This window comes from Chionomys nivalis, chromosome 17, assembly GCF_950005125.1.
Source record: "Chionomys nivalis chromosome 17, mChiNiv1.1, whole genome shotgun sequence".
Lineage (NCBI taxonomy): Eukaryota > Metazoa > Chordata > Mammalia > Rodentia > Cricetidae > Chionomys > Chionomys nivalis.
In genome coordinates this window covers 41,740,578-41,856,311 of record NC_080102.1, presented here as the reverse complement: position 1 = coordinate 41,856,311, position 115,734 = coordinate 41,740,578, and the positions used below count along the sequence as shown (strand labels likewise).

Here is a 115,734-nt window from a genome sequence, read left to right as displayed (position 1 = left end):
CCTGAGTTCAATTCCCAGCAACCACATGATGGCTTACAACCATCTGTAATGGGATCTGGTGCCCTCTGCTGGCCTGCAGGCACACATGCAGACAGAATATTATATACATAATAAATATAATATGTTAGAGTTAGCCAATAAGAAGCTAGAGCAGTCTTTTAAATAATATAGATTCTGTGTAATTAATTCGGGGCTGAGCAGCCAGAAACGAACAAGCGCCCTCATAACAATAGAGAATAGTTGGCACAGTGGTAGAGTACTTGCCTAGCAGCATATGGGAAATCCTAAATTCAAACCCAAAGCCACAGAAAGAAAGAAAAAAATGATTGCACTTATTACTTACATGGGTTCTGGAATCAACTGACTGCAAATTAAGCATATTCTGAAAAATTGTGTTGAACGTGTGTAGAATTTTTCTTGTCAATCTACACATTTCGACTATGTCATTAACATTGTATTTGTTAATACAAATTCTCCAAAGTATCTGAAACCAGTCAGGTCGTGTTGACTTCCAACCAAAGTCACAGTTTTTGGAAGGCTGAGGCAAGAGGATCAACCCAGTTCAGCCTGAGAAATGCAAAATCCCTCTTCGAGACAAAGTTTCTCTGTAGCTTTGGTGCCTGTCCTGGAACTAACTCTTGTAGACCAGGCTGGCCTTGAACTCATAGAGATCCACCTGCCTCTGCCTCCTGAGTGCTGGAATTAAAGGTGTGTGCCACTACCTCCTCTCTTTCTTCTGTAATACATACCAGAGCTGGACATGATGGTGCACCCTTTTAATCTCAGCACTTGAGGACTAAGAGGCAGATCTCTGTGAGTTCCAGGCTAGCCTGATCTACCTAGTTCCAGGACAGCCAGATCTACACAAAAAGACCGTGTCTCTAAAACACAACAACAGCAAAATTAACCAAAAGGGTTGGGGATATAGCTCAGAGGTAAAGTACTTGCTATACTTGTGAGGCCCTACATCCAAGCCCCAATACTAAACAAAAGCCATAAGTAAATTAGGTAGTAGCCCACACCTGTAATTCCACTACTCAGTATTGATGAACAAAAGCCCGGCTGGAAGCCAGGTTCATTGACATTAGATGTCAGTGTGAATCCTGCCTGCAGTCCAGGTTATGGGCAGTCTTACATAGTAGTTTTAGGAAACATTGAAATCCAGCTGTTGATAATCTGATAACTGGAACAGGATTGCAACTTCAAGGCCATGTTGAACTGTTAAGTGAGGTCCTTTTCTCCAACAGATAAACCTGTAAGTAAAGTACATATGTGAACACTGTGCCACTTCATATAAGAGCCTTGAGCAGGCTGGAAAGACGGCTCAGTGTTTGAAAGCACTTGTTCTTTTAGAGGACCTGGGTTCAATTCTTGCTTAACTGAAGTACATCAACCCAATATATGGTTTTTGTGCTTTAAAGTTTACCCTGAGCAAGACTCAGGGCTACAGTGGGATCCCGAACACACAGCGTAGTCAATGGTCAGCAAATAAAGACTTTCTGTTGGCTTAAACCCATGTCTGAGCATCTTCTCTGGGAATTCAAAACATTCATACTTCAAAATAATTAAATTTAGAGAAAGACAACACAACTTAAGATTGTATATCTGCAGGAATGGGCACAAAGGTCCTTGGGCTCATGCATAAGCGTTAGGAAAACCTAGAATGTGAACATACAGGGTTGTCTCTTCAAAGGAAGAGACGTATAATCTGTTTTCCACCTTGAAGGCTGGGAATGGAGGTGATTAATAGCTTAGGTGACCTTTGTGCTATTTGTACAGCCAGGCTACACTTGGTCCTTGCAGATCCTCATAAACAGGAGGTATCTAGTAGCCTAGTGACCTTGTGCTAACTGTATGACCAGAGATGACATCAGATCCTCCCCTGTTGGAGGAGGGTGCCACTTGTTTGTCCCGGCCTCCCAGAACCAAAGTAACCACACAGAAACTGTATTAATTAAACCACTGCTTGGCCCATTAGCTCTAGCTTCTTATTGGCTAATCTCTTACATATTAATTTAGCCCATTTCTATTAATCTGTGTATCGCCACGTGACAGTGGCTTACTGGCAAAGTTTTGGCATGTTTGACTCTGGCAACGGCTCCGTGGCTTCTCTCTGACTCCACCCTTCTTTCTCCCAGCATTCAGCTTAGTTTTCCCTGCCTACCTAAATTCTGCCCTATCAACAGTCCAAGCCAGTTTTCTTCATTCATTAATGGTAATCACAGCATACAGAGGGAAATCCCACATTACCTCCCCTTTTCTGTTTAAATAAAAAAGGAAGGTTTTAACTTTAACATATTAAAATTACATATAACAAAATGGGGATCAAGCAAGAATTACAGTTATATCTATTTTATTTTTTATCATAACTAGGGAAAACTATATTATTACTATCTATTCTTCAACTCTATCAAAGACTACAGAAAACTATATTACCTAAGTAAACAGGAAGTGCATTGCAACCAGCTTCCAAAATTCTAGAATTGGCAGAGACATTTCGCTGCCTGGACAGTTGCCCAATGTCTGTACTGTTGGGACATCCATCTTCAGCCTACAGGCCCATAGTATCCAGCAGGCTTTTCCATGAAGCAGGAAATTTCAAAGACAGTTCTGCCTATATTGGCAGTTTGTCAGTTTTTCTGTGCCCTGCAGAATGTCTGACAGACTTTTTCATGTATCAAGAACCCTGAAGGATTGTCTCACTTTTAGGCAAGTTAAGCAGTCATTTCTCTGTGGGTCCTGTTTGCCCAGTTGAGTAGTACAGGCAAGAGCAGTTTCTTGCCCAAACGGCTAGCAAACTCCATAAGGAGCCTTTTCGATGCCCATCTTTCTCTTGAAGTAACTGGTGCTGCCAGGAGCAGATGTGTCTCACTGTCATGAAAAGACCTAAGTTCTTAAACATTTTAAATGCCATATTCTGATGGTCTCTGAAAGATTTGAAGAATACCTCTCTAACTGAAATATATCTCTCTACATCTAGAAAATCTAACTAACATTAGTACAAGCTTGACTATTATAGATGATGATCTATTAACCTGTATTTCTTAATTATACATTACATTTTTAAAGTGAACTACACAATCACAACACCTAAATTGAGAGCAGAAATGTACAAATAACAAGATTGACCTTAAATTTGTATCAATAAACTAAGATCTATACCAATGCAAAATTATTCATATCTATATCATATCCCCCTTTAAATGTAAACAAACATTTATAGACAATATTTGGGAATATGGGTGTAGTTTTCTCCATACTGCTTCCTGCTGATTGTTGGGCATAGTAATTTTTGAGAGTGTTCATGGCGACCTTTGGGGGGGGGTCTTGTTCCATTAAACCATACCAGTATAGAAGCAATCCACAGGTTCTCATCCTCTGTGGAAACAAGAACTTCTTTTCCAAAGCAACATATCCTTAGACCCAAATTTGGAAGTCATGATGCCTTTATAATATATATGCTGGTTTAGCTTAGCCACCCATATAATGAAATGTCTCTCTGTACTTAGCTCATTCACAGTCAAAAAATTCAAAGATGGCACAATAATACACATAATCCAGACTCTGTAAATTTTCCATTTTTACGTGGCTTATTTTTCTTTACTCCTTTTAATCTATGACTATCTGTACTCTGTTTCTTTAAAGACTTTACCCTTTTTTTAAGCATTAACCTTTATGACTCTCTATATTCTTTTTCTTCTCTCGTCCAAGGTCCAAGCCTTGTATATTTATCCAACACTATGACTTATCTGGATTTGTCTTTATTGCATATCTGTAATTCTTTACTGTCCAGAAGCGCTTTTTTGTTTTGTTTTTAGAGACAGGGTTTCTCTGTAGCTTTGGAGCCTGTCCTGGAACTAGCTCTTGTAGACCAGGCTGGCCTCGAACTCACAGAGATCCACCTCTGACTCCCAAGTGCTGGGATTAAAGGCATGTGCCACCTCAGCCCAGCCCAGGAGCGCTTTTTAAAATGCTAAGCGCCTCTTAAAACTTAAGATGCGCCATTACTATGGTATACACAGTACTTTCTGCTTGCCTGCCCTATCTAAAACTTAAGCTGTGCCAACATATAACAAAATTGACCTTAAATTTGTATCAATAAACCAAGATCCATACCAATGCAAATTATTCATATCTATTTCACTCCCCCAGGTTATTAAGATAACATATGTAGTCTATCTATGGAGCCCATCTTCATAAAAAAAGGTGACATGTACTTTGTCTCAATGTAATTATGCCAGAAGCTTTATTGTTACACAGGATTGTGTTACTTTCCCCCAAATTACACTGTATGTAAATATACCCAAAATAAACTTCCTTAGAAGTTTGAACCAACATGGATAGCTGAATTGGATTGGATCTTACCTCAAGGGATTGTTACTCTGCTGGCCTTGGTATTTGCAGAGATCCTCAAATGTGGGCACTCCTAAAACCAATTTCCTTTTGACACCGAGGATCTTAAAAAGTAACTCCTATACTGGACATCTAAGAGGGTTGTTCCTAGTCAGTACATTTACTAACATTCAGTAAGAATGGGATATCATGGCTCATGCCTTCAATTCCTACACTACCATCCTGGTATACATGCAAGGTTCAATGGAACCGTTGTGATTCCCAGTAGAAACATCCAAGCATCTTGCCTTTGGGACAAAGACCTCTAGGCCAGCAGGAACAGGAAGCAAAAATTTTTCCAAGTCACTAATGTTAATAGATAGTAATGTTGCTCCCATTTCCACCCCTTGCTTTTCAGAACCCTACCCACTAGACCACACATGGCTGTGAGCACCCGTGTTGGTTCTGTTCCCATCAGCCCTGACTAATACAGTAGCAGAGCTTTTGCATCACCTCTGCCGTCATGTCCCCCCATCCCACTAGGCTCCATCTAAATCATCGCCGAGCCTGCCTAAGCTATGAATAAATCAGTGAGTGGCTATGTAGGACGGACTTTGAAGCATTCATTAGTTTGTTTGGTGGAAACACGGGGGTAGAATGATATTCTAGACTAAGGAAATAACGAAACTCAATGCAGAGAGTTCTAACAGGGCAGGTCGTAGGCATCACCGTAGGTCAGCTTGCCGGATGTGGGGAGTGGGGAAAAAGAGCAGGTTGGGGTATAACGCGAGGTCTCCTGTAAGGTTTCTTATAAGTTTTTATTACTAATTCAGAAAGCTCTGTCTGGATGTGACAGAAATGACTTTAGTTTTATTTAGCTAAAAGCATCTTGCACTGATAGCTAGCTGTCATAGTACCAGAAGATGCTACACAGGCTTTGGTGGGTGAGGTGGGGGTAGAAAAAGCATCAGGCACTTTACCCAGAGGTGAGCCCTACAAACCACGGCACAAAGTTTCCAGGCAAGATGTCCCTACTGGTGCAATAATGGGTAGCACTCTTAATTAAGGCATGCTCCTTAAGAAGGAATTCAGGCCTCATGTTGTAAATCCTATAGCTGAGGAGGTCTTGGGCCCTAGGGGCAAGCATATAACTGTGGTCTAGCTAAATTGCCACGGTGTCAAGCTGCCTGCTAGATGCTTATGTTTATACCATAGATGAACGCTATTCCCAGTCTAAGAGAAGCTTCTTTTTGCTGTGAATGATGGTGAGGGCAGAGACGCATGGCTGCAAAAGCTGCTGTGGAGGAGCGATGGTTGAGTGCTCAGCCCTAGCCAGGACACTTATACCACCCCCTCTAAGACTCGAGGGTCGTTGTGGAAGAGGGGACAGAAAGAATGTAGGAGCTGTAGACTAAGGAGGGGGCAGTGAAATGCATGATTTCTATAGCTGTGACGGGCTACTGTGGGCTTGCACAAGACTGGGTCTCTCAATCATCAATTATGGATTGGGGTAGGGCATGGGCCCCCCTGTTGAATTATTGGCTACTGATGGATTCTGCGTGTGGCAATTATTGTCTTCAGCAGTAATAGTTCTAAATACACATAGTGCCGGGCGGTGGTGGCGCACGCCTTTAATCCCAGCACTCGGGATGCAGAGGCAGGCGGATCTCTGTGAGTTCGAGACCAGCCTGGTCTACAAGAACTAGTTCCGGGACGGGCACCAAAGCTACAGAGAAACCCTGTCTCGAAAAACCAAAATAAATAAATAAATAAATAAATAAATAAATAAATAAATAAATAAATACACATAGTGATCCCAGTTAAAAAGATCATAAAAGACATGCCTACGGGAAGTAGTTGTAAAGAGCAGGGATACAGGGGTAGGAGGACAACGGGAAAGGGTGAGCAATCAGAATGCACTTTATACGCTCATGGCATGGTTAAAGGTCAAGTTCAGTGGAAGAGTTCTTGAAGCGTCTAAGAGGGCCAGGGAGATGGCTCAGTCAGTAGACAGCTGGCCCCACAAGCGTGAGGACCTGAGCTCTAATTCCCAGCACTAACACAGAAGCTGGGCATCCTCACGTCTTCTTACTTTCAGGAACAGTTTCCTTCCCCTGGTCTGCACAAAACAAGGGATGCTATCGGTGGGGAAGGTATCCCAGGAGACACTGTAACTCCCCTGCGTCTTCCAGCAGGAAAACACAGGCAGTCTTCACTTAGGGCCTTCCTTCTGCAGCAAGGGCTCCCAATGGAATGAGGAAAGGTTCTCTTATGTGTGGTGTGGGCAACACCGCGAAGATGAAGGAATCCAGAGGTCCCACAAACAATGGACCACAGGCTCATGGAGGGAATTAGAGGTAGAGAGAGGTCACTGTCTCCACGTGTTTTCACACCATCGTCATTAAGGTATAAAAGACAGTTGAGTTTCAAAGCCCGGATGAGGATGTAGCTCAGTTCAAAGAGAGCTTGCTGCTAGGCATGAAGTCCTGAGTCCAACCCCCCAAGCATCACATACATCAGGCAGGTAGCCCTTGCCTGTGATGTACCACCACCTGGGAAGTAGGAGCAGGAGGATGAGACATTCAGGGTCATCTTTGAGCTCCATAGTGAGTCTGTGGTCAGTCTGGGAAACATTAAACCTTTTCTCCAAAAGAAAGAACTCAAAAGCCGAAGTGTAAAATACTAACACAAGCAAGATGGATGAATGCGATCCAGGAACCTATTCATTTGTGGGGTCATTTATGGCTGCATATCGCCTTTGTCAGGACCCGGGATTTTAACAAAGAGGAATGATTGGTTGCCAAGTGTGTCAGGATGTTTAAAAACAAGTTCTTCTACACTGTCTCTTAAGGGTCCCCAGAATTAGGATGCTGCCCTATCTTTGTGTTCTAGGACCACGTAGACCTTCATACACAGAACAGTCACCATATCAGCAGAGCTGGTGGTGAGGGCACGGGCCAGGCTGTTTTATTCTGCTGATTCGACAATGGTCTTCTCTAAAGCTACTTCTTGACTGTGCTTCCAATCCCCAGCTGTCAGTCCGTCTGCCCACTCTGGTGTTTGCACACTGAAGTTGCCCAGATGAATGATATTAAAATTAATTAACGTGCCCTCTGGCTCCCAGCAAGTGCCATGGCCCTATGGCAGGTGGCAACATTGACACAGAGCAGAGTCCAATTTTAAGCAGTTAAATGTTAAGAGGGCAGAGGTCGCCCCACGTCCAGACTTTAACTTTGAAGGTAGGTCTCATCGCTAGGCTTCCTCGACCTCCCTCCTGCTCTCCTTGTCTGTTAATGGAAAACATCTAGAGGTTTGAAGCAGCCTCTGCGCACCCATTTTACTTTTCCTCCCTGTCACAGGGAGGAAAGAAGATTGGGTAGCTGGTTTTGCAGAAGCAATTCTTTCTGTGTAGGAAAAAACCATACAGGGCTGTCATTTGAACTAGACCATGACATTAAAAAACATCTCTGGTGTGGGGAAAGGTATTTTCAGAGGCACCTTGTATCAGACCCACCTCCTTAGAAAGTCACGAAAGTTGATGGGGGAGGAAAAACACCTGTTAGGAGGCACTGGTGGCTGACCACATAGCCAAGGTGTTGCCTTTGCTCCCCCCTCCAGGTATCCGCTGATCTGCATGGATGTTGGGGGGGGGGCACAGGGGTGGACACTGGAGGCAGAGGGAGAAACTGCCCAGAGCCTACAGTCTCAAGATAGTGGAATGTACTTCCCCAAAAGTAATCGCAGTGCGATCGAAGAGTGAGTGATGGTGTGGTTGCAAATGGCAGTCATTAGTGAAAGGTGAACAGGAAACGGACTGTTGAGTGGACTGCTGGCCCGTAGGACCTGGCGTCTCTCCCCTGGACATCCACGACTCTTCAGGAGAAAGCAAGTTCTAATCAGAAAGTTGCCTGGTGATCAGGGACTTCAACTGTACCAGTAGAGTTCCGTTTTTCATGCAACCACCATGGGCATGGGCTGTGTCTCTGAGAGGTGCAGCTTGTGTCCCCAGGAGGGGCTCCCTCTTCCTGGAGAGTTGCCCAGAGAGGCACGGCCAGTTCAGCTCTTTATTCTTTCCTCTTCTGTTTCCTATGGTCGCCATTCCTTTAGTCTGCTCGGCATTCCTTCAAATAGGACAAACGTGATTGACGCTTGATTTATGCTTATATGGTTACAAGTCACATCCTCGGCCCATGTCCCCCTAAGACCAGAGTGTGCTCTCATGATAAAACTGGCTGCATACCTCTCTATTCCACTCTTTACATAATTACACCAAGCTCTTGGTTCGAATTGGTAATCATGAGTGTGTTTACACCACAGTAATTGGCAAATATCGCAAACTGAGACTTTATTGAGAGAGACACTTGTTAAACATTTGCCAGTACAGCATGGCCTGAACGTCTTGGTTGCATTTTGCCGTGTGGAGGTTTGAATGAGATTTCCCCCTCAAACACTCAGGCATTTGAACACTTAGTCTCCTGTTAGTGGTACTGTCTGGGCAAGTTTAGGAGGTGCGGCCTTGCTAGAAGAAGTGTGTCACCAGCTTTGGAGGTTCCTTGCTGTTTAAGATGTATGCTCTTAGCTTGTTGCTCCAGTTGCCACGCCTTCCAGCTGTCACACTTCCCTCCCGTGATGTGATGGACACTTACCCTCTGGAACTGTAAATCTAAATAAACTCTTCCTTCTATAAGTTGCCTTGGTCATCATGTTTTATCAGAGCAATAGAAAAATACCTAACACAGAGTGATACCAAATTTTTGGATCTTGCATTTATAGAAATTCCTTGATTTTCCCTGCAAGCCATAATTATATCATTATTTTAGATTTCTAGAGTAAATCTTGAGTAACTTAGTGTCCTTTATCTCCAAGGTCAGGGGCCCCTTAGCTTTGTCCCGTGGAGCAGGCATAGGACAGGCTGGGCAATGCCTCCAGAATTCCAAGACCAGCGATGAGGGAAGAAGAGCTAAGAGGTCATTTTGTCATCTACCTAAAAGGTGACGCATGCCAAATCTGGCACATTCATCTGCCATCTGCATCTTTGCCTCTTCTGAGAGCAGTACTTCGTTCTACCACAAGGAAACATTCCCAGAGAGAAACGGAGGGCTTCTGTTTGCCCTTGAATGTCACTACACATCAGACTAGGACCCATCATTGATCGTTCAGTTCCTTGGCATTTCTAGGGTTCTTCCAGGAGGTGGGTACATTCAGAATTTATACCAAAACTAAATTGTGTTCATTGTTATGACAGCAGGAAGTCTGGGGCCCTGGAATGTCTGTTGGCGAGAATTCATGGTTTTGTTAAAGCCGTTTCTACACAAGCGTCTCACGACTGTTCTCATTAGTGTATGTTGAAAACGTAATACATGGGGCTGAGAGATGGCTCAGAGGTTAAGAGCACTGGCTGCTCTTCCCAAGAGTGACTTCACGTCTCAGCACCCACATGAGGGCTCACAACCAGTTGTAAACCCAATTCCAGAAGGGATCCAATGCCCTTTGCTGGCCTTTATAGGCATTGTGTGTGTGGTGCGCATGCATATACACAGACATACACATAAAATAAAAACAAATCCTTTTTGAAAAGCCTACTATGTATATAACCCGATTTTAACCCGTTAAAGCCCTGTAATGGTAGTGTTCTGAAAAGGAAGATTTTTGTTCTGTGATCCAAAGGTAGAGGAGCTCCATCCGAACTTAGAAACAGAATGTCCCCGAAGCATCCCCATTGGGCTGTGGTTTATCAGAAAATATCTCCTGTTAGAGACGGGTCCCGCTGAGTCCAGCCGAAAGCCAGCCCCAGACTGGGAGCCCCAGGGAGACTGGATTCAGGAGAATGCGTTTGAGGAAATAAAGGTCCCGGAGCACAGGACCTCTGTGATCCACTTGATAAGTACTTGTTTGTGTATCTGAAGCAGAACAGAAGTGCTCAATTGAGCATCTTCCAGCAGTCCAGATTTCCCAAGGGAATTGGCTTTAATAAAGAGGGACAGGGCTAGGATTTCAGACACGGTCTTAAGGTGACATCTACCTGTGATCTAGCTTTCCCAAAGCTTTTATGGGTGAAGTACAGTCAGTTCTCTGAATCTAAACATATTTTTTATCTACGGTTTGTGGATTCTGGATATGAAGGTGTACCAGGCTTTTGCTCTTAGGCCACCAACCAGCTCCCAAATCATGGCAGGGGGACTTATTATGAATGCTCATGCCAGCTTAGGCTCGTTTCTGGCTAGCTCTTTTAACTTAAATGAACCTGTTTCTCTTTATCTACCTCTTGCCTTGAGGCTTTTTACTGTTCCTAATTTCTGTATATCATACTTTCACTGCTTTTCCCATCTGCTAGCTGGTGGCTGCTTGGCTTCTTCCCCCAGGCATCTCCCTTGTTCTCTCCTCCCTTCTCCTCATTCTTCCCCAGCCTAAACTTCTCCTCCTATTTGTCTCTGCCCATCAACCCTACCTATCTTTCTCTGCCTAGTTTGGCCATTCAGCTCTTTACTAGACCAATCAGGTGCCTTAGGCAGGCAAGGTGAAACAAATGCAACTCAGTTTTGCATAAACACACATCCTTACTTTGTTAAACAAATGCAGCATAAACAAATGTCACACATCTTTACATAGTTAATATTCCACAACATGAAGGCCAATACTACAGAAGACCAACTAGAGGGACCATCCAAGGAGTTTAGTTCCCCACAGAGACCAAGGAGCATCCTGTATTGCTGACTTCTCTTCAGCAACAGCAACAGAATCAGTAAGCCTCTCTGTATCACCACCTGGGTGAGAGACTGCGGGAGCTGCCATGTGGCTTAGCTCATGGTATACCAGCACGTGCCAGGAGATGCATCTCTGTGCTGTGGCTGGCACCATTTTTGTGTGTTTAGAACCTTTTTAAAACTTTTTCAGGTCTTATGTAGATCTATGCCATATGTTGGGCACCATTTGTAGGTGGAATTTTCCTGTCCTGACTGCTCCCAAATAACCAACACAATACAGAGACTTAATATAAATTATAAGGCTCAGCCAATAGCTCTGGCTTGTGACTAACTAGCTCTTACAACTTAACTCATTTCTATTAATCTATGTGCTGGCCCAAGGCTTGTGACTTATACCTCTATCCCATTTTGTATGTCTGAGTCATTATCCATCTATTTGGAGACTCCTCTGACTCTGCCCTTCCTCATCCCATCATTCTCAGTTTGGTTTTCCTGCCTAACTTTATACTGTTCAGCTATTAGCCAGACAGCTTGTTTATTAAACCAATCATAGTGATATATATTCACACAGTGTACAGAAGGATTATTCCACAGCACCAAACAATAAATTCTCCAACATGGATAATTTTTATCTGTTTGGGTCTTTTGTTTGTTTATCTTCCTTCCTTTTTTCCTTTTTTTCTTTTTGAGACAGTATTATTATGTAGTTCTGGCTGGCCTCAAACTCAGAGATCCACCTTCCTCTGCCTTTCAAATGCTAGCAGACTGTACAGAAACCTATAGGGAGGTATTCGCACCGTGACAAGGTGGATTTGTCCTGGAATCCACAAGGATTCTTATCCTGGGGGTGGAAATCTGGCTTAGCATCCAAAAATCAATTATGACATGACACAGTAATAGGATAAAGGAATTCATCACCAAACACGACTTTGGTTTTTAATTTTTATGAAAAATATTTGTAGTGTTTTAGTGTCTAGCTCCTTACTGATGCTCTGTGTCATCCTAAACATGTATCCTTACTGAAGCTGTTGTCACCAGAATCCTCTCCTTTATCCCAGTTTCACAGCCTCACTGGAGCAATGCAGTTGAACTTGATCCTGATCTGGAAGTCTGGAACTCTGCTGAATCTGCTCCCTGTTCCCCCATAGCTGCCAGTCTCTTACCATTTTCTGTGCCTGGGCTCGAGCCCTCTGTGTCATCTGGGTGCTCCATGTCTCTTAGCATTGTCTCATCACTGGGTCCTCCAGTGACATACTGAATGTAAGTGGTGAGGGCGGACACTCTCGTCCCGTTCCCGACCTGAGAGGGAGGTTCAGCCTCCTGTTAGGAAGTGCGGTGGAACAAGCTTTTCACGGAGCATCTCTCTCCAGTTGAGGGCATCCCCTCCCATCTCCTGTTTGCCAAGCATCTTTGTGAAAGGCTGTGAGAGTTGCCAAATGCCTTTTCTTGCTGTGATGATCTTGGGGGTTTTGTCCTTTATCCTATTACTGTGACATATCATAATTGATTTTTGGATGCTAAGCCAGATTTCCATCCCCAGGATAAGAATCCTTGTGGATTCCAGGACAAATCCACTTGGTCACGGTGCGAATGGGTTTCTGGACAGTCTGCTAGCATTTTCCTGAGGTCTGCAGCATGGCATTCAGAAAAGATGCGGAGGGGTTGTTTTCTCGTGTTGCCTTCGTCTGGTTTTTGTTTCAGAGTGACCACTGGTCTTGTGGTCCTGATGTCATGTTTAAGTACTCAAGGCTAAGTGCACAGTTCAGGGCCATTAAATACATTCGTAGTGGCAATGCTGCCCACATCACTATTCTTTTCCAGAACTTTCTGGTGATTTCTAGCAGAAATCATTACCCATTAGACAATAGCCCATGGCCCCTCTTTTTCCAGACTTTGGAAGCCTCTAGTATAGTTTCTGGCTTTTATGAATTTTCCCACTGCCTTTCTATGTATAGCCACACAATTTTTGCCCGCATGCATGTGTGCATGTGTGTGTTAAATGCATGTGTGTACATGTGGTCAGAGATCAACATTAAGTGTCTTATTATATCATTCTTCACCTTATTTAAAAACAAAGCATCTCCAGGTAACCCGAAGCTTGCCCTTTTGGCTAGGCTGACTAGCCAACGAGTGTCTGGAATCCTCCTGTCTCTGCCCTTCCTCCCATTGTTCCCCACTGTACTGTAATTACTTGTTAGCTAAAGCTGTTGCCATTCCTATCCCAAGTTTCAGTCAGCAGGGTTTGACCTTTATTCTTCTGCCTGTCTGTTCTTCTTTTCACCGTTCAGTCCGTCCCCCTCCACACAGGAGTTAACGCCATGTGTTGTTCATGGTAGAGGCTCAGTGCTAACTGAATACCTGGTCCCAAAGACACTACCTAGTAAAGACTGGCATCTCTCCCCCAGCTGACCCTAGGTGACCCCATGACTCAAATTCATCATGAAGGACTTGCTGAGCACTGGGAGGCAAAACAGTAAGTTTCAGGAGAGTCCAAGTAGATTAGTGAACAACTAGGCATTGAAGACAGTTTCATTGTTTCTACCACACTTGCAGAGCCACTGAGGGGTTCCAGAGTCCCAGTGCCCCGAGGTTGTCTCCAAGGGGAGCTCTCCATCCTCTGGTTCTTCTTTACCCCACAGCCTCCTTCTGCTCTGGAACTTACCACACACAGTTTCCCACTCACTGGCCATGAAGTGTGTGTCTCTCAAAGTTTGAAAGACACTTCAGTAAGCATTGGAATAAGAGTTCAGAGCCTGGCAATGGTGGTGCATGTCTTTAATCCCAGCACTTGGGAGGCAGAGGCAGCCAGAGCCAGCCAGCTTTGTCTACAGAGGGAGTTCTAGAATAGCTAGGGCTACACAAAGAAACCCCCTCTCAGAAAAACAAAACAACAACAACAAAAAAAAAAATCAACTTTGAATTGGGTTGGGGTGGCTGTGGGTTTCACCCTGAAGTTTATATTCTCACCAAAAACATTATTTAGGTCTGGAGAGGTGGCTTAGCGATGAAGGTGCTTGTGGCTATGTCTGCTCTCTCTCTCTCTCTCTTTCTCTCTCTCTCTCTCTCTCTCCAAATATAATACATTTTTAAAGAAAAATTTAAATGACAAGTTAAATATCAGTATGCATTTAACAATGATAGAAGGGAACAGGACCTGGATAGGACAGGGTGTCCCCCTGAATAACAGATCTCAAGACTTGTGGCCAAGCTGGCAATACCGTGACTCAGGAGGCTGACCCTTCACTATCCTGTGACCAGTGTGTCTTGCTGTCACCAGGCTGAGAGGACGGCAGACTGACCCTCCTTCAAGTCCAGCCACCAGACCCGTCACCCTGGGGTGGGAGGCAGCTTGGAATAATCTATACCTTTAACTCCCAAACCAATTCCTTCCTGTTTCATATTGCTTGATGAATCTGCATACTAATTAATAGCTGTTACTTCTCTCTCAGCAGCTTAACCTGCTGACGAAAATTATGACAGAGTTAAAAATGAGCCATTGCCGAGATAGACTAATTACATCTCCAGGGACGAGCCTGAGATACTTAGTCTGTCTTCTCCCCTCCTCATCACCTTCCCCAAGACAGTAGGTTTGCTCTAATCACTTCTGAGGAAAGCAAGGTGTGTTGCCAGTTCAGTTCCCTGGGGCTGGCAGGGGTAAAGCCATGAGGAAGGGGTTTGTCAGGGGAGTGCCTGACGGCCTTTGAGGAAAAAGGGGCCAAGGCCTCCTTGTTCTCTTCCCTCCAAGACATACCATGCCAGCACCTGCCTGAGGGTACTGAGACAGAAGCAGACCATGCCATTCAAGCTTGGAGGCACTATCTGTGGTTCATGGCTGGCCAGCTCCCATGGTTCTGAGATCTGTGGACTTCATGCCATGCCAGTGGCTATATTTAAACAGTTCGTAGTGACAGTCTCCATGAGAGACTACTAAGAGGCTGCGGGGAGACTGACTGCCAGCAGCCTCCTCAGCTTGCACCCTCAGAGAGTCTCAACAAGGCTGTGCCCTGTCCAGGGCAGCCGACTCTGTAGCAGGACTTAAGGAATTGTAGAGCAGGGTGGCAGGGAAACTTAGCTGCTGAACGACCCAATCATTGAATCTTAGAGATCATTATGGCGAAAAAAGGATTTAAAGATTTGTTAAAATCCATGCCAGGGGGGGCTGGAGAGATGGCTCAGCAGTTAAGAGCACTGCCTGCTCTTCCAAAGGTCCTGAGTTCAATTCCCAGCAACCACATGGTGGCTCACAACTATCTGTAATGAGGTCTGGTGCCCTCTTCTGGCCTGCAGGCATACACACAGACAGAACATTGTACACATAATAAATAAATAAATAAATAAATAATTAAAAAAAAAACAAACATAAAATTCATGCCAGGTGGTGGTGGCACACACACCTTTAATCCTAGCATTCGGGAGACAGAGGAAGGCAGATCTCTGAGTTTGAGGCTAGCTTGGTCTACAGAGAGAGTTTCAGGACAGTTAGGGCTGCACAGAGAAACCCTGTCTCAAAAATATTAATTTTTTTTATTAAAATTTATAGTTCAGATTCATATGTGGCCTTCAGGTAAAACTAAGAAGGGAGTGTATTTGTGTGTATGTGTCTTCTTTGTATATGTATGCATGCTCATGTGTGTATATTTGTGTGTGTGCATGTGTCCATGTGTCCGTGTATGTACACATGGGTATACATGTGTCTGCATATGTTTGTGTCCCTGTGTATATGTGTGTAGGCATGTGTATGTGTGTGTCTGTGAATATGTGTGTATATATGCATGTGTGTATATTTGTGTCTCTGTGTATATGTGTGTGCATATATATATGCATATGTGTGTAGGCACATGCATATGTCTGTGAATGTGTGTGTGCGTATGAGTGAATGTATGTGGGAGAGTGTTATGGTATAAGTTGCTATGGTGTGTGTGTTGCTATGGTGTGGATGTGCCCCCAAATTCATGTACTGGAAGCTTGAGCCGCAATGCAATGATGTTGGGAGGTGTAGTTCAACAAAGAGGGGATTGTTTAGGAGAGCATAGCTCTTGTGACTGCAAGGATGTAACTTTTGTGTGCAGAGCATGGCCTCTAAAGCAGAAGCTGCTGCCATGTCTTCATCTTAGCACAGGCTTGCAAGCCTCTCTACAAACTACCCCAGAAGATGGACTGAGACCTCAAGCTGAATGCCAGCAGACTGTCACAGGTGTCAATGGGGAGAGAAATGGGAAGTTAGGGGGACCGTTCCCTTGCACGTTCCTGACTGAACTGTGAAGGGCACAGGCTTCCTGTCACCAGATTGTCTGTATGGTTCCCAGGGGAACTGTTTTAGATGAAATCCAGACTTTAACATGTTGACTTGAATATTCAGTCCCATGTGGACTCTGGGATTACAAGTCATAAACCTCTGTTTATGGCTCCCCGTGTTCCCCACACTCCTTCAGGCAGAGAGGAGGTCTGAAAGGCTTGCAAAGGGTCATGCAGGATGGACATAGGGCTCAGGCTCTGGTGACAGCCCCAGGACAGCCTCCTCTTCATCTCTGCTCAATTTTCACCTGTTGGCTTCACCCTCAGACAGGCTCTCCCTAGGGACCCACAAAAGTAGCCACCCTCGTATCCTATAATCTTTAGTGCCACCTCTTCAGGCTTTTTGTGCCTTCTCTAGCTTAGCTGCTCCTGAGCCCAACTAGACCTGGGAGGAATAGGGACATCCAAACAGAATTGGACAAAGCGGGAGACAGGACAAGTGGCTGTGGCCGATAGAAAGAGAAGGGACCTGGGCAGGGAAACGGAAGGTGTGGGTTGCTGGAGGCTGGGCCAGCACTTGCACACAGGTAAGGATTTATGAGGTTAAGCATCAGCAAGTGGTTTCAGCTCCTGCTCGTGGGACAGGAACCCTAGGATTCTCTGATTCTCAGCTGTGTCCTTTCTCCCATACATCTCTGTGTGTGCATGTTTGTACATAGGGTGCAAGTATGTGGGAGGGTCCATGTACATGTGTGCAAGTCCATGTGGAGGTCAGAGAACACCCTCACGTCTTCTTTTGCCCACAGAGGACAGGGTCTGGCTGATGCGGAACTCACCACATAGGTGAGGTTGCCTGGCCACAGAACCCCAGGGATGTCCCCAACTCCACCTCCCAGCACCGGCATAAAAAGTCAATACACCTGACTCTTGTCTTTTTCTTTTTTTAAACACAGATTCCTAGGATAGGACTCATGTTTGTAAGGCAAAGCATTTTACTGACTGGACTCTTCCCTCCCCTCTTCCCCCTTCCCCTGAGGCCCCACCCCTGCACTTTTTAATAAAATGTTTGGGGTTTGGTGCTTGCAGCCAAGCGTTTGATTCCTAAGACCCACATGGTGAAAAGAGAGAGCCAACTTCTGGAAATTATCACTAAATAAATAAATTTTAAAAATAGAGAGATAAAAATCCTAGATTCTGTTATGTTCCCATGTAGCCCTGGCTGGCCTGGAACTCACTCTGTAGACCAGGCTGGCCTCCAACTCAGAGATCTGCCTGCCTCTGCCTCCCAGTGCTGGGATTAAAGGTGTACACCACTCCGCTCATCATCTGTCTCCATCCTGATATGGGCAGCTTATGCTGTGCTGAGACCCGAGTCTTCTTACTGCAGTAGGAGGTAGGTGCAGCCTCAGAATTTGCTTCTTAAGATCGGGTGGGGTCTTTTGTTTTGTTTTGTTTTGGTGTGTGTGTATGTGTGTGTTTGCAAGCTTATTGTAGAAAACCCAAGAAATGCAAAAGAACAGAAGAGTCTCTGCCGAGGCCCTCTAGCAGGCATGCTCTGTGCCTCTCACCAGCCACCCCAGCAGCTGGCATCTTTTTCCCTTCATCCCTGGCTTGGTTCACACCATCTGCACAGTTTTGTAACTACCTGAGTCGATGTCCCAGTAACCGTGATTGGGAAATTGATGAGGGGCCCCACTAAAGTGTCTGCCTCAAGACAAGACAAGCCAGCCTGTGGAGCTGAGTGCGGCTCTGTGATGATGGCCCTGGGGACTTCCACACAGGGGACAGGGAGATGACAGGGCAATGGGACAGGTGGATCCTAAAACACCGTCAGTTCACACACTGTAACCCCAACCACTTTCCTAGAAGACCATAACCCTATGGCTGCACCAATAGCATCGAGGGCCAGGATTGGCTCCACTAATGCCCAGCTTTATTGGCCCTGTCTGTCCATATGATGCAGTAAGAGAGGCAGGGTGCATGCCTTCTGGGCTGGTCACCCTCTCGTGTCTCTTTCTCTGAGCTGTCACAGAAGGAGGGAAGACAGCGTCTGAATCCCACATCTCCCAGACAGAAGTTGGTGGGCCCCGGGCAATGGCTCTAGTCTGTACTCAGCCTGTGTTTTTGAAAGTGCTCAGGATTTAGTCCATGGGGCAGAGTGATCCTGGGAGGCTGTTTGCTTCCACCATGAAATTCCATGCTTGGAGCAGTTTAACACACACGGTGACCGAGATGATTCTTAACCGCTGTCGCCATCAGTGGTGAAAAGCACATACAACCACTTTGTAAAGAAAATCCTCTTTTTCACCTCGTAGCTCATAATAGCTCTCCAGAGTCATTAAGACCTTGGCAGTCTGTCCAGGGCTTGGGAAGGGAGGGAGGAGAGGTGAGAAGGGGAGGGCTCAGCCTCGCACAAACCCAGCAGGATGAAAACTGGCAGCAGTTTAGTGGAACTCCAGCCCTTAAACACTTCTGCACATAATGGGCTTGTAAATATCACCGAATCCTCTTCCACGACTCTGCCGGCAGCCTTCTGTGTGGCTGGCGTCCAGACCCCAACTCTCAGCAAGCTCTTTGTAATGCCCCGGAACAGCAGGTCGGGTCAGTACGCACTGCGCTGTGAATGCCATCCAGCACACAGCCAGAGGTAGCCCCACAGTGCTGCTTGGTGGACGATACTTCTCCCTGTCCCTCTTCCTTACCAGTAACAGTGGCAACCCCTGTCACTATGACAACCAACATGTGCTGGGCGCAGGCTGTGGGCCATGGTCCACCTGCTATGAAACCCTTTCTAAATCCTAAACATTAACCAGTGTAGTTCAACGGGGTGCCGAGGGAAGCCCCCTAATGTAAGAGCCATTCTGTAAATGAGGGAACTGAGGTGGGATATATCAAGTGACTCTCTCTGTCTATGAGCCTAGTCAGAAGCAGAACAAGGGTCCAGACCCAGATCACAGGCCTTGAGAGTCCAGCCACTTACCCAGCAGTCTAGGGGACCCTCCAGGGGCCATAGCAACTGGCTTTACAGTTGTATCCCCCCTGGGACTCTCAGCTCCCAATTCTACTGATAACTTCCCCGTGTCTCAAAGCTAAGAGCCATCCCTTGTCCCCCACACATTTAGAGTAAGCGCTCGGTTCACAATCGACACCTGGCGGTGACCCCACCGAGCGGACGGCAAAATGATTTTTATTGCACAATGGCAGGCCCTTCTTTGGTTCTTATCTGCTTCAAGGGAAGATTTCGGCCTTGTCTAAGACTTTGGTAGAGTCGCCAGAAAAAAGGAAACTACCTGGTCAGGAGGAAGAAGATCGAGGCGTACTTTCAAAGCAGGAGGATGTCTGGAAGGGTGTGTTGAGGGTCACCATGGGAGCTTTGGACTGGGAAGCTGCAAGGGCTGGGCCCCCCAGAGCCTGGAGTGGGAGTTGGGGGACCAGCAGAACTAAAGCAGAGCCTCACCCTGGGTCAGCTGGCTGGGGCAATCAGCCAGAGTTCTGGAAGGGTAGCAGAAACTTGGTTCAGGTAGACTGACTTGGACCAGGGTCCAGTTTACCCCAGTTTGTGGTACTGGGGTGTTGTCTAGCTGAAGGAAGGATGTCACTGAGGGTGGGCTGTGAGGTTTCAAAAGCTACATGTCATTCCTAATTCTCTCCCTCTTTCTCTCTCTTTTTCTGCTTCCAACTTAGAGTTTACAGTGTAAACCCTCAACTTCTGCTCTGGCTGCCCTCCTTCTCTGCCATGATGGACCGGAACCCTCTGGTCTCAGAAGCCAAGTAAACCCTTCCGTAAGTTGCCTTGGTCATGGTGTTTGATCAGTGCTAGAACACTAACAGATGCAGAAAACACGACATCCATTATCACCCAGAGCGCTCCAAAGTGTCCGACTGGGAGCAGGACCCAGGTAACAATTCTACACATCACAGGACTTGGGAGAGAGAGGTGAGGCCTTGGTCTCTGCCTTTTGTTGGACTGCAAGAGGAAGTTCATGTACAGAGCCTGGCACACAGTGGGTTCTTGAACCTTGGTGAGAGGCTCACGCTGCTATGGCATCCCCATCCTAGCACAGAGACAGGCGGGAGTTTCCTAAGAGAGGAAAAGAGCTCTTGACCTCAGCACAATTGCCTACAGCAGACCAGGGAGTCTAGACGGTCCCACAAACCATCTGAACTCTCCAAGACCAGTATGAAGCCTGAACATACTTCTAGATTAATCTTGATTGTCAATTTGATTAGCTTGAGAGATGTCTAGGAGATTAGGAACACCCTAGTGTATTGGGATGGGGGTTCGACTGGATCATGGGGTCTCTGGCTCCATGGCTTAATGTACTGATCGGGTCAAAAGTTTGAATAGGCTGAAAAGATGGCTCAGCAGTTAACAGTGCATACTGATACTGCAGAGGACCCGAGGATAGCTCTTAGCACCCACGGCAGGCAGCTTATAACTGCCTGAAACTCCAGCTCCAGGGGATCCAGTGCCATCTTCTGGCCTCTGTAGGCATCAGCACTCACATACAGGCACCTACATAGACACACGATTAAAAAGAAAACTAAGGCTGGGTGTGGTGATGCAAATCTATAATTCTAACCACTCAGGAGGCTGGGGCAGAGCTGTTGCTGAGGAGTTCAGGCCAGCCTGCTGTGGTTTCAGGCTAGCCTGCATGAGTGTGGTCATTGTGAGGTTGAGATCCTGCCTCAATAAAAAAACAAGTAAGGTTTCCAAACCTTTCAAATAGACTATTGAAGGTAGTGGAGCTGGTTAGAGAGGGTGGGTCATGGGGCTGTGTGTGTGGGTACTGGATCTCGCCCCAGCCCCTTCCTGTTGCTGCTCTCTTCTGCTTCTTGCCGGCCGTGAGGTAAGCAGCCTCCTCCTCATGTTCCCAGCACCACCATGTTCTGCCTAAGTGCGTAGGACCAAGAGGCCAGGACCAAACCCTTTGAATGTGTGCGACAAGAGAGATCTTCCCTCCTTCCCCCTGTCCTCTCAGGTGCTGGGTCACAGTTGCATAAGAAGGAACCAGTGAGGCCCATTTGTCTCGGGAAGAGAGCAGGAAGTAGAATTGAGATGTTTTTAAATTGTTTTATCACCAAAGCCAGCGAGGACATACAGGTAACGCTTGCCTAGATAGAAATGAGTCTTTAATCTACAAGTTTCCTTTCTATTTTATTTTTTCCCTTCTGCAGGGGGCTAGGGTCACTAGCCTGCCTGGGTCTCTCAAGGGCTTTTCTGCATATCTACCCGCAGTTCCCTGTGAGACCTCGCCATGACTCTAGTTCCTTCCAGCGCTTCTAATAGGACGCTGGGCACAAAATTGTTTTGCTTTTTTTTTTTTTTTTTTTTTTTGAAATACAGAATCCTTAAAAATGTACTACATTGGGGCTGGAGAGATGGCTCAGCGGTTAAGAGCATTGCCTGTTTTTCCAAAGGTCCTGAGTTCAATTCCCAGCAACTACATGGTGGCTCACAACCATCTGTAATGAGGTCTGGTGCCCTCTTCTGGCCTGCAGGCATATGTGTAGGCAGAATATTATATAAATAATAAATAATTTTAAAAAATGTACTACATTTTATTTTATTAATTTGTGTGTACGTGGGGGAAAGTGTGTTACACGTACATGTATGGACGTCAGAGGACAACTTATGGAAGTTGGCTCGCTCCTTCTGTGTGGGTCCTGGGGATTGAACTCAGGTCACCAGGCTTGGTGGCAAGTGCCTTAGCCTACTGAGTTATCTCACATGCTTAGGAGATAAAATCTTTCTGTGTAGCCCAGGTTTACCTGGGACACATGATTTCTTTGCCTCGGTTCCCTCAGTGCTGGGATTGCAAGCATTAGCCGCCACGCTTCTTATTGTTGGAGGGTCCATGCTAATTTTCCACCGGAGGGTTTATAACGTCTGGGTCTCTTTTGGTGATAGTGGCAGGAACCGAGTGATGCCAAGATCTGCGAGTCATTGGTGTTACAATATGGCAATCAATATGTGATCATTCTTTTGGCGAGTATCATCCTTCTATTAAGAGATGGAGCTCTTGGGACTGGGAGCTGGCTCAGTGGCTAGGAGCATGGACTGCTCTTGCAGAGGGACAGAGTGCAGTTCCCAGCATGCACACTGCGTGGTTTACAACTACCTGTATGCAACTCCAGCTCCAGGGGATCCAATACCCTCTTCTGGGCACCTCCACTCATGTGCACATGACATAATTAAATATAAAAATTAAAATATTTAACAACAGATTCCTCCCTTCATCCTGTTTAGGTACCTGGTGGTAATGTCTGTGTAGGAAATGCCCCATTCTTTCCCTCACTCACTTTGTCTCGTGATAACAAACGAGGCCCCGGTCAAGTGTCCCACAGGTGATCACACACTTTCCTTAACCACGGTGAGCTCATGGGTGTAAGGTATTCTGCAGGTCTCAATCCACTGCCACAATTCCCCTTAGTCAAAGTTCAAATCAGACACCCCAGGCAGTGAGGAAATCATGTAATCATGTTATCATCTTTTTTTTTTTTTTTTTTGGTTTTTCGAGACAGGGTTTCTCTGTGGCTTTGGAGCCTGTCCTGGAACTAGCTCTGTAGACCAGGCTGGTCTCGAACTCACAGAGATCCGCCTCTCTCTGCCTCCCGAGTGCTGGGATTAAAGGCGTGCGCCACCATCGCCCGGCTCATGTTATCATCTTGTGAGCCCTTTCAGCATGATTCAACCGCCATCCAGTAGTTTCCTGGTTGTCTCCTGTGATAAAGCATTTCACACTTCTCTTGCACAAGATTTTTTTTCTTCATCATCTATTTCCTCAAGAATACCTCTTTTCTTTCTTTCTTTCTTTCTTTCTTTCTTTCTTTCTTTCTTTCTTTCTTTCCTCCTCCTCCTCCTCCTCCTCCTCCTCCTCCTCCTCCTCCTTCTTTCTTCGTGGAAATTGAACTTCAAGATCACAGTCCCCAGGCACTCTGTTCAGTGCTGTGATCTGGGTCAGTTTGTCAGGGTTCATAATCTTCTCAGTAGACAGGCTGGCCTCTGTGTTTCCATCCAGAAGAGACTGGGACTTTGTGATTGTTCTTGGCCTCTGGATCGCACGTGGGGTCAGTCGGGTTCCAGGACTGTAATGAAACACCTGAGACAGGCTAACTTATGAAGAAGAGGGGTTTGTTTATCCTACAGTTATTGAGACCGCAAGTGGAAAAGGTGTGTGTGATGTGGGATCTGGTGAGGGCTGCCGCAGGCAACATTGTCTCTTGGTGTATTCTAGAGGTGGGGCTCAGCTTGGCTATTTCAGCAGCCTCTGTGGCTAGGGCCCCTGATGTCCAAGGTCTTATGCCAGATGTCACTCTGCCAGAAAGCCTTCCCCACTTATTTAAATAATAGCCTTCTCCCCTGACCCCATCTCTTCTTCCTCATGTTGAAATCACCATTTGCTATTTTTTTCCTTCCCGGCAAATCAGTTTTACTTTATGTGATCATTGGTTTATGGTTTAAAGAAAAACCCCTCCGGGGCTGGAGAGATGGCTCAGAGGTTAAGAGCATTGCCTGCTCTTCCAAAGGTCCTGAGTTCAATTCCCAGCAACCATATGGTGGCTCACAACCATCTGTAAGGGGGTCTGGTGGCCTCTTCTGGCCTGCAGACATACACACAGAATATTGTATACATAATAAATAAATAATTTTAAAAAGAAAACCCCCTATTATTATTATTATTATTATTATTATTATTATTATTATTATTATTTTCTGTGCTAGGGATTGAACCCAGGGCCTCACCCATGCTAGGCAAATCTTCTACCACTAAGCCACATTCTCAGATCTGTCTATTTTATACAAGTGATAGTACACGGTGTTTGTCCCTGTGTGACCTGACTCAGGGTCCATATAGGATGTGTCGGAATCCCCTTCCTATTTAAGGACAAGCTTATTCCCTTGGATGGCCGGCCACAGATGCTCCTCATCTTGCAGGAGTTTGTCTAAGCTAGAGTCCACCTTTTGGCTGTTGTAAGTAGTGTTGCTATGCACACACAGGCTTACCTTCTTTTTTTTTTCTCAGTGAGATGCTCAATATTCATGTAAATTCCTATTGTCCCCAAGATCCACCTCCATGGGGACAGCCTGCCTCTGTGGAGACTCCTATTTGAGGACTTCCTGCCACCTCCAGCCCATTGCCAAGCCCAAAACCCTGAACTGCTTGCCTCCTGGCCACTAGGTGGCGCTGGAGAGCAGTTTGGATTTGACCTAAACTGTCTTCTCTTCTGGGTTAGAGAAGGATAGTCAGGCCAGGTGGAGTGGAGTGGCTTTTCCGTGTCCCTGTCTTGGGTCATATGACCTTCCAACATGGCAGTAGATTCAAATGCCTTTAGTAGACAAACCTCTGCAGTTTGGCGAAGAGCAGAAATGGTTCTGGGTGTGTCAACTTTGGGGACGTTGCCACAAACCTTTCATTTAAATCCCAGGTCCGTCAACAAGCCATTGAGGTCCTTCCCACCTCCATTTCCCTCCCTGAAAAATCACAAAGGTCGGGGTGTCACAGGGTCCGGCTCCTAGGAGGTCTCTCTTCTCAGCTTGCAGACTGTACCCTTCTGTCCTCACAAGTACTCCAGACTTCTGGAGAGGACACTAGGCCTATTTTACAAGGGCTCCACCCTCATCATCTCATTTAACTGCAAATATCCCTGAAAGGACCCTACAGCCAAGTGTGGTTACATTGGGGATTATAGTCTCAACAAGAATTTTAGGGGTGACACATGCATTCACTTCCTAACTTCTCACAGTACAGGAGAACAAGATAATCTATCCTGAACTCGCTGGTCTTCCCAGGGGCAGTCCCCCACCCCATTCTAACAGAGCAAGCCCCCCTCATACAGAACACTGAGACTGTAGGAGTACAGTCTCTATGCCCCCAACTTCTGAATAAAATGCACCCCCCTTGCCGGCCATCTGTCAGACCCATCCCCAGGGAATTCTTTCTTCATAAAAACATCCAATTAGAGATACCAAATATGCAGTTTTAAAATATATTATTGCACCTCAATTAAGTTGGTTATTTTTTTTTTTTTAAACTATTGCTTTGGGCCGAGCAGATGGCTCAGCCAGTAAAGTCCTCGCCAAGCAAGCATGAGAATGAACGAGTTCAGATCCCCAGAACCCACACGAATGCTGGGCAGGTGTGGTGGGCCACCTGGAATCCCAGCATTTGGGAAGTGGAGACAGGATGCCTGGCTGGACCAGCAGAATCAGCAAGCTCCGGTTTCACAAGAGAGGCCCTAACTCAACACACAGGATGGAGAGCAATTGGCCAAGACAGCCAGCGTGTTAATTCCGGCATCTATGTACAGGAACATGTGCACATGTACATATTTGAGCACGTGTGTGCGTACGCATGCGCATGCGCGCACACACACACACACATACACACCACCTGAAAAAATTCTGTTTTTATTTTCCCTCCTTTTGCCCTTCCATTTTAAATGTCTATGTTTACCTGAGATAGCACCTTGCAGTGTGGCAGAGGCTGTCCTTGAACTCTCGACCTCCCTGCCTTCCTTCCACGCTGGAATTAGAGGCATGACGCTGCATCTGGCCCCTGTGGTGTGGCATGTATAGCACACGGCACCCATTCACATCATCTAGCCTGGTACCTCAGCTTGTGAACCTCCTCCTACTGCAACAGAACACCTCGACTTCCTGGTTTCTGAAGCCCCTTTTTGGTCCCCCTCCTCCCACCCCTCTCAGCCCCTCATCTCCAGGCCACTTTCAGCCAGCCCCCATGTGCTCTCAGCATCATGACCGCGTGTATCCGTCATTCCATCCGATTCATCCATCGTTCCAGTGTTCCGACACCATCCTTTCCTAACTCATTTGCCTGTGGATGGACTCTTGGGTTGCTTCCGGTCTGAGGCTGATAGAAATAACACTAATGTACCGTGTGTGTTCCCGTATTTGAGGAGGTGCCCTTTCCTTGCTCCCAGGTGTCTAGATGTGGACCGGTCCCCTGTGGTAGAGAGAGTGGTACATCACAAATGCCTGAGAAAAGCAGTTTCAAAGGAGGGAGGGCTTAGTGTGGCTCCCTGCTTCAAAGCTTTCAGGGAATGGCCCCTTGGCCCTGTTGTTCTGTCCTGGAGGTGAGGCAGAGGTGGAGGTGGGAATATCTGGAGACACAGGGCTGCTTACCTTGTGGCAGCTAGGAAGCAAAGAGGATCAGCAGGAAGAGGCTAGAGGTGAGTTATATTCTTCCTGGGCACCCCTCGCCCTATCCAGAGACCCACTTCCCCCACCTTCCACAGCTCTGCCACCGCCCCACAGTCCACTCAAGTCTTTGAACCCATTGATGGATTAACCCAGGGATTAGATCAGAAATGCCCTCCCAGACACAGCCAGAGCTCAGGCTTTACTAATGTAGTTGTCTTTCAATCCAGTCAAGCTGAGAATCAAGATTAACCATCACACAGACAGTATCTGAAGGAAAGAATCCTGTTACCCATGACTGCGAACCATTCGTCCAGACTCACTATCAATAATAATAATTTGTGGAATTAACTTTTACATTTTCCTTGTAATTTAAATTTCTTAGAACAACGTTGTGTGTGTGTTCTCTCATGGACGTGTGCCTTCTTCATAGCTGGGCCATACCCCCCCTCCCCCTTTTTTATTCAAGACAGGCTTTCTCTGTGTTACAGCTCTGGTTGTCCTGGAACTAGCTCTTGTAGACCAGGCTGGCCCCAAACTCACAGGGATCCGCCTGCCCCTGCCTCCCGAGTGCTGGGATTAAAGGTGTGCACCACCACCGCCCAGTTCATCTCTCTTCTTAATACCTCCATGACAGGCCAACAAGGTGTCCTTCCAAGCTGAAGTGTTTACCCCTGAGCGGTCTCCATCACCAGACGTGGGATTTGTGAGAGGTGGGGACAGATTCCTTTCCTCTCCATGTCTTCTCAGCATGGCCTGGTGGGAGCCCAGTGGAGCCGCTTTAGCCCTGTAGGAGTTTCCTCAGCTGGAAGCGATGTCTTTACCTGGTACAGTGAGGCTGCCTAAGCAGCATGGCTGGGAGAGACATGCCCACCCCTCTACCTGATAAATAGGAAAAACAGATGTCTGTCTTTCCACAGAGGTCTGCAGGTTAGCGTGTAGGAAGGCCTCACAGGACGGCCAAGTACCTGGAAGAAAGTGTGAAGATCTAAAGGGAAAATCTAAGGTGATTTGTTCCTTTTAGTGTCACAGAATCTAATAGACGCTGATTATATTAACATATGAGAATTCTGTGCCCATGAGACCACAGTGCCCTGGGTACAAATAGATTTCTATGATTAATTTTTAAAAACACTTTTAATGGAGCTAATCCAGTTACAGTAAGAGGAGCTAACGTTGGCCGTCGTCCAGCAGCTGGCAAACATGCTGCGTTCGCAGCAGTGGGCTGATCGCGCCTTCCCAGGCAAGCCCGTTTCTCAATGGAACTTCTCAGATAGGGACTTTACACAGCAGACAATGTGCTTTCTGTGGGGTTTGTTTGTGTTTATTTTTATTTTATACCTATGGGTGTTTTGTCTGCATAATATCTATACCCCACATGCATGCCTGGTGCCTATGGAAGCAAGAATAAGGTGTCTGAGCCCCTGGAACTAGAGATGGTTGTGAACCACAGGTGTCTGAGTCCCTGGGATTAGAGATGGTTGTGAGCCACAGTATAGGTTCTAGGAATCAAACCTTGGTTCTTTGGAAGAGGAACAAGCACTCTTAACTGCTGAGCCATCACTCCAGTCCCAGTCTGTTTTAAGATGGGATCTCGCTTTGCAGTTCTGGCTGGGCTGGAACTCAATGAGTAACCCAAATTGGCCTCGAACTGAAGGCAACCTTCCTTCCTCCATCTCCCAAGTACACAGATTGTAGGTATGGGCTACCAAATCCAGTTACTTTCTTTCATTAAAAAAATATATAGCAACATATATATTGCATATAATATTACTATTTTTACATGTTTTTGTTGGAGCTGTGTCCCTCCAAAATCCATGTTGAAGGGGCTGGAGAGGTGGCTCAGCAGTTAAGAGCACTGGCGACTCTTGCAGATGAAGGAACCAAGGTCAGTTCCCAGCACCCACACCAGACAGCTCACAAACTTCTGTAAGTCCTCCTCCAGGCATGCTAATGGAAATGTTAAGAAATTGTTGCTTTTAAATATTAATTTTTATGATTTTTATTTATGCATCGATATATGTAGGTCTATGTGTGGGCATGCACATATCAGTGCAGTTGCCCTCAGAGTCCAGAAAGGGCCATCAGATCCCCCAGAGTTAGAGTTACAGGTGCTTCTGAATTACCTAATCTCAGTGCTGGGAATTGAACTGAACTCTCAAGGAAGAACAGAAAACACTCTTAACCACCAAGCCATCTCTCCTGTCCTGGGATTTGTTTGCTTTTAATCTACCACATGTGAGAAGTTCAGGGTTATGAAATCAGGTCCAAATGAGTGGATTAGGGCCTGAGGGGCCCTTATTAGTTATGAACTCAGACCTTAGGACAAGGTCTCTGAGCATCTATTTTGAATAAGACCCTATACTTGATAGACTTAAGAATGTTCTAGATGATTCAGAGAGATAGATTTTTTTTTCGAGACAGGATTTCTCTGTAGCTTTTGGTTCCTGTCCTGGAATTAGCTCTTGTAGACCAGGCTGGCCTCGAACTCACAGAGATCCGCCTGCCTCTGCCTCCCGAGTGCTGGGATTAAAGGCGTGCGCCACCACCACCCGGCCGAGAGATAGATTCTATATCAGATCTTCTAAAAGACCAGGTGTCACCCTGGATTCATCTCCATCACAAAGACTATGTTTATTTTTCTTTCATCTGGAAGATGTCACTGTTCTATCTTTGTGATGCTCCTTACTGAGTCTTGTCACTTTCTCCTGAAGGTAGGAGAGTGGGGAGGAGCCAGCCCTGGATGATGGGAGGGCTTTCTACTGGCTTCCAGCTGCCGACAGTGACTAAGAATCATGCATGAAAATAGCAGCCGAAAATGTCACCATCCACCTACCAAACTTTCCAAGAAAGAGAAACATTGGCCCAGGCGATGCAGCCTGTGAGCGACACGAAGCAGCAGCTGTCTGTCTGGGGTGGGAGACAAGGCTTCCCCTGAAAGTGGTGTGGCTTGGGACTGCTTGCCCACTGTTGTGTGACACTCTTCCTGAGACTTTACACACCAGAGCCCAGCCTGGTGAATCAATGAGTTTTTTAGGGCTTACATACAAGAACAGAAATGACTCAAAGGCATTTAACTGTGCCAAAGGCCACCTCAGCGTGGTAACAGCTCACTAAAGATGGAAACCTAGAACACACTGCACAACCACCAGGAGGCTCAACAGGTTGGGGAGTGTCTGAAATTGGCTGAGCCCTCTCAGTAGTCCTTACTGCTATACAGACATGGGGAGGGAGGAGCCTAGTGAATCTGATTAGTTTCATGGACTTCCTGAAGCTTCTGAGTTGTTCCCTGAACTTTAGGCGCTTCCTTGCAAGATGGAGTGTTTCACCTCCATTTAGAATATCCTGTGTCTCAAGGAGCTTCCCTCCAAGGTGGACAGTGTTATCTAGGAGGAAATTACTAGATAACACCTACCAACAAGTGGGTGCCAGTATGGGTTTCCATGTCAGAAGCCTAACCAGTTCCCCCAGGCTAGGATGACAAACCTTGCTGTCATGCCAGTGACATGTCAGTTAGTAGATAAGCCACACTGAAATCTACTTCCATCCCTTGTTGATGGAGGGGAGACCATGGCAGCCCAGGCTGTTGCATTTCAGGGTGAATGAGAAATTTTGTTTGCCAGCTAACTGGACAACATTTGCTGACTTTCTGTTGTAGTTAGGGTTACTATTGCTGTGATGAAACACCATGACCAAGGCAAAATGGGGAGGAAAGGGTTTATTTTGCTTACTCTTTGGGAAGTCACTGTACTTCATTGGAGAAAATCAAAATAGGAACTCAAACAGGGCAGGAACCTGGTGGCAGGAGCTGATGCAGAGGCCATGGAAGAGTGTTGCTTACTGGCTTGCTCCACATGGCTTGCTCAGCCTGCTTTCTTATAGAACCCAGGACCACCACAGGGATAGACTGGGCCCTCCCCCATCAATCATTACTTAAGAAAATACCCTACACACTTGTCTACAGCCTTAACTTATGGAGAACTTTCTCAACTGAGACGTGCTCTCCTTCAGTGATGCTAGCTTATGTCAAGTTGACATTAAACTAGCCATGATACTTTCCTGACCTGTCCTTGTCTGGGTCTTGTCCAATGAATGGGAAGCAAGAAATTCCCACTTCCTCATAATCTGCAGAAACTCCTCTGGCTTTGGCATCCATCTGCTGGTAAAAGATTATCCCTCAGATGTCCCTCTTGGCTAAAACAGTTCCTCCTGAGGGGAGAGGAAAGCTCTGGAAACTCACAGGAAATGTGCATGATCAAGGAAGCTCACTAAACTCACCAGGTCCCTCCCTGACAGTAAAGAACTGGCAAGGACTGTCTCTAGTGGTCTAGCTGCCTGCACACTGGGCAGGGAGCTCCAGGGAGTAGCTTTGGGAGTCCCACACTGAGAGGAGTCTTGGAGGACCGCAGCTGTACATGTCACCCAGGCTCCTGTAAACACCCTTCACTGATGCTTGTGTCAATAAAGTCCTTTCGTCGCCACGCTGAACTTGGACAGAATTTTTTTCCTGTGTTGTTGCTTCCTCTACATGGGTGAATAAAAATGACTCTCAAGAGCAAGTATCCCTACAGTAGTGACTATATTATTCTTGTACACAGAGTCCTCTGGAGGGTTGAGTTCAGTGGGTACACTTGGGTTCTGAAGGTCTGGAATCCCTCCAGACAGATGGCTCTTGTTAGCAAAGAGAACAGTGTGTAGGTGCTTAGACACTGTTATCCATAAGTCATACAGCCACAGGCTTCTAGAAACTTAGGCCCAAGCAGCCATGTCTTGAAGCAACTAAGAAAAGGCCTAAATATACTCAGGATATAGATGGATGTTCCAGGAATCACATTGCCTGGAAGCCAGATGGTTCCATTGACGTGGAACTCCTGGGATGGACGAATCCAGTCTATTACATAAGCCAAAGCAGGGACACAGACAGAACGACTATGCTGTATTAGAGCAGACACATCTGGAGGTTTGTGTGTGCATATGCAGACCGGAGGTCATCTTCGGGCACTGTCTTCTAGTTTTCTTCATCTTATTTTAATTTACTTTTATTCTTATTTATTTATTGGCAGGGTCTCTCATAGAACATCACAATGTTCATCCTGGTGTCAGCTATGATGCTTGTGGCTCCTTTGTGGACACTGCCCATCCAAGCTCTTGGGGACAGGACTACAGGTATGCCAAATAGAAGAGGGGCCAGTGCAGAAGGCAACAGGTGCCGGAGCCAGGATCTGGCAGTGAGATTGGGGTGTAGGACTGGTCTGTCAACAGTAGGGTGCTATTTGTAGAACTCTACCGTGATTCATGGCTTCTGCCTAAATACGTCAGTGTCTTTAGAGCACAGAGCATGCATGGTATTTAAAAACGCTTTCACGAGTGGGGTGGGAAGGTGGGCTGAGGGACCTGCTGTTCTACCTGGGCCACAGGCCAGAAGCAGAGTCCTGGAATTCCCGAATTGGAAGATTGTGTTACAGAGGCCCCATCACAATACACATACCACATACATACCTCGTACCACACACATACACACTCCTCACACACATGCCACACACACACACACACCATACCACACACATCACACCACACCACACAGAGACACACTCACAATACAACACTCCTTCTTTCCTGGTGACTGTAACTTGTGTACTGTTGACAGAAATGAAACCACATACCTCCTACTGTAGCAGGAACATCACATCCAGTGAGCTTCTGCGAGACTCCCACACTGCGCCTCTCACGTAGTTACCTGACCCAGCAGAAACCTGCTGTCTCCCTGGGAACCGTCCTCACTGAGAGGACACATGAAGCAGTCTCTGCAGTAGTCACAGTGTTTTTCCCTATCAGATCGGACTTGGGACAGAGGCTCAGAAGAGGACACTTGAGAATCTGTAAGTAGAAGAGCTCACAAGATGATAGTAGACAGTCCTGGGTGATACCCTGAGTATGCACTGCCCCTTGATGACATGCTTCTCATTGCAGGAACATGCTGGTGCTCCTGGGCTATGCCATTGGGTAAAGGTGGTAGATGTGTATCTCATGGTTGGTTTGACCCTGTTATACAGGATGTCGTCTAAACCAACATTGAGGATAGATCTCAGGTGCCTCTTGGTAGTGAGAGTCCCCGGGGCTGAGAACTACTTGGGACAGACACCCAGCAAGGAACCCAGACTCTGGACCCAGGATGGCAAAGAGCTGGATTTTGACAGCTTGTTGAATGAGCCTGGGCATTTACCTGTACTCACATGTGTTCCCAGTCACACAAGGCAGATCCAACAGCTGGGCATATTGGTACACACCCGTAAATGGTGCTCAGAAGACTCACACAAGGATCACAAGTTCAAACTCAGTCTGGGCGATAGAAAAGGGCTCTATTTAAAAACCTCAACCCCCAAACAAAACAACAATAACAAAAAATTGGGAACTAATGTGGGATTCCCCTCTGTATGCTGGGAATGCCATTGGTTAATTAAGAACTGCTTGGGCCTATGACAGGGCAGAATAAAGCTAGTCAGGAAAACTAAACTGAATGCTGGGAGAAAGAAGGCAGAGTCAGCCGGGCGATGGTGGCGCACGCCTTTAATCCCAGCACTCGGGAGGCAGAGGCAGGCGGATCTCTGTGAGTTCGAGACCAGCCTGGTCTACAGAGCTAGTTCCAGGACGGGCTCCAAAGTCACAGAGAAACTCTGTCTCGAAAAACCAAAAAAAAAAAAAAAAGAAGAATAAGGCAGAGTCAGTGAGAAGCCATGTAGCCACCACAGGAGACAGATGCCCTAGAACCTTGCCAGTAAACCATGAACCTCATGGTAAAATATAAAATAATAGAAATGAGTTAATTTAAGATGTCAGAGTTATCTAGAAATATGCATAAGCTAATAGGCCAAGCAGTGTTGTAATTAATATAGTTTCTGAGTGATTATTTGGGTCCAAGTGCTGGGAAATGAATGAATACCTCCATCAACAGGGAACCCCAATACTCAAATTTTTCTGTGATACAGTAAAAGTTTAAGGAGACCACGATCGCGTGCAGGAACTAGGGTGGGGAGGAAGGACCATTTGGCTCTGTTGTCCCTTTTCCCCTTGTAAGTGCTGAAATCCACCCTTAAGGTGATGGTGGAAGCAAAGGTGTCCTGGTTCTTCCTCAAGAATGGACGGCACTTCAGGCAGAGAAGAAGCAAACAGTTTGCCGGTCCCTTCCTGCAGCTCTGCCACCCAGTGGCTGTTGTCACCCATCTCTGTCATCTGCATTGCAAGGACAGGACATCTTAGAGCTTAGATCTGGGTCCCGGGCTCAGACCTGTGTCCTTCAGTCCCACCTCCTCTGCCCATGATCCTGGGTTGTTCTCACAGGGAAAAAAGCCCTGTGGAGTTCAGATCCTTGCTGCTGCTGAAGCAAGAACGGGAACTGCTCCACCCACAGGGCAGAGGGTAGAAGAGGGCGGAGGGCAGAGGGCGAAGAGTGAAGGGTGGGGGGCAGACGGTGAGGGCGGAGGGTGGAGAGCTGAGGGCAGAGGGTGGGGAGCAGAGGGCGAGGGCAGAGGGTGAGGGCGGAGGGCGGAGAGCTGAGGGCAGAGGGTGTGGAGGCTCTCAGGGTAGACCACTGACGATTCCACGTCTGCTGCACATCTCAACACCCAGATAGCGAGGAGATCCCTTCCCCTCCCCATACTCCACCTGTCCGTTCACATGCAGCACCACGTCAGCCATATTTACCTCTTCCCCCTCCACCATTGTTCCTTCCCTTACCCCTGACTTTCCTGCATTAAATATTCCAATAGAACACCCCCTCAAAGCCAGGTCTAGGGGCACAGGCTGAAAAATTCCAGCTACTCAGGAGGTTGATTACAGGTTCAAGACCAGGCTGTATACAGAGTGAACTCATTATGAGTCTGGGTAACTTAGCAAAGACAGTCACCAAATAAGTAATACAGAAGCTGGGGTTGTAGTTCAGTGGTAGAGTTCGTCTAGCACACACTAGGCTCTGGGTTCAGCAACAAAACTCAAACGCTGAAAAAACAAACAAATTAAAAAAAATCACCTTAGATTTGGGAAAGCATGGCGTCTTTGCTTGCTCGTCCTAGCTGGCACGAAAAACACCTGCAGCAGCTCCATGTAGACCAGGCTGGTCTCAAACCCACCTGCCTCTGCCTCCTGACTGCTGGAACTAAAGGTGTGCACCACCAGTCAGTAAGTACGACTTCCTTAAAACGACCTTACCGATGCACAGATCCCATCCGTATGAAGCAAGAGGACCACTGCACTGACTGCTTTGTGCAGGCGAGCCAGTTTTCCTCTCAAGAGATCTGGGTCTCCGCTTCCTGGTGTTATTTTTGGAAAACCATAAGCAGGCCCGTTTCGGAGGCGCTCATTCCTATCTGTGTGTTTTTCTCTGATATAAAATCCAGTTTATCACTCAGTCCTATAAATACCACCTTTCCCTCAGCTTCCAGGACAACACGTAATGCATCCAACAGACCCGTGTCTCCCTCAGTGTTAGCCTTTTCTTGTCTGAGTTTCCCTGGGGACATCCCTCCAGGTGACTTCTTCAGGACACCAAGAGGCAACTGGATACATGGGCACCTCTCAGGGTATCTTTCCCTTCTGAAGTGGGGCAGAGGAGGGGCCGTCTACAGAATTCCCTGTGAACCCAGGGACCATCTCCACAAAGAAGGGCCCGTTTTTATCCCTGTCCTAATCCTGAGATCCCATTAACCAGGAAAGCTCCCCACTACAGACGAGGCTATACCCCAGCAACACCCAGGAGCCCAGGGTCCCTTGTCCAGGGCCATCATTGGTGTCTGGGCCCTTCCCACGTGCCTAAAAATCATCTTCTACCACCTAACAATTGCCTACAGCTCTTTCCTCTCTCCCTCATGCAGAACAGTGAGCCTTTTCCGGCTGCCTCTCACTTCATCCCTGAGCCTTGGGGTGAGGGGGATAGGGGGGGACTGAACTTCCCTACAGGGCACACACCACACACCAAGGCTTAGTGTTTCTGCAGCAAAGCAGCCAAGGAAGTTGCAGTAGCTTGCTTTCCCTGTGTCTCTGCAGGAGCATCTTCTCCCTCTGTTTCCTTCTCTGTCTGCAGAGTGGGTCTCTCTCTCTGAAAGCATTTAATTGGGGGCTTGTTTAATTATCTAAAGATGTGTTGCTGTTTTACCTTGCCCGCCTAAGGCACCTGATTGGTCTAATAAAAAGCTGAAGGACCAGGACCAATAGAGAAGGAAGAGATAGAGGTGGGACTTCTGGGCAGGGAGATTAAGTAGGAGGAGGAATTTAGGCTCGGGGAAGAAAGCAAAAGAGAGTACGGGGAGACATCAGGGGCCAGTCAGCCAGACACAGAGGAAGCAGAAAAGTAGAACATACAGAATGGAAGAGAGGTTAAAAAAGAAAAAGTGGGGCTGAAGAGATGGCTCAGTGGCTAAGAGCACTGATTGCTCTGCCAGAGGTCCTGAGTTCAATTCCCAGTAACCACATGGTGGCTCACAACCATCTATAATGAGATCTGGTGCCCTCTTCTGGGGTGCAGGTACACATGCAGGCAGAACATTGTATACATAATAAATAAATTTAAAAAAAAAAAAAAAGAAAAAATGGTGGCACATGCCTTTATTCCCAGAACCCAGGAGGCAGAGGCAGGCAGATGTCTGTGAGTTTGAGGTCAGCCTGGTCTATAAGACAGAACAGACTGCAAAGCTACAGCAAAACTCTGTCTTGAAAAACCAGGGGGAAAACAAGGCAAAACATAGATGAATACGAACAGGTTAAATTAAGTTAAAAGAGTTAATTAGACAAGGCTAGGTTAAGGCTGAGCATTCATAATTAATAAGTCTCCTTGGGGCTTCCCCACTGATGTTGGACTTAAAACTCATCTGGGTAAACCAGCATGCTCTCCTCTTCAGGACCGTATCAGAAATGCCTTTTCCCAAATACAGTTATGTTCACAGGCTTGCCTTGCCTTGTAAAATAGACACTGCTTATTTCTCTCCCTGGGGAGGGCTTTTAACAATGGGGAGGGTGAGGATCACTGTACTCAAGAGTACACAAGGCCTCTCTGGTCACAATAACGCCGGGTTTGACTCACTGTGTTGGGACAGAGACACCACAGCACTCTGACACTCCCTGGTTGACTTGAACAATCAATCACCGTTGTCCATGACTGGGGGTAGAGCTTTAAAGAAATGTGTTACTGGGGTGGGAAGAGAAATCCCAGGAGGAGGGAGACTCCAGAGGCAGATCATTGAGGGGTGAGGCTTTCCACTTCTGGTTTCCTGTGTGAACGTGATACAGCGGATGGGGCTAACATCAAAGCAGTAGACAATGTTCAGACATGTAACTTTTCCCAGGAGACACACATGTACCCATGAGACAACAGCAATGATGGCTGTCGGGTTAGTTACTGTGACCAGTCTCTTTTTTACGGTACATAGAAAAGCCCAAACTTTATAAAAGCCTGTATCTGGGGGAACTGCCAAAGAGGGGCATTGTTACCCCAGAATTGGCCTTTCTGTCCATTGGTACAAGGACTAGTTCCCTCCTGAAGTCTGATGTGCCAAATCACACAGGCTCCAGGGGCGACGTGTGAATGAAGCAAGGTGACCGAGTACAGTCTATGTTGACAAGGTAGTAGTGGCTGCTTGGAAACCTCTGTGGAGGTTTTTCTTTTCTTTTTATTTATTTATTTATTTTTTTCCTGTGGAGGTTTTTCAAGGGAAGTTTGAGCTCAGCCAAAAAGAGAATGATGACTTTGCTCATGTCTGCCTCAGGAGCAGAAGGTGGTGGTTGAACATTGCTCTCTCTGTGGAGAAAAGAACAGGTGGAGGTCAAAACCCTCTTAGTACTCATGGCCAGAGGGATATTCCAAGTTCTCTGAGTCCTTCTTTTTCATCTATAAAGGGAGAGAATAGGCCATGTGACCTTGGAAGTCTCTCCCATTTCTGAGACTTGAGCCTGGTGAAATACCAGAGCCTAGCTCTGTGTTAGTTACATTTACATTGAACAAGTGTGTGGCAATCAGCTTGGGGGAGAAGGGTTTCTTTTAACTCAAGGGTTGGAAGGATGGAACCATGGTGGTGAGGAAGGCTTGGCAGATGGAGTGTGGGGTGGTTGCTCACATTGTATCCACAGTCAGGAAGCACAGGCAGATGAAAGTTGTTTCTGGTTGTTTCTGGTTTGCTTTTCATTCCACCTGGGACTCCAGTCCATAGAATGACGCTGTCCAAATTTAGATTGAATCTTCTCTCTTCAGCTAAACCTCTCTGGAAACACTTAAACAGACACCAGTCAAGTTGGCAAAATTGGTAGTTACAAGTCCACCTCTTGTCAACTTGACACTCAGGTTGACAATGTACAGCATAAAATTCCACCCTGGTCCCCAAAGTCTCATTCTCATGTCTGTCTTAAAAGATACAATTCCAGGCTGGGTGGTGGTGCACGCCTTTAATTCCAGCACTTGGGAGTCAGAGGCAGGGATCCCTGAGTTTGAGGCCAGTCTGGTCTACAGAGTGAGTTCTAGGACAGCTATTGCTACACACAGAAACCCTATCTTAAAAAACAAACAAATAAATAAACTAAAAGATACAATTCCATCTATAAGAGTCCCCCTTACACATGCCTCCTTCTGTATGTGTGTGCATGTGTGTTGGGTGTCTTCCTCCAATTATGTCAACCTCTTATTGTTTTTAAAATTTATTTATTATGATTTTATTAATTTATTGTGTGTGTGTGTCTGTCTGTCTGTCTGTCTGCCTGCCAGTCTTAGCTGTTTTTCTATTGACATGACAAAACACCAGGTTGTAAGTATTGGATCCCTGGTTACTGGGTATCCTCTGCCAATGCAACAAGCCAAATCAGACCGAATTAATAAATCCAGATTTAATAAACAGCAGAGTGAAGCAGAGCTAAGTAATTTCCGTATGACTCTCAGGAAGGCAGGAGACAGAGCACACGTAGCAGGTCTGGCGACCAGGTCTTAAACACCCTGTAGGTGTGGTCTTGTGATCAAGAATCAGCTCTGGGGAGGAGCTAACTTTGGTGGGCTTTCTGAAGGGTGGGGTCTGGAATGGGAGGAGTGAAACCGGGGCAGAGATTTCCAACACCATGACCAATGAAACTTTTAAAAGAAAGTGTTTGATTTGGGGGGCAGATCCTGCAGATCAAAGTTCTTAGTTGTTTCAGGACCACTGTGGATGACTCCATGGAGGGTGAACTGCCAATCAGCTCAGGGCTGAACCAGAGAGTAGGTGTCTAGTGAACAGTGGTTCCTCTGCAAAAGGGGCCCAGGGTTAGGTTTACTATTGGCCAGAAGTTAAAATGTCACTAAGGGCTGTCGAGAAGGCTCCGCCTTGGTGGGTCATTAGTCTAGGGATTGTAACCCGCCTGGCTGGTCCAGTAATTCCAGGGTCCCGGAGAAGCGCTACCTGAAAAAACATGGGCAAGAGAGAGGAAGGAGGCCAAGCATAGTTCTTGTCAAAGCCTCCGTTTTATTAGCATCATGGTTGCAGCTTATATAGCCCCGGGATGAGGAGCTTGGGGGGCTGGGGCACGGGATCTTGCCGCGTGGTCCACGTCGGTCACGTAGGCCAAGAGGTTATGATCGGTCAGGTGACGATTCCTCTGCCAGGAGTTCACGAGTTGACCCACCTAGTTCTCTAGATAGTTTGGAATGTGAGGTGGGTTCCACTAACAGATAGCTCTCTATTAACAGTTAACTTGGGTGTGGGATAGGCTTTGTCAATAAAATAATTCTCAATACAATTGGGAAGTGGAGCCCTCTGCAAACTCCTCAGGGCGATGATCCCTATAATAATTTTTTTGGGGAAAATGACTCCTGACACGTGGGTGGTTAACGGTCAAGCCTGTCAAGACTGTCCTGGGACCCACTAGGTAAAAGTAGAGGACAGAATCCCCAAAGTTGTCTCCACGAACATGCTGTGCATGCATGTGAACATACACATACGCACACACACACACACACACACACACTTTTTTAAAGTGGGAAGTGTGGGAAGGAAAACCCAAATGGGCTCTACTCTTCCTGCTCTGCCAGTTTCAAGGTGCAAAGATGGGAGAGGGCGGGGACTCAACATGTTCCCGCAAACGTCCCTTTCCTTTTAAAGGGCAGCCCACGTCTCCACGCCACACATTGACTCATTCCCAAAGCGAGCTGAGCAGCTGACTTGGGATTGTGATGACGTAGGTGTGAAAGGACTAATTAGGGTGGTCTGCTAATAATAAAACCCCAGGGACAGAGCATCCTCAGGTGGTGCGAGGTGGAGCTTTTGTGCTTTATGGCTCTTACTGAGGGACCCTGGGGCGGGGAAAGCTCCTTAACCATTTTCTCCCTTCATCTCCTCAGCCTACACTGTTTTTTTTTTTTTGAACCCAGGAGGAAATCCAGACTCCTGAAAAGAAGCAAGGAACCTCCAGCACCTGCCAGATCTCCAATCCCTGCTGCTGTCTCTGAAGGTGATCAGTTATTCATAGGTATGGAGGCCTCTCCCCCTGGGGCTTTCTCTGCTCCAAAGAAACTGAGAAGCCAGCTATCTTTGAGAGAAGGATGTTTGTGTGAGGTAGTAATAGCCACACCTCACATCAGAAATCCCCCAAATTCCTATACCAGCCAGGCTCCCCTGGCCTCTGACCTGCTGTCACTCCCTCCCCCTCCACCCCGTGCTGGGTCTGGGAAAGCACCTCCCTCCCGCTGCCCCCCACCCCTGGGGGCTACTTTCATTTGCTCAGGAACCACTTGGTGGCGCACGCCTTTAATCCTAGCACTCGGGAGGCAGAGACAGGCGGATCTCTGTGAGTTCGAGACCAGCCTGGTCTACAAGAGCTAGTTCCAGGACAGACTCCAAAACCACAGAGAAACCCTGTCTCAAAAAACCAAAAAAAAAAAAAAAAAAAAAAAAAAAAAAAAAAAAAAGGAACCACTTGAATTCAAAGAGCCTGTGCTTCGGTATCTAATCTGGATTCAGGTCGGTACAGCCCAACACATGGCTGGGTGGCCTTGGTTGCTCCGTCTGTAAATGGGGTAGAGCATTATCATCTCTAGGTCTGCGATGAGCCTTCTACCACATAACATACTCTACCAAGTCCTTGCCACTACTTTCCTTAAACACCCTCTCTAGATCTTAGTCCCATACTTAGCCACCACCTCCCCGGTTCTGGTCTTCATCTCTCTGCCTGTGCCCCCTCATGCTGACACCCGCTAGGAGCAGGAAGTGTCAGTGGAAGGCTCCGGTGGGTTCTTCAGAGCCACCTCTCGTGCTCTTCCACGCAGCATCAGGGCATGGCAAAGACAACAGCCACAGCTTGCATATTTGTTCTGCCACCAGCCTGCCACTGCAGGGCAAGGCCCCCATTACCATCTCTGGGCCTCAGTTCCCTCGTCCTTACGCTGTCACAGGAAATGAGGTTTAAACAACGTGGCACAGAGGTCAAGCTCCATCTCCGTGGTCACTCTACAGTGGCAGGATGACACATCAACTCCACTTAGCTCAAAGGATGGGGCTGAGCCAAGCTCTGCCATGTACAGACATGGCTGTGAGGTCTCAGTTTGCCCATCTGTAAATGGGGAAGATAGTAAGGATTAAATACGTTCGTGGACAGATGAATCTGGCTCATAGTCAGCACTGCACAAAAGTTGGCTTTTATTTAAACATGAAATTACACGTCTAATCTGCCCATCCAAAACCATGAGTCTTAGATAATAGAATGGGTACACCAGGAGAGGACTCTGCAGGGAGACAGCTCAGTTGGTAGAGGGCTTGTCTAGCACAAAGCCCTGGGTTCAATCCCCAGTACCGCATGAACCAGGCAAGGTGGGACATTCCTCCAGTCCAGTGACCTCAACCTGTGGCTCTCGACTCCTTTCACGGGAGTCACTTAAGGCCATGGGAAAACACAAATATTTGCCTAACAATTCACAGCAGTAGCGACATTACAGTTATGAAGTAGTAACGGAAATAATTTCATGGTTGGAGCAAGGGGATCACCACAACATGAGGAACTGTGTCAAAGGGCCACAGCACTAGGAAGGCTGAGAACCACGCACGAGGACCAACACTCAGAAGGAATTTGAGATTACCCTCTGTTGCACAGCAAGCTCCATGCCAGCGGGAACTGTCCCCCGGCCCAAGAAGATGACGGAGATGAAAAGGAAGATGGAAACAAAGAAGAGAAGGGGGAGAGAGAAAGATTTTGTGGCATCACAGAAGATCCCCTCTCAGTTGTGTGGTTGGGTCACCATCAGGGCCACCATCAGGGGTCCCATCAGCCACGGGCGCTCACCCCGCATGGTAGCACAGGCCAGGCCTTGTAGTGTCTCCTCACAGATCCACTCTTCTGAGATGTTGTTGGGCAGCTGACTGGAAAGGGCCATTAGCCACTGGAGAATTCCCAGAAATCCTTCGGGACACGGAAGCAGAGTCTCTGGGTTCTGAATCCTGCGTCCTAACATCGTGTTATTTTCCTGTGGAAACCAGCGTGGAGGTTCTTCAAGAACAGAAGAACCAGGCAACCTAGAGTACCACTCCCAATTATTTACTTGAAGAAATCCAAGTCAACCAGTACTGAGATACCTGCCCACCAACATTTTAAGTCTTAAAATTAGCCACGGAGGGATGAAGAAATGTGGTAGTTATGCCCAAAGGAATTTTATTCTGCTGCAAAAATAAAGGAATTACATCTTTTGCGATATTGTGGCTGGGACTGGAGTTTATCGTGCCTGTAGAAGTACGACTAGCTACTGAGTGCGGTGTGGTGAGAAAGCCTGGCCAGCCTGGGCTAGCACAGTGTGATAGCTACTCCTTGTCTCTGTCCTCAGCTTCTCATTTGTCTTGTCCCAGCCCTCATGGTCTCTGTAGTACCTTCCTCATGCCCTAAGCAGAGCTGGGCAGCCACTGTGAGCCGGCACCAGAGCTTGACTGGACTTCTGCCTTGGTTCCTGGCCTGATCCCAAGGCTGTGCTGAGACTAAGGGGGATCCTAATGAACGACAGAACTCATTCACTCTTCTCAGGAAAGGTCAAGAATCATAGAAACTCTGGACCAGGAACTAGAGATGGCAACCAGCTGCATTACTTGCTATACACAGGAAGACCAGGAGTGAGTGTGATAGGGGGCCTTGAGACGGGGTAGGACTGGGAGGGGAGCAGGGTCTGGAACTGCTGTTAGGGGTTCTAGGCTCGGCTCAGTGAATGTTCAGTGCATGTTTCAGATGCTAGAAGCGTGAAAGGCTGTGTGCAGAGGCTGTGCTGTTCAAGCCCTTGGATGACCACTGGCGACGAGAGTCGCACGCCAGGGTATTATAGTAGCTCATCTACAAACAACTGTCCCTTCCACAGTCACGGAGTGAACCTTGGTTCCGGATCCGCACGGCTCCTGTGGTGGTTTGAGTAATAATGTCCCCTGTAGGCTCAGATGTTTGAATACGTGACCCCAAGTTGGTGGTGCTGTTTGGGTAGGTTTAGAAGTGTGGCCCCTACTGGAGGAAGAATGTCACCAGGGCCAGACGGTTTCAACTGGACATTCCCTGGTCATTCTCTTGTTTCGGGCTTGTGGTTGGAGAGGTAAGCCCTCAGCTTCTGTTTCTGTCACCTCTCCTCTGCCATGATGGACTCTTATCCCTCTGGAAAGGTAAGCCCGGACACATTCACAGCTCTAGAAATGGCGCTAATACTGCTCCTCTCCGCAGTGGGAGACATTGTCTTGAACTGGGTCTAACCCAGAAGTGGGAGGAACTAGTCTGATCTCATCTTAGTCATCTGTGACCCACGCTGCATATGGCCCTAACAACACTGGTGTTCTGGTGTGTGTGTGTGTGTGTGTCTGTGTGTGTGTGTGTGTGTGTGTGTGAGAGAGAGAGAGAGAGAGAGAGAGAGAGAGAGGGAGGGAGGGAGGGAGGGAGGGAGGGAGGGAGGGAGGGAGGGAGGGAGGGAGGGAGGGGAACTGATTTCTGCTGAGGGATAAAGGGAATGTGTAGAGTGTTGGCACCCACTGAAGGGGTATTTCTGACTGTGTGAGCCTGTTTTTTTTTTTTTTTTTGGTTTATTTGTTTCTCCCTCCCTTTTTTCCTTCCTTCCTGGTGACCCATGGAAAGAGTCAGTTATGAGTCGCCAGCAATTCACATTTACTCTGACACGGAGGCCCCCCTTTCTCCGTGCCTCTTTGCAACATGCTAGTGTGCTAGCGCCCAGCAGGGCACAAAGCCCCCCCTCCCCGTCCCCCCCCCCTCGACAGTTATTGATGAGGACAGGAAACTCCACCGCCGTAATCTCGACTCCGAGACGTTGACCCCCAGCTCTGGAACTGGGAGTTCTGAAACACCATCTCCTCAGCGTAGTTACGACCGTCTTATGTCACACTGACCCAGCGTGTTTACCATTTTTAACAACTGTCTGAAAAAAAAAAAAGTCTAGTGACATCTGTTGAGAGTTTAATTGTGAGTGTAAAAAAATCATTAAAGGGATAGTCAAGAGATCAGTTTTCATAGTGTTTAAACACCACGGCGGCCATCAAGTGCGGGGATTCTAGCGACCGGACTAATTTAGTATCTTGAGTCGCAGCGCTGGGCGCGCAGGCGGGAGAGGACGGGGGTGATTTCAATGAAACCGGAGAGCGAGGCGAGGAGGGGAAGTGGAGGAGGAAGGAGGTGCGAGAAGCAGTTCGGTGGCATCTCAGATTGCGGCGGGAAGTGTCGCCCCCGGAGTGGGACCGCGAGAGTATTCCCGGTTCTCCAGGCTCCTGGATTCAAACCGAGGAGATAGTGCAGGTGCCCCGCTTTGACAGCCGCGACTTTGCGCTCCACTCAGTCGCCACTTTTGTTCCCGGGGCTCGGTCGCCGGGTCGCACGCAGTGCGCACGCGCGGACGGGGCGGGGCCCGCCGGGCGGCGGGTTCCCGGCACCGCCCCCTGCCGCCCCGGCCCGCTCCATCCGGGCACTGCCGAATTAGCATCGTGCCGAGGCACAACTTTGCCGCGGCCCCAGCGAGATCCAGGCGCGCGCGCCGGAGGAAATATAGTCCCTACCAGCGGTCAGCTGGAGCGGGCGGCGGCAGGGCGCGCGCTGGGGGGCTGCGCGGGGCTCCCGGCGCCGGGGAGCCATGCGCCGGGAGGCGCAGGCAGCCCGGGCAGCCGGCGCAACTTAGCGGCAGCCGGAAGAGTTGGGCGCAAGCTCGCCTTTCTTTCCCCTCGTCAGCCCCCTTTCCTGTCGGCGCTGCAGGGGGGCACTAGTGTCCCCCAGTGCCTGGACGTCGGATCCGAGCTCTCCCGGTCTGGTCCCTGCTGAGCAGCACAACTTCCCGCGAGCTCGGGCCAAAGTAAGCGCAAAGTGCTGCCCAAGTTGTGGCGATGGAGCTGCAAAGCCGGTCCGAGGCGCTCGCGGTGGAACTCGCGCGCCACCAGGTAGGTGGTCCGGGGACCTGGGTCGGAGAGGAGTTGGACCCAGGAGGAGGCTGGAGGGACAAGAGTTCTGTATCTAACTCTTGGTCACAGGGGTGCTCGGGAGCAGGCCCCCTCCTGGAGCATGTCCCGGGGCCATGTCCCTTGGATCTCCTTGTCCCCGTAGCTTCTGGGCGATCCTGCACTGTTTGTAGGTCCAGGACGCGTGGGACCCCAGCCCGGCGGCTTCTCTGTCGCCGCCCGGTTTGCACAACTCGGGCACCGAGGAAGGGGACTCTCCTAGAGCTCTCTTGGGAACAGGGTGCATGGACAGGCCCGCTCCCAACCTCCTGAGCCGGGCCCAACCCGGCACCGAATGTTGGCAAAAGTAGTTTTGGCGATTGTGACTCAGGCGAGCGGCGCCGTGGCCGGTGCCCGAACGGTATTGCGGCGTGCGCGTGTATGTGTGTGTTGGGGAGATTAGGACGCGACTTGAATATTTATGAGCTTTGCTCGACACGGACTCGCCGTGTTTACTTGGCTCTTTGTTCGTCCCCCCTCCCCCGGCACACACTCTCACACTCACTCGCACCCGCACCCCGGCCTGCAAACTTGCACGGCTCGGGGCGCGCCGCCGGGTGGCCTCGGCCCCCGCCCCGCCCCGGGAGCTGCCCCAATGAGGCGGCAGCCACAGGTAAGCGGCTCCGCACGACATTGCACGGTCGTCCGTGTGCGGGACGCGGCCACAGAAACTTGGGGCGCACTGCGGCTGGCCTGGCCCGCCTGGCATTGGGTGGTGGGGGCGCGAGGATCGGGGCTCACCTGCCACCCCCCCAACCCCCGGGCGGCCAGGCTGAGCCCACTCCTCTGTGTCTCCGTAGAACGGCGACCTCAAGAAGCAGCTCCACGAAAGGCAGCCACGGATCGCAGCGCTCAGCGACAAACAAGTAAGGAGGGGGCCTGACCTCCACCGAGGACCGGGGCCCAGGGAGGGTCGCCGGGCACTTTGGCAGCACCCTAAAAAGTGCCCGAGCGGGCGCCGCACACACCGACTCCCGTGGGGGTCTGGCTGCATTTCTCAAAGTTGCTGCCCTCCCTTTCTTGATAAAAAGAGCTGGTTGGTGGCGGTTGAGGGGAGCGTGAGGCTTCGGAGGCCGCCCAAAGATCCGCGCCGTACCTCCGAGGCGCCGGCTGCCCGGCGTCCATCTTGAGCAGTGGACATGTTTTGGGAACGTGGACATTCCCCTGCGTTGGCATCCCCCGATCCCTGCTGCGGTGGGAGGGGGACGAAAGGGGACGACAATTTGGGCCTGCACCCCAAACTCCTTAGAAGCCATTTCCGCGTGGCACCGCCGGCCTGGTCCGGTGATCCCTCTCCTGGCCGGCCCCCTCCCTGCCGTGCCATCCCGCCGGCCTCACTTTATTCTCGGAACCTGAGGCCAGCTCCCGGGGAACAAAAGAAAGGCGCCCCCAGGACCCCCCCAGTTCTGACCCAACTTGGGTGTCTATGCCTAAAAGGGGATATGGAGACCCGCCAGGAGCTCCAGCCATGGGGGTGTGCGCCCGCCGCCCCCTCGGCGAGGAAAAGTTGTCCATTGTGAGTTAGTTGCGCTGAGCTCAGCGCTCCAGGTTTCAGCACCACGAACAGATGCCGCCGCCGGAGCCCGGCCGGCCGCGCGCCCCCGCGCCCCTCCCCCTCCGCGCGCGCCCCCGCCCCCTGCGCGCCGCCGGCCGAGAACTTTGAGCGGTACAGCCAATGGTGCACACGGGTCTCCGAGGCAGCAGGCGGGGGCGCGCCCCTCCCTCCTCCCTCCCGCCGCCAGCACCCTGGCATTGCTCTCGCTTCCTTCGGAATGCCGCTGCCCTCCCCGGACAAGGGCAGCCCGGGGACCCTCGCCCGGCCGGCTCCCTTCCCCCAGCCCGTGAGGGTCCCCCCCTCCCCAGCGGCCGGCCTCTCTAAGTCCCCCGGGAATATGGATTGACTCGCAGGCCTGTGCTCCAAGCCGAGTCTTTAAAGTTGCAAAGTGGTGGGAGGGGGCGTCCTGCTGGACCTGTAGGCCGGGGAGTCAGGCATTTGCCCCTTTCTGTCGGAGCGGGCCCTTGCACCCCTCGGCTGCGCGCCCCCGTCCGTGAGTGGAAGCTTCCATTCCCGCCGGAGGGGGGCCTGTGCGCGGCCCCGGCGAAGTCGGGGAGTTCGCGGGGGGAGGGGACCCAGGCCCGGCATTACCATTTTGATTGCTTCGATGCCATTTTTGGAGGGGGAGGGGTTAGAAGACCCTTCCTCGCAGAGCACAAAGATGTTTAATCACTGTGTAGAATCAAACCACATACTTGAAAAAAAAATCTTAACAACAAACCCGGAACAGTGTGATAGCCTGGGTAAAACATGAAGTTGTGGAGTCTTGGGCTCGTAGTAGAAGATTTAAAAGGGAAAGCAGTGCTAGGCGACTCTCTTCACAACAATGTCTCTTTATGTGGGTGCTTCGAGGCTGTAGTTTCACTATCTGAAGTGGGTCTTTTCGAGATTCCACGCGATCGTTTCCTCTGTATTGTGGCAACTATTTCAGGGGCTGTTTAAATTTTTATGATAGTAAATGAGTAGCTATTTATTATCCTGAATGCTGGAATTTAGATAAGGCTACAAAGGAAATCTTTGAAAATCCTGTTTGAAGCTAGAGCTTGCCGCTGGGAGAGGGAACCAATCCTTCTACCCCCAGGACGTCTTTGCCTTTAAATTTGAATTCGGGAGTATTGCCTGCAAGCGAACAGTGCCTCCATCTTTTTTGTGTGAGTGCTTTAAAAGAAAGAAAGGAAGCCAGAAAACTTTTGTTCTCTGGCCTTTTAAAAATGTTTCTCGTTTAGATGCCTAAAAATAACATCTGGTAGGCAGCCAGGGTTTGGCCCGACCATCGGAACTTGTGTTTGTGACCGCAAGTCTGCTTTTCTGTTTCTCTTTGTGGCCTTTATATAACAAGGGCTCATAAAAGAGGGAGAGGAGGGGGCCCGAGGCCGGGTGCCGCATGCTAATAGAGTTGCCTCTCTCTCCCGTGCTGGCTGCATTGGGCTCTGAGTTCACCTCTGCGATGAGCTGGTGGCTTTAACGTTCTCTGCTGTCCCCTTGGGGACTTTGGTGGTGATTGACAGTTTGGCTGGGGGCAGGTGGATTTACAAGGTCAGAGGGGACTCCAAAATCCAGTCAGAGTTGTGAACCCGCTGGGCTTGGACGCCACAAACTTGCCCAGTAGAAGCTGCAGTACAAGAGTGAGGGTGAAATTATTTTGTAAGTCAGGTGTAGTAAAATGCATATTTTAATTCAATGAGAATTCAAAGTACAATCTCTTTAGAGTTACTTGGGGGAAGGTGTTAGCCTTTCCCCCTCCAGAGATGTCTTTCCTGTGGAATATGTTGGAATATGAAATAAAAAGGTTACGTTTCGATTAAAAGTTCACAGTCAGGTGATGAACTATATACTAAGAGGAAAGGATTGGTCGGTTACCTTCCTCCCTTAGACACACAGTAGCAGTAGGGTAATGTCCGACAGTGCCTCACCTGCAATTCCCCAAGAGTGCCCTTGGCATGGGATGGTCTGTTTTTGCCTTTCATTTACTTTGAGTAATAGACGCATATTAAAAGGACTTCTTGAAGTGGCTTGGTCAAAGGAAGGGTGAGAAATTTTGTGTAGTTTTCTTCCCATCACTGGGGGTCTTGGGTTAAGTACAAGTACCTACTATGTTCCTTGTGTTTTTGCAAGGGGAATACACACCCCCCTCCAGAAGAAGGGAGGGGGTGACCACAATAAGCAACCTGCCATGAGGGTCTTGGGTCTGGGGGAGGACGGACTCAAGACCTGCTGTGTGAAGCCTCTATTAACTTTCCCAGGGGTTCCACTCTGAGGATTTGCGGCACGTGCTGAAATGCAGTAACATTTAATCTTCATTGTCAAGCACAAGAAACACTTTGTCTAAATATCAGGCATGTCATAAATATGGGGTCTCTTCCCCTCCTTTGGAGTTCTTTGCACAGGCTTTTGAGGTTCATAGTGGCCTCACCTGATCTGTCGTCCTGCAATCCACCATGAGCAGAGTTAGCAGGGGCTCTGTCTGAATTGCCGTGGAGCTGCGGTCTGGCTAGAGAGATCCTGGAGGTGAACTTGGAGTCTGGGGCACTGCCTGATCTATCGATTTTATGGTCTCGGATTCCAAGGGGCTGTCCTCAAGTGTGGCAATAAAAATCTGTCTTCTTGAAAGGAATTATGTATCAGGAGCTCACGGGTCCTGAATCATGTCTTCAGCATGATTCACTCTCTAGGGCAGACACCAGAGAGCTGGCACCTGAGTATGTGCTGGTTTGTTCTGAGAGCACCCACCCCGAGTCCGTGGACTGAAAGGGTGTTTTGTTTTCTGAGCTTTTCACTCTAGAAAGGTCAACATCGGTCTTCTTCCCAAGCAAGAATGCCGATCTGTTTTAAAACAGTATAGTTATACGTTAAAGGGAAGGCACCAGTGAGAAAGGCCTCATGTTTCATATGCAGGCAAGTGCTTGGGACTGGGCAGCAGGCCCTGTATATGCTTGGACCCATCTCCACCAGAGCCCTCCATTGGACGGCTTTTCTCCTCTCTCTACTACCCTGCTCAGTGCTGTCCTCTCCTGGAAGATTTCAGAAGCCCTATCCACTCTGTGTTGTGGAGACACAATTCCCACCTCCTAGTCACCCACAGGGAGGTGGATGTTTTTCCTACATCTCAGGCCCCATGCCATTGCTAGCATCCGATTGAGAGCATTTTCATCACCCAGATGCTAGGCACCGCCTTCTCCCTGGCCCAGTGCCACTCACTTCTCACCTGCTTTCCGCCTGAGAGTTTCCTGTTTTGGATCTTCGTATGAACGCAGCTGTAACTATGCCTGCTTTGTGTGCTATTGGGCTTGGCTCCTTTCCCCTGCCTCCGTGTTGGAAGCTGTTTTGCTTCCTCATTCCCCTGATATTTGAATAACCTGTGAGTGGATGCAGCACACTTGCTTAACCGTTCACCTGTTGATGGGCATATGAGTGTGCCCTACCTTTTAGCAGGCATCTCTCCAGCCCCTCCTGCTGTCTTCTTCATCATAGTGACTTACATAACTTGAGCTGTGAGCTGTGCCTCACGCCCTTCATCAGGAGGCTTTCGCTTCTTAATGGAACCCTAGGGTGCCCCCTACTGTTCATTCTCTGCCAGGGGTCGTCCACCTCCTCCAGCTCTCTGAACTTGGCACAGGACATTTTGGTTGCTCCATAGTAACTTCCCTATACCCCAAGCACATCCCCACCTTTGGGAAGGACTGGGTGTCCACTGTCTTCGCCTGGCATGCTTTTCCTTGTTAGGCTGTAAGCTCCATGGAGAAGGAGCACTCCATGGGGAAGGAGGGATTCTCAGGGGGATTAGCAGTGATGATCTGATGGTTCCAGGGGTGAACAGTAGATTTTAAGAGTACATCACAGAAATGAGGGGTCCTAGAGAAAAGTGCGATGAACTCCCTGGAGACCTGACCAAGTAGGTGTGGACGGCTGACTTTCGAGGAACTTCTGGAAGGTGCTATGAGGTCCTACCGTGAGTCTGATGGCAGGCAACCTGGAGGAGGGTGCCTGTGCCCTCTGAACTCAGCTGTGACAAGGTGGAGCTGGCGCCCTGAGTAAAACTTGCAAGTTGGAGGTAGGGATGCTAATAGGCTTCCTGGCAGTTAAACCCAGAGAGGAGGGGAGTTGCAGGTGGTTGTGAACTGCCCAGCATGGCCACTGAAATCTGAGCCCAGGTCCTTTGGAAGAGCAGCAAGTACTCTGAGCCAGTTCCTCTGCCTCTCTGCCCACCCCACCCCCGTGTGTGTGTGTGTGTGTGTGTGTGTGTGTGTGTGTGTGTGAGAGAGAGAGAGAGAGAGAGAGAGAGAGAGAGAGAGAGAGAGATGTGTGTAGGTGCCTATTGAGGCCAGAAGAGGACATTGGATCCCCTGAAGCTGGAGTTACAGCGAACATGGGTGTCTCCATGAACCCAGGTCCTCAGAAAGAGAAGCAAGCACTCCTCATTGCTGAGCCAGCTCTCAAACCCCACGCGTCTTTGTGATCGGGGAAATAATTACCATTCTCATGCTTTGAAGTAGCATTTCAGGGATAAAGGGGATCTTTATAGATCTAACTATATAGCCTTGGCTGACCTCAAGCTCTGAATACTCTCCCACCCCACCCCCACCACATCCCCAGGTGCTGGAACCAAAGGTGCACAATGCCATGCTCACTAAGAATTCTACAAGAAGTTTTTGCTCTGAGAGCAGCTTGTGCTTGTTGGGAAGGTAGAAGAACAGATCTGAATACTTTAAAAGTCATCTTCTCTTAGTTGCCCATCCTGCCTTAGGGGCCCTATCAGTGTGAGTCCTGGGGGCTGTAGGGTATATGCTCACAGACACACACACACACACACACACACGCATACATACAGACAGACAGACACACACATGCATACATACATACATATAGACAGAAGCACATGCACACACACACACACACGATGTAGATAAATGTCTTTCTCTGATATAGCACATAGTCGTCCTGTCTCTGAACTTGGTTCTCACTGTTGGCAGAGCCTTACGGGCCTCTGTCAGAAACACTCCTCTTCATCAATCCCACCGGTGTTTGAAGGGCTCCTGCCCAAGCCTGGGGATGTGGAGAACTTGTGTGTGGTTTCTGCAGATGAACATTCTCACACAGCCGGGAAGGTGGGTGTGTCTACCTGCTCCTTGAGGCCCAATGAAGTTTTGTTTTTTTTTATTTTTTATTTTTATTTTTATTTAAAGATTTATTTATTTATTATGTATACAACTTTCTGCCTCCATGTATACCCACACGCCAGAGGAGGATGCCAGATCTCATTACAGATGGTTTGGAACCACCATGTGGTTGCTGGGAATTGAACTCAGGACTTCTGGAAGAGCAGACAGTGCTCTTAACCACTGAGCCGTCTCTCCAGCCCCCCCAATGAGGTTTTGACTCAAGACATTTAGTTCTCAGCAGCTGAGGAAGCAGTGAGCGCTCTCAGGTTGAGGGACATGGCTCCAAGGACGTGAATTTGCCCTGGCAGAGAAACTGGGAACACCACAAATACATGCACATGGCCTTGCAGTACTGCCTGTGCCTGTCCCAAAGAGGCTGTCACACAAGCTCTCAGTGAGTACCTCCCTACCTGATTCTCAGGGTGCTCTAGGCCTTTGGCTTAGACAGGGCTGGCCCACCCCCTCTGCTGAACAGATAAGGAAAGGGAACTTTCCTAAGGTCAGATAACAAGCACGGAGAATGGAACTGCCCTTTCTGTTCGTCTGTGGCATCCGTGTCCCCTTTGGGACATCATTGGGGATGGCATGCTCAGGACCTTGCCTCTCTCCCCAGATCCTCGGGTCCCAGGGCCTGCACCATGGCTAAGCCATTTTGCCTCTGCGCATTTGTGTGCCTGCTGTAGTGAGGGCGGGGATGGAACCCTTCCCTCACCAGGCCATTGGAGGAAGTGAGACAGTGGTTGGGAAAGTTTCACCAAACCCCAAAGTCAAGGAAAACTTCAAGCGAGTGACATTACCGCTCTGAGATTCTTGGTTGGACTCGGGTTTCTCCTGAGTGAACCCCGAATCACCAGCCCGTCTTCTACAGATTGCTGTAAGTGTGGTGTGCTGTAGCCTTTCCTGGGGGAGGTGTCCTGTGTCCTGCACTCGTCACCCCTGGGAGTAGTTGACGATGGTGACTGCTGACGGTGGCATCCTTTTCAGTTCACCCAGAGAGTTTGCTTTGATATTTTCGCCTCTCAAAGCACCTGCTGTCAGAACTCTACAGTTGATTTCAATTAGGCCTGGATTTTTTTTTTTCAGTGAGATGGCCATGATGATAACTTTGGCAATCCCTCGATGCCTCATTAGAGCTCCTGGCCACGAGGTTCACCCTGTGACGGAGTAGGTTCTCTGTCTGATGCCTTTGTCTCTTCGGGAAACAGAATCATGGGCTCAGTCTGTCTCTTTGACCGTCTGTGGGAGCTAGTGCTCTGCTCGGAAGTGTGTTGCTGGTTCTGAGGTCCCTTCCTTGGCAGCGGAGGCTCTTGATGTGCAGCAGGCTCTCTGGTTATCTGTGGGGAGAGCTCTAGAGGCCACCTAGGGTGTATGCCGGCCCATGTGACTCTCCCCTACAGAAAGACCTCTCAGAAGGCTCTCGCTTGTCTTCAAGAGGCCAGTAACAAAGGTCAGTGTCACCAGTTTTCAAACTGAGCAGACTCAAACTCTACATCAGCTCCGCCTTTGGAATCCCATTCTGTCCTGGTCATTGCTCCCCGCTTTGGAGGCTTGCATTTCTCAGCAAGAAAGTGGGAAAGTCATGCAAGGAGTACAGGAAGTGGTTCAGGAAGTGATTTTAAAGAGGCAACAGGCAGTTAAATGAGATGGTGCAGCAAGCTCTAGACTTCAGTGCCCCTTTTTTTGAAAACAGCATTGCCAGAATCCACACCTTGCCTGTTGGACATCAGTGTCCTGGAGCCCCTTCAATGTCGGATCCCTCCTCACTCACCCCTTTCCTGGCCCTCTGAGCAAGGACTGCTGGTAATTTTGGTTTTAACCAGGAGTAGGCTGAAGCCCAAAGGTGTTGAGTGACCATGGAGATCACATAGCTAGGAAGTAGAGACACTCTGGGTGTTGGCTCCTGGCTGCCAGTTCTTAAACCCTGTGCTGGAGCACAGGGTGGTAGATGGTGCTTTAGGTGTGTGTGTTGAGCCTGGAGAGAAATTTAGGTCAGAGCATGGGTTGTCCTTGTGCGTTGACAGCAAGATCGCTAAGAAAGGGTTCCCAGGTGATGCTCTCATGGCTCTAAAGTGATTCTTAGATGCCTGGTTGCAGCGGCCTTCCATGCTACCTTCACAGTAAGAGGGAAGCAGCATGGGCAGGGCCCCTGTGTTCCATCCTAGAGTTGTGTATGTGAAGTCTGTCGGCTTAGATAGATTGCAGAACTGTAGGTGAAGGTTGATGCCTTAGCCCCAGTGTCCCTGTTTGTCGCCCAGCCCCACACACTTCTTGTTGCATTTGGAGTCTGCACTTGGGAGATAGAGGTCTACAGTGGGCATGTGAGGGGCTAAGCCCCCTGAATGGAGGTGCTGGAAGCAGATAACAAGTGAGACCTCTTCCATTAGGGGACATAATGCCTGCTCTCTCTGATCCCTTAACAGGTATAGCAGAGTCTTAGGAGATGGTGGGGTGGGGGGGACTGAGGTGGCTTTGCCTAGAGGGCCCAGCAAACTGTCACTGTGAAGCTTCAGGAGGCCTTCTGCCCACAGGAAAGGTATAGGGCAGGGACGGAATAGGGGGAGTAGGAAGGAAGGAAGGGAGGGGCAATCTCATGTCATTCAGGTAGACAGACAATCCACACATGTAAACAAACTTCAGAATGTCATTAACATACATACCGGAGGCCCTGGGCTAGAACTGGGAGATGTAGCTCACCAAGTGACAGGCAGCGTCCCAGCAAATCAGAGCAGTATTGCACACCTGGATTTAATGATGCCGCTTGGGGGTGGCACGCGCGTCCTGGCAGGCCGCTAGGTGAGGGTTCTGCTCATGCTGCAGACCCCTCTCCTGCCACAAGGAGTCTGCGCTGGCTAAGAAAGAAAAGGAACATGCTAGCCGCTGGTGTGGTCGTGGCTCGAGGCTGTTGTCACTGCAGGCATGATGGCGGGTGTGGGAACTTTGAAAGGTGTGCCGAGGGCCACCGTATCTGGTTTCTTTTTTTTTGTTTTTTTGTTTTTTTTCGAGACAGGGTTTCTCTGTGGTTTTGGAGCCTGTCCTGGAACTAGCTCTGTAGACCAGGCTGGTCTCGAACTCACAGAGATCCGCCTGCCTCTGCCTCCCGAGTGCTGGGATTAAAGGCGTGCGCCACCACCGCCCGGCTTCGTATCTGGTTTCTTAAAGGTGAGACTGGGACTCGTGTGACCCAGAGTGTTGAGCACGGGGAACCGAAAGGACAATGGGGTGACACAGTTCTTAAGCCCTTTTTGTGTATTCTCTGGGGTGCCACTAACTTTTATGAGTGTGGGTGCTGCCCAGGGGCACACATGTGGGGGAAGGCTGCAGTAGCCGTGGCTCCTGAACACACTGTGACATTTACTTGTGTAGGACAGTGCTGGGTCAGCATGGTGACAGGACATGGACAGGTGGTACTGCCAGCCTCAAGCAGGTGATGGTCAAACACAGTAAGTGAAATTGGCAATTGGGGGTGGCAGGTACTCTAGCCAAGTCAGGAATATGGGGTACATGATGTGGGTGGGCCCTTTAAGTAGGGTGGCCAGAGGTTCTCATGAAGAAGGTGACATTGATGCCAAGGCCTGCTGCAGTAGGGTGGGTAGGCGACTCTTCCCATACCCTCTGGGCTGAGGACTCACTTTCTTGCATGAAGATGGCCAGTGTGGCCAGAAGACAAGAGAGCTGGGAAGGATTGGGTGTCCCTCTGCTGTACGACACCCCTTCCCCCTTTAAATCAGCTCCTGGCCCTGCATGCTGGGCTCAGCTTTATGGGGGTCAGGGTTAACAGCATCTGAGCCTCACACAAAGGCTGGACGAGTTTGTGGGGGTACTTGTGATGCCAGTCACCCCTCCATCCTAAAGGAGAAAAGGCCATGACTCAGGCTAAGGCCAGCTGCTTCTCTCATGTGGAGATCCAGGTTCAGACTTGCTAAGGCCTTCAGGGTTCTCTGATGGCCTGGTGGTAACCTGAGTTCCCAGACTTCAGATGGGGAGGATAGACCTCAGCATGAGAGGAAGCAGGCTTCCAAACACTCCTGGCCAGAAGGGACTCACCTGAGTACCAGCTTTCATACTCCCTGCTCATCCAGAGCCTCTCTAGGGTAGGCAGCCACTTATTCTCTCAGTCAACCCTTTGATAACTCCAGTGGGCTGAGCCACAGCCTAGAAGTGGCTTCCCTTCCTCACCTCTTGTCCCCTGCCAGCATCTCATGGTGGCTACTGAGAGAACATGAGGGCTGACCCGCAGAGGCTCTGCCAGACTCTGACGTGCTTGGAGGCTGTGATGTGTCTGGGCTTCCCAGGTGTACCTTTTCTGCTGTCCTGGTATGAGCAAACATGGCTGAATGCAGCGTAACCAGAGAGGTTGCATAACCGGAGGGCCGTGGAGGTTCCTCAGGGGTGTTTGCCGTTTAGCTGGGTGAGTGGGGCTCTTTAAGTGAAATAGACTTCCAGCTCTACCCCAACACTGAGGCCCAGGCCAGCATACCTAAGTTATTTTATTAATGCATTCTGCTGAGTGGACGTGAATGGGCAGCTTGGCCTCTCGTACTGTGGATCTAATTATAAACACAAGGGACGGCACCAAATAAGCCGCCTTGGAAGGAGGAAGAGGCTGGCAGCCAGGGGTAAAGCGGCCTTTAATGAACTTCCTTGGTACTTGTATCTTAGCAACACATTTTATTACATCCCAGTGCGGCTGGACTTGTGTAGTAATTTATCCCCCCCTCGTGCCCCAGCCCTGGTGACTCAAGAGAAGAATGTGTGTGTGTGCCCCTCCCGTGCTTTCCTAAGGCTATGTTTGCCTCTTTTAGGGTTTGTTTACTCTGTAATGAAGATAAACTTGCTACTGGAGGTCCAGACTCTAACCTGGGGTTGCCACACAGAGGGGTGGCATCCAGTGCCTACAAGGTGTGCAGCCCATCCAGAGATGGGGTCCCGCAAGTGACATGCACTGCCTTGTAGACTTTCTGATGCTCACTGAGCGATCCCTGGGCTGGAGTATTTTTATCTACGCTTCGTTCTTACGATCACACTCACTTGGAGATGGCCGTGGAAGTGGAGATGTGTGTAACTTCTGATTTAGCCGCGGCAGCCGCCTGCAAGTGGAGAGTCATGGCAGAGAGGTTCCTGATAGATGGACCCTGTAGAGAGGTCTCCAGGATAGAAAGAAGGGCTAGTTAGGGTGCCAGACTACGGTTGTCCAGATCTCAGAGACTTCATCCAGTTACTGTCCTCTGAGCTGCAACTGTTCCTCAGCTGTGTGTGTTCTGGGGCCACGGTATCAATACAGTTTGGGGATTTAAAGCAACAGTGTGCTAGCTAATGGCTCTGGACACCAGAAGTCTGAAATAACCTACAGAACCAAGTTTTCTCAAAGGCCCCAGGGAAGGATCCTCCCACCTCTCCCAACTTTGGTTCCTGGTGTACGCCGTCCTGTAGACGCTTTGCTCTAGGCTCTGTCTGCATCTTCACAGGCTGTGTTCCCTCTTTGGTGGTCTCTGTCATTTCTCTTCTTTTGGTTTGTGTTTTTGTTTTTGAGACAGGGTCTCATTTAGTCCAGGCTGGCTTCAGACTCTATGTTGGGGATTGAGTGATCCAGGGATTTGTGCATGGCAGGCAAGCTAGTACGTACGGATGGAGCTGTGGCCTCAGCCTGTTGCTCTTCCACCTATTCGTGGTCAGATTTGTTCGGTTGTGCCATTGTCTTCCTCTTCTTATGGAGACACCAGTCTTTTGGGTTTGGGAGCCACGCTGTCTTAGAATAACCTCAACAGAGCTAGGTGTCAAGACCCTGTTTCTGATTAAGGTTCTAGGTAGACATGAACCATGGGTGTCACTTCAGCTGGGTACCTCTGTGGGGTTATAGGTGAGGCATGCCCTCCTGTTAGGAAATGGGGATGCCAGGCTTGTGCTGACTATACTCTTGCTTCTCTGTCACTGTCTGTTCTTTACAGGGAGTGCTGAGGTGGATAGGCTGCTGAGCTTCCTTGGCTACGGACAAGATGCTGGCCTGATTTTCCAAACCTATTGTTTGGTAGTGGGTTTGAATATTTGAATGAGGAGCTGGGGAGCTGGCACCCGGGTAACCCGGCATGGGAACCAGATTGCTGTTTATGCGAGGGTCAGTGCCAAATGGTCACCCCGGTTGTTGGTCCTCCTGCTTGACCAAGAGGCTGAGATTTTTAGTCAGTTTCTGGATCTGGAATGTCGGGGTGAACCCTACCACCTCCTTAGCAGATGAACTTGGAGTGTCACAGAATTGGACAGGCACGAGAACTGTGGTCTGGCAAGGAGCCTGGGCAGGGCTGAGAGGCCTCGTAGAGCCATCTTGATCCCCCCACTTCTCTGCCACACTGTCACTCATCTTGGCTTTCCTGTGAACAGTGACTGCCACATTGGAACAACGGAGGTCCCAGCTGGTGGGAACGGGAATGGGCTGAGAGCATTGAGTTGGGTAGGGACGGAGCTGGCTGGGCTCATTTACCCATTGTGGTCATGCTGAGGGTTCAGTTCATGCCGTGTAAGCATGCCTCTCAGTAAGCCTGTCCCTGCAAGTGTCCAGGATTATGGGATAAGGCTATTGCCAGTATCAACAGTGGTGAGACAGGAACTGGGGACAGATCTGACCGGAGGGCTGTGGGGAACTGTCCTTCCTTTTCCTGAGCCTGGGGCTGGAAGCTCAGGTAGCTGTGGTTTGAATAGGTGTGGCCCCCAAAGACTCATGTGTTTGAATGCATGGACCATAGGGAGAGGCACTGTTAAGAGGTGTGGCATTGTTGGAGGAAGTGTGTCCCTGTGGGGACAGGCTTTGAGGTCTCATATATGCTCAAGCCATGCCCAGTGGGACAGTGCACTTCCTGTTGCCTGTGGATCAAGATATAGAATTTGGGCTGGAGAGATGACTCAATGGTTAAGAGCACTGGTTGTTCTTCCAGAGGTCCTGAGTTCAATTCCCAGCATCTACATGGTGCCTCACAACCATCTGTAATAGGATCTGATGCCCTCTTCTGGCCTGCATGTGTATATGCAGAACACTCATACATAAAAATACCAATAAACATTTAAAAGTATTGGGGAAAAAAGTTGTAGAACTCTCAGCTCCTTCTCCAGCACCATGTCTGCCTGCAGGCTGTCTCACTTCCTGCCATGATGGTAATGGACGAAAGCTCAGAAACTACAAGCCAGCCCCAGTTAATTAAATGTTCCCTTTGTAAGCGTTTCGGTGGTCATGGTGTCTCTACAGCAATAGAAACCCTAACTAAGACAGGTGGGCTAACACTGTTCCAATGGTTTACTGATGTCATCCGTGCCTGAGCTCGGACAGCCCCGTCCTGACTGAGGACTTCATTCTGACTCCACTTCTGTAGCCTAAGAGCTGAGAACACTGAGGTTGAGCCCCTTCTTTCTGCATTACCTTCTGTTCTTTTTACCACTGCACCTTTGCTCATCACTGTGTGTGTGGTGGAGGCGTCCTGCAGGGTAGCATGGGGGGTGACCCGGCAGTGACACCTGGGTTTTCTCTTCTCATGAGACCCCATGGTCTTTGCACATGTCTCTCCACATCCTAGGGGCTCTTAGGCGCTATGCTGAAGACCACAGAGACAGTGGAGTTGTGTTCGTTATCTCTGTCCTGGTAACAAATGGCCAGGGACAGTGAGTGGGGCTGAGCTGGGCATGGCTCTTTGAGGCTTCCTCTTGGACCTTCAGACTTCAGACTTCGCATCTGACACGGCCCAAACCATGCCTGGGAGAGAAGCGCTCAGTGGGTACCCACACAGTGCCTTTCCCCAGTTCCTCCGTGGGTGTCCCCTCCCAGATCCAGCCTCAGCCTGAGCTTCCCTCATGCTCCCCATCCCAGGCTGCTTTGTTCTGTGCCCAGCTCATTCCCTAGCTGTGTGTGTCACTGACAGCTTTCCTAATGATTGTTTGATCTGAGGCCACACAAGGTAAAGTCCCTCCACTGACCTGTCCCTTGTCCTGCGGTCTGCTGGAGAGAGGTGGCCTGGCTTCAGGAACCATTTGTTCCTCTGGGGCTGTAGTTTGAGTACCTTGAGTTGGATTCATGATGGACATCTTTTGGACAATCAGTCATTCACCAGTGTACCTTGAGTGACCACTGGGTGCTGGGCACATCGTCTGGCAGTGGGGTCTCATGTCCCAAGCACTGTGCAACCCTGTGAGAGAGACTCATGACAGGCCAGAGGCTGCAGAGGAGACAATGGTTTGGCTCCGCCTCCCCGCAACCCCCCCCCCATCTGCTATTATTGTCAGGTGTCACCAGTAGAAGTTTTCCCGCACCCACTTGGGGCTCGTGTGTCTCCTGTGCAGCAGCCGTCACTCACTGTCTGAGTTCACCTCCTGGACAGCCGATGTCAGAACTCAGTGAAAGTCACAGTGCAGGGGGATCCGGCAGGCACACAGGCTCGGGCCTCTTGTGTTTTCTTGGGGCACTGTGCTCGGCCCCTCCTGGACAGGTCTGTGGTACCATTCTCTCCATTTTACATATGAAGGTCCCAAGTAGAGGGAGCCTGCCCAAGGCCCACTCTATGGTGGGGATGGGAGGGAAGGAGGAAAACCAGCAGATCCCAGAAGTTTCTGCCTGACTCTTGCAAGCGTTGTTATCCACTGTGCAGAGACTTGAAGCTGTTCATTGCGATGCAGCGTAGGTGGTGGAAAACCACCTTACCATTGTTAGATGTGGTCCAGTGACCCAAGCCCGTTCACACTGCCGTGTGACTCATCTCCAGAGCTGCAAAATCTGCTAGAGCCGAAACTCTGTCCCCACTAACCAACTTTCCACCCCACTCCCATTCTGCCTTCTACATCTTAGCTTGACTCCTCTGGGAATCTTCAGATAGAGAACCATGTATTGACTTATTTCCTTCAGCAAAGTGCTGTCCAGACCTGCTCACGTGCAAACAGGAATGGGAATGTCTTTGTTTGTTTATTCATTGGTTTTTCGAGACAGGGTTGCTCTCTGTTGCCCCAGCTGTCCTGGAACTCACGCTGTAGACCAGGCTGTCCTCGAACTTGCAGAGATCTGCTTGTCTCTGTCTTCTTCTTTTTTTTTTTTTTTTTTTTGGTTTTTCGAGACAGGGTTTCTCTGTGGTTTTGGAGCCTGTCCTGGAACTAGCTCTTGTAGACCAGGCTGGTCTCGAACTCACAGAGATCCGCCTGCCTCTGCCTCCCGAGTACTGGGATTAAAGGCGTGCGCCACCACCGCCCGGCCTTGTCTCTGTCTTCTGAGTGCTGGGATTAAAGGTGTGCGCCACCAGCCACCACTGCCTGGCGATCTTTTCCTCCTCCTCCTCCTCCTCCTCCTCCTCCTCCTCCTCCTCCTCCTCCTCCTCTTTTTTGGTTTTTCGAGACAGGTTTTTCTCTGTAGCTTTGGAGCCTGTCCTGGAACTAGCTCTTGTAAACCAGGCTGACCTCGAACTCACAAAGATCCTCCTGCCTCTGCCACTTTGTGCTGGGATTAAAGACATGCACCACCACTGCCTGGCTCAATTTCCTTCTTTTTAAAGGCAGAGTAATAGTTTCCCGGGTACAAACCCTTTGTGTTATCATCAGTGGCATTAGGTTTCTTCCTCTTTTTGATTCTTTTGACAGCTGCTGCCGAGAATGTAGAGTGTAAAGACTTCCGTACATTGTGTTCCAGCAGTGGGGGTGCCAGGATATTACTTTGTTTCTCCTCCCAGACACACTTGAGAGAAGCTAGTGCTACTTGGTTGCTCTCCAGAGACAGGCCAACCATGGCCACTGTGCATCTGACTCAGTGTTGTTTGTGATCAAGGGAACCATGACTTTGATATTGTTGTCTGACAGGGAGTGGGTATCTCCTGATTGGCTCCCTCAGCTCTCAGCAAGTCTTTGCCTTGGGGGCATGTGGACATGGACTTACTTCTTCCACATGCACCGAGGTCTGATGACAGTTCCATGACATCCTACCGGATGTCCACACTGACATTGAGAATGTGGTGTTCAGGGTGTAGAGTAGCAATGGTGTCTGTGTAGACCTTCTGTTCTGTGGTTTGTTTCTTCCTCTCCCACTTGTCTGACCATCACAGGTGCGGGTGATTGGGTCCCCCTTAGCCTTCTCATTCACTAGAACAGTGGCATTTGTGTAGCAGTGTCTTGAGGGGGTGGGCACTATCCCATGTGCTAACCCATTGGAACATTTCATTTCATGTGTAAAATGCCAAGGTTGAGGGCTGGTGAGCTTCCCCAACCCCATCCCCTTCCCTCTCTCCATCCAACATCAGTCCATAGCTCATAAAAGGTGGAAGAATAGCATCTACCAACCTCAGGAAAAGGTGGGTCCTCTCAGGTCAGACTCATCCAGAGACAGGCCAACCATGGCCACTGTGCATCTGGGGGATGTGTGAGCTCCCTGTCACAGAAGAAGCCAAATGGTGGAATGACCAGGCAGGAGCTGTGGTGATGTTTGTACTTTCACAAATAAAGCTTGTCTGACTATCAGAGAAGCAGAGCAGTCAGCCACTAGTTTTTACCTCTACGAAATCCTCAGACTGAATCCTGGGCTCCTGTCTCCTCTCACCTTATATTCCTCTCTCTGCCCAGCCATATCACCTCCCATCTGCACCTCCCTAGTGCGGGGATTAAAGGTGTGAACCACCACCGCTTGACTCTGTTTCTCTTAGACTGATTAAATTTCACGTAGCCCAGGGTGGCCTTGAACACACAGCGCTGGGATTAAAGGTGTGTGCCACCAGCGCCCAGCCTCTATGGCTAACTAGTGTGGCTAGCTCCGCACTCTGATTTTCAGGCAAGCTTTATTTGTTAAAGCATAAACAAAATATCACCAAAGCAGCTCCTGGAGGACTTGGCCAGTGTTTGTGAAACTTATTTAGAAGCAGAGTCTGGGGATGCAGAGTCCCTGCATACCACCGAAACCACGTAGAGGCTCTGCGGACACACTGCGGATACATCTGCAGGTGTTTCTTTTCTTCCGTGATTGGGAGAAGATCAGGGCAATGACAGAGATGGTGGCCATGTGTGCTTGGGGATCCGGACCTGGAGCTTCCTTGTTCACACCCAGAGCCTTGACAGTTCTCCTTGGCACCAGTTCTTAGATTCCATCCTCCAACCCTTGAGCTTGTTCTTGAACCTGTTGAGGCCTCTGTGCCCTCAGTCTGAAATGGATCAAGTGCCTTGTAGGGCTGGAGGTAGAAGGACACGTAATGAGGGTTAGAGCCAGGCTCACGTGGCTTCTGGAGTGACGTGGTCTCTGCTCACATCTGGCTGTGAGTCACCCTCTACTGTTGCTGTCACCTTGGGTTCCCACTGACCCTTCTCTCTCACACCAGCCCCATATTTTCATCTTGCCAACTTTATCCCCTCAATATTTATTATTCCCGGCGTCTGTCCTCTGCGTTGCCACCGGCGTTGTTTATTCCCAAGTCTGACCTTTACATTCCCGATGCTCTCACCAACTCTGTTGCCGATGGCAGATGTTCCAGATTCCTGCCTGACCCCTCACCTGGGTGCACTGCTGGAGGCTAAGTGGGCATCAGGAGCCCCGCACACCTGCCCTCGGCCTTCATGGGGAGGCAGTTGGTTCTAGTTCAGAAGCCTCAGGAATGAAACCCAGGAGGTGGTTGCAGTGTGGTCTTTCATAGTCTGGCCTCGGATTCTTCAGCAACGTCTCCTGTTACACTGTTGACCACTTGTCAGGTGCACCAATCACCCGAGGGGGTCACTGAGGTTTCATCCAAAATGTTGGCCCCACGGGTTGAGTTTTTTTCTTTTGACAAGGCCTAGACCATACATGAAGATCCAGACCCTAGATCATCATAGTCTCATGAAAATAATTCTGGGTTCATCTGGACTGGATTGTATGGTAGTGGCAGTCATGATGCTAGTGATGGTGACCACGGTAATGATGGTTACCATAGGGATGATGGTGCTATGGTGGTGATGTTGCCCATGGTGGTTGATGGTGCCCATGGTAGTGATGGTGCCCATGCTGATGACTATGATGGTGATGGTGAACATAGTGGTGATTATAGTGGTGATAACAAGGATGGTGGTGACTATGGCGGTGCTTTTCTGGTGATAACCATGGCAGTATAACAATGATTAAAATGTGAGTGGTTGTGTTCATGGTAGTGGTGCTGCTAGTGGTTGTATTGGTAAAGGCAGCGACAGCCCCTGCCCTAAGCAGCTCTGCAAGGAAATGTGAGTCTCAGCACTAACAGAGAAGCTTCACTGAAGTCTTTTTTATGCCAGTGGCTTAAGCACTGGATGCCGGAGGCATCTTAATTTTGCCTCGTGATGGCAAATCACACTTGGAGCTTTGGTGTCCTGTCAGTGATGAAAAGAAGTGCACTTCCAAATGGCAGCACAGCCTTGGTGCTAGGGGAGGGACTTTGGAAACTGCCGTTGCTGAGACTGATGCCTTTGTGGATACAATGCTGGTGTGTGTGTGTGTGTGTGTGTGTGTGTGTGTAAAGGAGAAGCAAAAGCTTTACAATTACTAACCTCCCCGAGGCTGTCGCCTAGCAGGGAAATGTGCTGTGCTTCCAGAGGGAAATCCCATAAAAGCCCCGCAGAGCTAATGACAAGGGAACTGAAAACATCGAGTGCCCCACAGTCTGTGTAAGCCCTTGAGCAAACATGTGCCTCCCTGTCATCTAACTAACAGCCACAGCGTATCCCAGCTGGGTGTCTCGGGTGCTGAGAGTTTGTCTGTCCCTCTTCCGCCTACGCCTGTAGTTCCATTGGTGGCCATGGACAATGCTGAGGTTCTAAACAGAAGTATCAGCGATAGGGTGTATCTTCATGAGATTTCTGAAAAATTAAAGCCCTCCGTGAAGAAACAATGGGATAAACATTTCTCCCGCTCTGCCCATTAAGTTGATAAATCATGGAGCAAATGTTGGTACTCGTAAGCAAATGCAAAGTGTGCTGGGAACACCACCATCACTCCTGAGAACAGGTGGCCGTAGATCTTCCACCAAGGCATGCTCTCTATGACCGGGATGAAGGCTTCACGCAGGTCCCTCAGCATTGCCACCACCCTCCCCATCACAACAGGCCCTTGGCTGCCTGCATCTGTCTACCTACAAGTGCCTGGTGTCTCCCCACCCAAAGGAGGTCTCCCCAGATTCACCATTAGGTGCACCCACAAGATCTGACACCTTTGAAGTTTGAGAACTCCGACTCTGGTTAGAGGAGATCCTTGCCCGGGACACCTGGAAAAGTGGAAAGGTATAGATGGTCCTGCATCTTGAACCTCATTGGTCCTCTTCTTCTTGGGAGGTTGGCAGTAGTGATTATTGTGATAAAAGAAATGATAGCGATGTCAAAGTAACAGGTTCTGATCAAGTGAGGACTGATGTGATTGGTGGGAGGTGCTGATGATGGGATAATTGATGGGAGGTGATGATGACGGTTGGTAGAGATGATAATGATATGCTGATGGTGACAGAGATGATTAATGGAGGTGGTGATGATGGTGATGGTGATGATTGATGGGAATGGTGATGATGCTAATGATGGTAATGGCTGTGGTGATGATACTGATGGTGGGGATGATGGTGATAACAATGGTGATGAGACTGATGGAGAGGATGGCGAGGTGGTGATGAGTGATGGGAGATGATGGTGGTGGTAATGATAGTGATGATGCTGATGATAATTATGGAGAGATGATTAGTATGACACTGTCATGCTTTACTAGTGTCAGGGAAGGATTGAGGAGATTCCCAGATTAGGATCCCTGTGTTAGTCAGGATTCTCTAGAGGAACAGACTGATAGAATGAATCTCTATATATAGAAAGGGGGAGAGTATTCGAATGACCTAACGGCTGTGGTCCAGCTAGTCCAACAATGGCTGTCCGCCAAGGGAAGGTCCGAGCATCCAACAGTTGTTCAGTCCATGAAGCTGGGTGTCTCTGCTGGTCCTCAGCACATGCCGTAGTCCTGACAAAGTACGCTCTATTTCCCAGTGAAAGAATGGACTTGTCAGTGAGAGCTGGCAGCAGGTGAGGCCCAGATTAGGGGTGGATCTTCCCACCTCAAAAGATCTAGACCAGAAGTGGATCTTCCTACTTCTAATGATTTAATCAAGAAAAAAATCCCTCACAGGTGTGCCCAGCTGCTTGGTTTTTTAGTTCATTCCAGGTGTAGTCAAGTTGGCAGCCAAGAGCAGCAATCACTGGCTCAGGTCTAGAACTTGGAGTTCCTCCCCCACTTATGCAAGACATGGAACCCTCCTGAACCTCAGCCTGTAGAGTAGATACAGCAATAGTTTCACAAGCTCCAAGGGCTGTGCTGATGGTAGTGTTTTATCGTAGCTCAGGGCTACACTAGATTTTTCTTTTTACAAGTTAAAAATAATCTTTTTTTTTTTTTTTTTTTTTTTTTTTTTGGATTTTTCGAGACAGGGTTTCTCCGTAGCTTTTGGTTCCTGTCCTGGAACTAGCTCTTGTAGACCAGGCTGGCCTCGAACTCACAGAGATCCGCCTGCCTCTGCCTCCGAGTGCTGGGATTAAAGGCGTGCGCCACCTTATTGTAAACTAACTCCTAGGTGCAGAATCCCATACAAACGCGGTGTGTGGCCTGATGAGTCATCTTAGAAACACCACCTATGCCAAGACTGGACTCTGTCAGCAACACTCAAATCCTCCCACAAAATGACCTCCAGCCACTTCTGAAGAAACTGTCCTGTCTTTTTCTATTAACTGCTTTTCTTGAATTTTCTAGGTGTTTTCTCACCCCAAAGTATGTTTCTAGACCTGATATTTCAGTCTGATCCTATTAAACAACTGGATATTTTTAGATCCCTCTTAACCCAAGGTCCCTTATCTGTTCTGTCCTTTCTTTTTCATTTTGTGTGTCCATGTATGTGATGTGTGTAATATATGTACATATATGCGATGTATATGCATGTATGTACTTGTGTTTAATGGGTGTGTATCCATTAGTGTGATATTGGAGGACAGAGGTCATTGGTGTCTCACTCTAAACCTGGGGCTCATTTTTTGGCTAGGCCTTCTGGCCAGTGAGCTCTCCCAATCCTCCAGTCTCTACCCGACCCCAGCACTGGGGTAGCAGGTGTCTGTATGTGAGTGAGGTCATACTTGGCTTTTTACACGAGTGCTAGGGATCTGAACTCAGGTCCACACACTTGTGCAGTGAGCGCTTTTACTGTGGTCTGAACCACTCCCATGCCTGTTATCTTTGTAATTTATTTGTTAAACAGCCTGGGACATTTGAATGACAGATTTCTAAAAACTTGGATTTTGATCAGTTTTATTCTGTTGGTACAATTCAGTGTGTTCTTTTAGCCACCGCATTTCCTATCCCTAGACTCTGGCAAAGCCACAGGTGTTGTGTGGCAAAGCTAGAAACATAATAATTTGGGCTATACTTGATTACATTATAAAAGTATCGATTGTGTGTGTATGAGTGTGTTTGTGTGTGGAGCTCACAGACAGTGGGAGTTGGCTCTCTCTTTCCACTGTGTGGGAATTAAACTGAAGTAGTCCAGTGTGGCGGCAAGTACCTTTACCGGCCCCTAACTATACTTGATTCTATTCCATAGCTCCATAGCAGGAGGGAAACGTGGTTCCAATTTGATCTCAAGTGGTTGCTGTTTGAATGTCTCTGTTTGTCTATGTTGGGTTATTTTAGGCTAGATTTTAGAACATTTCATCTAAGAACAAAGTTTAAAGATTTACACACAAAAGGTCTGAGTATATAGCTTAGTGATGATAGAGACTTGTCTAGCATGAGTGGGGCCCCCTAGGTTCAATCCTCAGTAGCACAGACAGACATAGACTGACAGACACATACACATGAGAGAGAGAGAGAGAGAGAGAGAGAGAGAGAGAGAGAGAGAGAGAGAGAGAAAGGGGGGAGGGGAGGAGAGGGGAGGGGAGGGGAAGAGAGGAGAGGAGAGGAGAGGAGAGGAGAAGAGAGGAGAGGAAGAAGATTATCTGTTAGGGCTCTCTCCCTACTCCACAGTGCACTCCTGTGCGTGTTCTTCCAGGCTTGCCCACTGGCTCTGAAGAGGGGCTCCTTCTCTCAGTTTGTGCTCAGGTTCCACTAAGGAGCCTTTACAGTATGTTCATGTTCACACTGCAGCCCGCTGCCTGCACCAGTGAGTGCCCTGAGCCCAGGGCCTAGGGGTGGCCAGATTTCCCTGACAGCCACCAGTGCTGGCTAGCTTTGCAGCCCACTGCTGGGCTGTGGGAAGCCTAATCCCTCTCCTGTTGTAGATTATTAAGAACCATTCTCACCCCATTTGCCTGTGCATACATTTCCATCCAAACCCAGACTGATGTTTTCCTCTGGAGCATTGTCTCATGGTGCTGCTGGCTCCAATCCATCACAGTGTGGGTGCTGTCTCATTCTCGGAGTCTCCCCTCAGCCCCAGGAGCCTCCATCCTCATGACATCCTGCTACTCTGTAACTTACCTCTAATGAGCCACTTAGTAAGTGAGCAGCGATCTTCACGTGAAAATCCCAATTTCCAATGCCTTCTATAAGCCCCGTTAGCAATAATTCCCAGAAACAAAACCTGAAGTTAATGACAATTGACAGCCTCCTCTGATGTGGGATGCCTTTCCCTGTCTGTGTTTGTACATGGACCCTGTGTTCGTTGCTGGGCAAGTAGCCATGAGTTGCTGGATGAGAGAGTCTTGAGGGACAAGCCAAGCTGTGTGGTCCTGTGGAGGAGTTAGGAAGACATGGGCTTGGTGAGTCCAAACCTGGCTGGCAGCCCTGTATGCTCTTAGTATAAATAAACTCTCCAGCCTCGGCTTCCTCATCTGTGAAATGGGTTTAGCATTATCAGTGTTGAGGGCTTGCAGAGGAAGGTGATGGTGACCTGTGCCTACAGTTGGTGCTCAGAGCTTGTTCTCGTCCTCTTTTCACTGTTCTGTTGTCAGTCATTTGCTTCCTCTTACAACAAGATTAGACGATGACCAGACACTGCTAGGAGTGGTGTGTGTGTGTGTGTGTGTGTTTTGGGTGTCTCTCTGGGCTGTACCACAGGCTCAAAGTGGAGAGGGACGTGGTCTGTCACACCTGGCAGAACCAGGTGAGAACCAGGTAAGGCCACATTCCTGCTCCCTCTAGAATGGTGATTGGGGAGTTGGCATTTGCCAGGTGCCATGTGGGAGTCCCGAAGTCCCCAGGGCAGCACAGCCTGGCCTGGGCATTAGGGTAGTATGTGAGGCCAAGTCATTTCCGCAGCAGGGTTGCCATGGTAACCGGTGCATTTACACTAAATCTCATTTGTGGTCCACCCTTTTGTCAATCTTTTTTTCCAGATTTCTCAGAATCAATTCCCCTGTCCTTGAGCGGAGTGCCCTAGGTACTGCTACCATCAGCTCCATCGGCTCTCTTTTCCTGTTGCTCCCTGGAGGAGTGTTCTGTGTGGCTACGGGGATGACGGTCGTCCTCCCTCCCTCCAGAGGAGCACGGGTGTGGGCCTGGCAGAGACTCGATCTGAGCCCGGCCCACTCTGTGCCATCAGGACCGCCATGTATTCACCTGGTGTCTTGTTCTTGGTTTCCTCCTCTGCAATATTCACCTAAGGCCGTGTGTTCATGGCTCCAGAGGTTGTGTGTGCACACTCACTGGATGCCAGGTGCTGGGTGAGGTGCCGGGCAAATCTAGATCTGGAGGCCTAGGGCCTGCCCTCCGCGAGTTCAGAGCTAAAGTGGAGGCAGGTCTGTGTATAGCATCTTGGTAAGATGAGGGGAGTTTGCCAGGACCTCCCAGCCTTACCAGTGACTGCTTGAGAAGTGTCTCCTAGGACACTGGAAGTAACACAGGAAAGGTTTGTTAAAGGGACAGGACAGACCAGCTCCTCAACTCACTCTCTCTTCCCTCCCTCCTCCTCTTTCCTTCTCTCCCTCCATCTCTCTTCCAAGTCTCTCTTACTTTCCTTCTCTCTTTCTCAGCCTGATTGGACAACCAGGCTTTGGTCTTTATGCCTTTAGTCCCAGAGACAAACAGACCCTTTTCTCGGTCCCTACCCCCACTCCCATTCATGCCTGCAGACAGCAGCTCCAGAGAAGCCAACAAAGCTTGGGAGTTATTTCTCGTTCTGCAGAAATGTTTATTTGAAGGCAGGAGGCAAGGTGGGATGGTTTGATTTGATTAGCAAGTCTAAATGTATTAGCCACAGACAGAAACGATATTACAATTAGTGCTAATTAGCCATGCTGATCACTCGGAGCTCAGCGCGGGGTGGCAGATGTTGGTTCTTGGTCCCGGGTTAACCTGAGAGGGCACAGTCCCCTTGTGAAGTGTCTCGCTTCCCTGGGGTGTCCGACCCTGGACCAATTATAGTCAAGACTGAGTAAAAGCTAATTAGTCACGTTGGGGAGACTCAGGTGCACACTTTATAGTTATGTGTAAAGTGACTCCATGGTACTTAAGGAGGCGGGGGGGGGGCAATGCCTGAAGAACCCCCGGCTTCCAAACTGCCCTGAATTAGCACCATCAGTGATGGGGGCATCCTTTGTACCCTTTGCGCTCTCTCTCTCTCTCTCTCTCTCTCTCTCTCTCTCTCTCTCTCTCTCTCTCTCTCATCTTTGTGTGTGTCTCTGTGTGTGTGTGAGCTCGCACGGGAGTGCCATGGTGCACACGTGGAGGTCAGAGGACAGCTGTAAGCCTTGGTTCTCATCTCCCACCTTGTTTGAGATGGGATCTCTTACTTGTTACTTTGTCTGCTAGGCTGACTGGTCTGTGACCCGCAGGGGATTCCTTCTCCACCTGTCCTGTCTTGCCAGACACATGTCACTGTGCCCAGCTGTCTGAGTGTACTGGGGATCTGAACTCAGGTCCTCATGCCTGTGCAGCAAGTGTGGTACTCACTGCCTTTCCCCAGCTTGCTCTCATGTCTCTGCAGACCTTTATCATAGCACAGACCCGGCCAAACCCTATTGCTCATGGGCACTGGAGGCTGCCTCCTAAGAAGAAGGCTGTGCCGTGTCTCGAGGTCACATTTGTTAGATGTGTGGTGGTGCTGAATATCTGGGTCAACCTAGGAGCTGCATGCTCACATGTTCACATATTCATCTGCTTCAGCGAGGTGTGGCCATGGCCTCACTCAAGGATGAAGAGGACCCTGTAACTCCCCATAGCAGGACTCCTAGTTTCTACCAAAGTCAGACATACAGACATCCTGCAGAGAGGAAGCATCAAGTCCCCCTTTCAGAGGCTAGGGAGAGGACATGGTTGCTCAACGTTGTGTGCATGCTAAATGACACTTAATGGTGTGTTTGTAAAAGGCAAATGGTGTGCAGTTTTCACCTGATTTCAAAGGACTAAGAGGGGTTTAGAAGCTGTGATGGTAATCTCAATTGTCAGCTTGAGTGGACTGAGAGTCACCTAAGTGGGGGAAAGCACACCTGCGGGTGTGCTTGTGACTGTGGTGGTTTGAACAGGTATAGCCCCCATAGACTCATGTGTTTGAATGTTTGGTCATAGAGGCACTATTAGGAGGTGTGGCCTTGTTGGAGGAAGTGTGTCACTGGGTTTTGAGGTCTCATATATGCTTAAGCCATGCCCAGTGGTGCAGTTCACTTCCTGTTACCTGCAGATCAAGATGGAGATGTAGGACTCTCAGCTCCTTTTCCAGCACCAGGTCTGCTGGCATGCTGCCATGCTTCTCGCTGGGACCTGGGCGGAATAAACGTGGGGAACGGATATAGCCAGTCAGTGTGGGTCAATGTGAACTGGTGTGGGCCATTGTGGGTCAGTGTGGGCCAGTGTGAACTGGTGTGGGCCATTGAGGGTCAGTGTGGGTCAATGAGAACTGGTGTGGGCCATTGTGGGTCAGTGTGGACTAGTGTGAACTGGTGTGGGTCAGTGGGCCAGTGTGAACTGGTATGGGCCAGTGTGAACTGGTGTGGATCAGTGTGGGCCAATATGAACCGGTGTGGGCCAGTGTGGGTATGTTTCACTTTTCATGCATGAGTTGTCTGTTGAGGCTGCCGTTGCCTGTGACATCAGACTCCAGCCTCTTCAACTTTTCATTGAACTCACATCCGTGACTCCAGAGAGCTTCCAGACCTTTAAAGATCAAGGCTGCAACACTGGCTTCTTGTTCTGAGACTGCCTGCTTTCTTTAACTGGGGCGTTGTTACTTTTCAAATGTTAGGCATTTTATCATTCTGACCTTCAGTATAAAATAGAATGTGTATACATTTATTAGAGCATGCATATGTGGGCATCTGTGCTCAGGGTGAGAGTCAGGTGTGTGGCATCTAGACTCTGGCACCTTCAGCTTCCTGAAGAAGGCTGTGCAGGTTTCAGAGACAAGGTGGAAGACCAGTGTGTGAAGTCAGCTGTATCAACCACAATATAAGCTGTAATTCGTCTTTTCTCCTTGGAGTGGCATAAACAACATACTTGTAAGTTTTGTCTTTAATCAAACTAAAAATCCAGATACAAAGGAAAATGGACACGTGCCTTCTCCTAGGTAAGCTAGGAACGGAGCCTGGCATCCATAGATAGGTGGAAGTGCCCCAAGCTGGGACCTGATCTATAAGCACCACGGACAGCGTCAAAACTGCTTTGGTCTGAGTTAGTTTAGCACCACGGACAGTTCTGGGACAACCGGCAGTTCCTTTGTGTTTGGGTTCCTTCCGGTTCAGGAGGACGGACAGCGACTCTGCTTCCTCTGGGAGTCTCTGCCACAGAGCCCAGCTTCTGCTCAGAGCTGGTAGTCATAAAGCCCTTCTGCTGCCAGAGAGAAGGGATGAGAATCGGGGAGCATGGGATGAGTGCGAGCAGGACAGGAAGGCACCTGGTCAATCCTGAGTGCTGGCCTTCAGTGTCGCACACTTTCCAGGTGGACTGTGGATAGAGACAGGAGCAGGCAATTGTACTAGTGCTGAGCCAGTGCCTGCTCCATTAGTGGCCGCCAAGGTCAGGTAGGTGTTGGTGTCCTTTAGGCTGGACTCCCCTGAAGGGGCTGGGCCGCTGGGGAGAGCTGAAGTGTTCTAATGGAGGACTGTGACCTCCATCCCTCAAAAAGATGGGATTGGTGCACAGGGTGGGATTCTGGAAGATTTTCTGCACTCCTAAAGGCCCAAGGCTGAGGATGTGGGGAGCCTGGGGGAGGAGGTGTGAATAGGGTAGAAGATGGAGGTGAAGATCAGCTTTCCAGAGAGTTCGGCAGGCTGTGGCTTCATGCTGGGAAAGGGAGAGGCGGACAGAATTCTGGGCTTTAAATCTGACAACATTCATTTGTTAATTCATGTTTCATTTTGATTTACTCGTTCAATGATTGGGTGCTGAGCAATGTTATATGAGCGAAACTTTCAATAATGGAGAATGCTCTGCTATTTGTGGATATGTCTACATCGCCACCCGCCACCCAGGGCTTATTAAATCTAAATCACGTTCACACTCAGCAGCTCTGACTTGAACAGCAAACCTAGCACGGGAGGGAGATGGATGCCTGCCGTCCGCACGGCTGTCTCCTCTCTCTGGTTCTCGCTTGATTTGCACGCAGTACAAGCGCGGGGCCCCATCCTCTAGCGCTGGTACCGGGCTTTGGCACCTGAGCATGTCTAGCACTGAAATAGAACATCGTGTCTGAGTGTAGGACCTTGCACAATGTGGTACCAGCACACAGGCACATCTGTAGCTTGTGTGAAGATATGTCACAGCACACCAAAATCCGGCCGGACAGGTCATTTTTCCTTACCTCTGTCCATTATTACAGTGTCTCACAGAACTCTCTGAGCAAAGAATGGCAGGCTTGTACTGTCTGTCTCCCCTCCCCCGATGCTCTTGGTGCTTCTGAGGGGATGGAAAGAGGGGTCAGCCCAAGCCAGCTCCAGGTGTGGGTGTATCAGTGTTAAAACGTATACACCCTGCCTTGACTCTGCTCACTCTAACTAGGTCAGTCCTGTGGGTTGCTTAAGAACTGGTTTGCTATCGTCCAAACTTTGCAGTGACAGGCTAGGTCTTCCTTGGCTTGTTACCCAGCTTCTGGGGGCAGGAGCCACACATTTTCCTCCCTTGGGTTCCCACTGTACCTCCTATGGTGCTTTAGTGCTTTATCACAACTAGGAACACTGTAGGGGCTCCACATGTGTTAGTGTGTGCAGCCGGTGCTTCCTGTGTAGGGGCTCCACATGTGTTAGTGTGTGCAGCCGGTGCTTCATGTGTAGGGGCTCCACATGTGTTAGTGTGTGCAGCCGGTGCTTCCTGTGTAGGGGCTCCACATGTGTTAGTGTGTGCAGCCGGTGCTTCATGTGTAGGGGCTCCACATGTGTTAGTGTGTGCAGCCGGTGCTTCCTGTGTAGGGGCTCCACATGTGTTAGTGTGTGCAGCCGGTGCTTCATGTGTAGGATCAGCATATTTTAGAATAGTTGCTCCCTCTTCTCCTAAGCATGAGAGGATTTTTCTCCAATCTTCACTTCATTTTTTTTTTTTTTACATTTATTTATTTGTCTGGGAGTATGTGCTTGTGAAGATCAGAGGGCGACTGGAGGGAACTGGTTCTCTCCTTCTGTGCGGGTTCTTCTCCTCTGCTGTGTGGGCTCTGGGGTCAAATGTAAGCCTTAGGGCTTAGCAGTAAGTGCTTTTAGCCACTGAGCTGTCTTGTTCTCTCTGGTCTTCACTTTGAGATTCTGGGGCTTTGGTTCTCAGCCTTCCTCATGCTGTGACCCTTTAATGCAGTTCCTCATGTTGTGGTGATCCCCAACCATAAAATTAATTTTATTGCTACTTCATGACTATAATTTTGCTACTGTTATGAATCATACTGTGACTATCTGTGTTGTCTGATGGTCTTGGGCGACTCCTGTGACAGGGTCCTGTGACAGGGTCCTTTTGCATCCACAGATTGTGACTCACAGGTTGGGAACCACTGTCCTCCTGGCATTTCCGGAGGTGAACTCAGGTTTTTCCCTGGGAAGCTTTATCTCAAACTAGTGTACACAGCTTCCAGCACTTCCTTAATAGGACCTTACATATTCAGTTCTTGGCTTGAGAGGCCTCTGTCCACAGCAAGCTGAGATTTAGGACACTGTTCTCTCTAGTCTGGAGATTTGCTCAGTGCCCTCTGTTCTCTGTATCTAGGAAGAGCCACTGGGTGGGCTTCACTTTCCCAGCTCTCTCCTCTTTGCGGGTAGTGACTTAAGGAGTCCTCTTTGTCTATGTGGACAGAATGGTGGCCAGTCCTGGTCCCATAGGAATGCAGCCTCCAGGGGCTGCCATAACGTCAGGTTCCCAGACTCCTGAGGGCGGTGTGGGACCCAGTCAGGTTGGCACCAACCCTGGCAACAAGCTGAGAGTCCTCGCTGGAATAGGGGCCATCTGGTGTTGAGCCAGCTCAAGACAACCAGCTTGGTGAGGTGTGTCCTGCCTGCCTCTTCTTTCCTCCCTCTTGCTTCTTTCTTCTTCCTCATTTCCCACTCTTTGGTCTACCAGGTACCAGTGATAAGGCCCAATTGGTAGTGCGTGCTCTCTCCCTCTCTCCCTCCCCCCCCCCAGAGAAGGAGGGAGAGAGAGGATGCTTGGAAAAGGACTAGGGGTAGGTATTGTATTTGTTCCAGAAGGTCAGCTCTGCTAGGATGGAGTGTGAAGACGGTATTTGTTGACTGACGAGTGAGGGGTTTTGGGTTGCCTGGTGCACAACTTCCTGGTGTACTTAAGAGAGGACATTTTTGTTTTTGTTTTTGGCATGTGGCTTTTTAAGGCTTTCTCTTCACCTGAAGGAAGTGTTTAGAATGGAATTCATTATCCATTTTCCCCAAAGTCAAGCTGATGAGTTCTTAATTCCCCTCTATATCTTCATTAGGACATCAAAGCTGTGGGCCCGGGGAAGACAAGTTAGATCATGGTGTCTCTGCAAGAAGGGAGAAAGAGCAAAGGAATTTGAATTTCAAAGCCAAGCTTTTATCTCTCATTAGTGTTTTCTGCAAGGGCTCTCCCAAGACCAGCCGTCCTCCAGTCAGGGAGCTCCCAAGAGACTGAGTCCAAGCAGCTCTGCGCTGCCTCTGCCTGATGCAATGTGCAGTAGACAGTGTGGGTGACCCATGGTGGTCAATGCCACTGGCTCAGGAAAGTCAAGGCCACACACTGGTTGAGATTCAGTGCATGATATTAGATACTCTCCTGAGCATGGGGATAGCCTGCTCTGTCTAATATAAACCTCGTGTAGTGAACAGGCAGGCAGGCAGGCATGACACTGGAGCAGTACCTGAGAGCTTACATCTTGATCCCCAAGCATGAGGCTGAAAGAGAGCTACCTGGGAATGGCTCAAGCTTTTGAAGCCTCAATGCCCGCCCCCAGTGACACACCTCCTCCAACAAGGCCACACCTCCTAATCCTTCCCAAACAGTTCCACTCACTAGGGCTTAAGCATTTGAACATAGATGCCTATGAGGGCCATTCCCATTCAAATCACCATAGCGTGCAAGGACCTAAGTATTCAAACCTAGGAATCTATGGGGGCCATTTTCATTCAGACCACCACAGTGTGCAAGTTGAGCTTTTCTCCCTGACAGCCAGTGCTGTGCCACAAAGGGTCCAAGAGGCAAGGGCTGCAGGAAGAGTTCCAAAATCGGATCCTCTAAGGAATCAGGCAGAGAGATGCACCTGGGAAATCAGAGCTAGGAGCCAGGGCAAGGAAGGTGTGTGATGGAGAATTAAGCAACCAGCAGCAACAGGAGGGTCTGAGGTCTCTAGCCTCAGCAGCGTGGACCAATTGGCACTGGAAGCTGGGAAAATGAGAAGTGCTGGTACAGAGCCCAGATGAGATTGCAAAGTGCAGCATGAAGAAGAGAGACTTTCTCTAGCAAAAGGGCACAGCAAAGTCCATGAATGTTGATGTCCAAGAATGCAGGATTTCCTAAGACTCGGTGTCTGGGGAGAGTGAATGCATGGTCAGTTATGAAAGATGATTGTGTATATCCCCCCCCCCCACACACACACCAGCAGCCCCCAAAGCAGAAGCTATCTGCACTGCGCACCAGAGTGCGGAGGATGCAACTTCCAACCTAGTTCTGCTTATGATCTTGCGGTGCTCCTTGGGAGTGTTCCTTGGGAGTGCTTGCTTCCCTTTGCCTTTTTCAGCAAGCCCCAGGCCAGATGTTCCTCTAACATAAGGAGTTACACTCCGAAGACAAAACAGGACCCTGAGTGCGGGAAAGGATTCCATAGCTTTGGAATTAGCCCATGCACGTGATGAGGCCTCTGGCGGGATCCTGGAGGGGCCCTTGCCTGTTTGGACAAGAGAGGTCACTGTGCCAGGGAAGGTGGGGAGAGTAAACACATAGAACAGAAAGCCAAGCCCGGGAAAACTCAGGCGTGGGAAAGCAGCTGGCAAGAACAGGAGCAGAATCCCGAGCACATGCATTATTTAAACTCCAGTCTAGAGTCCTTTTGAAAGTGCGCTTTGGATTCGGGAGCAGACATGATGCACCAGGCCTTCCGCACAAATGCGCTTCTCCCTCAAAGGAGAATGTGGAGCGGATGCCCTAGCTTCCTAAGGGTTGCGAGAAGCGAATGCAAGCAAGGTGTTCCCAAGGAGCTGACCCCAAACTTCTGGGTTGCCATGGGCCTGGGAACTAGTCCCTCTACGGAGGTCAGGACTGCAGTAGAGTCAGCAGGAGGCACCGTGGCATGAAGGCTTGGGAGGGCGTCCAGAGGTGCAGGGGTGGAAGAATGTGACGGAGGCTGTGTATAGAGTACTTGAGGAGGGTGGGTGTGTGACCATGGGACTGTCATGTGAGTGGTGGCCACCAGCTACAGCTCCCAAGACCAGAAAGCAGGCTGAGACAATGATCGCCGTGAACTGCTGCAGCAACGACCACCTCCTTTCTCTTCCCCCAGTGTGAGCGAGTGATTTACTGGGGAGCACTCCTCAGTCCTTCGTGAGCATCTGGGAATAATCAGAGCGCTCCACCCTAGTTCATGTGCCCTGATGACAGAGGTCAGAGGTCCAGAAGAGGAAGTCCCTGCCAGACAGCACCTTCTCTCCTCAGTTCTTTCTTTAAAAATCAAGCAAAACAAAACAAAAATCAACTTCTGTTTCCAAAGTGGGCTTCAAAAAACTCCTATCTCGGGTACTCCTGTGAGGCAGAGACTGCTCACTTGTTGCCCAGCTGCCCAGACCCGAATAATCACACAGAAACTATATTAATTACAACACTGGCCAATAGCTTAAGCATATTTCTAGCCAACTCTTACATCTTAAATTAACCCATTCCTTTTAAGCTGTGAATTACACTGTGGCCTATCAGTAAGGTCTGGCAACTGGCGTCTTTCTCTTTACGGCAGTTACATGGCATCCCTTGAACTCTGCCTACTTTCTCTCTATATCTCTGTTTAGATTTCCCGCCTGGCTTTACTCCACTAAGCCATTGGCTGGAACAGCTTCTTTACTGGCCAATGGTAATAATACGTATTAGCATACAGAGGGAATCCCACATCATTTCTGAGTGGCAGGTGGTTCCCAGAGTCACCTATGACTTCAGTCAGGCTCAAGCTGGCATCCGGCCTGAGTCTGCATGGGGCAGTGTCGGGTGGTCCTGCAAGATATCCAATCTCCGCTAGCCTGGCATAGCCAACTCCTGAAGGCAAACAGCTGCCTCTCAGACCCTTGACTGACTGGTAAACCCCAATATTTCTGCCATTAAGCTAAGTGAATTACCACCTGCTATGAGTAAATTAAATATTGATGATTTCATTGACTGTTAGATTTAATTTACAGTCTCTCTCTAGGACTGTGATGGACTGAGGTGGCTTTACTGAGGAATCCTTGCCATTGCCCTATTAAGAGTTGAGTAGCAAGGGAAAGACACCTGTCAGTGTAAGGTTGGGAACACCCTCAGGGACCCTGATCTTAGGTGTTAACTTGATAAAAACCAGAGCTACCTGAGAAGAGGGAGCCTCACCTGAGACATTGCCTCCACCAGATTGACCTGTGGTCATGTCTGAGGGATTCTCTTGATTGTTGATTGATGTAGGAGGGCCCAGCCCACTGTCGGTGACGCTATCCCTGGGTAGGTGGTCCTTTCCCTGGGTAGATGGTCCTTTGCGTGTCAAAAATGGCTGAATGTGCGTGTCTAGAGCTGTATTCCCTCATGGTCTCTGCTTCAGGTTTCTCATTTGGCCTCCCTTGATGACGACCTATATATAATCTGTAAGCTAAAATAAGTCCCCACCCCGCAAGTTGCTTTGGGTCCTGGTGTTTAGCACAGCAGCAGAAAGCAAAAAAGAACATTTGGTTCCCCCCCAGAACCTGGCTGCTTCCTCAAGGCCAGCCCATCGGAACTTAGCTCACCTGGATATACCTGTCGCATCTACCTGCTCCCTGCTCTCACTGCTCTGTCTTGGGGTGGGATACTCAATCTCCATTGACATGGACAGATGGCAGGACACAGCTAGAGAGGGCATGCTTACTAAATAAGTTCAAGAGGTGTGCTTGGCGGCACACACCTGTAATCCCAGCACTTAGTTTTCCCATTGCTGTGGCAACAAGACGGAGGAAGGCCACCTTTTGGCTTACAGTCTGAGGGGAGATAGTCCACAGTCACCCTTACAGTGTCTGTGGCGGCCTCCACAATAGCTCTTGCCCAACAAGTGCAAACCGCCCATTTGGTTTTGGTTTTTTGTTTTAGGTTTTTTGTTTGTTTGTTTTTGTTTTTGTGAGACAGGATTTCTTTGTGTAGCCCTGGCCATCCTGGAGCTCACTCTGTAGACCAGGCTGAGCTCAAACTCACAGTTTTGCCTGTCTCTGTCTTCTGAGTGCTGGGATTAAAGGTGGTCACTATCACTGCCCAGCAGTCATCTTACTTACACAAGAACATATAGATAAACACAACAAAAACAAAACGCCTAGTGGCAAAGTTAAATGCTCTAGAGCTGTGGTATTGCACTTAGGAGACTCAGTGCTAACTTTACATCAGTTAACTTTTCAATGTCATGTTGGCTTTAGCTGTATCTGTGTTACGCCATTAAGCTATGATGAATCTAAATACAAGTGGAATAAATTAAAAATAATTTACTTGAAATATGACATTATGAAAATGTTAGTTTAGATTTCTTAGCTTTCATAACTATTAAGCAGTTTAGTTATTGACTTAGGTTCCTGTAGTCCCCCATCTGAACTGGCCAAAGACTCACTGTATGGGGACTCGACCCCTTTAACATCCTTCATTTGTTTAGTTTTCCCCTCGGACTGTTTGTTTTAGTGACCCTTTTAGCAATGTTAGGAGGCTGTTATTGGCTTAGGGAACATCAGAGTCTCTTGGACACTCAGATATGAGTGACTCATCTGGCCTTAAAAAATAAGAGGCTGGAACCAGGCAATCCACGGCTTCTTCTGGGGCCCTGATGTCTGGAGCAGGAATTTAGTTCCTTGACTAAACCCAGGAGCATGCTTGGCAAGGCCAGTGATGGCTTGGGGCCAGGGTCTTGGGGAAGCTGCAGCTTCGAATCCTGAAGCCCACTCTTGTCCTCTAAAGGGCTCTGGTTACCAGTCCCAAGGCTGCTGTGTGCTCTGTCTGAGACACACTTGAGACATCCTGCATTCCCTTTGTACAACACTGCTTGATTAGCTTCCTGCTGACTTTGTCCCATTGTGCGGTAGCTTTCTGCTGACTCTGTCCGATTTTTTCCCCTTGCAAACTGTATATAAGATGCTGTACTACTTAATAAACTCGCTTGACCTAAGACGCAGCTGTGCAAGACCTTCTGACCCAAGCTCTCTTTCCCATCTTTATTGTCTGATCTCTTGGTTCTCCCTCTCAGGAACCTGTCCCTGAAGAATGGCTCGCCAGTCCAGGTCAGTACCTGGAGAAGAAAAAGAACTGTTAGCATTGTCCTAGATAGCCCAGCTGGGTGTGTGGCTTTCCTCCCGCAGGGTATGAATGTGAATGTGTGTAGTTCAAGGCTGTCTGCTCCTGTCTAGGCTTGATCTCAGCTTCCCCATCTATAAGATGGGGAACAGAATGAGTGGCTGATGCCCACTCTTAGTGTAAAGGGTCTGGGTCAATGGAAAGGGGGAATCTCCATGCACTGGGACACAAGCCTGAGGCAGGCACCCCAAGAGGGGAAGAGCCCAGGCATATATAAGGCCATAGAGATCCGGAGTAAAGTCTGCCTTAGTATAGCCTTGTATATCCCTTCCCTGGCCTACCTTCCCCACTGGTGTGTGTACCACTTTCCTGACCCCCATCCAGCCTGTGTGCCTCCCACATCTTCCCCTACAAGTTGCTGTGATTTGTAGCATGGCCTAGCCAGCCTTGTTTACTGTGTGATTCTCCAGCTGTCTGCTGGTGCTTTGCCTCAACTCAGAGGCCGGGTGGTATCACACTACAGGTGCCCAGGTCCCCTTGATGCCCTGGGTGTGTCCTGAGCCTCTTTATAGGATTACAGGCTGAACAATAGTCTGTGTTGGGTGCAGCGCAAGGTGGGCCAGTGTGGTTGAGGTCCTGTGACCCTTCTCAGTTCTGTCCTTCAGGTATCTGGGCCAAAGATACCAGCATGGCCCACCTTCTGCCCTTCGCAGAGTACCCAGCCCACTATATACCGTGGTCCAGAGTATGCACAGGGTACTCAGGATAGTCTGGCTAAGCACTCTGCTTCTCTCAGGCCCCCGGGTTGTGGTCTATCTTTGACTTGTCACCAATAACTCGATATTATAGGGGACCGTTTGTTTGTTCCTGACTGCTCAGCCCCGAAATAACCACACACAAGCTGTATTAATTAAATCACTGCTTGGCCTATAAGCTCTAGCTTCGTATTGACTCTCTCTTACATCTTAATTTAACCAATTTCTATTTAATCTGTGTATCGCCACGTGGCTGTGACTTACCGGCAAGGTTCCGGCTCATCTGTTCCCTGCAGCGGCTATGTGGCATCTCCTGACTTTGCCTTCTTTCTCCCAGCATTCAGTTTAGTTTTCCCCGCCTGGCTCCACTCTGCCAAGCCATTGGCCGAAAGCAGCTTCTTTATTCATTAAGTAATAAAAGCAACACATATACAGAAGGACTTGCCACACCAACTCGAGGCTTCCAAATCTGAAATTGAAGCAGCTCTTTGTTGTACCAGGCCCCATTCTTGAGCACACATTCTGTATATCCTGGCTCATTGATGAAAAGACGTGCTACTGACAAGGTGTGGTGATGTGGCGCATAGTGGACGGGGAAAAGGTAAAGATGCTCGTGATGCTTGCGGGAGGGACCACAGTTCATGTCAGGTGGCTAAAGGGTCACACCAGGCCTGATGTGCCAGCTACAGTCTGGGGCCTCTGGCCAAGAGGATGCATACATGGGGTCATTGCCTGGTGACGGCAGTGCTTGTACCTGGTAGAGGTTGCTGGTGATCTAAGAACCACTTCTGCATGTACGCACTGATGACTTCTCAGGTAGAGAGACTGCAGCCCAGAACATCAAGGGCTCACCTGGCTTCCCAACATCCTCACTCCGGGTTGTGAGCACTTTGGAAGACAAGACTTTATCTGTATCTTGGCAACTTTGTCTTCATCACTTGACTTACCCATCTCTTTGGATCCCAAGGGATTACTGCTAAATCCCTTCCTGCTCTCAGCGGTCTACACAAATGTTCCATCACCTATGTCCAAAGTCTGTACTGCTCCCAGAGGATGCTAAGTACATGAAGACCTAAATCTTACCTAAGTCCTACAGCAGCCTTGCAGGGTGACTGACCAGGACTCTGTTTGGTCATGTTTGGCTCTAGGGGCCTGAGGTGTCTGACCCCTGATTCCCTGTTCTTTCTTCCTGCTGCATCTTAGCTTAGTGGGCTCTTCTTGTGGAGAACATAGCTCCTAATGCACCCGCTGGCCCCTGGCCCATCGTGTGTCTGTCTCCATGGGAATATCCCAGACCCTGTCCTGCCTGAACCTACTGGGACTTCTTCAGTGCTCCTGGCAGGGGACAGCACAGATCTGTGCTGTTTGGCACTATGCTGTTCAGTGTCTGCTCTACAGCTGCCTCGTATGCCAGGCTGGGAGCCAGAATGAGTGTCTGAAGTACCTTGTCTCCCTTGTCCTGGACTGGCTTCCCTTTTCCGTTGTTTCTGGTGCACATCAGGAAAGCACCCTACATAAGGCTGCACTGGCAGTCAGGGAAGCTGGGGTGTACACAGCCGTATTAACTTCTGTGGACCCCAACACTTATCCTATCCTAGCAAGAAATCCTCATCCTATTCCTGGCCCAGCCTTCATCCTGGGTCCTCTCCCAGGCCCTGAAAGGCATAGTCAGGGCTGTCTAGTCCATTACAATACATTAGAGCCTCCTGAAGGAGACAGTATTGGGGTTGGCCCCGTAGGGTAGGCCTTACCCCATAGGTGCTCCCCCAGCTGTCCCGGGGCTCTGCCTTTCTAAAAAGGAGCTGTAACTAGCGCTTGCCTTTTTAAATGTGTAATTTCTTCTTTGATATATAATTTACATACATTGAAATTCACAGATCTTAATTGTACTGTCTGATGAGTTTTGACAGTTGCAGACACACAGGTAACTCACACCCCCGTGGAGATGAGATAGGGAATATTCCCATCACCTCAGGAAACCCCTTGTGTGCTGCCTCATCAGCCCAAGCGAAGTAAAAGGAACCGGGGCGACTGAATGTAATAATATACTCTGTGTAACCAGCATGTCCCAAATACTATCATTTCCAACATATAATTAATGTTTTAAAATAGTAATGAGATTTTTGCCTTTTCCCCCACTGCCTGTGTGTGTCTCATACCTAGTGCACAGAACAGGTGCTAGCAGGTGCCAGGTGCTGGGAGGTGGAGTGTCACACTGAGAGGACTCAGGGACAAGAGGTCAGGAGGCAGTCGGAGCTTCTTAAGGGTCACAGGCGGGGAATGACAGCTCCCTACCCGGACCTCAGCAGAGAAATGCCATCTAAACAGAACTGTCTACTACAGCTTCCCAGTGCCGTGCCCTCCAGGCCCCGCAGGCAGGAGGCTGCGCGGATTCCCCAGGGGCAGCACGTGGGGTCTGCAGCCTCACTCAGAGAGAAAGTACTTCTTTGCTAGAGAAGATGGTCATGTCATAGACCCTCCCTAAGTGTCTCCTACCGCCGGGACTGAGACCAGGTCTCTTTCCCCTTTTTGGCCCCGATAACTCGGGAGCCAAAATTCGTTTTCAACACTTTTCTATTCAGACATACCGACACTTCTCACAAGGCTTCATAGAGACAGTTGGGTGCTGTGTCCCCTGAGGGCAGCCATGCCAGCTGGAGGTGCAACATCACCGCACATGCCAGGCTGCTCAGTCCAGCTTGAGACTTGTATGAGGCCTGAATTTTCTACCCCAAAAGGATAGAGCTGAGCAGGGAGGGCCACCTTGTCCTCAGCTGACGCCTGTCCCATCTCGTCTCACAAATTCCCCTCATGAAGCCAGCACCCTTCCCCCGTTTTATAAATGGGGAAATGGGCTCTAGAAGTTAAAATGGCTTCGTCAAAGGCTGCCTGGGCCAGGGTGTCCTACAGCCACACCCAGGTGACAGCTCCCGACTTTTAGGACCTTCTGGTGCTAGGTGCACATCAGACACTGTGGACAGACACGGTGAGGACTATAGTGCTCCCCGGGGAGTCTGAGTGACTGGTGCAAGCTGTCACAGATATAGGTGGCAGGCCTCTGAGACACATGCCTGTGGCTACTGATGGGCCCGGGGTGGCAGGCATGTCCGGGCAGGTGACTGGACCATCCCCATGAAGGAGTGTTTATGTGTAGTGCCAGTGCGCATGAGCAGATTACCTCTTGAGCTGAGCAAGTGCTGCTGGCCAGCCCTGCACCCCTTCCCTGCTCCTGGCAGGCCTCATTGACGGAGTGCTACTGCCCCCTGCTCCCAGGGTGGCCTAGTGAGCCACAGAGCCCGAAATGCTCACACGTCCTTCAGTGTGAGAGGAAGTGAGGGGAGCCGGGAGGTGTGGGGACCCTGGTGACTTTGTAGAGGAGATGCCGAGAAGCTTGAAGGTTTGGCACAGAGGCCTTGGGCCATCCAGCCCTGACTCCAGGGCCTCCTTCCTGTTGCGCCTGCACCCGGAATGCTCTGGATTTTCTGTGGTCTAGCCGCTCTTAAAAAGGCAGTGCAGTGGCAGAGGGCTCTTCCTGACCCCAACACCCAGAACTTCTGGGATATCCCTCTGCTTAGGAGGTTCTTGTCCCTTTGTGTTCTAAATTTATCTCCTGACGATACAAGCAATCCCTGCCCCTTCTCTCCTCTAGCCCCACCTTTTCTTCTCTCTCCTTCCTTTTCAATCCCCGACCCCCCATTTTTTTAAGAGTCAAGATCTCACTCATGAGCTGGGCTGACCTTGAATTCTCCTTGAATTCCTTCGCATTCAACCCCCAGCCTCCCAAATAGCTGGGATTGTAGGCGTGCACCATCCTGCTGGGCCTTGAGTCCCTCTGCTGTCTGTGGAGGTCCCTAAGGAGCAACTCCCAGATGACTTAACTGACTGTGACTGTAACTTGCCCTTCCAGAGCGTGGGGCAGGTTCTCATCTTGGCACCGGGCTCGCTGGGTGCCAGCTGGAACACCTGTGCCCAGTTGTCTAGCCTCGTTGCTGCCTTGAGGTCCCTGGCTGCCCAGCCCTCCATACCAAAGGGGTAGGTGGCCCATGGTCAGCGAGGAGCCAGCACTTAGAGGGGAACTGGCCACAGATGGGGCTCGGAATCATCTCTCCCTTAGGTCACCTGCCACACAGGGCCACTGGGGCCATCAAGAGGGAGTGTAGGCCTTGTGGTCACCCTGTGCTACCTTCTTGCTGCCTTTATCAGAAATCCTTCCATGTCCCTGGCTGCAGACAAACCAGGCACTCTGCCAGCCATGGTGGAGTCCTGCTGGTGCCCCTAGGGACCTCCGCTTCAATTGATGTGCTCTGAACGCCCTCCTATGATGGACAGTGAAAGGTCACCTTTGGAGCGTGCTGCCTGAGGCTATTCCCAGTAGACACCAAAGATTAGCTTAGAGCAGAGGTTCTCAACCTGTGGGTCATGACCCCTCTGGGGTCAAATAAGCTTTTCACAGGGATCACCTAAGATCATCAGAGAACACAGATGTTTACATTACGATACATAACAGTAGCAAAATTACAGATATGAAGTAGCAACAAAAATAATTTTATAGTTGGGAATCACCATAACATGAAGAACTGTATTAAAGGGATCGCAACATTAAGAAAGTTGAGAACCACTGGCCTAGAGTACCCCAGGCTTCTGGAAAGTTCATGACTCAGCCAGAGCAGAGTGTTGAGTCTCTCAAGTGTTGTGAGGTCCCACGAGGTGAACCTCACCCCCTATCTGAAGATAGGGCCAGTGTTTTAAAAAGTAATACAGGTTACAGCCATTGAGAGGCACAGGGCTGGGCATTCAACCCAGTAAACTTTAATGAATGTCTCCATCCATGTCTTCACCACCCAGCCAAGAACCGGTGACCCTGGAGGTATCACAAGCCCCTTAATGGTAGCCCCTGCATCTCACTGCTCCTGGATCCTCTTCAGACATAGGTTCATATAACAGGCTCTCTTTGGGCTTCCCATGGTAGGATATTATGCAAATTAGGTCAGGAAGATGGGAGGTGATGCAGTTGCAGACTGGCATGGGAAAGACTACTATATGTGGGGTCTAGCACACATCCTCATTCTGCGACATGGCGTAAGGACACAGGCATGGCCTAGGGCCTCTGTCAAGGATCTGATGCAAACCCCGCTGAGGCCCAAGCATGGATGTTGGGTAACATGTACAGCACTGGCTCCAAGAACACAGGAAGTCACCATCCGGGTCACTTCCTCTTTCCCCAGGCTCCAGGGCCATCCCTCAGTCCTCCCTATCAATATCACGTTTCTGTTTATTCTGGGAACAGAGGGGTAAAACTAGTCCCAAGTTCCTTCCATAAGGTTTCAGCCATTACCCCTTCTTCTGGGTCATTCCTGCCCAAGCTCCCAAACTTCTGTGGGACTGGACAGCCCTTAGAGATGTCCCCTCAGCCTTGGCATTCCCATCAGGAAGGCTGAGGTAGGGCCCACAGTGAGTGGGCAGGGTGAACAAGAGAGGCCCGCTGGCCTCCTAAACCCAATTCTCTTCCCAAGAGGGTTTTCATATCTCAGGGGAGCTGGTGGAGACAAAACCCTTCCAGCTGCCATTGTCCTGGTCACCTGCCGCTGAGTTGTGTGACTTCAGAGGTTTCCATTTATGTGCAGAAGTTTCCAGAATGTCTCCCACCCCTGTGTTTGCCAGGATCCTGTGGCCGTGCCCCACCCCCACGTTCTCAGCCCCTGATCTTTAGACTGTGGTGCCATTTAGAGTGTGCATTTGTACTAAATAGCATAAAATTACATCCTTTCAAGTTAATTAAGCTACCCCACCACGCCAGTGCTGCAAGAAAGGGTATTTCCCATGTCAGCGGCGCGTCGTCCCAGATGTTTTGCACCCTGATTGACAGCTGCTCCCTGAAAGGGCCCCTGCAATTGTCGGAGTGGCCTGGGACACCTTACCCTCACTGACCAAGTCTCAGTCAGGGTCACCAGCTCCACAGGCCACCTGTATGGGTAGCTGAGCCCTGATGGTCAGGTGTCACTGTCCTCAGCCACCTTGCTTCTCATAGCTACAGCAAATGACCTCCTTCCCCAGATGTGAAGGACCTGGTTTTCAAAGAAGACTTACTTTGAAGGTATAGCTCAACAGTCTAACTCCCTGAGAGTCCCTGAGGCCCCTGGTGCTTCACACTGCCCTGTACTGTGGTTATCCTTAGCGTTCTGGGAAAGAGCAGGCTGCTGGGCAGGAAAAGACCTCATGGGAAAACTGACTCCAGCAGGAGAGAATGCAGAGGTGCAGACGGACCCATGAACTGCAGTGTGCCGTGCCCACATGCTGCCCTCCCCTGCCTGCCTCGCTGTGCCCTTTCAGCCAGCCAGGAGGCACCCAGCTGCCATCTAATGTATTAGAAGGCTGAGACCCCTTATGCACACAGGGTCTCTAGTCCAGCAGCGGTAGACCTGCCCCCACTACATTAGCCAATGCCCTACTCTAGCTCTCTCACTTCCAGAGCAACCAAGGTCCTAGGCATGACATTCACGGCTACCAGTGACAGAGCCTCTGCGTGTGCCTCTCCTCCATACTTTCCTTCGGGACTGTGGCACCCAGAACTTCTCCCTTCCGTTGGTGTCCATGTGCCTCTGTCACTGGCTTCTCCACCCTCCCTTCTGATTCTCGTGTACTTCATGTACTGCCCACTTGGAATATTCTGGCCCGATTGTAAAGAGCCAGCTCAGTCACTGCTTCCTCCAGGAAGCCCTCTTTCACCCTACCTCCCGTGCTTGTTTTCAGTCATCCAAGGCAGATGGTACTGAAAAAGGCCTCCCAGTGAGCTGTACCTGGTGAGCGAGCACAGTCATGGTCCGCCTCGGCTCTGAGGGGCCGCAGATGCAGGAGTCCGCCGTGCTCCCCGCCTTCCTCACCCATCCCTAGCCAGCCTGGCTGCATGTCACCAAACTACATGTGGCCCCATGGTGCAGTGGGCAGGATGGGATGTGTGTTTAGGATTCTCCGGGGAACATGGCTGAATCTGACTAATTCCTCTGGCTGCTGGGAGCTTTGAAACATTCTTGGTGATCTTTCCTCCCCACCTAGGGACAGTGATGTTGTCATAGCCCTCTTAGATGCAGGTGTTGCGGCACAGTGTACGCTTGCCATCCAGGCCCAGATTTGCTGTCTTCACCTGACTTGCGAGCTTCATGGCCCACCTGCCAGTGTGGGTGAACCCCTCACATCTGCACACTTCCCTCCCTCCATCTCTCCCCTCCCCCTCCCCCCATTTGTCACTACGTGGTGGCCTTGGTGTATGGTATACATTTGTCCTGGGGGGATCAGGACCCAGGGCAGCAGAGATGTTGGGATGACCTGTTGCTAAGCATGCAGATGCTTCCCACCCTCCCTCCTCTCTGGTCCTGGTAACAGGAAGGGGGTGCTCGCTCCTCCAGCTTGCGGACAAGGCTGTAGAGTGACTGTGCTGTCGATGAATGGAAATTCACGTGCAGATTGGTGCACCTGCTCTAACTATTGCTGTGCTTGGCATGGCTGTGAGCAGTGGGCTGGAGGAGGCAGGACAGCTAGCTGGATTACCCTCGGTATTTGTGAAGACTTCAGGTGGCACCCATCGCTGAAGCTAGAGGAGGCTCTGTGTCTAGGAAATGAGGGGACACCAGGTTGGGGTACTTGCTCCGGCAGCCTCGGTTGGGACAAGCTCTTTCCTGCCGACAGTGATAAAGGCAACCGTTGAGTTTCATCTGCGAATAACAAGCTGGCTCCCATGACAGTCAAAGCGGTGCTTATGTTATATTAATATTTATTAGCAGCTACCGATGTTGGGGCTCACTCGTTATCTGAGCCACACATCAGAGCAGTTCTGTAAGGATGCAGGAAAACCACAACCTAGATGCAATTAAACTGCTGCACTCTGTGCCTGTGTCCGCCAAGGCTGGGCCACATGGAGCGGAGCTAAGAAAGCAACCATCCTCTGTTCAGCTCTCCCTCTTCCCCGACCGAGCCAGAAAGAGGAATGTGCCTCACCTGGGGCCTGAGGAGCTGGAATCCTGGCCCTAGGAGCAGGCGGGAGCAGGCATCCTCCTAAACAGCCAGGGACCAGCCAGAAAAGCAGAGATTTTGAGGTTCTGCCCCTGACATCCTGGAAGCCACACTCAGACCCCAGTGTTCTGTGCCTGGCACCTCCCCCCTGGCACCTCCCCCTCAGCAGATTGACTGAGGTTATAAGGTGCATGCTGGAGTATTAAGTGTTCAGGATCCAGTCCCATGATCTTCCTGCAGGCAAGTTGGGATCCAGGCAAATGTCTGACCCTGTCACACCACTGCTGTGCTGTGCCCAGCCCACAGTGGCACTCATTCTGTCATTTGGAGCACAGTGGTCAGAAACCCTCATCTGTGTGCCTGGTGTGACAATGTTCCATGGGCCTACTGTACATGTAACGAATGAGTCTAAACTCTGAAGGACCAGCAATATGACCTGGCCTCACCCCTGGTGCCTTGGCACACATCCCGGCCTCTGCTCCAGATGCCAGCCAATGGGTACTGCCTCACTGGCTGTCTTAGTCACCTTCTGTTGCTGTGATGAAACACCATGACCAAGGCAGCTTCTAGAAGGGAGAGTTTCTTTAGGCTTATCGCTCGATTCCCTGGTGGGAGAGTGGAGACATGGCGGCAGGAGGCGGAAGCTGTGGGCTCACATCTTGACTGCCAAACAGGAAACAGAGAACTAATGGCATCTAAAAGTCTCTCAGAGCCTGCTTCCGGTGACATCCCTCTCCCAGCCAAGGCCACACTGCCTAATCCCCAAATAGTACCACCAGCTGGGACCAAGTATTCAAATGATAAGCCTATAAGAGCTATTCTATTCTAACCATCACACTGGACTTGCCTCTCCTCCCTACCCACACTCAGTACACATTCCGAGGGGAGAACTTGTCTTCATTTCCACCAGGACACACCTTGTACCACCTCCCCAGGAAGAATGTAGGGATCTGGTGTGGGACAGAGACCAACATCTAAATATTTACATTACAATTGCATTACGCAGAGATATTTAAATTACAACTCATAACAATAGCAAGATTATAGTTATAAAGTAGTGATGAAAATAATTTTATGGTTGGGGTCAGCACAACACGAGGAACTGTATTAAAGGGTCTCAGTATTAGGAAGGATGAGAAGCACTGCTCTAGAACCGTAAAGGAAAAGGAGCCTTTTCTGTAAGTTGACCAAGCCTCTATGTTAGAACTCGCTCTTCTGGGCTCTGGGATCTTAGCATATAAAAATTTTCAAGGAGCCGGGGTCCCATGATCTCTAAGCTGTAGTCTATGACTCTGACCCTTGGGCCTCCTGACTGGGTTGTAACTTAGGGGATGGGAATTCAGCTGTGGGATGTGTTTCTCTGGTGACTGTCAGAATAGGGCAGTCATGGCTGTTGGGCCCTCATGTCATCATGGAACTCAGTGTTCTGAAGTCACAAGCAGGAACCACGCCACGTGTCCCTGGGAGGCAGCTCAAGGCCACTCACACAGCAGACAGCTCCAACCCCAGCGTTCTCTGTCCCATCTGGATGCTATGGTGGATGTTGCTATGGAGACCCCTCCTGGCTACTATCAGCCGAAAGCTTCTTGCATAGGGGCCTTGCCAATGTGGCTTCTGATGTCCCGTGTGCCACCTGAGGCAGTGCTACCCAACACCTAGCTGGAGTTTGAAGGAGAAAGTAAAGAGATCTTTGTGGGTCTGGAGGAGGGCTCCCCCATACAGCATGCTTAGGCAATCTTCCTTCCCCACAGGGACCCTCTTCTTCACCAGAATCAAGTAGAGAGCTCTATGTATTGTCATTAAGGTTTGCATTGGTTTGGGCTTGGAGAAGAGCTGCACAGAAGCCATCGGAAGTGGGAAAGTGCGGGGGGGGGGGTTAACAAGAGGGTCTCATGCTGACGGCCTCAGATGAGAACCATACTGGCTCTGTCAGCCACTGCAGTGGGACGGAGATAGTGAGATGGAACCCTTTGCCCCAGAGGGTTCACAGGCTTCCAGCCTGGCAGACTGGGTCCCACTCTGCCCCTAGCCTGGTCTGAGGAGGAGATGCTTAGGAGGTGCTCAGGAGCTTCCGGTTGGAAGCCCTCTAACCCACCTGTGGGTTGCAACGGGGCCTTGATATGCTTTATTTATGCTGGGGGCAGATGAATAGACCCTACTCCTTAGCGATGCAGAGGCACCTGCTAAAGGCAGCTTGGCTCTCCAACCAGAGGGGTGTGTTCCTCAGCTTTGTGTCGCTGTCGTGAGGTAACCAAGATAGTTTGTAAGAGAATGGATGTATCTAGCTCATGGTTCTGGGCATTCAGGTCCAAGATGGCTTTGGGCCTCTTGAGAGCATGTGGGGCACATGACAGAGCAGAGCACCTCCTTCTGGCCAGGAGGGAGAAGCACAGATGCAAGAGAGAAAGAAAGGGCCCCACAGCCCTATTAGGTTATGTCCCCAAAGACCTAAGGACCTCCTGCTGAGCCCCACCTTCTGCGGGTTCACATTTCCCCAAGACTGCAGCACCCTGGGACCAAGCCTTTCACACAGAGACCTTTCCAAAGGAGGTCAACAGGGTGGACTGACCCCAGGTTGCCCTCTGTCCTGCTCAGGCCTGGGGTGATGTTCTTCTCTCCCACACAACTTCCTGTTGTCCCCTAATCCCCTGGCTAGTAGTGCCCATTGCCACAGGGCCACTCCCTTTAGTCTTCGTGGTACAAGCATCTTTCTATGGCCATTGGGGCCACCAGCAAAAAACACTAAGTGGCCCATGTAATCTGTGCTTGCTCCCTCCTTCATCCCTGCCAAAGCTCATGAGTCATGTCTCCTTGACACTTGGAAACATTCGCCAAAGACAAGTTTTTCCAAAGTCACGTGAGCTTCTGCCCCTGAAAGTCTGCCCGAGCCTGCCTCCCAGCCATGTGATGGCTTCTCCGCCCTCTCTCAGACTGCCCATGGGACTGAACTAATACAGGAAAGTTATCTTTGACTTTTATGGCCCCTTTTCCCTCTATTAAAATGCTCAGAGCTATAAATGTCGTCATCAGCAGCTCGTTTATCTTGACAGAAGTGTGGCTGTAAGTGAGCCAGCCTCTGAAGCGACTGCTTCTGGTGCATCGATAAATCCCAGCCCAGAGCGGAGAGGTCAGTCCTTGCAGACAAGACGCCTTCTCGCTTGGTAATGGGCGCTTTATGAGGCTGTGGAAGGACGGACGCCTGGGCAAGCTTCTGTGCCACCTAGAGTCCTTGCGGCATCAGCTGGGGATGGGCCTTCCCTGAGAAGTGCCAGGGATGTTCTAGGAGGGCTCCTGCCATGCCCAGAAGCAGCAAGATGCTGGTACCCTGCTTAACAATGTTTGCTACTGACTTTTCCCAGCGGTGTGGAGACTGGACATGGGCTGAGAACTGTCAGGTCTCTGGTGCTCCATGCAGTGGGTCCCACAGTACAGTGCAGAACCCCATCCGACTCATGGGACACTGTACTTAAAGGCACCTTATATTTAGTTCCCTCTGAAAAATAGCCGGGCACCCCAATCCAGGTCATGCAGCTGTAGGGTTGGGTGGAGTTGGCCAAATTCTTAGTTGAAGTATCTAGCAGGTTCTGTGGTGCAGACCTCCTTCAGCCTACAGGACACCCCACTCCACCCCTATGTACAGCTAGCTAACTGTGTCTTTTGGTCACTTGGAATCAAGCAGAGTGGAAGCAGAGCTGTCCCTGTCGTTGCCCCACTGGATGCTCTGGGTCTCTGGTGAACCTTGATCTTTCCTTGCTCCTGGCTTCCCATTCCTTCCTTCCTTCCCCCGAGTGTAAATTACCAAGGTGAGAGACAGACGCTGCCTCTGTCACAAGTCAGGAAAGAAGGCTGGACCCGAAGCAGAAACAAAGGCTTAGGACCACAGGTATCGGTACTTACTGAACAGAGACAGCCAAAGAAACACTCAGAGATGACGGGTCTGCATGGAAGCACACACCCACGCCAGGGTGTTTTAGACAGGGTCTCTCTGTGTGGTTCTGACTGCCCTGGAACTCGGTAGACCAGGCTGGCCTGGAACTCACCGAAATTCTCTTGCCTCTGCCTCCCTAGTGCTGAGGTGAATGATGTGCTCCACTATGCCTGGCAGTCCCAGCACATGGGAGGTGGAGGCAGGAAGATCCGAAGTTCAGAGTCATGCTCAGATGGCAAGTGCAAGGCCAATCAGAGGAACACCTGCCACACACACTCGTACATACACGGGCACATGCATTTTGTCTCCCTGTGTAGAAACTACCCTTTACTAGGGAAGCCAGCATACAAGAACATTGACTGTTCTCTGGCAACATTTTCCTTTTTCTTGCTCTAGCTTCCAATTTTTTCTTAAATGATGATAGACTACTTCTGTGGTTTTAAAAAGCAAAGAAAAAAAAACAGTAGGGGAAGAAGAGTAGAGTTTGCCATTTCTGAGCCCGTGGTCCCATGTTGCTGGAGTCTGATGGCGACACTCTCTGTCTTCCAGGCTTTGGGAACCACCACTGCAGTGCCTGTCACCGGTCCTCAGGTCAGCTCCCTGCAGAGGTTGGCCGGGCAAGGAGCAGCAGTGCTACCTCAGGTAAATGTCTGTCTGTCCCATGTCTGTCCCCAGCCCCCGGGCACTGCCTCTGGATTCCCCTTTAGGTGGTGCCTACCTTCCTCTGTCCCCTCTGTCCGTTCATTAGGGGAAACATTTGGTTCAGCGTTTTCACAGTGAGGAGTCTGGTTTTTCAAACAGTGACAAACTGTGAAATCCTTGAGGAAGCCATGACCAGGAATTTTGGTGAAGGAATTAAGGACAGCCAGCATCAGCCATGGCCAGCATCAACCAGAGTAGCTACTGCCAGGCATACTGGTTCTCAAAGCTTTTCCATGCTGGGTCACACATGGTGTGTAATTGATAATGATTCTGTCAGAGGGTCTAAGGAGCGCTACGGTAACACCTTTTCTGGTAAGTGTTCCAGGGTGTAGGCCCTGGGTACCAGCCGAGATCCCCAGATGGACTCCAGGCTCTGGTCAAGTCTCTTAGCCCTTTCACCATCTTGGATCTTCCTCAGAGGGTCTGATGGCTCTCTGCTGTGTCTGTTAGCCTTGGCGGTCACAGGGAGAACTTATGCCTGCACCCAGTACCCAGCAGATACCTAGACCCTGAGTGTTACTGCCGAGTGCCTTTGCTGTCGATGGCTCGGCTCTGGTGAACGCCTGCTTGTGTCTCATACCTGCACCGGGGTTACTGGCTGCGGAGATGAAGACAGTGGCTGGCTGTCTTGGGGCTATGGGGCTGGACAGGTGCCCCTGGCTCAAGGATAAGAGGAAGCTCTTGTCCATGAGGTAAAGCACCCCTCAAGTTCCCACCCTTTCCAAAGTCCAAAGGACCTTACCCCTAAGAGAGTTCAAGCCTCAAGGATCTCTCAAGAGGGTGTGAAGGGCTAATGGGAGCTCTTGAGATGACCTGTCCCATGCTGAGGTCCAAAGAGGTCTCCTGGGATAGGGATATTGTAGATCAAAGTTGGGGTGAACCCCAGGAGGAAAGTGCAGAGTGAGAAACTAAGAGATCCTGAGAAGGTCACAGTTTTCTTCCTGAGGGGGAGGTGAGAGCAGGCAGAGATGCCGTCCTTGCTTCAGATATCAGACCACAGCAAGAAAGGGGCTCCAGTGACTCTCTGCCCAGGTCCATGCTGTTTCTTCTGGGGCTTCTGCTCCCCAGGCAGCCCTCCCTCTGTTCCCTACCTCCCAGCAGTCCACACTGCTCCCATCCCCACAGAAGCACAGACAGGCAACTGACGGTCATGTGGTCCCACTCCCTCTGTGCGCCTGCCCGGTGCTCACAGCACCTGGACTTCTTGTCTCTCATTCAGCCCTTACTGTCCCCTCCCCAAATCCTCTGTCCCTGCCTCGGGTTTGCTGACTGAGAGGTGCCTAACATATACCTGGGCTCGTCCTGCTGGCCTAGGACGTTTGTAGGGATAGAAGCAGACCCTGAGAAAGGTCAGCAGCAGGTTGAGGCTGTTCCATCGGGATCCTCTTGTCAGGGTCTCCACATGCCTATAAGAGATGTCATGCATTCCAAGATTCCCAAATATTCCCTTGGGGTGAACGACCTGGCTAAAATGTCCTCAGTGTCTAGCACCTGCCCCATGGCTATTCATGTTTAGTATGAGTTAGGGGGTGTCATTTGTCCAGTGTTACAATAAAGGTGACCAAGAAGAAACCAGCAGAGTGTCATCTCCCCAGCATCCCTAGGACATTATCTGCCCTGGCTGATCCTCCTAAGAGGCAGAGAATAGCTTATCCCCAGCCAGCACTGAGGGGTGGCAGGGATAGGACTCTTCCCTCATTTCCTCATCATGTGTGGCACTGTGCCCAGTGTCTGGGGACTGGTCCTGATACTGGACAAGGACTTGCCTCCGCCACATTACCCAACTCTGGCCCCTAAGATGGGGAGGGCCTCATTCGGTTTGCTCAGGGCCCACTAGAGCAAGAGCTAAAAAGGTCGTCAGAATCGAGGACCAACTTGTGCCAGGCAGAGCAGGATCTCATAGCCATGATGTTTGCTGACCACAGCACACTGAGTCCTGGTGACTTCCCAAGAGTCAGGGTCCAGCGGGATCTCCCCAATGTCACTAGAGCAGAGTGAAGAAGAGTGGAAGGGCCAGCACACGGCTTCAGCTGCCTGGCTCAGGTCCCTCTGCCCTAACGACACTGATATCGTTACCACCATTCTCCTCAGCTAAGCCTCTTCTGGCTTTGCCTCGGTCTCCCTCCATGGAATGGCCAGGACACACTCCCCATGGCCTCAGTGGGGTTCAAATCATGTCCCTTCTTAAGCCTCATTTTTCTCAACTCACCTGGACTATCAGGGCGTAGAGAGACTTCACTTGAGATGAGGTCAGGAATCTGCAGCTCTTGACAAGTGGGTTCCATCACCCCCAGCGCACAGGTGAAGACATTAAGTGTGTCTCCAAGACCACCCACACGCCCTGAGATTCAGGATTGGCCACAGAGGCTGACTGGAGCCATTGCAGGTGATTGCCTGCAGCCCATGCCCCACCTCCATGTGTGTGGGCTCTTTAGAGTGATTTGTACCCAAGGCCCAAGGGCTACCAGCTATGTTTGTTAGGGAGCTCCTGCAGCATCTGTGACAGTGGGGGCTTTGTGTGTTGGCTTGGTGTGATGAAGATGCATTCCAGCTGGGCTCTGTTTTGGGGTCCCATCTCCTCCACCCCTCACAGTTTGCTCTCATGTGCACCAGAAGGGACTGGAGCCTGGAGCAGCTTCATCTGAGTCCAGGGGTGGATGGGTGGGTAGGGATGATAACTCAGTGTACAGCCAAGCAAGGGAGATGGTGGACAGAGTAGCTTGAGCCTTGGGGTCAAGGTCATGGCTGCTGGGAGACTCAGAGTGGGATCACACAGGGTCCCTTCCCCTCTAATGTCAGACTCAGCTTGTCTGCTTGAAGTTTGCCCCGCTGCCGTGCCTCCATCAAAAGCTTGTGTCTCTGTCTGACCACACACTGGTCCCTTCCTCCCAGGTTAGGCCAAAGACTCTGATTCCAGACAGCCTCCCTGTCACCCCAGGCAGGGACCGGCCACCCAAGCAGCCCCCAACATTCCAAAAGGCCACTGTGGTCAGCATCAAGAACCCCAGCCCAGCCCTCCCCACTGCCAACAACACCGTCAACCATGTGCCAACACCCAGCAGCCAGGCCCTCACCGAGCCTACCGCCATCACCTCACCCCTGAGCAGTGCCGGGGTGGCCTATGCCATCATCTCCACCTCCCCCAGCAATGCTGCCACCATCACCCCCAGCACCACCGTGCCCGTGGCCAGCGACAGCATCAAAGTGCAGCCCCTCCTCATCAGTGCTGACAAAAAGGTGAGTGGCCACCACCGCCAGCCCTGAGGGGATATGTTACATGTGGAGGCTCGTGTGGGGGCTGATGCTTAGGCAGGGGAGTAGCTGGGTGGTGGAATAGTCACATGGCCAAAGAGTGAAGGGGAAAGACTCAGGTGAGTGTATGGAGGGAGTATGAACCAGCCATCAGCAGGATGAAAAATGAGTGTGAATGGGACAGGAGGTGTGAGCAGATGAAAGTGGGAATTGGATGGAGCATGAGTATATGGCCAAGGGTGCAGATCTGTTTAAGGCTCAAGAGAGGTGAAGGAATGAATGTTAGCACGAGTGGTGCTATGAATGAGTGGTCGACTGAGTGACTCGGTAAATGTATAAATGAGGGGGCAGGTGGATGGGTATGGGATAATAAGTCCGGCTGAGAGAACTGCTACTCACTAATACAGGAATAATGAACTAATAACATGTGGCTGAATGGGTAGCTGCAAGAGAGTCTGGTGCTGCTGTTCTATCTGATGGCAGAGTCAAGTGGTCAAGAGCTGTTTTATGCGCTAGTTGCCTAAATGGAGCAGGGCACGGAACTCCTTGATATCTTGTGAGGAATTTAGTTTTAATGCTAAAACTAAAATCATCTCCCCATGTCCTCTAGAGCGCTCCGAAGATTGCCCTGTGTGAGGCCTTTGGGGAAACTTGGTAGCTCCCGTTTTCCCTTTAGAAATCTTTTCCTTGGTTCCCTCTGCCTACTCTCTTGCCTGTAGCTGAGATGTCTTTCCATTTCCCCAGGCAACCCCAAATCATCCAGGCCCTCTGCTTCCCAACCGATGTCTCAGGCAGGGAAGGCATCTAAATGCTCCCAGGCTCAGTCTACATTTGAGCTGAGAGTAAAGAGTTAGCGCCCCCTGGAGGCTGGCATTGCCAGTGTGTTCCCTGAGGCTCAGAGGTACAGAGTATTCTCTCTGAGGCCACATAGCCAGGGAGTGGTAAGATTTGCACCCAGGCCTGCTTGCTTTGTAACCCTGACCATTTCTCACACAAATGCCCTCATGGAGGTAGGGATGGGGGAGAATATTTGGAAGCCAGGCCCTGGATACAGGGCAGCCACTTGGTTCCTTCCTCTGTGATATACCTTTCAGGACCTACCTGACTCCTAGCTGCTCCCTGGGTCTCCATTACTGGACCCCTGCCGCTCTTATCCTTCCTGTGTCTTCCAGGTCATCATCATTCAGCCTCAAGTGCAGACGCAGCCTGAGAGTTCAGCAGAGCCCCGGCCACCCACGGAGGAGCCACCTCAGGGAGCTCAGGCCACCAAGGAAGATCAGCCCCCTAGCCAGGAGAATCCCGAGGTAGTGTGGTCTGCTGGAGGGCCCAACCCCTTCTTGGCTTTAAGACCAGGCTCTTTGCAGGGTTGGGGCAGCTTCATTAGGAAGCTCTTGACTGGAGGTAGCTGCCAGAGCAAGGCTCACCCAGTGAGCTGTGTCTGCACCCTCTGTTCTCTAGGCTGTGCAGGCAGGGTAAGGCCATGGTCAGCACGGATTCTACCATCTTGCTGCCTGGCTGAGTGTCAACAATGTTGCTTCCTGTCTAGTGATTCGTCAACACACAGGAGCAGTAAGGCCTGGGTTGCTGGAGGATTCTGAGTTGAACCGCTGGATCAGGAACGTTATCCACCTTCCCCGCTGGCTATGAGCCTTGTTCCTCTCAGGACTAAGCCCAGAAAGAGATGTTTTCCCACCATGGGCAGCATGCGGCCCCTGCCCCTGCTTCCTGTTTGTGTTCAACTCTAGAAGCTTGAGGGAACAGAACAAGACTAATAACTCTGTAGAGTTCAGATGCCCTAAGAACTTTCTAAAAGTTGCACGTGGCACCTCCTCCCACTCCCTAGAGGAAGAGGGATAAATGGAACCATTCCTGTCACCTGCAGTCGTAGAGCGGAGCAACAGCTGTCCAAGGACCTGGCTTCGTCAGGTGTTTGTCCCGTGCTGGGGCTATACTCTCAGCCCCACGTCACCGAGACCGTCCCTGCTCTGCTGTGGTCTTCTCCATATGGCTCCTCCCACTCAGACTCTAGTTTCACTGGTGAACCCTCATTCGTCCCACCAGAGTCCAGTCAGCATGATGCCCTGCCCCCAGCTGATCCCACACCAGCGAAGTCTCCCCTAGGTCCCCAGGCTCCTCAGCTCCTGGTGCCTGCAGTGACCCGTGGTCCTAAAGACATCACTTGATTTCTGAGCCTTTTGTCCCCCCCTCAGCGTACACACTTGGGTCTGCCCTCCCCCGTGCTCTGTGATGCGAGCAAGGACTCAGGCTGGGCAAATGGGGTCCTTGTCCTGGGAAGCTCCTTTCTGAGGGCAGAGACCAATGTGGCTACAAAGGCTGCCAAACAGGGGCTAAGAAACTTCCAGTGAGCCGTGAGCTGCAGGAGAAAGGGCAGAGAGAGGCTACTTGAGGGGATGAAGGGGGCTTTGCACGAAGAGGGACGTGATGGACATAGGTCAAGGGAATGCTGGAGGCTAGAGGCAGAGGGACTGGCGGGGCAGGTGGAGGGTACTGTGTGGGCAGTAAAGGCTGGAGACTCCCAGATAGGTCAGCGGGGCTGCAGATAGCAGATAACTTAAGAGTAGAGGGTCAGTCCTGGACAGACAGATGACAGAACCTGATTCCAGAAGACCAGGCAGCCAGGGTGGGGTTTTGATCCTTAAATGGGGGAGCCAGGGAGTATCTGGGTAAAAGAGTGATTTGGTTATTGCCCTTGCTCATGTGCAGAAGGCCTTCAGGGGCTGAAGAGATAGCGAAGTTGGTAGAGCTTGCCTGTCATGTACAAAGCCCTGGGGTTGCTAAAAATCCACAGTACTGCATACGCTGGACATGGTGGTGCCCACCTCTAATCCTAGCCCGGGGGTAGAGGCAGGAGGACTCATTCAAGGTCATCCCTGGCTACCTAGTGAGTTGGAGTCCAGCCTGGGATACATGAGACCCAGTATACACACATACACACGCTCACACCCCAGAAGAAAAAGAAAGGAAGGAAGGAAGGAAGGAAGGAAGGAAGGAAGGAAGGAAGGAAGGAAGGAAGGAAAGAAAGAAAGAAAGAAAGAAAGAAAGAAAGAAAGAAAGAAAGAAAGAAAGAAAGAAATTGGGTTGCCTGGAGCATGAAGCTGCTATGTGGGCCACATCTTCTCAATGACCCCAGCCCCAAGGTCCTATTGGGTCCAGCCTGTGACAGTGTCTGAGTACCATGTATGTACATGGGAAGGCCCTGCTGGCTTGTTGCCTGTAGCCCTCACCTACTCCTGTCTCTGCTGCCTTGAGGTTTGCAGCATTCTCCTTTCAGGAAGTTTCTCCTGGCGACATCTCCTTGTTCTCTCAGAGTGCATCTTAGTCAATTATTGCGCATTTTTACAATTAGTATAATTATATCTAACTGCGTAATTAGTGTAAATACTCATAACGGCTTAAACAGAACAGTCAAAACACGCCCTGGTGTAGAAGCCCTTGTTCAAGTTTAAGAGTTGGGCAGCGTAGGCCTGCTGCAAGAGACCATGTGCCAATCAGGACACCGAGTGGCAGCCTCCAGGCACCTCGCTGAGTCAAGTGGGACCCCAGGCCATTGCAGGCCACGGGTTCTGGTTTATGTATGGTCCTCGGGATAGAGCTACACTCCACCCCTGAGCTGATATAGAACCCCAGCCTTCTTTAGCTTCCTCTTTTGAAACTGGGTCTCACTAGGTTGCCAAGGCTGAACTTGCACTCACTCTCTGTTGCCCAGGCAGGACTTCAGTTTGTTTACTCCTGGCCTCCCTGGTAGCAGGATTATAGGCCTGTGTCTTAGAACTAGACATGGACATCAGTTTTTGTAAAGAAACTGAACAGCTGGTGATGAGGCCTGCAGACCTGACGAGCCTACCAGGAGAGTGTTGAAATGGCCCAGAAGTTATATAGCAGCAGGAACTTTGGGTGGCCAGCAGCTCAGAATGATACCTGGACACTTTGAAAGGGGTGTTTTGGTGGCAGTTGTGAGGGGTAGGGGCACAGGATGGATGGTACACACAACCTATGCTTGCTCTAGGAGGTTGCCCCTACATGGTTGGATGTGTCCTCACAGCAAGCAGCTTGTGTGCCCCAAACTGCAGCAAGCCTGCTGCATGTGCTCAGGTCAGAAGTAGACTCTGGCAGAGCCAGGGCATGCCCAGGCTACCCAGCCCTGCAGCTGGGAACCAGAGATGCCGCCCACACTGTGGGCAGCTGAGTTGGGGCGGTGGGCTTCTCCAGCAGAGCCAGAGCTACCTGGCCCTGCATCTGGGAACCGGAGATGCCATCTTCACTGTTGGCAGCTAAGTCAGGGCAGGGTGGGCTGCAGTCAAGTTTCTCAGGACAGTACTGCAGAGGCCAGCCACTCTGCCAGGGGTTGCCTCTGACTTCCTCCCTCACGGGTCCTAAACTTTCTGCAAAAAAGGTGACGGGTGTGAGAAGCCCCTATTATTTAACTTTCAAGAGACTATAAGCCTAGGTCTTCTCCCTCATTGAAGTCCTTACACTTCCAAGACATTCCAAAAGGCCAGTAGAGCTGGGTCTGGCCTGTCTTACTGGCCCCAGTCCTCTGTGGCTTGTAGGGAGCTCCCAGCTCAGTCTGTATCCTCGGGTTCCATGTCCACAGAATCAAAAATACTAAAAGAGAGACGGGGGGGGGGGGGGATTCTGGAAAGTTCAAAAGGCAATGCTTGTTTTTGCTGCACACCAAGCATAGCCCAGAATCCTGTCACTGAAGTGTGGGCGTGTCCTGCCGGAATGCAGTTTCACAGATCCTCAGGCTCCCTCACTTCCTGCGTCCCCTCCGCCATGACTGTTGCATCCAGGCTGAATGCACACAGACATCTCTGCTGTCAGTATTCCCTAGAGAGCACAGTGAAACAATGATTTATTTGTGGTTTCTGTCACATTAGGTATTACAGGCCACATAGAAGTGGTTTAAAGTATTCAGGAGGTGTGCGTGGGATTTGTGTAGACATTGTTCTGTTTTGTATAAGGGACTCAGCCCAGAGAATTCTGGCTTCCGCTAGGGCCAGGATAGTGTGCACCCTGTGGGCTCCGTCTTCCATGCTATTGTCCCTCCTCCTTTCGGTCCCTCTTGTTTGCGCAGACGTCCATTTGCCGAACACGCACATTGCGGAGCCCACTCCACAGACAGAATGGTTTGGGAAATGGCACCCATCTGTCTGTCTGCTCTTCCTCTGCTTAAGGCCAGAGCCTGCAGGCTGAGATCACCTTTCTCGTTCCTCAAGGGTACCTGTCATCTTGCCAGCCCCATGCTATTCGTTTTTAAAGTGTATTTGAACTGGGCAGTAGTGGCACACACCTTTAATCCCAGCACTCAGGAGACAGAGGCAGGCGGATCTCTGAGTTCGAGGCCAGCCTGGTCTACTAGAACTAGGTCCAAGAATGCAAGAGAACCCCTGCCTCAAAAGCCAACAACAACAACAACAACAACAAAAGCGTATTTGAGGACTGTGTTATCCAACCCCATCATAGGCCTCCCTACATTGATGTTGGGCAGTTTCTGGGTATCTGAGTTTCCCAACCTTCTGGGGCAGTGGCTGCATGACTGGGCATCCCCAGGGGATAGCTCTGTGGCTCACAGACTATTTCTTGCCTGACTCGGATGAGAGCTGACATCTGTGTTAACGCCTCTCTATCCCCTTTCTTTTCAGAAAATTGCCTTCATGGTAGCTCTAGGCCTGGTCACAACGGAACACCTGGAAGGTAATGATGGAGACAGTGGGTGGAGTTTGGTGGGTGGGACTTGGTGGGGCCCTAGATAGAAGCAGCATCCTTTAGGGTAGTACCCCAGGTCATGGTTGTGCCCTATCCAGATGTGAGGCTCCTAGGAACCCAGCCCCAGGTAACGGAGGCACAATCACAAGACGAGCCAGAGAAACATCTGGTTTTTCGTATTCTATGACTGAACATGCCTCTCATGGCACTGTCACAACCTGACTCCACCCTGGAGGCTGCACAGTGAAGTAACAGGGGTCCTTGTCCAATCCTGCCATTCATTAACACATGAGAGCTGATGTCTTTTTATTTCTCTGGTGTTTGGTCCACTTTGGACCTGTCTCTTCATCTACAACATAAGGGAAAACATCTCCTTAAGCTTGTTGGGTTGTGGGGAGTGAGGGAATGACACTTAACTAATATGCAACTGGCCTTCACTTTGAAAACCTCTCTCCATGATCTGGGATCTCACAGTATTTATTTGGATCCCGATCACTTCCACCAAGGCCCATGGTGCCTCACAGGGAACACACAGAGAGACACTGACAGTGGTCAGGAGGAAGCTGACAGAGATGAGGAATGGGCACCCCAGGCAGCTACATGAGGAGGCAGAACGAGCCGCAGCATGCAGGAGAGATGGGCGGGCAAGCAGGCAGGCCCCTGTGCCCTGGGCACCACAAAGCTGAACCAGGACCTCACTCTGCTGCTGCCATCCAGGGGTTCCGAGAAAGAGGGGGTCCTGTCTTAGTCACTGATCTGCTGCTGTGAAGAGACCCCATGACCAAGACAACTCATAAAAGGAAGCATTTAACTGGGGACTTGCTCACAGTTTCAAGCTCAGTCCATTATCATCATGGCAGGGAGCATGGCAGCAGGCAGAACTGGTGCTGAAGTAGCTGAAAGATACATCCTGATCAGCAAGCAGAGAGAGAGAGAGAGAGAGAGAGAGAGAGAGAGAGAGAGAGAGAGAGAGAACCTGGGCTTGACATAGGCTTTTAAAACTTCAAACACACCCCCAGTGACACACTTTCTCCAACAAGGCCATACCTCCTAATCCTTCTAATCCTTTCAACGAGTTCCACTCCCTGGTGACTAAACATTCAAATATATGAGCCTCTGGAGGCCATTCTTATTTAAACTACCACAGGGCCTTATGCTGAGGAGTGTGTCCCTGTCCCCTCATCCCCTACCTGGCACTCATCCTAAATCCACTGGAGCCATGTTATAAACAGTTCCTGGAGGCCCTGACCTGCCCTGACCTACTGGGTGAGGAGCCTGTGACTGCTCTGTCTGCCTTTCCAGAAATCCAGAGCAAGCGTCAGGAGCGGAAGAGGAGGAGCACGGCTAACCCCGCCTATAGCGGCTTCTTGGAGACCGAGGTGGGACTCTTGGGCACCACCACTGGGGCTGGGAGAAATAGTGTAGAGCCCATGTGCCCCTCCCCCTTCTGCAATGAAGATTTGATTGCAGATGAGTCTTTGGGATCTCGGCCAGCTTTCTTACTGTCTTCTTGCCCATCCTTCCTAACCAGAAGCATTCAACTGAAACAAGGTGTGTACTCTCACTGAGTGTACACACCTGTAACACAACAGCCAGGAAGCTGAGACAGGATTTTTAGCTCTAGGCCATCCTGGGTTACATAGTGAGACCCTGTCTTAAAACGAATGCTGTCTGTTGGAGTCCTAGCAGAGGCCACTCTGAGTATCAAACACACCTGCTGGATCCAGGCTTACGCACTGATGCGTCACATCACAGAGCCCACTGTGGCTTGTCCTTCACCAGGGAGGCTCCTGTGGTGTCTCTCTGCTCTGATGGACTGTACCATCTCAGGCCTGTGCTCTCTCAACCCCTGGGTCTGGGCAGCTGGTGGGCAGCAAGCAGGGACCCAATCTCTGGTCCTCTAGAAGAACAGCAGGTGCTCCTAATCCCTGAGCTGTTCTTTAGCCCCCACTTCCTTTCTTTAGGATGTGGGTTCTAAATCCATGTCTCATGAACTTGAGTTTAGCTGGGAAGGGGAGCCCTTTCAGGGAACATGCTCAGCTCCGGTTCTGCAGTGCCCCATCCAGAGGAGAAAAGTGGCTCCCCAACCTCTGTCCATCATCTGTCCCTTGCCCTCCCCACTCCTGTCTTAGAATGTACTCTCTCTTGAACACATCCCGTTCTCTTCTGGGTCTAGTGAGCTAGCCGTGTCCCCCAGACATGGGGACCTTTCACACGGCCATCAGTGGTGAAGGGTGTGGCTCAGTTGAGGGAGTGCTTGCCCAGTATCCATTAAGTTCTGAGTTCAATTCCTGCCCCCTACAGCACTGTTAAAATCAGGCGTGGTGGCACATATTTGTAATCTTGGGAAATATTTGTATTTTTGGTTTTTTAGGTTTTTTTTTTTTTTTTTTTTTTTTGGTTTTTTTTTTTTTTTTGGTTTTTTGAGACAGGGTTTCTCTGTGGCTTTGGAGCCTGTCCTGGAACTAGCTCTGTAGACCAGGCTGGTCTCGAACTCACAGAGATCGCCTGGCTCTGCCTCCCAAGTGCTGGGATTAAAGGTGTGCACCACCATAGCCCGGCAATATTTGTATTTTTATACAAAAAGTATTTGTAATTTGCACTAGGGAGGTGACAGGATTAGGAGTTCAAGGTCATTCTTGGTTACGTAAAGAGTTCAAGGCTAACCTGGGATGAATGAAACTCTGATTTAAAAATAAATGCAGGGCCGGGCGATGGTGGCGCACGCCTTTAATCCCAGCACTCGGGAGGCAGAGGCAGGCGGATCTCTGTGAGTTCGAGGCCAGCCTGGTCTACAGAGCTAGTTCCAGGACAGGAACCAAAAGCCACAGAGAAACCCTGTCTTGAAAAACAAACAAACAAACAAACAAACAATAAATAAATAAATAAATAAATGCAGGAAGGAAGAATCTTAAGTTATCTTTAGCCTCCAACCAAGAACACATATTCTGATACCAAGACCCAAGCCTCAGCCCTGTGACTGTTAAGAAACTCTGGGCATAGAGCCCGTCCAGTGTGCACAGTATCTACGGCCAGAGCCCTGGGACCTCCTTAGCCACAGTCAGCTCAAAACCCTGTGACCCTTGAGCCTTAGACAAGCGTGCAAACCAAGAGCAGTCCTTTGCCTGTTTCTTCCTTGCCCTCGAGTGCAGCTTGGCTACATTGAGAAGGCTTCAAAACTGATTCTAGAACAATCTTTCTGCCATAGCCAGAACCACTTGGAACCACCAAGGTCGGGGGTGGGAGTGAGTTCTCTAAAACTAATGCTTCTACCTCTTTCCTGGGCCTCTGTAACTGCCAGGTTTGGGCCACATGCCAGGAGGTGAAATTGGATGGGGAGGGGCAGTCCATATACCTCCTGGCTGTAGAACCAGAGAAAGGTCAGGGACAGGTGGAAGGGCGGTGCTGGCTTTGTCCCTAGCCCATTGTGCTTGGAGATATTCCTGCCTAAGACAACTTGGGATGGGGATTTCTGGCCCTCAACAGAACCCAGCATTTGTAGACTCCCCACTCTGCCCCTGGGTCCTGGTATCTGTTTGTCCCCCATGTCTTCTACATAGGGTGTCTGCCCGGTCTCCAGAGCCCCATGTCAGGCTGTCCCATAGGGTCCTGGGCAGGGCATCGTAGTGACATAAGAGTGCGCATGAACAATTCTTTGGCTCTGCTTCCTGTCCCTACAGAGGAAGCGGCTGGCCTCCAGCTATCTCCACAACCCCCTGTTCCTGACAACACGAGGTAAGTGCCATCCAGAGCCACAGCTTCCACGGACCCACACCTCTCCCTGAGCCTGGCCTCTCCACTGTTCTCTGGGCTTCATGTAACCTCTGCTCTCGGGGCTCCTGGAAAAGGAGGAGGGCCGCTGGAGTCGGCTCCATCTCATTAGATACAGACACTGCAAGGGGGACATGCTACCCTCCAAGTTACAATGCTGCTGGGTGTCCAGCTCAGAGAACCAGGCTGAAGATTGCTGTGGTAGGGCCGTCCACCAAAGGGCTGAGCATGCAGGCCACGAGGTGTGTAGAAGGTGCCTCTGCTTCCCTGCCCCTCTGTCTACAGCCCCATGCTGCCAGTTAGCCATGCTGCCTGCCATTAAACAGCTCTGGAGAGAACAGGCCCTCATCTCCCCACTGGGCTGGGCCTCGTCCCAACCCTGCCCTCCCTCCTGGGCTGACTCTGGGCAGTTGGACGGCCTCAGCTAATCGAGGAGTACTGGGCGCTGGGCCCAGTTCTTACAGGCAAGGACATACATCCCAACTTTCAGTAGGGTCCTTTCTCCTGTGCCAACTATCTTCCATGGCTGGGAGCTACTGTCCCTCTCATCATAGTACTCAGGAAACTGAGGCAGGAGGATTGCTGTCAATTCAAGCCAGCCTGACCTAAAGACTTTGTCTCAGAAGCAAGAGCTAGCAGTAGCTTTGGAGGGCAGGAAATGCCTCCCTGCGTCTTGGGATTCTGCGTAGCTCTTGGCATCAGCCATTCCTTAGTTGCTGGACCATTGATCTACACAGTGGGCCTGTAATGCCTGCTCTAGTTGGTGGACAGTTTCCCCCAGGAACAGCATCGTCACAGATGGTTTGTCTAGGAACCTGGAAGGAAAACCCTGCTTGAGTTTCCTACTGCGTGTGGTTTGAGATCACGGCCTAAAATACCAAGGGTTCACAGCCAGAAGGAGCTGGAAGCAGGTTACTCCAAGGGGTCCTCTGAATTCTGGTTTTGTCTCTGCGGCACCTCCCTGTGCCAGCCGTGATGCTCATGAGTTCAGATGCTGTGAGCCTGTTTGCACGGAAGTCCTGGCCAGAACCAAGGCAGAGAGTCTTCCCTCATCACATGGTTCTGAGAACTCTGGTATCACTGGGCCTTGTGATACTCCCATCATGCTCTAGGGCAAGGGCCCATGCTTCTCCCACCCCCACTAACATCTTCTCCACCCTTCCTCCCTGTGCTAGCCAATGAGGACCCCTGCTGGAAGGTACGTGACCCCCATCTTCACATGAAGGGGTGTGGGACATCTCTCATTGCTTTATCTTGGTACCCAGAGCTTTCCTAACACCAGGCCTGCTTTCCTCATGCCCTCATGCCAGGCTGAGCCCTACATTACTGCAGAGAATTCCCCCCTGCCTGGTCCTGAGGGTGTTCACATTGTACTACCTGACCCTGGCTCTGCCTGGCTTTTCTATGTGACCCTCGGCAGAACTGGCCATCGTTAGTTCTTTGTTGCCCATCCAATGAGCTAGTTCCCAGGGTGTCACCCTATATGCCCATTGTGATCCTGTGACTCCGCCCACCCACAAAGCCCGCATCCCTGTTCCCTGAGCTGGTTGGGACCTGCATCCTGAGCATAACCTCTCACTGACATATTCCTTTTCATTTACTTGATTTATGGGGTATGTGTGTGCGTGTGTGTGTGTGTGCACGCACACGTGCACCATTGTGCAAGGGTAGAGATTAGAGGGCAGCTTGTGGGGCTCTGTTTTCTCCTTCCATCATATAAACCACAGGGATGGATCTCAACCTCGGCATCAGGTGCTCTGCGCTCTGAACTCTCTCCACAGCTCTTCCCCAGTTTCTAATCTAATTCCGAATAAACCTTGTCCCACACATTTGCACGCGCAAGGGAACTGCTTACAGCCTGCTCTGGGTGGCCACCGTGCTTTCCAAGGCCCCCTACAGTAGTAAACACAGGTGCCCAGACCACACAGACAACGGGGCGCATGAGTTGGTGGAAGACTCCCCCTTTTCCATAAGTTCCTAGTCCCGGAGGGGCCTTGGCTTCGAGGCTGGAGGCATGGATTGTGGTCCTGGCTCCACTCCCATCCCCACTCCCTGAGTGACCCCAGGCCAATGCTTCATCCTTCCTGAGTCTTTGCGCTGGATGCGGGATACAAATGAGAGACTTGGAGGCCTCCTTTGGGAACACCTCTGGTGTCCAGGCCCTTGCGACAGGGGCCGTTCCCTTCCCACTACTTCAGTGCTGGAGCCGGAAACTTGATAGTCTTACAGACCAGGGCCAATGTCAGTGGCTGGACGGGTGTGGGTCATCGGCGGAGCTCCCCTTGGCGCAGCCTGCTGGTGGGCTGGGGAGCACAGTCCCTAGAGCTTATCCTGAGGCCTCTGGGAGGAACAGAAGGGCTCTATCCTGTACTGCACTGCAGGACATCAGGCATGGGTGGGGTATATTTGTGTTCTCTGTCCTGTCCTGCCCAGCACCCAAGGGACAGCTGTTCTTAACCCCGTCATGGATATGGAAACAGGTGTGTGACCCACCCAAGTGGCAGGGGTCCTTACTAGATGGGTTTGCAGTTGAGGGACCAAAGGTGTAGCCTGTCAGGCTACAGAGTCCCCGCCCTGAGGCAGTATATACTTGAGGAGGAGTCATCGCTGCTGGGCCCTGCTCTGTGGGAGGCTTGGTGCTGGGGCCTGCTGTGTGACTTTCCAGTGCTCAGTGCCCTAGTCAGGGTATACAAGAGTGCCCTGGAACCCTACCCATGGGGAATATATCTGACACTCTCACCCTGAAGGGGAATCTCTCCCTCCCACTCTCTCAAGCTGCCTGGGCCTGACTGAAGCGCTTCCTGCCCTCCTTTCTCTTGCAGAATGAAATTACCCACGATGAATTCTGTGGTGCCTGCAAGCGAGGAGCCAACCTACAGCCCTGTGGCACCTGTTCAGGGGCCTACCACCTCAGCTGCCTGGACCCGCCTCTTAAGACGGCACCCAAGGGCGTATGGGTCTGCCCCAAGTGCCAGCGGAAGGTGCGGGCAGAAGGGCTCACACCTTGCCTCTGCACTTTTGAGATAGTGTTCTGGGTGATCCCCAGAATGGGTACATCGGAGAGTAACGAGGGGGTCTACATCCCTGGCTTCTACATAGGAGAAAAACCTAAAAGGAAGTCTCTCATTGAGCGGCCCCAGTGGACCAAGAAGATGTAGCTACTATCCCCTGCTCACAGTTGGGAATCTGTGACTCAGAGAGCATGCCTCACTGGGGGTGCATAGCCAGGATCTGGTCTCAGAAAGTTCCGGGGCCTGTATTCTTTCTCATCATCCCATCTGCCCCACAGGCCTTAAAGAAAGACGAGGGTGTGCCCTGGACCGGGATGCTGGCCATCGTGCACTCCTACGTCACCCACAAGACAGGTAAGGGCCCCTAGGAGTGGGAAAGGACCCCTGGGTTCATATGGGACCTTGGGGGGATGCTGGGCATGTCCAGGTTCTTCTAGGCCAGAGCTCTGAGAAAGGGGTGGCTGGGGCTAGTCCCTAGCAGAACATTTGTGATCCAGCCACTCACCCGCCCCTCCGTGGGGCTGGCCTCTCTCTCTTCCCCAGTGAAAGAGGAAGAGAAGCAGAAACTGTTGCAGCGTGGCAGCGAGCTACAGACTGAGCACCAGCAGCTGGAGGAGCGGGACCGGCAGCTGGCCTCAGCGGTGAAGGTGAGTGCAAGTGGGGCGAGTCCCTCGTCACCCGCTCACTGAACCCACAGGCCCACAGGTTCAGGGTGCAGCTCTGATGTGGACCATGGTAGCTTACCAAGCTTTGGGGGACATTCTGGACCTCCCTCCTCTCAGCTGTGACCTTGGCAAGGCCCCACCTGTCTGAACCTCAACCTTCTCCTCTATAAAGAGAACATCGTCCTATGTAGATTGATGATAGACAAAAGATGAAGATGATGATGGTGGAGGTGGTGCATGGTGATGGTGATGATGGGGTGGTGATGGTGGTGCTCATGGTGGGTGGAAATGGTAGTGATGGTGATGATGGTAGGTGGTGATAGTGGTGATGATGATTGTGGTGCTGATGGTGATGATTATGGTGATGATGGAGATGGTAAATGATGCTGGCAGTTGTTGTGACAGTAGTCCTAATAGCAGTTCTGGGCCCTGGAGGAGGTTGGCTTTTCTGTTTTATTTGATTTATTTATTTTTATGATGCAGGGGATTGAGCATAGTGTCTCACGCATGTTACACAAACATTTTATATCCCAGGCATGGAGGATATGGTCTCACGCATGTTACACAACACTTTATATCCCAGGCATGGAGGATGGGAGGGAAAGAGGGGGACCAGAGGTGTGAATGCATGTACAGGTACACATACTTGTGTGCACACGTGTTGAGGCCAGAGAAGGCTGTCAGATGTTTACTCTGTTGCTCTCCACTTATTTCCTACATAGGGGCTTTATCACCAAGCCTGACTCCTGCCATTTTGGCTTGGCTGTTGAGCTTTTGAGTTCCCAGGATCCACCTGTCTCTAACTCCCAACCTTGGGGTTACAGCCACATATGGTCATGAGTGACTTGTATGTGTCTGCTGGGGGGTCCAGCTCAGTGGCTCACGTTGCAGAGCAAACACTCTTACCCACTGAGCCATCTCTCCCGCTCTCCTTGCATTGCGTGGTGTTTTCCTTAGCAATTTGAGACAAGGTCTTAGTAAGTTGCCCAGGCAGGCCTTGAACTCACTTTCACCTTCATCTGCCCAAGGATCTGGGATCTCAGGCTGGAGAAGCTCTCTAAATGCAGTGCCTCGATAGTCAGGATTCTAGAGATCAGAGCTGATAGCATGAATCCATGAAGACACAAAAAGGGGCCTGGCTAGAATGGCTTACAGACTGTGTTCTAGCTAGCCCAACAATGGCTGTCTACCCACAGGTCCCAGAATCCAGGAACTGTTCAGTCCATGAGGCTGGATATCTCAGCTGGTCTTCAGTATATGCCAGAATCCCAAAGTAGTCTCTAAAGCCAGTGAAGGAATGGACTTGTCAGTAAGAGCAAACAGGCAAAGAGAGCAAGCTTCCCGCTTCCATGCCCTCTATATAGAGGCTACCAGCAAAAAGTGTGGTCCAGGTTAGAGGTGGATTTTCCCACCTCAAAGATCAGGATTTGAGAGAAATCCTGTCTCAAAATCAAATTAAAACAAAACAAAACAAAACAAAAAGAGCAAGATTTCAAGTGGGGTCTTCCCACTTCAAATGATTTAATTAAGAAAAAAAATTCCTTTACAGGTATACTCTCAGCCATCTGGGTTATAGATAATTCCAGATGTAGTGAAGTTGACGATCAAGAATCGCCATTACAAGTCGTCCACCCCTCATCAGCTTGACACACAATTATGTCTCCTTATGTCCTGCCTAATTTGCAAATGAAAACAATAACTAGAACTTAATTACACACAACCTGATATTACTAATCCCATGCATAATGACAGATGCATTATATATTCGACCGGGTCATAATTATGCCTAACATGACATAACTGTCCATCATACAACCACAAATCCATAGAATAGGTGTTACTGTCCCTTGAGGGATGCTCTTTTGGTATCTCAACTTACATATGATAACCGCTGATATTCTCTTAATTGATGTTACTTGATAAAGAAATTTTTTATGTTCTTATCATATACATGATATTACATGGTAAAGACATCAAGGAAAGAAAACACTAATATCTGTACAAACAAATCCATTCTTAACGAAATATGACAGAAACACTCATGCCAACTACAGTTCTCATCTCTGCAGCTGGTCACGTGGCCTTAGCTGGGGCAACCACCTTCCTCTACTACCCATTTTGTATGTCCTCCACTCTCAGCAAGCACTTTAGCAGGTTCTCCGCCCTCTTCCTGGAGGTGTGACCAATGCCTTCATTCCTGAAGGGTCTGTGCCCTTTGTCATCCTGCCTGGATTAGTTTGTTGTAGCCTTCCATTGATTTAATCACAGGACATGGTTGTACCAAGAGATGCCCTAAAGGATCTCCTGCACTCCAGACATAATCCTTCTTACCTCCGTTGTGGAGAAGCAATCCAATTTCCCGTGGTAGTCTAGATCAATCACCCCTCCCTGTCGGCTTAAGGGCTTCAGAAGCCCAAGTGGCTGGAGGTTGCCGGGGAGATCTGAGCTTCCAGTTCAGTGGAATGTTTATTGTGGCTCCTGACAGAAGTGTTCCCCACTCTGGAACCAAAACTTCTAGGCCAGCAGAGGATGTGGCCCAGAATAAAGGTAGATCTTCTCACCGCGAAGATCCAGATTAGAAGTGTGTCTTCCTACTTTAAACGATTTAATTAAGAAGAAAAATTCCTCACAAATGTTCCCATTTGTTTCAGTTTTAGATAAATCCATATGTGATCAAATTGACAACCAAGAATCACTATCCTAAACCCTATAAAATCCCTGATTATCCATGTGGTGTGAGGGGTGCCCCACGGAGGTCAATATTACACTGGCACCGTTTGACCTAGAACCATGGTCATGTGGCTCTAGGCCTCAGTTCCACCGCAGTGTTGTCTCTGTGTGGCACACACAGAAGCTGGCAAGTCTGTGGGCTTCACTGGCTGCCGCTGGCCTGGATGGACCATCAGCTTCAGGGGCAGACATTCCTGGAGCCAGCATGACACTCCAATTCTTTACTTAACCCTATTTTGTGTGAGGCCCTTGGCCTGTTTCAGGTTCTGCTGGGGGTTGGGAGGCTGTGGGAAAAGGTGGGCCCATCAGTGTGGCTGGCCCAGGATGCTGCAGAATTCAATTCTGAGGCAATCTCCAACACTTCTGATCTTGACAGAAATGCCTGGAACTGAAGACAAGTCTCCTGGCCCGCCAAAGGGGCACACAGTCATCGCTGGACCGCATCCGGGCCCTGCTGAGACTGATCCAGGGTGAGCAGGTGCTCCAGGTCGCTATGGCAACCACCAGCCCCACCCCGCTTCTGGTGGGGCCCTGGACCAAGCCTTCCACTACCACTATGCGCACTGCCCTCCAGCACCCCCAGAGCCACAACTGACCCCAGGGACCTGAATTACAACTCACAGAAAGTTACTGGGACCTTGCTCTCAAGACCTGGCGGGATCTGTCGGCCTTAATTCATAGACTCTATGAATTTTAGACAAAAATAAACTAGACAGAGTGACGGAGAGAAAAAGGAGTGAGCTGGGCATCCCAGAGCCAGAGCCAGAGCCAGCATGAGGTAGATCCCTCTACCAGTTGCTGGGTCCACCTGAGGGTGTCTCAGACCAAGGCACAGGCAGCCCTCACCCTGAGCTGTCATGGCCCGCTCTCTCATTGCATTGTCCCCCTCAGGAGAGGAAGACTTTAGCCTGTGGGGAGGCAAGGGACAACAGAACGCTGATTAGTGGGGTGGCAGGGTGAGCCTCTGGTACGAGAGAGGATAGCTAACCTAGGTAGTTCTTCAGTGGCCCTGGGGCTCCCTGTGACCCGCTGGCCCCTAATCCATCAGTATTACTATGTTGAAACTCAGTCATTCAACTAGACAAATGACAGGCCAGCTTCTCCTGGGGTCACTGCTGCATGGGCTGCCCAGCCTGGCCTCTGCCTCGTTCTTCCCTGGCTCACGCCCTTGCTGCAGCCCACTTCTTCCTATTGCCAATCTCTGGAATGTTCCTTCTGGAGTTCTGGGTTAGACAGAGCAGTCACCCACCACGGGAGGCCGTGGCAGGTTTCCCCTCATAATGGAAGCCTTTAGCGCACTCTCCATGGTAGGAGCTGCCAAGCATCCTGCCCACTTCTTGCCAGTTAAAGACACTATGCCAAAAAGAGCTTCACACTTCTTGTATAGCGTTTTCTGTTTTACGATCCGTAATGTGAACTTGCACCCCGCCTGCCTTCCTCTGCACCTGGCAGTCTCCGCTCCAGTACAGGAATGAAGTAACCTCCTCCCCTAAGAGGGGCCGGATGGAGCACCCAGAAGGGATCTAGAGATCCAGAGGGAGGCAGAGAGGGTGGTGCATCTGGGGGCCTGACCTTTGGAGACTCCAGAGCCCTCCTCCTCAATGCTGTCTCCTCATTTGCAGGGAGTGCAGGTCCCTAAGCACCCTGGGGGTTCCTGCACCTCTGTGAGCCATGCAGCCCACTTTGCAAGCCCCACCCTGTCCTGCGGGACACAGCACAACCCATATGCCATCAGGAGCCCCAGGGCTCCCCCGAGCATATCACATGGTGCCGAATTGCGGCGGGCACTCGTGCCTGCGCCAGGGCCACGGCTGCACACCTGTGCCCGCAGACACACGTGCAGAGTGGGAAGGCTGGCTGCGACCCCACCGCCAGCTACTGCCCCTCCTGTCATTTTTCACGACTCCGGGAGAAACTGTGCTGTAGGATACAAATCTATTTTAATACACGTTACACTGGGTTGAACAAGATTTTTATATTCTTTTATCGATGAACGGCGTGCGCCGCGCGAGGTGCACGCGTATATATTGGTTACGAGGTGCCGATTACGCATTACCGCGCGGCTGGTGACGTAACTGTCTTCAGGTTCTTCTTTCATTGGTTTGATTTTCTTCTTGGATGCATTGAGTTCGATTTTGTAAGAAACGTGGGAGGATGTGGAAGTTGGACCCGGGATGGGGAGCTGCTGACGTGTCTTGAGACTTAGTTTTTTTGGGGAGGGTACCAAGGAGGATAGTAGCTAGAGAAAGTGTTTGTCTTAAATATACCAGTGTAGTTTTTCCTTCTATATGATGTATTAAACCCAATTTCAAAGCCTGGTGGTCCTGTGTCCTTGCTTTCAGTGTGAGACTCTGGGGAACCCTAGAACAACTGAATGGATTTCAAAACAGCTAAGAGTTACGTTTGTCCCCCTACCCCAAAGGAAATCTGAGAGGAGGCAGATTATGAAGATCACCGAAACTAGCTTGGCTGGTCTCTGCAGAGCGCCTGGGGCCTCACTCAGTCAGGCTTCTCACCTTGTCCTCCCCACCACTCATTTTGTCTCCTGGACATGTGAGCCCACTGCTCCCCCAGTGTTTTCTTTGAGAGCAGGCTCCTGGAAAGGCAGACCACCAGCCTGAGCTCCAGACCCTTCCAAGGGGCTTCAATGAGCCTGGATATCAGGGCTCACCCGTGCACCTGCCACTGACCTCTTGGATGCTGCATGTGGAGCTGGGAATAGAAACGTACATGCATGCATGCACTCCCACATACACACACACATGCACGCTCATGCACTGTAAGGCTAG

At 50.0% G+C, this 115,734-nt stretch overlaps 1 protein-coding gene across 2 annotated transcripts; it reads left to right on the top strand.

The window, feature by feature from the left end:
• Positions 1-44,418: 44,418 nt before the first annotated feature.
• Phf21b (PHD finger protein 21B) lies at positions 44,419-115,240 on the top strand. 2 transcript variants are annotated; one of them, XM_057792480.1, is made up of 13 exons: positions 44,419-44,825; positions 45,683-45,748; positions 93,634-93,726; positions 96,679-97,023; positions 98,211-98,342; positions 102,705-102,756; positions 104,071-104,147; positions 106,449-106,503; positions 107,715-107,737; positions 109,362-109,520; positions 109,829-109,904; positions 110,094-110,197; positions 113,322-115,240. In XM_057792480.1, exons 1-13 carry the CDS (start codon positions 44,772-44,774, stop codon positions 113,538-113,540), a joined length of 1,455 nt encoding a protein of 484 aa, XP_057648463.1. In that variant the 5' UTR covers positions 44,419-44,771; the 3' UTR covers positions 113,541-115,240. The 2 variants fall into 2 exon arrangements, with proteins under 2 accessions (XP_057648463.1, XP_057648464.1); XM_057792481.1 differs by lacking the exon at positions 44,419-44,825 and adding an exon at positions 45,395-45,495.
• Positions 115,241-115,734: the final 494 nt, after the last annotated feature.

Bases quoted from the DNA above. Each gene is read 5' to 3' on its own strand.
- Phf21b (XM_057792480.1), top strand. From the start codon at position 44,772: ATGGAGCTGCAAAGCCGGTCCGAGGCGCTCGCGGTGGAACTCGCGCGC. The intron at 102,757-104,070 runs GTAATGATGGAG...CTGCCTTTCCAG, and splicing joins CACAACGGAACACCTGGAAG to AAATCCAGAGCAAGCGTCAG. The intron at 109,521-109,828 runs GTGCGGGCAGAA...TCTGCCCCACAG, and splicing joins GCCCCAAGTGCCAGCGGAAG to GCCTTAAAGAAAGACGAGGG.